The 126,240-nt window shown below is 38.6% G+C and overlaps 1 protein-coding gene and 1 long non-coding RNA gene across 5 annotated transcripts; one reads left to right on the plus strand and one right to left on the minus strand.

Annotated features, from left to right (window-relative positions):
- Positions 1-17,863: 17,863 nt before the first annotated feature.
- FLRT2 (fibronectin leucine rich transmembrane protein 2) lies at positions 17,864-85,437 on the minus strand. 4 transcript variants are annotated; one of them, XM_030035612.2, is made up of 2 exons: positions 84,879-85,437; positions 17,864-28,803 (listed from the first exon to the last, which is right to left on the minus strand). In XM_030035612.2, the coding sequence occupies exon 2, from the start codon at positions 28,367-28,369 to the stop codon at positions 26,381-26,383; it is 1,989 nt and encodes a 662-aa protein (XP_029891472.1). In that variant the 5' UTR covers positions 28,370-28,803; positions 84,879-85,437; the 3' UTR covers positions 17,864-26,380. The 4 variants fall into 4 exon arrangements, with proteins under 4 accessions (XP_029891472.1, XP_029891463.1, XP_029891487.1 ...); XM_030035603.2 differs by lacking the exon at positions 84,879-85,437 and adding an exon at positions 81,718-82,569; XM_030035627.2 differs by lacking the exon at positions 84,879-85,437 and adding an exon at positions 81,080-81,189.
- On the plus strand, positions 83,250-101,912 carry LOC115350235. The gene is made up of 3 exons (XR_003926358.1): positions 83,250-83,444; positions 98,737-98,902; positions 101,045-101,912. It is a non-coding gene; the product is annotated as an uncharacterized LOC115350235 (long non-coding RNA).
- Positions 101,913-126,240: the final 24,328 nt, after the last annotated feature.

Consider the following 126,240-nt stretch of genomic DNA (forward strand, 5'->3'; position numbering starts at 1 on the left):
GACTTAACACAAAATTTCTTTGTATGAAATTCTTGTTGACTTCCAAGGGATGAGTATTTCACCCCAACTTTTTACAGTGTCAGATTTTGCCAGACAAACAAAATTTAGGTTATCTTCCTTTTTCTTCAGTGCAAAATAAGCCAACCACCTGCTTTCACACTTTCTATTTGGAACTGCTCCAGAAACTGAAGCCTGAATGCAGACTGTGATTTATAGTTCTTGCCACAGATAAGACAATACATCCCCAAAAACGTGGTATTTCCCCCTTCAGATCAGTAGAGCTTGAATAACAACCCCATCTAGAAAAATCAGAAAGGCCTTACCTCTTATATATAGAGGGTCTGTTTTGATACTTTGCCTAAGGGGCAGATTTTGCCCTTCTATTTTTAGGTACCAGGGGACTAAATGAAGTAAGAGCCAGACAGAGTTGGGTTCTGAAGGAGAAAAAATATTTACTCAGAATGTTGTAAATTTTCATTGATCCTACTTCCAGAAAGCAGTGACTGAACAAGAGAGTGTCATCTCACACGTCCATCCCTACTGATTGTTATGAAGAAGCCATGTACCAGTAACTCGTTAGAAGATTAAAAAAAGAGACAGTTGAAGGTGCACAGTGTGCCCACATCCCATCTGGTCTCTGCCTCCACAGACAACAGTGCCACTGTGGTATACATGTCCTGCGGGTAGCCCACATAAGAGGACAAGGAAGCTTTGCTAAAGGTGTAGTTGGCAATATTACCTGATTCTATGAGGTTCAAGTTCCCTCAGATGTTAAGAGGCAGTGTTCTGGTTGAGTTCTCAATATTCAGGCGAGACATAAACCTAAAGTTTGGGATACTTACAATCATTTAAAATGTCATGACACTCAGGTATCTGTGAAAGGACATTAATGTAGAAAAAATTAATGAAAATTCCTCTTGTTGTTAGATGTATGTTGTAGGAGCTGCAAATCTTATTAAACTGATTTGATTCTACACATCTTGAAAGTACAAAGTGGAAAAGGAGAATTTGAGGATAGCAGATCAGTTTAATTTCAATTAATTTGAATAGTGTCAGCAAACAAATCAGATTTGTAAGTACTTGGGGAAAACATGATGATGAATATTGGCCAACTTTGACCATCAAGCACAAACAGTAACAAGGTAATCTAATTTCGGTCTATGATGTTGTAACAGTCGATACAGATGGAGAAGCAGTAGAAGTCATACAGTTTGTTTTCTGTGAAGCTGGCATTTTCATTAACAAATTAGGGAAAAATAATAGAACCACTGTACGGGACATGCAAAACTGGTTCCACACTCAGAGTTACCAACAAGTCACAGAGCACAAAGAGGGGTGAAGTGGCAGAACGGGAATTTGCATGAATGTAGTGATGCTTCATATTCATACTCATGACACACAGACAAGAAGATAGTTTAGAAGGTTCAAAGCATGTGAGTTCAGAAACTTCTTACAAACCATAGAACTTTTTTGAACTGAGCATCAAATTGAGTTTTTAGAATAAACAGATAAAATGAATATTAATAAGTAGCGAACCCACGCAATATTAACTTTTGTGCTCTACAGGGACTCGGAAATGAAATTTCTGAAATGTAGTAAGAAATCTAATAATTTTAAAAGGTGCTTTACAGAAATTAACACAAATAGTTTAAAAAGGTGCTACTAGGGACTGACACAGCTAAGGACTGCCATGTATGACTTTCATACCAGAAGACAAAGTATAAAAATAAATAGAACTAATAGTGAATATAATACGCATGTGAAGGTCAGTATAATTTCTGAAAATGACATTTTGGGTCTCATGGAGCTACCAGAGTTCTTTCAAGGACCACTTAACACATGGACAAAGCATGAGGAGAGGATGTTATCACAAGCTGAACAGGAATCAACAGTGTGATGTGCTGTGAAAAGGAAAATGCCAAACTCAAGCACCAGCTGTAAGAGCAATATAATTCTGATTTCCTTGCCTCTGGCAGCATCTCAATATTATATGTAGCTTTGTTGTGATGCACTTAAAAAAACCAAGCAAACTGCTTGGAAAAATTAATCAGGAAAGAAAAAAAGAGAAAAGATCTTAGAAGCATGAACGACAAGAAACAACTGAAGGGCCTGACCTTGCTTAGTCAAGAAAGACATGGCAGAGGTTAGAAAAATCAAAAGGTCATGTAGAAACAAATAAATGTTACTTCATTCTCCATGTCCAGGGCTAGTAGGATAAGTAATAATGGATTTAAGTTTCAGCAGGGTTTAGACAAGGTGTTGGGAAACTTGAACTAAACCCCAGATGCAATTCCATGGGACATAGTATTTATCATTAAATATAAAGCATTGAATGTACATCTATCTGGAATGTCATGAGGTAGAAGAGAGGGAAAGATTATAGGGCTTAGAACATCCTTCCCAGACTAATTTTCCATGATTCAATAATTATACCCATATGTTTCAAGTTCTGTTTCAGGAATTTTAATCTAAGCACCTAGTCTCAGTAGTTGTACAATAGTTCAGTTATGACTTTAATTATAACATTTCCAATAAAGTATCTCTGTTTGCTTTCTCATGGAAGGCACCGATCCAATGCCTGTCAGGAATTGCTACAGTATTCCTCAAAGACTAGTTTGGGCAACATTTATCCCAGGCCATTATCATCCTAAAGTGCTGATTAATGTCATGCCTGGTCTCAGTTAAGAGCTGGTAATGAATGGCAGGCATTTTTTCCATCCATAACCTTGAATTAAGTATGTTTTTCAGTTTACAGTTTGGTATCAAATTTAAGGCTTTGTATGTGGAGACATTTTACATTGGAATGTACATATTCAGTAATCAAATGGGGAAGAGAGCACCTTAGTACTACTAAAAGGGTTCAAGAGTTGTTAATAGGCAATCCTAGAACAGGTGACTTTGCATTTCCAAAAAAAAACCCAGTCTATAATTTAATAGGAAGAATGTCAAAACTATCTCTAGATCATTACATGTGAACAAGCTTTGGGAAGAAAAAATTATTTGGAAAGGAAAGCCCTAGAGGATCCTGAGAAATGATAGGCTTGAAGAGTTCCTAGGAAAAGACTTACACTATCAAAGACTAACAAGAATTAACTAACAAAACAAAACAAACAAACAAAGCTTGGAAAGAATATTTGATTGTCCAGGAGGAAGCCCTCGGGAAATAGTTATGCAGTAAATGGAGACCCATCTTGAATGAGAGAGTCTCCAGCTGAATACTGGCAATAGACAGAAAAATCTGATGTTAGTATAATTCAATAAAGTAGTGTCCTTTTGTTGCCTGTCCTTTACAAATATCTATAATATTGTTGTATATTTAAAGGTTTAAATAATTTTTATTTGCATTTTACCATAATCTGGTTCAGATTGTTGTCATTAAAATATATATGGTTAACAGCAAGCTATTCTACATCAACAGACGTGGTGATCCTTAAAATTGGGTTCTTATCAAGTTCTCAGCTTCCCTAAATGTTGTTGCAAGAAATTCAAAAGGTAAAAAAATCTATTCTTCCATTTAAGCTGCATGGATAAGAGGTTGTCTCATGAGATTAGGAGACAAAGAAATATTTTCCAGTGGTAACTGTGGCACTGTAGTGAGCAGGACAGCTGAAGCCTGAAGGTCCCAAAGAGTGCTGTAGCAAAGGTAGTTTGTGTTCCTACTGCCCAGCCACTTGAATCTCAGTCTATTAAGCAAGCAAGAATAAGTGTTTTGAAGGTACTATCAAGGAGGGCGGCTCACTTCACTGAACAGGTAAGGGAAAAAGATTAAGGTTCAACCAGTACGTTTCTGCTGCAGATTAAAAGATAAGACAGCACAGGGAATTTGCAGAATAAAAAATCCTTTGCCTGACTAAGGGCTGCTTTACCCAAGAGAACGGTCATAGCGAGAGCTGTAACTGCACACAGAGAAAAAACTGGTTGCTTTTGACAGCAGGTAAACAAGCCATAATGTGTCTGTTGAAAACATAGATGGAGTGTAGAATATAGGACTGTGAGGGTGAGAAAAAAGCCAGGAGAGACAGAAGCTTTTATAGTCCTGGAATACATCATGAAGAATGGGGAGTGTTATTAAGACAGTACACTTGGAGGAATAGGCTGGGGAAGACCAGGAATTTATCCTTGAGTAGGAAGGTGTAGGAGGCCTCTCACTAGTGGAAGTTACTAATTACTTAAGGCACACTGCCTGAAATTATGACTCTTCTTCCATGATAAATGTAGAATGGCTAAAACCAGAGAAGTTGTGGATGACAGCACAGTTAGAGCTGCCACTGCCAGCAAGCCAGAGGTAGCTAAGGACTAGGATCCACTCACTGACACAAATACTGGGAAGTCAGAGGAGTTACAGAGTGAGGATCAGCTCTGCTGAATGAGACCACCAGCACCACAAGATTTTATGTGTCAGAAAAGAAACTCTTCCTATGTAAAAGACCTTGTCTTAATGTGCCGTTGCAGGCATAAAACAAAAAAGAAATGCCTCGTGGAAAATTGTGTCTATACAGAGAGGTACCTCAAAGATGAGGGGCCTTGTCAGAGATAGACCTGTAGACTGTTAGACACACAGTATACTTTTACAGCTAGCACATTACTGTTCCCATTTAAGATCAAGAATGTTCCTGAGGTGCTCAGGAAGTGATTCTTCTTCATCCTAGCAGGCAGGGTGAAGTAAGGACTGCTGCAGCTTCTGTGACCAGACCTCAAAAGTTGAGAAGAGTATTTGCTTCCAGGAAAGTCCCACTAAGTTCATCTCACAGATTGTCAAACAGCCATTTTTGGTCTTCATCGTCATTATGAGTGCACTGACAGATCAGGCTAGATGGAGAAAAATACTCTCCCACTAATCCTGGCAAGAAATTTTACTACGTAATATGCTGAGGCAAGTGCTTTGTCCTTTCAGATAGCAACTGAAAAGACAACTTTTATAATCTTTTAAAGAATTATAAAATGATGACATTTGTCTCCTATTATCCAGAAATAAATTGTTTAATAGACATTTTCATCAAAGTCCTTAAGGCTAAATTGAAAATATATGCAACCAAAAAGATTGCAATGGCAGCATAGTATTACCTCATTTATTCTCTGCCTACTACAAGGTACTTCAGGAATCTGTGTGGTTCATCAGTTTATACACCCATACAGAAAGAAAAAAACATAAATCTTCAGATCTCAATGGATATTTTTGTGAAGCAGCACTAGATTGAAGGAGGAACTTCATATATTCAGAGTGTTATGTGGTGATTTAAAATCCACATTACATTTGATGCAACAAAATATAATCAAAAGCCAAAGGACCTGGAAGAAGTGGTACACCCAGAATAGTTGCAAGAATACTTTTGAAGTGGAGGACTTGGTGCTACCCTTAATCCTTGAAAACTACTTTAAGATGCAGAATTCTTGGGAGGGAAGCCTTTAAGGAAATGAACAGGTTAATGAATCTACTTACAATGTCAGGAAATAACACAGTCAGGCTGTACCACAAACTGTACACAATAAGAGTTTGAAAACCTGTTACAGATGGAAAGAGATTATAAACATGGTTTGTAGGAAAGAGAAGGGGTCTCAAATCCCTCTTCTGTCAGATATACTCACCAACAATGAAAGGAAACTCATTCAAGAACGTAAGTCTGCTCTGGGAGCTAGCTCTTTCTACAAAGGCAGAAACACATTTTGCAAAATCAATAGAAAAAATTTTTTTATAAAATAGCAGGCTTTGATGAAGGTCCTATCAGACAAAGTTGCAGCCAGTAATGTGAGGTTAGGGAGGTTTGAGCATTGTATTTAAGGACTGAGGCAAAATTAAGTACCCCTTGAGACACGGTAAGAACATTTTGAAAATGTATTTTCCATATGACTTTACAAAGGCTGAGCACAATGACAGTATTTAATTTATTTCCTTTTTTCAGAGTAAATAATTTACTGGAAACTTTGAACTGATTCAGCCATCTCAACCAAACTTCCATTGGGATTGATCAGTTCATATTGTCAGATTCCGCTCAAACTGTTCAAATCTGCATTCACCGTAGACAATCTGGGACATCAAGATAGTGCCTCCTGGACTGTCCAGTGCAGAATTTACATTTCAGAAACCAAAGAAACAAGAGATGCCAGGACTCCATTATTTTGCCCACGATTATCTTGGTGCCAATCATTTACAGAAGCAGCTGCAAGGAATACACAGAACAGGTTGGAGTTGTCTTTGAAAAACTAGATCCTGGTTTTTAGAAGAACACCTGATGCATTCACAGTTAATCACTTAGGCCATCAGCTTGAGGACAGAATGTCTTCCTAGTCCCTAAGTGAAAGCCACAGTGGACTGGATAACTGAAACACAAAAATCAATGACTAAGAAAATTCTTTGCACTGTGGAATCATGGTGAGGAGTCTGAATCTTGGAGGCATGACATAGAAACCTATTCTTGTTACTCATTTTTAACAGGACTTTATTGCAAGAATATTTTTGGCAAAAGTAAATGTGGAATTCACCTTACATAACTGTAGGAATAAATGAAGCAGTCAAAGTAGAACACTATGAAGTAAGGTCAGAATCAAAATATGTTGTTGTGAGATTGATTTTTTTTTTTTGAGCTTTCTTAGATATTTCTGTGGATTGATGCAAATTATAAGTTTCAGCATCCTATCTTCATTTAAGATGCATCAAAGTACTGAAATTCATCTATGTATGTCCTTTGAGATCAGAATTTACTTTTTCTCCACATTTCTAGGCTTTCGTTCAGTGGAATGATTTCTGATTAACAAGGAAATCAGTATTGTAGCCTCTTCTGGAAATCATTTGTTTTTATAAGTCTTTTGATTTTATCACCAGTGGCATGGCTGACAATTTTCATATTTTGCCATATTTTTAAATTAGAATCAAGCAAAAGTATGTAGTTGACATATTTCTTTTTTTCTAAATTTAAAATTACCTGTGCAAAAAGGTTTGAAAATCTCTCTGATTACCAAATATTCCATAGCAAAAGAAAAACAAGGATCAGGCAAAATGTATATTTATAAAATTTTAATTGGTTTTATACTTAATTTGGATATTTGGTGACTTGATTCATAGCTTTTGTAATCCATAGACTTGGTAACATTCCATTGAATTATCTCATTCTATCCCAGATCAAGATGCTCCAAGCCTCCTGATGCAGTATGGCAGAAACGAACTGCAATTCTGTTCCTTAGAAGATATGTGAAATTTTAAGACTTTAACATAATGATTTGGTTTTGTTTCTCTAGAAGTGCTGTTATTAGTTTGAAGTTTAAATAAATTAAAAAACACAAATGTAGACATATTCTAAAGTACAGAAAATGGCCTTGCATTCAATGCTGTATTACACAATATAGTATAAAAGAGAAGCTTTCAGCAAAGCCTCAAATCAAACCTTCTGTTGAGAGGCCTCTCAAAGCATGGGTTGATTAAAACCTACATTTAAATCTTACCATTTGGGGCACATCTGTTTTGCTTAACTTGTGTCAAAGTATAGGCTATAATGTTTCTTTTCAAAGACATCTTTTTAAATGCAAAGAGGCTTTCATAAATACTGTCCATCTCTTAATGATTTATCAGGAGAACAAGGTGATGGACTGGGTGAATTGCATCCTCTAATACTATTTCCTCGGTTTATTCTTCTTATCCTTTCTGGTTTTAAAAATTTCAGACTTCATCCCTAAGCGAGGCTTATGCAATCACCTGTTTTTTCTAATACGTGGTACTGCTGTTAACACAACTCTAAATGCAACTTGTTTGATTTTCTTGCTCTTTTATCATAGCAATACCCTGTTGTTCTCTATTCAGCTGGTTTAGTATAATTCCTTAGATGATTTTCTTGCAGCATCACTTCACCTTTTTTGGATTGCTTTACTTAGAAAACAAGCATTGTGTGTCCTGCGTCTGCCTGTCAGATTGTCAGTCACACCTGTTTGCGTTGGTTTTTTGTTTTGGTTTGGTTTTTTGTTTTAATTTTTTGGTTGTTTTTAAGCAAGCAGGTGAATAAAAGGTCTCAGAGGCAGCCAGATGCTCAAACATTTGTGAAAATTGGTGACTGGGTAGATTGCAAACACACTGTAAGTGCCCGTTCTCAGGGAAAGCTAGCTAAAGCTCAACCAGCTGGCTTGTCACTACATCACTGCATCACTACTGTCACTCAGTCACTTACAGCATCTTTTCCCTATTACCCAGCTAGTTCCATATTTAAATAGTGGTAGGTAATACGGAAAGAGCTGAAAGTGCTGTGCATGCACAACAGAGATACTGCACTGGAGGTGGGCGCTGAACCAAAAGAAGGGACACAGTGGAAATGGACGTGAAAAAGGCGGGAAGAGAAGAATGGAGAAGGATATGGGACATATGAAATAAATTCATAGCAGGTCAATTTCATTATTTGCTCATGCAACAATTTTATTGTGGAGGGACAATCCTGGCTGGGAACTTGTACTTTTCAGCAGCGTGCAGTACATTTTGGGGAACAGTTCTGCGATATGTTCACTTAAAGATTCTACAGAATTAGAATTAATTAAAAGAAGCAACAAAGAACAAGGAGGAAGAGGAAAGAAAAGAAGTATGAAGAGAAACAAATACAGACTTGTAGTAGTTCTCTATACTTGGAATACCACATCTTCCACATATAAACTGTGTGAACACTAAGCAGAAGGGAAGTTACAGAAGTATCGAAAAGAAAAGGTTGCTAATAAACAGACTTTGAGAAAAACAAAACAGTTAAAATAGCTAACTTTTAGATGCAGTAACATGGCTGAGAAATATTTAAGACTAAGCAAAGCTTTAGAAAATAAACTGTACAAGATCCTTGCCAGATAAATTGACGAAATGATCTAATATTGTTTATATTAATATTTTGATGGATGGGAAGGGCACAGAGGTGTGACTAGAATACATTCTTCCACTAGTTAAAACCAGAATTCTCCCAGCTTAAAAAACTTATTTTTGTATCATATCTGGGCTGGAAAAACAAGTCACATTCAAGAATAAAAGAGAAAAGGCATATGGAGGACATCCAGCTGAGCAATGATCAGAGGCAAAGCAGCATATTCAGGAGTTTGTTTTTGCTCTATTAAAAGTCTGTTTCGAAAACAACTTCAAATTGTTTCATTTGATCATTCAAGGAATGAAAACAACACTGGTAAGCTTTTCTATCACATTATATTGGCATTTTTTTTCTTTAACTTTTTTTAAAAAATTCAACATATGGAATTTTAGATCTGAAGTACAAATATGCCTTCAGTTATGTTAGCTGTCTGAAAATTCAACAGAAAATAGTTATTATGAAGGTTTATTCATTTCAGCACTATCTATTCAGTGATGTTTTATTTAACAGCAAAAGTCTGTGAATAAGTAGCAATAATGAAATAATAATATATAAAATGCTTTCTTTTGAGACTATGGGTTTTCCTCCTTTAAGAAAGGAAGTTTTTTTCATTGTTGTAAAGGATAGTTGCTTTTAACCACCTGACAAACCCTAATTAGATTAAAACAAAACCTATTATCCCACTATAAATTTACAAATACATCAAGTAGGCACGCTTGATTCTGTAAGAGAGACAAGATATAATTAGATGTCCACCAAACAAGAAAGATATGAGGGAAAGATTGCCTTTCAAAAAAGAAGAGAAGAAATCTTGTCATTGAGGATGTCCTTGATTTAAGTAATGGGAACCAGGCTGTATCATTTTAGGAAACCTACTAAGGATTCTATTTAAGTAATGAAAATATGGAAGGTGCTCTATACAACAGAGATGCACTAAAGCATCCCATTTAAATATGACATAACTTCCTTTAATATCTGTTTAGTATTGCATTTGACTTTCAGCTGGATTTCAGATCCTTGTGCCTTTACATGAGTGAGGAATTGACATATAAAATACAACCACATGAAACTATGCTTCTTAGAGAAATATTGAGTGATCTGGAATACCTACCCTCTTAAGAATAAGCAATGATTCACTAAATTTTTTACTTAGAGGGCAATATCTCAATACAAGACTTAATTAATCAATTCTTTTAAACGTTGGTGAAGTTTAAGATTCAGAATCTGTTCAGAAAAAAAATAAGCCAAAGCATAAGAATAAGACTTTAGGAAAGTCTTATGAGAAATGTAATCTCATTAGAGAAGCCAACCATCACACCTAGAAGGATAGTGTCTTCTAAAGTGGAATTGACAGCTTGTAAAGATTTCTCAGAAACAGATTTTCCCTATCTAAGTTAAGGTTGCTGAATCACTGCAGAAACTATTACCTACTTTGGCATGGGTTTCCACAGCACATTCTCTTTCAGAAAGCTTTATTTAGACTAAATCATAAACCTTAAATTGTAGAAAGGTAGTAGTAGAAAACTAAAACCCCAATTTTTTTAAACCACATTTTTAATTATCTCTTTACACACTTTAGGCCACTTTATAAGTATTCCTAGAACTAAGATAATGCTTTTTATTCTTAAATAGATTCTTTCCTATAATAGTCCAGATACTAGTCTCTAAACTAGGTTAGAAAGGATGTACAGGGACTCTATTACAGCCTTTTTAACACATGTACTATCTCTCCCAGCCTGTAGCTCAGTAATACAGTATTTCCATTGCCAGCAATAGACCACAGGATTTGTACTGAGTTTATGAGGCCTCAGGACTATGGCTTTTCAAGTTTGCTTTGTCTGACCTTGTCATGATCCGCCTGGAACTTTGCTTTGACCTGGTTCAGCTGCAACAGTATTTTTCTCTCATAACCAGATGACCATGATTAATTGGTTTTAATATGGCTTGTCTTCTTATGGTATAACCATATTTTTATATATAGTTCTAATAAGTACTTGTTCTGTATAGAATGAGATATTTGTGACTCTAATGTAAGGTAGAGAATTACAGGCCCAGTATGTTAGCAGAGGCCTTGAGAAGAGGAGGCACAGGATACAGTAAAGAGGAATACAGGCATGGGCTAAGAGGTGTGTCACAGGCTGGCACTGGAAAGCCCATGGCTATGAACAGCTCATCAACAGTCAGTTCAAGAAATGCAGACCTGGACAAAACTGGTTTTAGGGGTACCACAAATGCACCATATGTAGTAAATTTGGATGTAATGTGGACTTGCAGGCCAACGAAGAAAAAGCAAGGTATAAAAGACCATTAGCAAACAAATAAAAATGACCCCAGAAGATCCTAAAGTGAAGAAGAAACCAACCATAGCCTTCCCAGTGAAGGACTTGGGGTGCTAGCGAGTCACCATATGCTACCCTAACAGATTGCAGGATCCTGAGGGGCAGTAGAAGGGTAAGAACAACACCAGAAAAAGGCTTGGCAGCTAGGAAATGTGTGATACAACTCAAATTGTATTATTATTGAGGTTTGGTTTTGGGTTTTTTTTGGTTTGGTTTTTTTGGTATGGTGGTATCCTTTTCTTTATGTTCTTTATTTTCTTCTTTTTCTGTTATAGTTAGCTCTTGGCTAACTCTTTAATCAGACTGTTAAGATTTCAGTTATACTAATAATGAACTCCTAGCTTTACATATAATCATTGTTTCCTTTTTACCCATAATGTTTTTAAGCAGAAGTGTGGATATTGTGAAGATATAATTCCATTGTAGTTTGTATATCTTTATTGAAATCCTGTGGAGTCCATATATTAGCTTAAAGAAAACTCTTTGTTAAAATGGTAAACCAGATGCTTATGTCCTACTACGATGCCTATAGGTGAATCTACTGTTTTTCAGCAGAGCTCATATAGCTGCATATGGTGAAATAATAAAGATGCCTAGCTTTTACATTGTGCTTATCCCAAGTAGGTCAGTAAAAGACATATCATTTGTCCTGTTATAAGCAAGAATCAGCAGGCATGCAGACTGAGGATCATCAGCATTTTGGTGTCAGAATTTCTATTTTCTATGCACTAGATGACTGTGAGGGTTAGAAATTTTTATGTGGATCTACAGAAGAAACCATAACTGACCTAGGTGGCCTTCCACATAAATTATTCTAATCTGACAGTGGATTTAGCATGGTTTTGGCTAAAGATATGTTTCAGGATTCAGGATTCAGTCCAGAACTTGTTGAAGCTGTTAGAATAATTCCCTGTGAAGAAGTCTGTAATGGGATCCACAGACCATTCCAGCCCTTTTACACTCCCAGACAATACATATTTTGCTAATATCTTTTTAATAAGGAAATGCATTCAAGTACTCTTAAAGGATGTGGACCTCCTATTAAAAATATGAATAAAAATTATTATATAATATGTAAAAGCTGGAGCCTTTAGCATTAACTCTGAATTCACCATAAGTTCCAAAAGCTTTGGCTTTTGTCAGTTTAATTATGGTCCTAACATTTTTTCAAGAATGTAGTGCATGTAGTTAGTGAATAGAAACTGGAGAATATGTAGCTAAACTCACAAACCAGGTTTAAGTCCCCTCTGTGCCATTCATGTTGCCCATAGGGCTCATAGACACACTACAGGTCATTCAGCAGGGATCCATTTGCTAATATACGTGTGTTAGATTGAATGTTGGAGACATTCATTGGACACACAGGTAGTGTGACACCGAGGAGAGGTGACAGACATGGTGATGGTCCATCACGCTGCTGTAATCCTCCCCCTTCCCAGCACCTGCAGAGGGCTCTGCCTTAGCTGGACAGGTGGAGCTGCCGGGCAAACTCCTCTTGAGTCACCATCAGGGGACTGAAAAGATCTGTCCTGTTTTGCCTCTTCCCTCTTGCCTGGCTGTCCTGAGAAAAACCTGCTCACAGAAAAATATGGCATATACTCCACATGATCTGCTCCAGCCAGGGTAGTCAAGCAGGAGAAACAAAAGGAAAAAACCTGCAAGCAAATCCAAGAGAGCATTACCAAAGACCTGTCTGGGCTGGAAGGAGTTAATACACCAGGGAACTGGTATTTAGCATGGCTAAAAGACCTTTCTGAAGTGGATGGTTTCTGAAACACAAATTTTAAATAATTATGAGAAATATCCTGTGAATAAAATTTTGAAGCCTGTAATGTTCATTAGAAAATACAACTGTATTTTACAGCAAGCAGTAAATTCTAACATGAGGAAATTCATGTTTTTTCAGGCATACAATACTCTGTACTCAACAGAGTAATGCTGTTAGTGTTTTACTCATAACTTTTCTATTTGCTATGGTTATTTCACCTTCATTCTTCATCAGCTGTCAAAAGCTAAATCCAAATGAGTACATGTCACCTTTTAGAATCAATGCAGAGAAGGTGTTCATCTGACAGTGCATTTCTCTACAATTTCAAATTAAGATCAGCCTTTGAAGCACAGATAAATCTTGTCTCTTGATCAAACTCTGCTGGATTATTTGGGCTTGCAGAAATTTACCTCTAAACAATTCATCTTCTATAACAAGGTAAAGCAATGTTTGCTGTGAAATTTTTTGTTGTTTTCTTTTGTTTAACTGAGAAGCATGCAGCTTTCCAAATTCACTGCAACTTAGCAGACACTAGTATCTTTGGGGAAAAAAATATAAAAAGAAATTGGAGTTATTCAAATTTAAAAAAATAAATAGTTAGTAAATGTATGTAACAAATATTTTTTCTCAACCTAGGGAAAAAATTATCAATAGTCTATTAATTCAGGCACTTAAAATAAGCAGCAGCCCTAAATAAATCCCACAGATAGAGAACATTGCTCAGATAAGGAACTTTTGTATCTTTATGTTTACCACAATTGTATCTATATACCCCAGATCTGAACAGAATTTTTATGTTTTGGCCCATATTTATTTAAAATACATTTTCTATTGGCACAATTTCTGTCTTTCAAATCCCCATTTCTTTCTCTGCCCCTGCCCCAAATATTACATTGGCTTTGAAGTTCAGAGTAGTCTCTTACAGAAACTTCAGAAACTGGAAGAAACTTCATTACTTATATCATTTAATTTACTATCAGGGATGATCTCTAGCTGGAAAGCAATGAAGTTTACTAACAAATTCTAGGATAATATGCACTCCTTATGCTTTTTTATTTCTGAATATGAAAGATATATTCAGCAATATGTATGTAGTATTACTGGTTAAAAAAAAATCCTGAAAACCCATAGTAAAATATCTTTTAAATTGCAAAGACAGATATTTAAAAGAGGGGAATATCAGGTTCACAACTCTGCATTAAATACCCTGCCCTGCTTTGTTTCCTTCTTGAGCAATGAGTAAGGCAGGAGTCCTATCAAAAACAGAGTATGTAAACTAACAACTAAAAACTACAGTAAAACATAGAGGTTCTGAATCTTCAGAACTACAGTATAAGCATGGACAGGAGCAATTTTAACTACAGAGGTAACGTATTTGGCAGAAGGAGAGTAGCTGGAGGGTACTACAAGGCACGGAGCCTGGTTAGCACAAGGAAACAGCATATACTCAGTGAGGGAGCCCCTTCTTAAATCATTCCACAGATGACTTGCTCTTTTTTGGAGACATGGGTGGAGACATGTGTCTCATCCTTTCCTCCTCGCTTTGGGAGAAATAATACTTTTGTTACAATTTATGACCTCAGGAAGGCATGGATAGGTTTGTAGACCTAAAAGGAAATAATCTTTTTACACCAGAGTTGTCTCAGAAAGGGGCAGCAGAGGTGATTGGAGCCATGTATGGAGCACAGAGGACTTGGCTTGTAGGTGACCACATGTCCCGGCACACCATCATGGTCCCAAGCCCTGCAGCTCCTGCTCCTAGTCCTTGAATTTGACATGTGATTGTTCCTGTCTTTTAATTATGGAGTCAGGATACCTAAGCTTTGTATGAATAACAGAAGCAAACTGTGGGCTTTTCGTATTTCAAGCCAGCAGCCAGATGCGAGTGGAATGGCAGGGAACAAAGGAGAAGGTGCTGCTGCAGCACTGTTGGTGCAGCAGAGAATGTTGTTGCTGCATGCAAATTTCTTTGCAAGTTTGCTGCAAATAGAGAACCTCTAAAATGAAACACTGGAAGACTATTTCGTAGCAAATTTCTAAGTCTTCCTGTAATAGCACCCTAGCTGTGTGGCTCATGTCACCAAGATCTTTTTGGAGCAGTTAGATGAATAAATTGAGGAGGATGGGTGGCAATGAACACTGCCTGTTTGCGCTGCTACATGCAAATGCTTCCCCTCATGTATGAAAGAGGCACCCATTAGGGGCATCCCACAAAAATCCCATATAACAAAGGGCTCTTCATGAAGCAGAAGGTGAAAAGTGAGTTAAAAGACAGTTCACATGAGAAGGAAAACCTGTTAAATGCAGGGAAAGAAAAATAGGCCACAGAGAACAAAATTACATAGAAAAAGTCAACTGTAATGCTAGTGATGTAGAAACATCAGAATTTTTCCCTTCTTGTTCATACTGTGTTTTAGTTACATACTATCTTTTCCTACATTCTCTTCTGTCTACAGTTTATTTCACAACCACACAGAACAGTCCTGCTATAAACTGACTCCTCAGATGTGCTTTGTGCTTTGGAAAGTATATTTCCAAAAAGAAAATATTCCAAAGAAGGTGCATAGTATCCACTTCCAGGAGCTATGTTAATCTTCTCTGTATTATTTAAGTTTTAGTGCACAGGCTGCCAAAGCACATATATTATTGAAAAGATGCTCTCACCAATACAGTTCTTTCTTTAAAAAATTTCATGCTATTCTACATGTTTGCTCTCTTTCACAAGCTTAAGTAGAACTGAAATGATGCATAAATCCAGAGCAAAAGATCAGTATGGGAATCAGCCTAGACCAATCCATATTGGTACATACTGATATACATAGCCTATGTCTATATATATGCTTACATGTGGGTATCTAAATATATATACACATAATATAAATAAATACAGTGTGCTTGTGCATATGTTCATGTGTGTGTGTAAAAATGGCGAGAAACAAATAGTGCAGTAGACAGATACAGAGCAAATTACTACTACAGCAGCCCCAAAATGCAGGCAATCAGAAAACAGCTTTGTTTTTCTTGTTTTAATCTTAAATGTAAACACTTATAAATGACATTATCATGTGAGGCAACAAGCAGCAATCTGTCCTCTAAGCCAATCATGCTAGAGAAGGTTGATGTGGCGTAGAAGAAATTATGCAAATACAAAGGAAATTGTGAGATTGGTGTCTCTGGATTTTTCATAGTCTGGGTATAAACTGAATTGATATCGCCGTAGAAGATCATTACTTCATGACAAATGGTTCACTGTACTGCCAGCATTTCTGTAGCTTAGTTTTGCTGGGTAATCTTCACCACAGTTTGCAGGTATTATGGTTTTGTAGAAACTTTTTCCTTGTATTGTAACAAATAAGCAATAGTACTAACTGTTTAGTTTCAAATGTTAAGAAAACAATTAATTGGAAAGGAATAATGGAGAAAAGTAACAGACATCTAAACTGAAAGTAGGACTGTCAGATCTGACCACTAACACAATGATTACACCTGCTGTGGTTTGGAATTTCATCTGCAAGCACCTTACTAATATTTGCATTGATAAAAGGAGGGTCATAAAAAACGTGACCTTCCAAACTTGCCTTGTTACACACTCCTTCTTGAACATAGTGGTGTACCTGGAAGTCCAGAACTTAAGGAAATGGTAATTAAAGGCCCATGAAACAAAATACAACTCAGATCCTTCCCCGCTTTTATAGGCATGGGTTGTGCCTCCATGTTACAGACCTCCAAGAGGATACACCTCAGTGAAGGTACCTTTAGTAGGGTCCTGTACAAACCGAAGTTCCTATATAATGCTGCAGAGCACCTGTAATTTGCTGTATCCCTCATAAAATGATCCAGCTCTGCATCTGCCAACTTCTGTATTCAGCAAAGAGAAATGCCATGACTTCAGTTATTTTCCCTGTGTTCTGGACACCTTGCTTTTTGAGGGAGATCTCTGTGAAGTAGCTGTCTTCCTGATCACCACAGAAGGGAATCTGATGTACCTGAGTGAGGAAGAAGAAACATTTGTCCCCTCCTCTTTGTGCAGCTACTAGTAATAATCTGTAAAACTGAACCTATAAACACAAAGTTCCTATAACCACAAAGCTGAGTTTATCCAGTCTTCCTAGCTCAACTTCCTAGCATGACTACTGTAACTAAAAGTTGAAAAATAATGAATTCAACTTAAAATTGATAGCAAAATTCTTTAAGATCATTTCTTTCCTAACTCAGCATTCTTAAATTTTCTTTTCTGCTAAAAGGAAGACACAGTCTTACCATTACTATAATTGTAGCAGAAAATAATTTAAATTCGCTCTACTTTAAATTTTCTCCATTTTCCACCTGTACATAATGTTAAATAATAAAAAGGAAAGCCAAAAACCAAAGCAAAAAGGTATAAATCAGTGCATGGACAGACTTCCAAATGAACATCATGACCGATTAGATCTGAGAATACCATGAACCTGATGCTACTCCCTGTAATAAGGCAAAAAAAAAGGAAATATTGATTTTAAAACTATCCTACAATGCAAATGTAAGTGAAAAGCTGCCTAAACTCATTTCTTGTGAATGGAAAATAGAATATATGCTTGCTGGGGACCTTTAATATGAAAACCTTCAAAAATTTTATGAGATATTTTTAATTGCTTAAAGTACTCAACTGTATATTATTAGAATAACTATAATAATTTGGAATGTCTTCCCTTTCTCAGATTTCCATTTGTTTATTTTTCTAAGTCATATATGCTTGATAAGTCATACGTGCTTTTTGTCAGATAGGAGTAGTGTCTTGAACTGGTGAGAAAGGTTTTCTTGAAAATGACATAGAGTTAATGTGCATGCCTTGTTTCTGCAGTCCTCACTTACAAAGACATGCTAATGCCCTGCTTGAATAAATGAAATTGTTCACATTAACATATACTGCAGTAACTGACTTCACACCAACTCTTAAATTTTCTTAACATGTTTCTTTAATGGGGAAAAATCCTTAACGTTTGCATTGTAAGTCAGAGAGCAATGAATTACGTATTGGTTCCTGAACCGTGAATGCACAAACCAGTTTGTGAAGGTATATGAGGTCATGCTTACAACACTGTGACTTAAATCATTTGACTTTCAAGTCAAACCAAAGCTTGGCATTCAAGTGAGTGTGTTACAAATTTGGAAGGACTTATCTAAATAAAAATACAAAGCTATTCTAGTTTAACAGTCCTCGTCTTTTCTTTTTCTTTCTTTCTTTCTTTCTTTCTTTCTCTTTCTTTCTACCACAGCTAAAGCTTGGAGAAAGTACTATGCACTTTCTGTATATACTCATTTTATTACATTTTCTTGTTTCTATTAATTGAAAGGGATTGCAGTCATTTCTGAGAATTTAAATGCTTTGGAATATTGTACATGTGTTAGAAGTGCATCTCATCTGAAGAGTCTGAAAATTGTCAAGGATATTTAAAATTATGTCACAACTGTATAAGTATAAAGCATATGTGTGTCCTTTTTAATGTCCATAAAATGCCAGTAAAGAGTATCTCTATATTCTGTCCATCATTATTACTATATTTCATCTTCACAGAACAAAATCTGCCTTTTTTCATCACAAACAGGCAGTTCAAAGTATGAAAATTACAGCATTCCATCTTTAGACACATTGTTCCAATCCCCGTCACAAAGAATTTAATTTATCTGTGTGATCACCTGCTCAAAGTCTATAGGAGTGGAAATATTGATTTCACTCAAGAAATACACCATTTTAACAGAATCTTTTTGGCAATTGTTCTTTTCAAGAATGGTTGTGTTCAGCTTAGCACTCTGACTAGTATTTGTCACAGAGACTTCTCGCTTTTGCACAGAGCATGTTAAAGTTGTAAACACACGTGAATTTAAGTTGGATTTTCCATAATAGTTTATACACTGTCTTCATTCTTCAAGGCATTCTACACTTAGAAAAACAGGATAGTGTAATCAGCATGACTTTTGTTACTTCCTTCTGTATATGAATCCTTTCTACACAGAGGAAGGCAAATAGTAGACCCAGTGCAGAGAGTTAAGATTCTTCTTATTTCGTATGAGATGTCCTCACCAAAGTGTAACTATGCTATAAACTCTTAATGTTCATACATGCATTTTTGTAGTCACATATGTTAGTCAGGATACGGAGTTGTAAGCAGAAAATGTGTGTGTTTATGTGTAAAAGAACGTTCTTGCTATGCTCAGTGGCCTGTTTGTGGCTTTAAATGTCCATATCTTGTGCGGCTTTACATTAGACAATGTTTCTCAGTACATATTTCTCTCTCCCCTCATTTTCTGGAAAGTCTATTTCACTGCTCTTCTAGCTTTTCAAAAGAGATACGTAGGCCTATTGCCTTACTCATTGATGTGTTTCATTTGGGGGTACATAGTGTGACTTATTATACCTTGTGTCATACTGGATGTTTTTAATAATTCTTCCGACATATATATTATTCCTGTAAATATTCTGATTTATAGTTGAAATCAGTGGGGTCAGGATTTTACCATAAGAATGTACTAATTTGTTTTAGGAATGTAAATTATTGTTAAAAATTCACCAAATCCCTACCTGTGTAATAGAAGTGTTTTAGTGATTTTTAGTTTGAGCCTTCACTGACAGTGGCACTTGAAGTAGAGTGAAAACATTTGTTTCATACTTTAATGAAACATAGTTTCTCCATGTGGCACCATAACACTTCTCAGACAGAAGAACTCTTTTTAAAGTGAAATATTGAAAAATGTTGACTGGACAATAATGAAAAAGACTCCTCCATGTGCTTGCTTTGGGAGTTCCTTGTAGCTAAACCCTCTATACACAACACCAAGAATTTATACACACATGCACTTGTGTGTGAACAGCTCCAGATAACTGAGCTTAGAACTGTAAAAAGTAAATATAAAGACTGATCTCTAGTAAGATAAATAATTTTGGGTTATTAAAAGATTATCTGATAAAGTAGTCAGTGTTTGACAACTTTTTTTTTGAGAGAAAACAAAATTATCGATTGAAAATGATGATGCCATTATTTTTGCCAGAAATACATAAATGATTGCAAGCGTTTATCATTTACTTTACCTCTGTTGTCCACCTTCCTATGGTAAGGCAAGAAGGTTTCGTTACCAGAACCTAATCTGGTCTAATCTGGCTCAGAAGAAATGTCAAGTTCAGGAAAGCATATTAAGAGGGGGGCCTAGATGTGGATGTATTGCACAAGCAGCTCTCAGCAGCTTTACTTGATAAACAGGGTTAAGACAGAGAATAAGGTAATTTATAGAAGAATTGTGACACTTAGCAATATTACATTTCTAAGCTTTGAAGTGACAGAGCTTGTAACATTCAATATTTCAGGTTCTGACAAAGCCAAAAATTAGTTCTTGTATATGTAACTAGAAGTGTCCTGGTTTCGGCTAGGATAGTGTTAATTTTCCTTCTAGTAGCTGGTATAGTGTTGTGGTTTGGATTCTGTATGAGAAGAATGTGGATAACAGACTGATGTTTTCAGTTGTTGCTAAGTAGTGTTTAGACTAAGTCAAGGATTTTTCAGCTTCTCATGCCCAGCCAGCAAGAAGGCTGGAGGGGCACAAGAAGTTGGGAGGGGACACAGCCAGGGCAGCTGACCCAAACTGGCCAAAGGGGTGTTCCATACCATGTGACATCATGCCCAGTATATAAACTGGGGGGAGTTGGCTGGGGGGGTGCAGGTCGCTGCTCAGGAATTAACTGGGCATCGGCCAGTGAGTGGTGAGCAATTGCATTGTACATCACTTGTTTTGTATATTCCAATTCTTTAATTACTATTATTGTCATTATTATTGTTGTTATTATTATTATTTTCTTCTTTTCTGTCCTATTAAACTGTCTTTATCTCAACGCACTAGTTTTACTTTTTTTTCCTGATTCTCTCCCCCATGCCACTGGGTGGGGGGAAGTGAGCAAGTGGCTGTGTGGTGCTTAATTGCTGGCTGGGGTTAAACTGCAACAAAGGGTAATTTTCATTTCTAAGTAGCTAAAGCATGTCTTTATATATAATGTATATATTACCATGTATGTTAGGTATAAGATATACAAAAATTTATTAAGGCCTATGTCTGAATGTTGTGCATTCTGAAAATTCAAGAACAATTTTGAAGAAAGAATTTGAAAAAAACCCCCACATTTCATTGCAAGGAAACAGATTAAATAATAGATAATAATAGGTAAAAGGCAGGTTTAAGATTGTCAAGGATGAATGTTAAATGCATTTATCATATGACTATGCATATAATGGGTCACAGCTTCTACATACATATATATGTTATAGACATGTGTAGCTGCTTGAGTGTACCTATTAATTGCAAACGCTGGAATACAACCGATTCTTGTTTTACAGTGCTTTCCTATATGCATATCAGAATGAGATAATCTTATAAAGGTAAGACTAAATCTGAGAAATTGAAGTAACAGTAAAATATTTCTCTTTTAGAATCTGAAGAGAAGGTGGACATACAATAGAACATTTGAAAATATTTCCAGGAATGAAAGTACAAAAGACTGATATTTTTGTTTTTCTGTTTTTCCTTTCAGATATTCACATCCTTATTTTAATTAACTTGCTCATATAAATACAGCAGGATTGTTGTATTTTTTTAAATAACTCTTTACTGAATATGTCAACAAGATAATATATAGTGTATAGTGAGGTTTTGAAGTTAACAATGCGTGCAACATGGCAGATTGCAGAAAACAGATAATGCAGACTTCAAACCATCTATTTTTCCATGTTAAAGATAGAAAGTATACCAAACACAGAACAGAATCAAGTGTGCATGTCTCAGTTAAAATCAATTTTATGAAAGATCATCTTCAGATATTTAGGATCAAGAGAGAACAATTTGTTTAGTAGCTTATCTGTTTCTGAGAAGATCAGAATTCAGCTCTCATGAGGCACATTTCCGCAGAGCCCCAGCATAACAAAAGCTTGCCAAATCTCTTTTGTACTAGTTTTCCAGATGGACTACTAGCCAGCGTCCTTTTAAAGAGCAAGACATTCTCTGCTGTACAAAAGTTTAATGCCAAATGCTTCAATATTGCCTGTAGTATCATCTGGGATACAAAGTGCCCTGTTCACTAGAGTTCAGGGAAGGAGTGATCATCAGCTTCCTAGGATTATCTCTGTGTTTAGAAGACAGCATCAGGCAGGATCTGATGAGGCTCAGAGCCAGGAACTTTTGGTTTTGGCACTCATTTCTGTTTTGTTTTTCCACTGAGCTGGAAAGATAAGTCATGAGTAAAACCATTATTCACATGTTCTAAAGAAAAAACTTTAATATCTTCATGTTAAATTTAAGGTGAAGAAGTACTATAAATGGAGAATTCAATGGGAATTAACCACTTCACTGTCAAAAGCTGAGACTGAACTTTCACTTCAATGTCATTAATAAAGTGCCTTATGTAGACCTTAAAACCATAACAACAATACGATATGCATAAATTTCTTTTGCTTGCAAAATTAAAATCAATACATTTCTCAGAGGGAGAAATTTTCTCTCATGAAAAGAGAAAATAATTGAGAGAAAAATATAGTTGAACTACTCTAGTAACAAATAGCATATGCTACTTAATTTTTCTGTTTTACATGACATTCATGGTAGTCCTTTATTGGCTTACCGGGAAAACTGCTAATATCTTTCAGTCCAAAGTAACCCAATCCCTAAATATTCATATGAATAAATTCAATAATAATGTCTCCAATAAGAACCTGTTAACACAAAGTCCATGCATTCATCGGGTGTTTGTTTCTGCTGGCAAGCTACATGCAAGGAACACTTGTTATAGTGACAGAATCTGTGAAAACGAGGACCGGTTTGTAAATAAGTCTTCAGAAGGAACCCAAGCACTGGTCACAGCAGTGTTGTGATACTGCTTTAACATAATTTCGCTTAAAGACTTATTTTATTCCACTCATTAATCTTTTCTGTAAATTTATGTCAGCTATTAGCAGTATACAATCGAAGATGGGTGAGATTTTGTCTGTCAACAAGTCATTTGCCCCCAGGTCCGATGAAGGTGTTCAAATCAGGACCTGGAAGTGAACTTTTTGTATGAGTTGTATATGCACACATTTAGGATGTCTGCTCTATAGCCTTTAGTTAGTATCTGTGGTTTAATATTTGCACTAAGTGAAGATGACCCCATTTTTACAAAGCCCAGCGAAAAAGCTACTAATCTTAAACTTTACATCATCAAAAGACCATTGTCCATTTTACCTCCTGACTTTTTCCAAATACTTTACCTAGTGAAAATTGCCCGTTATGTACTTATCTAGATGTGACTTGAAATGAAGTCTCAGCTGTTTGTGTGACTGGCACTTTGAAAAGTCCCAAACTCTGTTGTAGGTTGAAATACATTAACTCTTTTGCAGCTGAACAGCAAATAGAATTAGGAGAAACTTTCTTCAAATGAAACATATGACCTTTCAGTTGACTACAACTGTGAATTTTTTTAGATAATACTCCCAGCTTTATCCACACATTTTGGTGTAACTGGCTTGCTACTTTTTTTCAGAAGAGTATTTATAGAAAAGAAACTTTGTCAGTATCCCATACCAATATATATATTCTTCTTCATATTGAAAAGAAGCATAAACTATGCTATCTTTAATATAATTTTGATTTTTGATCTAGGTGAGTGATAGTTCACAGATAGATATATATACATTTCATCATCCGAGATCAAAACAAACAGTTTGTGAATGCCTTGTGTTTTCACCCTATTAGGACAGTAACCACATCTGTTGTCATCAGTTTGGGCTTGTGGATCATTCACCTGCAGTACGGCTGAACTCCCTGAATAAGTCATTTGCTACAAATAAGGCGCCTAGCTCCTCTTGAAACTATGGTATCCTGAGGCCTAGAACAGAAGATGTTCATCAAGGAGGACAAAGATACCTCCAGCATCAGTCATTAAAGTATGAAATTCTAGTAAGTGCGTACTTTCAAAGGATGCCTTTTGAAATCAAACGTACAGCTAGTTATTTCAGTGAAATTAAATACTACATTGACACCCAATGGGAATCTCTGGCTCTACTTAATTTCAAACAAACTCCAGCATGCAATGGAAGCGTGCAGAAGCACAACTATTTGCTGCTTGTCTTGTGGGCTTTGGCACCTAAAACATATTAAACAAACAGAACAAAAGTATCAACCTTCTCATCATAATCTTCAGTAAATAGATCACAGAAAAAAACACTTTGCATAGACGTTTCTACCTAGTATTACACCATTTGAAATCATACGGCAGCCTTTTATTCAGCAAAATTTCAGTGACTTTACTATTACAGTAGCCACACAGGTTGCCTAAAATACCTGTTATAGCTGGAGAAAATAGCAAATATACAGAATATAGGGTGGAATTTCAAAATGTGATTATAAAAGATGTTGGGGGGAGGATGCAGTTCCTTATACAATGATTGTACTTTGCCATCAATCATAACCGGATTGATTTTGCCATTGCAGAAAATGAGTGTTATCACGTGATTTGAACTTCAGAAACTGCACAATCATAGACTGCTGGGTTTCAAGAATTACTTGAGTGAAATAAGCAAAGGAAAGGATTAAAACCCTCTCTCCCAACATAAGCAGCCTCAGAAAGTGAAAAGTCTAAGCATTCCACAGTGAAAGTGCTTCAGCCTTTACTTCCAATCCACTTCTAACAACTTCTCCTTGTCCCTAGTGGGTCACTGTAAAAAGTTTTCTCTTTGGTTCCCTACTCCCTCAGGAAAGTTTTGTCTCTCTCTTTTTTTTCTCTTTGTTGTGAACTTTTGCTTGTCCTCAAGCTCAGGAGAAAGTGAGCCACATTAAAAAACAAACAAATGGAAAGAAAGGAACAATTAGATTCCAACACTGAACTGGCAAGAAATCCAGAGCTCTTGGCAGTCACAGAGTCAATGGAGTGGCTGGAACATTGTATAATTTTGAGACCAGCATCATGGTTTTAATACAACCATGATGTTTCGCATAGTGCCTGTAAAGCTCAAGGACTCAGAAGGTATTCCAGCTAAAGAATTTGAGGGAATAAAAAAGCAAATTCTAAGCCCACCTACTGCTTATAAAGCACAGATCATTGTGGAAAACTTCCAAAAGCTTAAGATAAAAGAAGAGTAATTCAGAGGGACAGTGTGTACTTGTGTTCTCAAAATTCCTCAGTTAATCAAACGCTTAGTTAATGTCTGTCTCTGTATACTTGAATGGGGGGGGGGGGGGGGGGGGGGGGGGGGGGGAACCTACCAGGATTAATACATGATTTTCCCTGCTGAACATATTTCAGTTCATAATAGGCCTGAAGGCCTTTCCAATAATAAATAAATTTTTAAAAGATCTTTCTTATTTGTTTTCTCCGTTTGTCTTTTTTTTCCTACTTCTCCATACTGAACATAACTCAGACCCCTAAATCAAATAGGGCTTGAACCATAGAAGTCAATAGCAATCTTTCCATTGGCATCATATTTTGCATCATGTTTTCAGCAATTTACACTTTTAGATTCCAAATTCTACATGAATACTGCAGAGCTGGGAGCACTCAGAATTTCCCTCATTCAGGCTTTACCTGAACATGCTGTGTCAACAAATGCTGCTCTATTAAAGAGAGGTGCAACTTAATGACAGATATCTGTTACATACTGATAACCTTCATCACCCACTGAGCAGGGTCAGAGAATGCCTAAAGCTTCTTAATCATAATGAAAAGCAGGAACAGTTTCTATCATAAAAGTATACAGTATTGGGGGACATTTTCAGAGTAGCTTTTGCAAATAGGAATCAAGGTCACTTTGAGTTTGACACTGAGCTCTGTCTACCTTTCCTATTCCAAGTATATTGGGAGAAAACTAATCAAACAAGAAAGTAGCCTTTTTGGTAGCACTCAGAACTCCAGCTTTCGGTTGGAGGTAGGAAATGCAGAACTGACAAAGGGGAATGGAAGTATTTCCAATTGTTTGAAGCTCAACAACTGCTGCCGGGTTCAAGTCAGAAGGGTTGTACCCATTTTATCTGAATTGCTTTTGTCCATTCCTAAGTGACCCTGTTTTAATATGCACTTATTTTCCGGTACTACAGGACACCTAGAAACTTAACATCCCTCAGACAGCTTCGACAGCAAAGTGGTTAATGTTTGAAGAATGAGTTATTCTTTCCTTTGCCATGACATTGGGTTCTTATTGTACAACCCTGTACAGTACTTAGCAATATTTTTTAAAGATTTAAAAAGCAAAGAGTTACAAAACCATTTGCAATTAACTTGAAATAGAAAAGATAGCACTTTTTTTAAATCCCATTATATAGTACACCGTATAAATTACAGAGTATTCAAATGCATAAATGCATCTGTGTAACATTTATCAAATGTAATTTTTTCATTGTTGTTGGGGGGGGGTATTTTTTCCAGAGTTTTTTCTCTTTGTCTTAGACGCCCCCATCTCCCCTCACTATCACGTATGACAGTGCTCCAGGTCTGAGACATTGCTGTTGCAGTATCGCATGTTGTTGGGGATGTGGCAGTCTGTGTAGTTAATGCCCCCGTTTGGGGTATAAATGGGCTGCAGTCTGAAATCTCCTTTAAGGAGCTGATCATTATTTAAGGAGACAATCTGGAAGCTGGTTTCCGTCATCTCCAGGATGGAGTTGTCCTTCTTGGTCCCTGCCTCGCAGTAGTCATCTTTCCGACGGCCCCGGTTATATTTCCACTTCTGGGAGGTGTAACGCCCTTTTTTGTGCATGTGCCAGCAAAAAATGCTGAGCAGGACCACAAGGACAAATATCACTGCACCTCCAATCAACCCTGCCAACAGAAATGGGGAGCCCAGGTTCTGAGAAGTCGTCTGCTCATGGCTGGAGGGGATGTTGCTGCCATTGCTCAAAAAGGAAGCCTTGGTTGTGGCTTCTGAACAGACAGTGTCTTCTCCAGTTCGGTAATTGTTGTAAGTATCCAGTGGAACCAAACAAATCCGATAGGTGGATTTGGGCTCCAGATTTACCAAGCTTAAGTGTTGCTTCTCACCACTAACTATTCGTTCCTGAACAATTCCTCCTACCAGACTATGGCCCATTTTAACCCACGTGAGTTTATATGCCATCACGGTAAAAAGAGACATCCAGTTAACTTGGATGCATGTGTCATTCACAAAATGGATGGAGAGTTGAATCCGTTCGGTTATAGGAGGTGTCACCCTTTCTCTGTCCTCCCTGTCAGGCACAGTGGGGAGTGTGGCTATGGTGGGAGTGAGAGGATTATATTTGCTACTTGGGGGAGGAACTGATGAGGTGGGAACTAATGTAGTTGGCATGGCTGTAGCTGGGACTGGGGTGATGATAAGTGGCAGACCAGGGGTGGTGGTGGGGCATGACAACATATTCATATTGAGCTCCCTGACTGCCATACCTCGGACCTGCTCTGGTCCCTGGCACATAAAACCCCGTACATTGATGGAAGCGGGAATAAATTTGAGCCATTCAGTGACCCACTTAATACTGCAGTCACACAACCAGGGATTATTCCTTACAGTGAGTTGCCTCAGGTTGTGGAGATTATCAAATACCCCCTTTACCAACATCCGAAGCTGATTGTTGGAAATATCAAGACGCTCCAGCTTGTGGAGGTTTGAAAAGGCTGTAAGTGGTATATGGGTTATCTGGTTGTCCTGCAAGTAGAGCCTTAGCAGATGTGTACCTGGAAGATCAGGAGGAGGGTAGGTCAGTGAATTCCGAACTATTGAGAATTCCTTGAGCTTGGAGAGGTGGCTGAAGGTGCCTTCAGCTATGCCTTTATTAGTAAGGAGATTGCCATCCACAATCAGACGCTCCAGACTTGTAAGATTCTGGAAGGCCAGGTCTGAAATGACAGCAATTCGGTTTTCGTCTACTCGAAGTTCTTGTAAGTCCACTGGAAGGCCTACTGGTACGCTGCTTAAGTGATTCTTGGACAAGAACAGAAGCTTGAGGCTGATGGCTTCCCGGAACGCCCCATCCTCAACACCAACAGTGGAGATGGAGTTGTCATCCAGGTGCAGCTCTTCCAGCTTCAAAAGCTGAGCAAGGGCAGCCCGAGAAATGGTTTGAATGTTATTTTCCTGCAGGTGGAGAACCCTGACATTCTTGGGCAGGTTCATGGGGAATTCATCCAATTGGTTACCATACAGGTAGACTGTGTGCACAGACTGGACATTGTGCAACTCTGCAGGAAATCCAGCATTGTTAATTTGGTTATTATGGAGGTAGAGGACGGTTACACCCTCTGGTATCCCAAGAGGCACTGAGGTCAAGCTTCGCTCATTACAGTAGACAAAGTTTCGGTCACAGCGGCACACTTTTGGGCAGGCCAAAGTTTTGGAGACCTGCATGTAGAGCCCCAGGGAGAAGATAAGCCATGATTTCATGAGAACAGCCCAATCTGTGGGCCACATTCTAGTCCACGAACCCATTTCTAATTTAAAGAAATAAAGTACCAAAGTGTTAAAGAACTGATAACAATAATAAAGCACAGGTAGCAAAATCTCAGGTCATTAAAATTGGCTTCTATTTATGTCCAGTGTTCAGGCCAGAGTTAAAGTCCTGGAGGCTAAGTATAAAATAATCCTCTTGTAATTGGCCTACCTCCTACTTTTGATGAGAAAGCCACAGTCTTATTAGCCAGGGTTACAAAGTTTGTTGCCTTCCTCCATGTGTGCTGAAAGAAACAATAGCTGTGTCTTTGCAGGTGAGCAACAGGTTAATTTAAAGCTACCAAAAGTCGTCTGTGTATGAGTTTCTTGGAGGGATAATATTTCCTTTCACTGAAGTCTGTTGGTGTTTGTTACACTCAGCTTTCTGAAGTCAGCAAAGTCCTCATATCAGCTATCTGCCAGATCTGGCCTGCCTGTAAAAGAAAAGAGAAAAGAAAAAGCTGAATAGCATGAAATGTTGAATAGGGAAGATCAAGCCCATTGGAAGACTATTCTAAGGCTGTGCTCTTTATGGCTTTCTGGAAAAAAAGGCATTAATATTAAACATTAGCTTAATATTACTGTTAAATAGTCTTGAAACAGATGTGATGCAAAGTCATTGCAGTGATTGAAGGACTTTCAGTGACTTCAGTGAAAGCTAGATCTGTCACTCGTTTTTGCATATTATACCTCCAGTCTTTGTCCTCTCACAGTCTGTTTCAAATCCTAAAACTAAAACATTTTAGAAACCTAAAACTAAACCATTTAACTGGAAATTTTTGCTCAGGTATTTTTTTTTTCGTTTGCAGAACCACTGACTTCAATAAATGCTATTCACTGATGCCTGACAGAGTAGACTCTGGGCCGTATTATTTAATCACACTCTATGTTTTTTTTCATTTCCTACCAGACTCTGGAATGTTCTGCTACTATTTCTGTAATGCCATTATGTATATTCTCCAACTTAATGCACACTGCCAGATTAGTGCACCTCACTACAGTGAATTAATTAGCTACTTACGAGAAGAGTCTTTTAAATAAGTATGGTAATCCACAAATACAAGATACCCTGCTGTAAGGCATGCATTTGCTAAAACTATCATCTTGATATTGTTTCTGATGTGAACTGTGCTGTCAACAGACTTCAGAAATAGCTTTCCACTAAATGAAACAGGCTCACATCTGCTAAGTTATTGTTTTAGGATATCAGCTCAAACTACAGCAGTTTTGCAGGAAAGCACTTTCTTTGAAACCATAAAGGTTGGATACTTCTTTTAATTCTGCTACACAGTTGTCTGTGAATGGCTACATAAACAAATTTGTTAGCTTTAGTATAGATGAGTTCTTTAATGTATATTTTGAGATTTTAAGTGTACTTTTAAACTTTTACATTCCCAGCTACTATTTATTATTCAGATCTATAGCTAAACAATTCAACTCCCTAAAGCATGCAAAAAAAGATACTGTACTGTATGAAGTTGTCTTGTCTTGTTATGTGTTGTTTCCAATGACTGAAAAAAAATTCTGCATTTTACATACTTGAACATAATGAAGGATATAAACCTTGGCAAGTACCAAGCATGTGTAGATCTCAGGGTCTTGAATTGCAGTTACATAAGCATAGTATTTTTCCAGATTTTGTTTACCCAGATCAAAACTCATTGGCTGGTATTTCAGGAAAATAGAATTTCAGTGAACAGAAATCATGTTTAAAAATCTTTTTTCCTTTATTTAAGCAGTTTAAACACCATCCAGGTAATTCAGAAGCACGTGAAAGCTTGATCTTCTGCTACAGCTGTGCAGTTTATAACATGTCCCAAATGCTGCTTTTGGGAACTCCATAGACTGACAGTGTAGAAAGTCTCTTTAGGAGTCAAACTGTTATAACCCTGCAACTTTGCACTTGTAGATTACTATATTCATTTGTAGCATCATCAGGTAACAGCCTCAAGGCTAGAACAGTTGCAGATAAAAAGTGAGACCCTGAAGAGTCCTGTAGCTTATCATTATGAATTCAAATGGTAAATGTACATGTAATGCAGCCTACACTGTGTGTTGTCCTTTTCTAGAAACAGTAAGATTAGCTATCCCACTGTTCAAGGTTTTCTGTCTCACAGGCATATTTCAGTTGAGTGGTTTCTTTTCAATTATGTAAGATGACGTGATACTGTAGAGAAACCCTAACAGGATTACATTCTAACATGAGCCTAAGTGTGACAGTTTTTCTGCCTCTAATATGGTCTGGCTCCCATCTAGATCATACTGCTCTGATCCATCATGACACTGTCTTTTTAAAATAAGAAAGGACATGCAGAGCCTCCTCTGGGATGCTTGGGACCACACAGAGTAATAATAGTGGTTCTCACTCCCCTTCCATCATGAGAGAGAGACAGTCTGTACCTCCTAACAGGGCCAATACCCTGCACTGAGCTCTCTTTCAATAGTAAGTCCGATTGCTGATTAGGTTTTATTTGACTCCCGGGTGTGATAGAAAGCCCAGCTGAGGAGATGCAGCCACAGGCAGCTGCAGCTCCTGGTTTGCTGGGAATCTCCTAAGGAGGGAATGTCATATTAAAACTGATTTATGCATTCACCTCATTCTAGGACTCTGCCCAGAGTATCTCTCGCCTAGGTAAATGTGGCGCCTGAATAAAAGATTTCAGTAATGATTCTAGCAAATTGGGTCAAACACACAGCACTTCTCATTAGATATTACACGTAAAAGAGCTTTGACTGGACAGTCACTTAAGCATATCAGCAGGTAGGAAGCTGGCACTCTAGAGTTTATCTCCTTTTTATTGTTACATGAATTTTGCCCTTAGAAATCTGTTAAAACTTTCCTTCAGTTTTCTCCCCTTATGATGGTGAGAAAGGGACTCCTTTTATTAAAGCCAGTATCCTAATCTCTAGCTATAAGTCCTTAATAAACTGATAGTATAAAACTCAGTACAGAAAATATGCATTGGTAACTACTGTTGATTGTATTAAGCTAGAGCACAAGGATATATCTAATTAGATATTTATGACTTCAGGGTTGACTGTGGTGTGACAGAGGGAAGGACTGAGGAAGCAAGGATGCAACTGAATGTGCTTAAATAATTTTTGGGGGAAAAGCTTTACCTCAGTAGTCTTTTACAACTGTTTCATAACAACTCATGGTAGTGGTCAGAGTTGCAGTATTTTTCAGCAAATCTCAGGGATCCTAATGCAAAAGTCAGTTGTGTCCCTGTGTTAGAAATCTCTACCCAAAAAGACATTAAAAAGATTGAAGAGTTGAACAACCTGCTTGATTTAAAAAAGAAATTCTGAGAAGGAAAAGCATCTTCTGCAAATTCCAGAAGGCTGGAAAAGCTGAAACAGTTTGTTCTTTAGCAAATTGCCAAAACTGAAGGCAGATAGAGTAATTGAGATTTCTCCCCACCCCTGCCATGTTGGCTTCCTAAAGCAAGATCTCTGTTTTCAATATTCGTACAAGAACTGAACTGAGTCTCTCTGCGAATGAACTGATCATTTGCAGAAGTAGAATTTTGGAAGTGGGGGAATTAAGGGCACTCCTTAGCTTTCATGATTGTAAAACTTGGGAATTGACTCATAAACTATAGATAGCAGTGACTTTGCCTATTGTGAAGCTGGAAAGTTCTAAGAACCAGTCTAGGAAGAGAGGATGAGGGTAAGGGAATCTGTTGCAATTAACTTAAAATTAAAAAAATCAACAAGCAAATGCCTCAATAATAACACATCTGCCCATCACCACCTTGCCCTGTACACTTGATTTCTATTATTTCTCACTAAATCCTCCTTGGAGCACAAGCCACGTCTTCCAAGTGTCTAGGACATTTCCTGTCTTACTGCAGCCAGGATATTAAATCCCATTAGGATTTAAGGAATGGTATAATAAAGTTGAGAAAAGCATATTGAAATACATGAGAACATATGCACATATTTTAGGTGGCCATGTCCAAAAATTTGGCTTAGTGGCCTGAGTTCCTGACATCAATGGAAATGTTCCCTTTCATATCTAAAGAGGAGGTTTTGATCAACATTTTTATCTCACTGTCTTTTTTCAAACCTGCCTTATTTAAATTCCTTTTTGGCATGACTAATGCTAGCTGGAGAAGAACAATTCTGGCTTTGTGTGCTGGATAAAAATTTCAAATTTGCTTTTGTTCAACATTGGAACTGAACAGCTCCTTTAAAATATTTTGAGGGTATTTAAAGGCTGAAACATCTGCCTGTAAGTTGGGAAGCTGAAGTTCTTATTAGTCTCCCCTTCAGTGGACAGAATCATGCACACAGCTTAAAGCTTTAGTCACCCTGCTGTCCATAGCCATGAAATAATTCAGCTTCAGTAAACAAATATGTTTCAATAATTAATATATTACTGAAAATGCTACTCAATCATAAATTTGTGGTATCTAGGGAAAAAAACAACTAACACCACACTAGCAGCTTGCTTATAGAACTCTTTCCTACCTCACTGACCAGTATTGCCTCAGTGTCTGTGTCTATGGTGTCTGAAGAAGCTCCAAAGCTGCCCTCAGAGCCATCCTCCCCACCTTTCATGCTGCAGTCTTCCAAACATGCAGTCCCAGGTGTAGCAGTCAAGGTCCCTGTGGCTGCCTGAGAACTTATTAATGCTCAGGGGAGATAACAGAGAATGAAGGGAGGAGATGACAGCATATGGAGCACAGCCCGCATATGAACACTTGCAGCATGTTATAAGCACAGGAGTTTTGTTGTGCTCCTGAAGCCAGGTTGTCTGTCTTCATTAGTCTTCCCATGTTTTATATAAAGGCTATTAATTTTTTAAAGGGAATAAAATTAACAACACTTGGCTATTCTTTCCTTCAAGTAATCCTGAAAATAATCAAAAATAGGTCCTAGGAATTCAAGTTTTTTTCTGATATTCTAACCACTCAGCACCACTTTTCCTAGCAGTTCATCCATTTATTTGAACCTGAGTGCCATGCAACATAAACTGAAAGGCAGGCAAAACCAAAACCAAATGGTCATATCTACTCTTTCCACTACTACCAGTCAGTGACTCTCATTTAGCACAAAACCACTTGGCATAAATTTTCTTGGCTTTACTGCAGACCAAGGTCATAATCAAGTCATAATCTTACTCTACATGATTATAATATAGAATAAGTACAAGGCTATTATATCTGGAATTGAATGACAACCAGAAAACAAATCTAATTCCATCCCTCTGAAACCTAGTACAGAGTTCCTAGTGCTTGAGAAAAATGCCCCTCTATTTCTATCATCTAGTAACAAAAATAATTATGGAATAATACCTGACAAATCCATTTTTTTCCATATAAGTAGAGTTCACATCTACACATGAATTATCATCCTGCTTTTAACAGATTAGGAGCCTTAGGTGATGGTTTACTGTATATGTTTCTCTATGAGTTACTTGGGTTTGAACTTTGTGTTCAAAATTTAATATGAGGGTATAATTTCTGCATCAAAGACACAGAGAAAATGACCCAAAGGAACCAAAATGCTTTTACAGGAAGCCTTTTGTGTGCTTGCTGCGGTGGCTGCTTCATAGTTATGGGCGTGTATTATGTAAGAAGAAGAGGTAAGGGGGCAGAAAAAGAGGTGAAGAGGAAGAGAAGAAACCATCCTTGGTGCCCTCTTCTAAAGTGAATATTGATGTCAGGATAATGATCAGTAATTAATACTGGAAGGAAACCTTAAAGTGTCTCTGTGCACTGTTACAGACACTCTGAAGGCTATGTGGACAGATTTTGGCAGAGAAAGACATTATTGCCTTTGCAATACTTTTAGCAAAATGATTCAGCAAATGTACACAAATGAGCTCTTCCCTCTTGTTCTTTTCTGCTCTGATCAGGATGTTTCTGGTTTTGCCTCTCAATTTGCACTTATAATTATTCTCAAAAGCTCAGATCAGGCAGCCTGCTGGAGGCAAGTGAAATGGATTTGGATCTGCCTTGGTGGAGGCAGGAGAAAGTTTAGAGAGTGGTATATCTTGCAACAATGGGCGTAAAGACGTCGTTTGCCATGCTTCTCCCCCTTGCTCTTCTCTAACCTTCCGCTCCTCCAAGCCTTTTATCTCTTTCCAGCTACATTCCTGCAAATTATCAAGCAGACACATTTCCCAGAAGGATGCAGGCTTCAGGAAATCCCTTTTTAAAAGGCATGATATTATAATCAACAAAAGCTTTGTCTTTGGAAATTTGGGTTGTGTACAGGTTCTTGTCAGTCAACAGGAACCTGACAGAGCCCAATTCCTCCAGAAGGGGGAGCTAAGACAGCAGGAAACTTTCCCCTGAATAAACAAATAAATGAATAAATGTGGGACTTGTTTTCTTCCCACTTTGTCCATCCCCACCCACATGCACACACTTCTTCCTCACAGATGTCTGGGATTGCCAGTGATTGCTGGCTGGTTTGACAGCGTCTCTCTTACATGCCTGACAAACTGAGCAGTACAGCACTTTGTTTCTGGGAAAATTAATATTTCTATATTCTAATAATCAGCATTATTCCCAACTTGAATTTTATGTGCTTCATGGTTCAAGACTGTTTTTTACTTGTGGGTTACTACAGACTGCATTATTGCATAGGTATGAGGAGGCATGCGGGGGTGGGGCGGGGGGTGGAAGAGTTAGCATGGAAAAAAAGAAAGAGAGGTTTGTGAGGGATACAGTGCAGGTACAGCAGATTTTTCTCCTTTTACATATTAGTAGGAACCAGTGACAGGTGAAAAGAGAGAAAAAAAACTACAAGACATAATCACTAGAGTGACCACTGTACTCCAGGAAGCAGGGCTGAAATAGCTACAAGAACAATGGTATTAATGCCTCAGGTGGAGCCATGAATTCCAGGCTGCCATTTATGCCACCAGGCACTGTGCTGTGCCACACATCCCACTCAGCTTCTCAGACTTGCCCGTAAGTGGGTGTTGAAGTGCCAAAGTTCATATGTGGAGAATACAGCCTACCTAGACTAACATATCTTCACTCCTGTGTTTACTTTAACATTTATTTATGACAGAAGGAAGTTATTCTCCGAACTTGATGCTGCATAACTTTATCAAGACCATATCACCTGTGATAATTAATAAAACTCTGACACGAGAAACATCTGTGTCTCCAGTCTGTGACAAAAAAATTCATCCCTGCTCCTGCACACAGGTGCCCTATAGGTCAATGCAATTTTTGTCGTAGTCAGTGTATGTCAGGGAATATGACTATTTTTAGTAACAAAAAACAGAAATGAAAGACTATAGAACATCTAATGGAAAACATCAAAGAAATAGCACATAGCTTACTGCAGGCTACATTATTGGACACTGTTGTGCTTTCCATCCAAATTTATCTTTTGGTTTGTCATACCACCCAGTCCAATCTGAACGCCTGTCTGCACAAATTAATCTTGCATAGACCTTTGCTATTGATCATTTCAGCTTCTGGCAGAACCAGGAGAGCCGGAAATGGAAAAGTGCCACTACAAACTTCTTGCCTGTGGAATCATGAATTCTAACATAGGAATCATCAAAAACTACTATTTCAGCTAATTGTAGCTGCCAGAGTAAAAGGTGATGAGGACACACATGGCAAATTAAAAAGCAAAATCTTTAATTGCCTCTGCACAAGCAGGTAGAACTCCCTCATAGAACACAAGGGAGAAGGCAACGTGCAGAACTCCAGGTTTTTAACTAATGTGAGCTTCTGAGTTGTGTAGGACTTCAAGGCAGCCCAAAGTCATGGATAGCCCAAGCATTTATTTATAAGGAAATATCCCTGCTTTCATTATAAAATTGCTGAAAATTTACTCCAGATGGTGACCATCATGATATTTTCACTCCAGTGGGAAAAGAGGAACAGATGATCACCTCCAGGACTCACATTAAATGGAGTATTGCACCTACTAGCAAAGGGCTATTGGTGTCTTTATTAACCTTCCCCCAAGGCCTAGTCTAATTTTTCACCAGTCCAATGTTGCACTCTTTAAAACTTAACAAATTTGTCAAAAAGTAAGAACGATCTATTTAGTGTGGTAGTGAATTAATTCCCTAGTCTTTCATTCACAAAGAACTGATCTCATGTCTTAGGTGAAATAGTTTTGATCAATCTCATCTAGCACTCCATAAACTCAGCAATGTACTATGTGATGAAGTAAAACTGGATTGAGAAAGTTGGCAATGGCAGATGAAAAGAATCTTACATGAGGAGCTATCTGGAGCATTTCAACAGAATGTATTTTAATTAAAATATATTATTTCACTGAAGCCAAAACCTTTCATGGAAATTTGTCAGTTTTGATTATGTTTTCAATAGGAAATGTGCCTGAGGTCCAATGCTTTCTGATCATTTATGACCAGCAGCAGAGAGACAAAAAAGGCATAAAAGAAGAGTAAAAAATTTACCTTTTTGCCCAAAAAGGTAAGTTTTGACACAATTCATTTCATGAAAGCATTCATAAAATAGTGTTTGCATTCTACATTTTAAAACCATGGAAGTTGTTGTGGAATTATCTGCCTTTAGACAGCTGCACTTAACACAGTAAAAGGAAAAGAAAGATATTCTTTGTTTGCTTTCTTGACCCTTTTCCAGAGGGCTTACAGCTTTCTGTGACAAAAACTGGACACGTCTGTCTGAGAAAAACTAATAATACTAAACTAATTTAAAATAATTCCCCTTTTGGAACACAAATGTTCTGTACTGTTTAGCATAATGCATTTTGTACTAAGAAAAAATGAAGGCAACCTGCTGCTTCTTTGCAAGCAAATTGGTCCCTACCTATAAATTATTCTACACTGTGAAGCAAACAGTTTGCTTTTATCTAGAGATATGTGGGCTGCCTGGCAAAACGTCTGTGGATAATTTGAAAAAGCTGCTTTTAGTGACCTAAGTGACTAAACATTGCTTCTGTGGAGACAACATCTTGACACATTTTAAATGTGTTGCATGATGCTACATCATTGATGAGATTCTGCATGGTGTCACATTACTTTGTGGGATATCATTCATTTAGGGTCTTAGGCAAATGAGTGTGGGCTGCCATGTTCTTATCTTCCCTATTTGTAGCATATGGCCCAGGGAGAAAATATGGCACTAGCTGACCCTCAACCTCTTAGGCACCTTGATATAAAAAAGCTGAAAGTGTCATCATACGTTCGTCTTTCCAACAAAGCCAGATGGAGATCTCTCCTTCCCCTTTTCAATATTACTTAGCATGCTGCTCCTTCACAGTACTAAGAACTACTCCATAAACACTGTTAAGGAGCTATCAAGAGAGATTAATAAAGTTGTTTACACCCTAACTGCTTCAGAGAACTTGTCATGTATGGTGTAGTCACTTATGGGACCACTGAACAAAAGATGTTCCCCAGCTAGAGAACAAATCTTGCTTATATGACACAGCCTCTGTAAAAGGCAAACAGAAAGTTATCAAACAAAATTTTTAAATCATTGACATCAGATAGCCAGTTAACAGAAAAGGGGAAAGATATTAAAATGATGGATGAAGAATGTACAGCTAAGCCTCTGAAATCCCTATTCAGCTAAATAGCTGAATTATTTATCAACCATACAATATCTCAGCATCAATAGTGCCTCACAAGGGTCTGGGGATCTGGATTTGTTATCTTTTTCCAGTGATCCAATTACACTTTTCTGTATGCACATGTTGAGAAAGTGCAATAGTCTCACTACTCCAGGAATGACACTAGAGCACTTTATACAGGAAACACCTTGTGCTCCCACATATCATCAGAATCAAAAATTTTATTTTACAGCAATATAAAACATTTAAGATGTAGCAGTAAGTATTTTATAGCAGTACAAAAACATCCAGCATATGGTGGCATTCTTTCAAAATCCACTGTTTACCTGGACACCAGTAAAACCAGTGATTGCCCTTAGAGTACAGAGAGGAAAGAAACACCAGAGGCACTGGGGAGAACAGTTTACCAAAGGTATGGGCCATTTACGGATTATTTTTTTTTTTTTTTCAGTTACTTTAGTTTGGTTTTGCCATTTATTTTTTGCTCATTTTCATTCAGGATTCCAGTAACTCTGTATGATAATAACTATTTTCAGTGAGAGGTTCCTGTTGTCCCTTTTCAGTATTGATGGCCAAGCACATGTCCTAAGAATGAACACATCTGAGGAATAAAAGGATTGAGGAAAATATGGTAGGTGGTGGGATTAAATGATTTGTTTGGTGCAATGGGGAATTGAATCCCCAAGTCTTGATTCTGACAGAGAGCAAACTTTTTTGGCACTTTGCTCTGGTTTGGTTCTCCTTTGGTAAAAGGGTACAATACTACCTTTCCCCAGCAGTCATTCAGATTTCCCATTTAATTTCAAAGTTCTTTGAGAAACGGAAGCTGCATGGGACTGCACATAACTTAACACAGGGCAGCTTCAGTTTTAGACAAGTAGAAATAAGAACAACCTAGAAATAGTAAATAGGCATTTCTAACCCAACCATTCTCAGCTGTGGAATTAAAACCACAAGAAGATCATGAGAGGTCTTAAGGTATCACAAAGTAATAAATGATGGCAGTGTCAGCCAGCAAGAGCACTGTTTCTGCAGGATGAAGGAGTACAGATTACATGTCTGAACACTGGCTGCAACAGTTTACATCAACCAAGGAACTACTAGCTGCCTTTAATTTCTGGCAGCAGCTCAGTTCCCTGGGGAAGAAAAGACAGAGCAGAAGAAGAAATGGTATTTACGTCGGCAGCTATGATTAAAGTCACTGCTCAGTCCTTCCCGCTCTACTCTTTCCTTGAAGGAGCAGAGATGCTACCAACACAGGGGGTGCACAAAGACAAAGCAGAGCCAAATGGACATCGTATTTCCAGAAGCTGGAATTTTTCTTCTGCCCCATGCTGATGGCTTCAGGATAGAATATTCTGTGTGAATAGTTTCACATGCTATACAGCATCGCAACTCTTCTGACCATGAACAGGGGAAAGACGATACAGTAATGGCAGTAAGACTGATTTTCTGCACAATGTACAGAGTGACAGGAAAGAGCCTGCCATCTATGTGTGTTTATGAAGAAGCAGCTCACAGCAGAATAAACCCCCAGTATTCTGTTCTAAAATTTCTGTCATACTGTCTCAATAACTGCTCTAAAACTTCCTTTAAAGAGCTCTTCTAAGCTTATTTCACTTAGGAAGTTCAAAGCCTTCATGATGACTGAATCCTGACAAAGATAGAAGAGAGCACAGAAAGCAATTCAGCTTTATTTTTCCACTTTTCCTCTTTGCCTTTGAGGTCTGTGTGTGGTTGCATCAGTGAGATCAAAATTGCCAGCAGGCCCACGAATGACACCTACCAGCAGCAGAGCAAAAAACATAGTCCTCTGCTATTAATGCTTCACAGTGGGTGATCTTCAGCCCTGTGCAGACAGCCAACAAGAAACTCACGCACCACTTAAACTCTCCTAATAGCTTTTAAGTGGGTCCTAAGAGGTGCAGAAGCCTGGAGTTGGCCTTCAGCCCAAAAGCAAATTCCATCTGACATGTGCCAAAGCATTTCAGGCAACAGACTCCTTATCAATATGTGTTCTTGTGCTACTTTTCAGCACAGTCGTTATTGCAAGGAATCACAGCAGTATTCTTATCAGCATTTTGTGCTTATACAAAACTAGACATCTCAAATGAGTTCAGGAAGGCAGAGAGGCAGTGCACAATAAAACCTGAGAGAGGGCCAGAGGGAGAAATATATATAAAAAAAAAGTGAGATAGAGTTTTAAGCTATTCTACAGGCAGCAAAACATGCCTGCTCAAAAATGCAATTATTGTTTTCTTCTGTTTGCAGAGCACTCTATCTATTCAGGTCACTGCATGAATCAAATAAGAAGACACTCTTTTATGTTTTCTGTGTAGACCTCTGGGTACTTTAAATGGACCTCATATGAAGATCTGCTAAGGGATTTGGGGGTTTGCTGATGCGTATTTTGCTTGGACTAAAAACTGAGGTAGGTCCCTAATACAAGTATCTTTGTAAGTATAGGAAATCTTGGATCTTGACCTATGTCTACACCAAAATTTTAGATACTGGAGACATGGGTTCTTTATTTATACTTTTGCTAATAAGGCATATATTTGTTGTAATCCACTGATATAGGCTACAAAGACAGTGTTGACTTTACAACCAATCCACGGTATTTTCAGCAATTTTACTTCTGCTAATCTGTTCTGACCTCGATACAATCCTTTGTATAGGGGGCTATGAAATAAGGCAACTAAAAAGCAAATCAGCTTTGATGGCCAGGGAAATACTCCTATTGTATACATGCATAACAGCAGGCATAGGCTTGCACTTTCCTTTTTCATTTCATATTGGATACATACATGCAAATGTGGAAGGATACCTATGGAGAAGATGAGGAAAAAACTCAAAATCCTCTGTTTTATGGATAGATGAATGGCAGCAGAGCCTGTAAGCAGCCTGGAAAAAGGATTCTGAGAATTCGAGCTGCAGGTGTTGCTCTGATTACAGAAAGGAAATTTTCTTAAAGCGCAAAGCCCTCTTTACCTCTGTCTTTGGGCTACTGCATCTGTGCTGTGTTATTCAAGACATACAGCCTAGACAACAGAAGTGGCACTCAGGATTAGAATAAATATGAAGGGGGGAGGTCACCTGAGCTTTCACACACAGACACCCCCTCCCCCCCCTTCAGTTTGGATTTGGCAGGAATTTATGAGACATTTCACTCCAGATCTATCTAGACATCTCTGACCCATTATAGTAAATAGCTGACCTTAATTCAAAAAGTAGTGTGAAATAATAAAGGACAAAAAAATGAAACACTTGCAGTTACTCCAGAGGATAACAGACTTACTGACTCCTAAGAGCTTCAATGAGCTCAGCCCACAGCAGTGGAGTTATTTACTGTGTAATATTATTTTAGAAATCCTTTCCTTGCTAGTTCAATCAAAATGAACTGCATTTCCTAATACCATACATCCTGATATTGCCACATGCTCTATCCCAACACAGGCTTAAACTAACCCACTCTGGCAGCAATTATCTTCAAGGCTTTTGAGCCTCTTGGGAGATATTGCCCTCCTCTGTTCCAGTGAAGCAGAAAACCATCTTGTATTCAAGAGAAAAAAAAAAAAAAAAAATCTGTTTCCACATTCACTGCAAATATTTTAAGCATTAACCCTCCTCCCCCAACAAAATTTACTCAAATCTTCTGTGTAAGGCTTATATGAAGGAGGAAGGCTTGCCAAAGCAATAGTGTTCATTATTATTACTAATAACCAACCACTTTTGAAGCACAGATAAGGACTGACTAAGCACTGAATGTTTAAACACATTCACTGTGGCTGTTCTGGTGCCTTTCTGAGTTCAATTCCCACAAGTCATTGAGCTACACTATAACGAAAGAAAATTTAAAGTGATTTGCATAGGTACCTGTAGCAAATTAACTGTAAATTCATAGGCACCAGTCTTCACCAGGGAAGCTCCCGACTCCCACTGCCCAACAGCAAGCACTGAATTAGGAAAATTCCTGAATGAAAATCATATTTTTAATACCAAGTGCCACTGAGATTCATTAAAGTTAGTAAGATATGTGTTTAAAACAGATAATACAGAGTACTCCTTTACACAGCAGACACTGAAGTTAAATTTGCTGCCACAGGTGTCTGTGGAGCAGACAGTTTTAGCAGGTTCAAAAAAGGATTCCATGATTTCATGGTCTTTAAACAGGTTCCCTTAAAGAGAAGAGGAAGGGATGCACCCTCTAATAAGCCTAGTTCCACCGTTTCGGGCACTGCTGGGGGTGTGCAGGGGGAAAATGGATGGCAAAAAGCAACACCAACAATTTCTTGTCTTTGTTGGGGACAAAACACTGAGCAAGATGGACCGTTGGTCTGTCTCATTTGAGAATTTCTTATGTTTTAGTGAGTCCCATTTTACAGTCAGAACTAGGGACTGAGTACAAGAGCAGAAATATAGCATGCATGGACCTTTCCATTACATGTGCAGAGTATTTGAGTCAGAAATTAAATACAGTGCCATCCTGTAATGTATCTGATGATAGCTTAAAAGTCATTGACACAGCTCAAATCCTGCATTTTGAAACTCTAGTTTTTATTATTATCACCATCATCATTATTTTCTTCCTTTCTGTCCTATTATACTGTTCTTATCTCAACCCACGAGTTTTACCTTTTTTTCCGATTCTCTCCCCCATCCCACTGGGTGGGGGGGAAGTAAGCAAGTGGCTGCATGGTGCTTAGTTGCTGGCTGGGGTTAAACCACGACAAATGGTAAAATGATGATGCCAAAATGTGCTTCCAGGGCTACAGTAAGTTCTAGTTCCCTAAATAGCAATGTTCTGCTTCAGCTTTAGAGGACTGGAAACTTTATGGAGTGAAGTGGTGACCACAGAAGGAACTGAAACATATCATCATGTTTTGGACTCTTCTCTTCAGTGACCTCTGAACCTTTCCGGTAGAGAAAAACCCAAGCCACAATATCTCTATATAGAATCGCACTGCCTTGAAGCTCGGACTGTTTTCAATCTAGGGTTTCAGTTTGAACACATCTGTAATTTTTATTTCTCTAAGCTTTACAGAAACATCATTAAATTGTTTTTTTCAATTCCATATGTATTCTTGGTATGATATAGATGGGATCTCTTCTCAGTCTCCTGCCCAAACTTTGGTGGAAGAGGTCATTAGACCAGCATTATATATAGTCTATATAAAGTCTGTGAACTTGCTAGGTTATGTCTTTTCCTTTTTGACTGCTGGGAAGGCTGTCAAATGGAGTCCTTTGTAAGGAGGACTTGCTCACTAGCTCACCTCACCTCCTTTGAGATAAGATATTTTGAAAGAGCCTCATCTTCCACTAACTTACAGAATCCATAACTTTGGTTGTGCTTCAATGTAAAGAGAGTTTAGCAAAAGTGTTAGCTCTTTCTAAAATTGATACTTTTCACAAACAAAATTTCAGAATAAATATAGTGATAAGAAGAAACAAAAGCAGAGCATGCTCACCCCTTTGCTTCTTCTGATCCTGCACTCAATTTCATCTCATCACCACCAGTAATATCTCAGCACCCATGCTGATCAATCCCTCTCCCCTTTTGGTGGATGAACACTTCAAAATCTTCCACTTCTCTCTGCCATTGTTAACCTAAGTACTAACAATCATATTTTTTAAAGTCTATTTTTTAAGCAGTTGCTATTTTCCTTCTGTTTCAATGGGCTAAAGTAAGTAAAATAAAAACCAGAGACGGTCTCTTGACAGCTATGGTACTGGCAGTCTTGGTAACAGAAAACAAGGCTTGCTTATTTTCTCCTTCTCTAAAAAATGCAGTTACAAATTTGTGATCACAAATGAGAATTTCCTTTCCATGCTGTGTTTGCCGTCTCTCTCTGAGAGAGTCAGCTCAGCTTTTGCATCAGCTACTGCAGGACATAGTGAACATGATCTTACAGTGTTAACACAGCCATGAAGATTCAAACATTGCTTTATTGCTAAAGGATAATTATATCCCACGATCTGTTGGGCACAGTCATACTTGCCATTGTATACATCATTATTCACTTTCTGATTGTCCTTTCTAACCCAGACCAGGTCATTAGTGTCCAGCCATCAGTCATTAGAATTGTTGATGAGTATGGTGAAAAATGAGGTGGCAACTTAAGGCTATTCCTTAGGAGAAGTAGAGTCTGAAATGGTGTGAAGAGGGGGCAGCTGCATGTATGATAGTCATACTTCTCTTTCCTGACTCCAGTACCAAATCTGATTAATTACTGAGCCAAGAGCAGTCAGGCATGCCTCTAAAAGAGGTGCTTGGAGAGACTAGTGTCACTCCACTGACAGAAAAAGCTCTACTCTTCAGGCTCTCTGCTTTGTAGACACTGTTTTTTCTCTGACAAGTTCTTTGGGTGAAAACTACCTTACAGTCGGAACAGTAGATGAAGACAAGCTTGAAAATGAGACCATCCTCCTAATGTATGTCAAGTAGAATACCTCAGCACCCAGAAAAGCTCTAAATGGTGTTGTTTAACTGCTGAAATAAATTCTTTTTCTAAGAAATGCTGTGGTGGCCTGGACAGCCGTTAGCATTCACATTTGCAAGCACTATTTCTGTCCCTATAATCACAAAGTCTTGCATCTCAGGGAAGAAAAGCTCAAGTTCTTCCGGACCCACAGGCTCCAGGAGAAGGAGCCATAAAAGAAACGCCAAGTGTCTTTAAGATTCACAATAAAATCAGAACTGGTAAGGTTGCAAGTCAGAACCTATAATGAGGCATAAAAACAGTGGATGTGTTTCTTAAACTTAATGTGAGCATTAAGTAAATATGACTGATTAATCCAATTATCCCACCTGGCTTCCCACTTGAATATTTATGACAACTCTATCTCTCCTGAGCATAATAGAAGGTAAAATGAAGCCAAGCACCTAAAAACAGCAATCTCCATCAAGCTGTGTGGGTACGCTGTCCCAGATATCTCACTACAAAGGTGATGAAAATAAACAAGATAAAGTGTCCTCTGCTGGCTTGTGTTCAACTGGCAAGGAAACAGGGTTTGTAGCAGCACCACAGGCTTCACTGAGCCAGTGTCATGGTAGAAACAAAGGAAATTTTCCTTTTCTGATAGTTTTTTTTTTTTTAAACTTGTCAGGTTTTGGATTTCCATCCTCAAAATAAGGAGTCAAAAGGCCAGACCTCCTATGTTCATGCACTGGCTTTGTGAAGGTATTTTTTGGTAATACAAGATAGAGTTAATTATATTCGCCCCAGCACTCATTTACACATGTCAGTTTGGGGTTTGAGCGCTCTGCCCTGGAACGGCAACACTGGCCATGTTTCTGACCAGATGGCTGCCAGCAGGAGATGGGCTAATTCCCGGGTTTGTTGGTATGTTATGGGAACGCGGGCCTGCGACTGACCTCCTGGGTCATGGAGTCCAGACCCCTGCTATCGCAGGCAGCCCTGTCACTGAAAGGTGATATGTTAGCTAGGAGCTGATGTATGGTTTGCTCTTCCTGCTGTGACTGCTTTTGTGGCCCTTCCCGTTTTCTCCTGGGAGATAAGGCTTTGTGCTTCAGCTGCTTTTGCTCCCAGGGTTAGCTAACGATCCCTTACAAAATCACGTCATGGCAAGAATTATTAGCCTCCTCCTGGAATTCAAAAAGTATTTTTATTTCTCAGTTTATGTTCAGAAACTGAGGCACAGTGGCTGTGTAGTTTGGGTTCAGCTGTGGACTGCAATACACCATTGTGGAAGAATATAGGAACTACAGAAAACCTTTAGTCTCCTCAGAGGAAACTGCTCTGGCACAGCCAATATCAAAAGCAGCTCAGACTTTTCCAGGTTATTCCGAGCTTCCTTCAGGAGGCATTCCTGCACCCTTGGAGCAGCCCAGAATGAGGACAAGTCAAAGTGTGTCTTAAGTGTCCCTTGGCCTTTGGGATTGGTGTTGTGACTCTGAAAAAGGCAATGCTAGGTCTTCCTCAGAGTTAAATAAAGTTGCTTAAGGGTTGCAAAGTGAGACGGGAGCACAAGTAAAATTAAAAGTTACAAGTTCCTGTCTCCTAGTCTGCATTCAATCAATGAAACCACATGTTCTCCCTGCTTAGACATCCAGCTTTGAAGACGTGGCCCTTAATGGCCTGAGGTTTGACTGTTCCAGCTTTGTTATTTTGGTTTGGTTTTTTCCCTTCAGCCTTTACTACCAACCTCAGACACAGTCATTCAATGCAAGTATAGGGAAGAAGACTGGTGTCACAGTGGGGAACTTGATTTAATGAAAGCACTTGCAGAAATTCTTTTGTTTATTGAAAGCATGTAAATGGACAGTATGATTTACAAGGTTACAAGGAAACAAGTACACAGCTTCCCCTGATGCTGTGGTTAAGACAGCTTGGAAACTATTGTGCTGTGTGACAGAACAGCACAAACACACACTGCCGAAAGCCACAGCAACTATTCAAATCCATCTTTGTTTTAAGTACCAACTATTAAAGTGACCATGCTGGTTTTACCTTGTTCTCTCTGACAGTGGGTGACAAAAGTCCTTTTAAATGCTGAAAAGTTGCAAGTCTGCCTTTTCCGAACTGCAGAGGGAATTTGTCTTTGTGGTTTTTGAATGGCACTGTGGAGCCAAAGCCAAAAAGGATAGTCGCACATACTGTGTCAACTTTGCACAGTAAAAAGCAAATATAAACGTGGAATATGGAGACCCACATGAATTAAAGTGCCTAGATTTTATGGCATCCAGGTTTTAATGTAGCCTGAATGAGACATGGTAGAACTCATGGCAGTTATTTTACTTCGTGAGCAAAAAATATACCTCATGTTGGTAATGCCAGAATACTCCACATAGGCTGATTACCCCAATATCGATTCAACAATATCACGTAGACAACTTTGTGCCAAAATGAAATAATCTTCGTGGCTTTCACCACTTCTTGTACTTCTGTTGACATAGGACTGAACGAGCCATCTTAGTCTTCGAACTGAGACAAAAATATTGCAATAGCTAACTGAAAATATCACCTCTTATTCTGTTCCTGGAGTGCTCCTGATTCAAATGTTATGATTTTCTAAAATATATTAATTATTTGGAATTATACAATAAAATAGTCTGTGAATTACAGCAATGAGATGGCTTATTACTGAAAGTGTCCTTATTATTTCCAGTTGGTCACATTAGTCATGTGGAGAGCTTCTGGTTTCATGTTCAATGCTCATAATTCCTATGACTGATTTTCTGGTGGAAATGTTCATAGAAAGATATGCAAGACAAACTCAAGACAACAGCTTACAATTCACTTTTCAAAGCCCTCTCAAAACTCATGCAAATGTGCCCAAACACCAGGAAAAAAGGAATGCAAATACATCTCTCCAGTTTTCAGGAATTTCTGCTTCCAGGGCCAAATTCTCCATTGATGAAAACAAGCCATTTTATTGTGCTTGTCCAGCAGAGAACATACTGTACAATATTTTGAGATTTCAAACCGAAGTCTGACTAAGGGATTAGACAGGCATTTTAAGAAACGAGCAAAAAGGAGCTGTATAATTCTTAGCACCTTACAAAAGTTTTTTTTCAGGTTTGGTTCTAAACGTATCTAAGATTTGTAGAGAAATACTTATTTTTTAAAACTGATGCCACAATCTGGTATGAAATTTGAGAATGTAAACATTCTTCCTTTCTTAAAAAACAAACAAACAAACAAACAAAAATTCTGACCTTCTTTCCAATGTTGTATGTTAATATGTTAGAATAATATCTAGTCCTGTATGCTTCCTCAACAAAATTAGTATTGGTATTGTTAGTAGAGTATAAAACAGACTTTACTGTGAGTGATAGTTATTTTATTGCTTAATTTTAAATATTCAAGTTCTAGAATACTTCTCATATTTATTTCATATTTTTGAGGGGGAGATATGTTTATTTGCACTAGGCTGCAAGACTATGTGTTTTATTTCAAGAGAAGCCAGAAATGATTAAAATTGTTAAAAGAAGATGGTCTATAATAAAAGTACAATTTTGAAAAACTAGTACAAAATCATAGTCACGGATTCCTTTTCCATGTATGAAGCTTCATGGCTCTAATTCTATTCTACTGCCTTTGAAGTCAATGGAAAATTTCCCATTAGTTTCAGTTAGCCCTTTGTTTTATTTTCAGAAGTATTTTTTAAAGTTTCCCATTTCCAAGTTTCCATGATTTGATCTTGGGTGTGATCGTGAAAGAATTTTTATGCACATGAATAGACAGAGTTACTGAAGTCAATGAGCCTGGAGGGCTGGACCCAACATCACCGCTTACAGTGCTATATTCTGTTAACTGCCTGAAAAGCCAATCACATCACTTGATTTCTCCATCCCACTTTATAATTCAAGATACACAGCTCTGCAGCTTATGCAATAGTTCTATTGCTAACAATGGCAGCTCACTAGAAAAACACAGTTAATACTTTGTGGAATGACAAGGACATAAAACTGCAAGAGAGTACTTTCAGTACATTAGGAAAAAAAGCAGAAAGGCAATTTTCTCCAAGTTTCTTGGGACTGTTCTGAATGACATTACGTGTAATAGGCTTGAGAGCAATATTTTAAAGAAAGTATCTGAAACTTTGTTTTACATAAAGTCAGTTGATTCAGGCATGCAATTATTGCTGCATCAAGGGATTTTTTAAAGACCTGAATAACAAACAAGATAATGGGATCCATCAGTTTCATAGAATATTTAAGTGTCTAATTCACTTTTCAAAATTAAAATTTATCCCAAAGTTTCATCTGGTGATGCAATGCACCATCATGCACTGTGTAAAATCTAGCAGCTATGGTTTGATTTAATTTGAAGTAAAGATAAAAATACCACTGCATGTTACAGCAGCTTTGCTAATGATCATCAGCCAAAACTTTAACTTATTCCAGGCATCATTCTTTATTACTTTTATCCTCACAACTTTCTAGAAAACCAATGCTATTTTATTTGCTGTCAGTTACATTTCCTAAAGTCCTTTTTATTCTTCTTCTCCACCCCCTCCCCCCCATCTTAATGAAGATATCATTGGTAGCAGTAAAATGCCAAGGAAGAATCCAACCAGAACCATGTACAGGATATTCTTTCCTCTATTCTGTAAAAATAAACTAAGTTCACACACTCACACACTTGCTCACACACACACATCTGTACTTCCACCATTTCTTTCCCTTTCTCTCTTCTGGGCATTTTTTCTACACTCTTTCTTCCTCATTTCCCCACTCCCCAAGGTGAAGCACAATCCAATCCAGAAGGCTCCTGTGGATTTCAGCAAGGGTGGACTGGCTTCTGACTACTGTTCTCTCCCTCCCGTGACTTACATGAATTAAGTGGTATCTGGATTTTTGAAAGGACTGTATTTGGTTGGAAACTGAATACTTCTTTGATTCTTAGGTGCTCAAAACAGAATTTCTAAGCGGTTTTTTTTCTCCCCCTTAAATATCAAAGTAATTGAGTCTCCAGCACCTCCAATTAAGTTCCCCTTAGATTTGTGAACTGAACTTTTTGTTTCCTTTAGTGTGCTGATATTTTTCCAAAATGGCATCAATGAAAAGAGCATAGACAATAAATCATATTTTCTTGCAAGAAGTCTTCTGCGCTAAATAAATGGTTTTAAGGATGCCCATAGGAGATAATACAACATTTAACACTTACAGTAAATGTACTTTTGTGCTAAATGACTTTTCATCTCTCAAGTATAGTAGAAACGTTAAGTAATGAAGCTCCAGTCCAATAGAAATACAGCAAACGGATAATTGAGGAAACAATGAACACTAGAAAACCTATAAAAACCCAGACATGCAGCTAGGCCAGTTCATTAAGTTCAGTCTAACTTGATTTCAGCTGTAACTATAATAATATCCAGCAGACACCCCCCTGCTGAGAGCTGAATGTGCAAAGAATCTCTCAACCTTCTGATTTTAATAAAACACTTGTTTCAAATCCTTCTTTTTAATTAAATGTCTGGGTTTGGGGATGCTAGGTACCAGAGAAGGAGTACTAGATACCCAGGAAGTAGGCACTACATAACTGAATATATTTGTTTATAATAAGTTGAACAAATAAATTATTAAAATTACTATTAAACATTGGTAAGTGATATTTATTGGGAAAAGATTGCAGAAGGGGAGTTCAGGAATCAGGAATAAAAAAGTGGTCAAGGGCTCAAAAATTAAAGGAAGAGCACATCATGAAACATTTCCTATGGTTAAAAGTAAAATCTCTACAAGCAGACTTCCCCACACAACCATAACTGGGACCAATGCAAAATTATGTAAAACAGAGAAAATGAATTGTACATCAATAAGGCCTCTAACCAGAACAGACAAATTTTGGATATAAACAACATAAACTTGTGATAAGAGTCCTGGATTACCTAGTATGTTACTACCTCCAGGGGTTGAAAGAGATTAAATAAATTTCTTGATTGCACCATATTTGTTTCAGAGCTTCGATGGTCTCCTATGGGAGATATTTATCCACCCGCCTTGATGAATAATTTAGGGTTTGGGACACTTTCCTTTATTGGCTGCTGGACAACACTTGCAAAGAGGAGAGGGAGTGGATGCACCTTGCCCTCTTTTTCCTGGCACTGTTCTCCTGTGTTCCTAGCAGCAGCACAGTCTCTCAAGTGCACACTTGGTACGGCTTAAAAAACATGCTTTGAGTTAAATCGATTGTCAGGTTTGGGTTTAAAAGCAAATGTTTTCTCGCTCCCAATTGTTTCTGGAGAAAGGGCATTTTTTGTTTTCCTACCTAGTGTGGGTAGTGTTCCACTTCCTACACTTACATGAGGGCTCACATGGGGAGTTTCCTTTAATAAATTCACAAGTAAGAGCAAGCTTGTGAATCCTATGTTATTCCTACTGCCAGAATTGTTTTGACTTTTCATCTTAAACTGGGCTTTAAAATGTATTTTCTGACCTGTAGCATATGACAATAAACAAAGCAAATTATGTGAATGATTGCAAGGCTCCTTCCAGTATTTTTCTACCAGTACTAAGGATACTGGTGCAGAATCAGTATTCTCTTCACATCTCTACTGAACATACCAGGCATACAATGCTGCCACAAAGGGTTTGCAAATCCCAGGTTCTCAGATGATCTACACTCAGATGATCTCTGCTCTATGCTAATGCCTGCTCTGTTGCTTTAAGGTAGCTTTGGTACTTGCAAAATTTAGAGGCACTTCAGATTGCTCTAAACCCTTCTGGCTGGTAGCAGTCTCTGCACAGCCATTTGCCATCTGAGAGCAATTGTAAGCAGATGCCAAGCGGTTGCCTCTGGTAAACGGTTGGCTCTGGCCCATCTGACCCCCAGGGTAACCCATTTTTTGTGGCCAGCCTAGTGATGGAATTGTCAACTGGGAATAAGCAGTATTACTCATTCTTCTACTTTGTTCTGCCAGAGCAAAGCTGGATTGCAAGACAAGTTTTGAACATTTCTCTATAAGGTAAGCAATAAATGAATCAAAAATTATTGAAGTATTTAGTGGTTTGCATATGAAGAACTGCTCAAAGGATGCTACATAGTGTCTAGAAATTAATCTTGATGACCACACAGACTGTTTCCCCATGGACAATGAAGAAGGAGCTTTCTTTTTCCTCACTTTTTTTTTCCCATAAGAACAGTTGTTGGGACCAGCGATGAGAGTACCTGGGCTCTGGTTCATGTGCGTCCCCTAGGAGGGACGACTGCTGACATCTTCTTCTTAGCCCGTGAATCTTGCTAAGTGAGACTCACTCGCACCTCTTGGCTGCTGAGACACTTTAGCTGTTCCGCTGTTAGAGCTGTGCGGGAGCTCCTATCTCACTCGCTTCACTGACAGTGTCAGCAGAACAGGATGAGGCCATACGTCAGATGGGGGTGATATATGGCGAGAGCTCAAGTATGCCCCCAGTCTCAGTGATGGGGTGTTCAGCACACCTGCCTCCTCTTGGACTAATGGGGAGGAAAGGATGTGTATATGTGAAGACTCTGACCTTCATCCCCACCCCAACTATTTTGGCTACTGTCCAAAATGAAGGATGTCGTCAGAACATTACCAGCAGCTTCTGATAGACTGGAAAAGGTGTAGTCTGTACTTTGTCTGAGAATACAGATTATAGACTCACAAGCAAGAGAACAGAAATGACAATGTTTAATGCTTTGCATTACAAGCAAATCAGAAATTGAATTGTTTGGGACAAAGCCACGGGGCTATCTCTTGACTAATATCAGATGTCTGCTGTAAATAAGACAGATGTGAAAGTTTCTGAAAGAAGAGCTCACAGTAATCCTTTGTAAAGGAATTGCTAGCCAACTTAAATATAGAATTTGCAATCAGCTCCCACTATAATTATTGAGTCAAATCCCAGATGGGAATAATAGACATGAAAAATAAAAAAATTCTATTTAACAAAAAGTTAGAGGCAACTAATACAAGGACTACATTCCAAAAGCCACTGTTTAAAAATTTTAATAAAGTTCCCCATTTTCAATCATATAATCATAACAATGTTAACATCTGAGTGTTTTCTAAATGCCAAATTATTATTCCTACCATTTAGAGACCGTGATTATACAAAGAAAATAAGATTTTCATCTCAGGAAGGATGGCCAAAAATTAATGAAACTTAGGGGTATGGCAGTCAAGCTCAGAGTGAGATCAGGATGTTTTTCAGACTAAGCGCTGTTAACAGCACATGCATCACAGTGAGACTTGATTTACATGCCTTTTTACATTTAAAAGCATGTTGTAAACATGAACAAGTCACCAAGATTTTCTGTAAGGTAGATAAATACTGTAGACAAACTAGCTGAAGCAGAAAACTGAAGAACTGTATTTTGGAGATTCTGAGCAACCACAGGTAGCTTGATTAATAGGATTTTAGATGCTTAATACTAGACTGGTATTTATTTTTCAGCAGTGCATATTTTCTGGTGGAAAATCCTGAATCAATGACATTGAAAAGCTTTTTACTGTATTGCTATCATTAGATTTTTAATTGTAAATTGAATTTAAAAACTATTCTGATATTTTCATTGTTCATACAAACCAGCAACTTCCTACTGCTGACCTGGGACCAGATGACTCTGATGGTTGATCCCAACCAGTCTCACACTTTTTTGCACAGGGAACAGATAATCAGCTACTGCACCTCCTCTTGGCCACGTTCCCACAGCCCACCCTGGCTCTCTTGGGCCAGGAAGGGAGAAAAGGTGGATCTGGATGTAGGCAAATGTGGATTCAGTCTTCCTTCCAGGCATATATTCTAGCAACAGGGTGTCATGGCCATGTTCATATAGCCAAGTCCAGGTCTCACAGTTAGCAATGACAGACAAACTAGCTTTAACTAATAAGTCTGAAAAAAAAAAATTTATTAAGGCTGAAGTGAGATACCTTGGAAAATCTCAAGAGTTCTATTTGTCATTACTATTAAAGAAGAAAACATATTTTAAAACTATAAAATTCAACATAGTTCTTATTTTCACAGATTTTTAGGAGCGACAAATAGAAAATAATCAGGATTTAGAGCTAGGACAGTGCAGATTCGCCCCAAAGCAGTAGGGGTCAAATGCAATTAGCCCTAGCTTCCACATCAAAGTCAGGCAGATTTATAAGAGTTTCTGCATGACCTGCTCCCAGTTTCAGCCTATAAAAGTTTAGATTGGAAATACTGTCCTGAAAAGAACACAGCTGGTAGACATGGTATTAGATTAATATAATTATGAGGAATTATTTGGTTGAAAAAACTTGAAAATAGAATACAAGATCCCTCAAACTTTGGCATATTATTTCAAATCAATCTCATCTGGACCCAACAGCTGTTGTCAGCTGATGGCAGTTCTGTATGAAATAAGTAAGTAGATTCCAGCACAGTTATCACTGGGCAGGTGTGCACAGAAAAAATCACAGTTCCCATTTGCAATAACTGGCCCCTTGTGAGGCTAAAAAAGCAAATAAGCATAGAGATGAAATTATCCACTTATTCACTGAAACGTCCCTCTGGACTAAGTTGAGGGATAGAGTGAGACAATATGTATGTGTGAAAAGAGGATAAAAGCCTGGCTTGTGCTTCCATAGTGCTTGTGCTGTATTTCTTCTATAAATAATTAGAGACTTTCATTGTTCAAGGCCTTCAGTCTGATAAACCAGCACTACAATAATTAATCATTGAGAATGGTGAAAATAAATCTTTTCTAGTCACTAAAATTACAAGACGGGTAAATACAGAACAATGTATAGGCATCTTAGTATATTTTCTACTCTGTATTAAAATGAGAAGCCATTTAAATGTCTTTATTCTTACCCTTCTTAATACAGTATCAAAGAAAAATTAATCAAACTCATATCACCCTTCACCAAAAAAATGAAGGGAAAGATTTCTCTGTGCTGCACACAGATTTATGTACGATCTCCATTAACATTAATGGGAGCCTTTGGCTACTTCCCCAAGCCCTGCAGCAGACACCTATCCTTTATAATTTAGGGAAGAACTGAAAAGATGGTGGAGTAAAACCTAACAAACATGAAAAAAAAATCAGCATAAATCAAATAGTAACTGGAATTGCAATAAGGGATAGCAAAAACACTGCAGAAATTTGTATTTTGCAAAGGAATGGGCTTCTTGGATTCCAACAGGGTCCTGAAAAGGTAAAAATAGAGCTGGTGTGAAAAGGTGTGACAGAAGTCCAAGCAGCTTAAGAAGCTCGATAGCCTATCATCACCTCCAGAAATAGTGGCATATGCCTCCGTGATGGTGCAGAATGGAAGATATGGTATTATTTTCCAGGGATGAATCAAAGTGATACTTTCTGTCTGTTTACTGTGTTTTGTTAGTGAGTAACTGGCTTCTGGAAAAGAAATTTGTCTGTCCTTTTTTCAGCAAAGGCAACATGGAAGAAGATATATATGAACAACTCTGTGCTTTTCCAAGCAAACAAAAGTCAAAATAATATTTTAAACCAGATAAGCTCTTGTTATAACTAGCTGTATATGAAATACAATTTTGCAGCATAAAAGTTCGTTCTTTCAATTTTCCTCTGCCTCTTCACCCTGTATGTGCACTGAAAGAATATGAGACACATTCAGGGGTGAATATGTCAGCCTTGGCAATCTAAGCTAGTGTACATTATAGAAACTTCTGTTCTCTTATCCCATGTCTTGTAAGTTAAATCCCATACCAAATCAGACCCCCTACATGACAGTAGAATTTGATGTAAACAAAAAGCAAGATTTAATGGAATTATGCCAAGAATACTTTGGGGCCAAATTGTATATAACAGAATTTCTGCCAGTGAATTGGGTGACAGGAGCAGAAAATCTAATAAAATTTTTTACTATGTTATCACCTTTGAATTTAACTAGAGACAAACAAATGTCAGAATGTATCATTACCATGCTATGGGGGGACTGCAACAATATCGATTTTAAATGAAATAGCCATTTGAAAGGCAGAAAAAAAGGTGAATTTCAAGCAGTCTGACCCAGTGATGCTGGGGATCTCTAGTATATGGTGTAGGAAAGTACTTTTTACACCTTGGAAGAGCTGTGCTGCAGAGCAGGGTGCTTATGCAGAGCAAAGACAAAATGAATGAAAGTTTGTATTTACCATGTGCTCTAGAAAAATGCCAGCTCTTTAAGGAGTTGAACAGGAAGAATTAAATTCAAGTATTAATTTAACATGTAAGAGACTGTTCTCTGAGTTGTGATTAGCATTGTAATTCTAGGTTAAGAAACTCAGATTTGGTCAACATTTGTGTGATAGATTATCTGTGTTGCCTGTTTCCAACCAATGTGCAAGACCCTTCTATAGTCATTCAGGTCACTAACCACAGCTTGGTTTTGACCCCCTTTCAGCTGTAGTAAAGTTCAGAAATTTATCCATAACTTGTAAATTGACACTGAAAACAGTTTGGCCATCTTGCAGACCAAGAAGCCTTGGCTTACTCTGCATCCATTCCACTTGTCTTCTTACTTTGCATTCAGTCATATCTATACTTATATGTATTTCTTTATGAATCAAGAATCCGCAGAGTAAAATGGCTACCAAAAAATGACAAGTAACAGATGTAACCTAAAAGTTGCATAGAATTAAACAGAGAAGAAGTGTGATTTAGGATCAATATAGGGAAAGGAATTCCAGTCACCAAAATAAAACTCTACTGAACAGCTAAAGAGTGCTTCTCCCTCATCCCCATTAAGCTCTGCTATTATTGAAATTAATACATTGATGTAGATGGACTTTATCATGAAATTCTGAAGGATGACATTTTAAATATATGGGATCTAATTTTTCTTTCACTTATAAATGAAAAGTAAAGAACTATCATTAATGCCATCATTCTGAAAAACTGATGAGAGTTCTAAAGAAAATCTGAAGTCTGTGTTCTGAAATTTGTCTGCAAGAAATACAGTGTATGTGTGTATGTATGTATATGTGTATATTTTCCTGTGAAGTTTTTTCCCTTCCTTCTAAATCTGATACAGGTTTACCCAAAGAAACTGTATCAAAGGGGTTAAAGACATAATATTAATGCTGTACTACACTGATGTCAGCAATTTATGACAGGATGGTGGGTTCCAGGGCCAGAAGCTATAGCACAGGAGAGAATGTTATTTTAACAGCATGATTCTCTATGAAAGCCTGTCATCTTCTGTTCTTGAACCTTTGCTAATATACTAGGGCGACACTCCCAGATAGAAAAGGAATGTTTTTCAGCTGTTATGTGGTGGCTATTAATATAGTTACTGCTATACAATAAATACGCTGCTACTGCTTGCCATCATTTTAAATTGACAAAGACATAGGAATCTCTTGGGACGCCATTGTTTCTAAAGGGCCACAGCCTTCATTCCTTATTCAGATGAAACTCTTAATAACTTAGCTCAGGAGAAACTTTCCTTTTAAGAATTTTAAGCCCTTGAGACCATCCGGGTACAAATACCATGCTGTGTCAGGTCACATTCACTGTGACTGGCAGGGCATAATGCAACACACAAGTTTGAATTTTTCTGCATTGCTGCTCTCATACTCCTTTGATATTTTTCTAACATGCCTGACAATACCATAGTCAGATCCAGCACATGCTCAGCAGCAGGAAGACAGAGATGAAATTCTGAACATTATGACTGATTTACCATTTTGTCTGACTAACAGCCCTCACAACTCACAGCAAATGAATAAAAAGTTTAGCACTTGTTTAACTCTTCCCAGAATTGCCTTTCCTTCTGCTACCACTTTCCCAAATCACTCACTTGTATTCCAAAGACTTCCTTACTTCTTTTTCAAAACCAAATTAAAGGCAAAGAGAAACTTTCTGTCCAGTAAAGAGATTTTTTTATGTATGGCGTTTGACCAGTTGCACATAGTTTTCTTTTGGCCAAAGAGTTCTTCCAACATCATGACCAAGGACTATAGAGCTAATTCTTCAAGGCCCGATGGACACTTTTACATAGTCATTCATAGCTTGCACGTGTCCTTCTAGGCAAATTATCAACACTGCCCATTCTTGAAAAGATGATTCTGTCTACCCCATTCATCAAAAAAGAAATCTAAGTCACCAAGATGAGCAGATGCACCTTGATCATCCCAGTCACCTGAGCCAGTTAGGTCACCTGAGCCAACATGGCACTTCGAGGCATCAGGTCGCTCACAGAATCAGCTCAGTGATCTGGGAGAGCAAGAAAATTCTGTGGAATCAGCGGAACTTATACAAAAGACATCTACAGAGAAATATTTACATCTCTGTATTTGAATTTCCTATATGCCTGTAAAAATAAAATATTTCTTTAATGTTAAATCAAAGTAGCTGTTAATGCCTTTTATACCAAAATTAAAATGCAACATGCATGTATACATTACTGCTCATATTTGAAGTAGTACTACAGTAGCTGTAAAACTGGTTGTTGTTCATACCTACTCATACATAATTCCTGCTCAGAAAGTTTACCACCTACCTTTCATGTACTTTGTTGCCCTCACTCACCCTGATCTGTTTTTCTGCCAAAAATACATGAAGGAAAACTTGAAAATTCACTGTAGAAGTGTAGAATTATTTCCCTTATACACACAAGACAGAGAGAGAAGAGGGGAAAAAAGAGAAAAAGAAAAAAGAAACAAATCCAAAACTGTTTCCCTGACTGCATCACTGCTGGAAATGAAAATTGAAAAGACTTTTGAAAATGTTGAACAAGATCTCAGCAGAAGAAGCAACTAATCACAGAAATAGGTGATCTACTGGTCTGAGCACAGAACTGCAATTTGTATGAGCACATGCTGTAGAACTAGAGGAGGCATCCTGGGTCAGTGAATCCAATTCCCTGCTATCATAAGTAATCATGTCATATAATCCCATTCATCTCATTTGAGCTCCATCTTAAAACCCTTTTTATGAATTTGCAGAATAAATGCATTCATAGCTAGTTTATATTCATTTGTTCTTGTGTAACCTTGTCCTTTAGCAAAAATAGCTCATCCTCCTCCCGCCCCCCATTTATTTATAGAAAGCAATCATACTTTTTCTCAGCTATTATTTTGCTAGGCTAAGTCCAGCTCTTTCAGTCCCCTCATGCAAAATAGCTTCTTCATTCCTCTAATTATCAAAGCAGCTGGTCTGCGTACCTGCTCGAGTTCAAACATCTTTTTTTGAATACTCTCTACATTGTTCCAAGTAGTTTTAACCATTCCTACTATTAACCATCAAGTTTTCATTACCTACTGGCAATATTTTGCTTCATACATACTAAGATGTTTTCTTTCTCTCATTCTCTCTCCCCTTCTTTCTTTCCTTTCTGTCTCTCTGTCATGGCTAAGTCACACAAGTGTTTTGTGATTGACTCATACCTCCAACTATCCCTTCCCATCTGCTGTTTTTCTAGCCTGCAAGTTAAACTTTTTGTTAATTAACAATATAAATATATCAAAACCTAATATTTTTGTTTGTTTTGCTTAGCTGCATCATAAATCTGTTATTTCTGTGTCTTAGAACTGTCAAAGATTTTTCATATATTACTGCAGTACTCTAATGAGAATTTATCTCAAATTTGTGTCATTGGTTGATTTTATTCCTAATAAACTAAATTCCTAAATGAAAATGCTAATAGTTGTCAGCTCCAAAGATAATGCTAGAGGAATTCTAATAATAATATCTCTGGAGACAAATTACTCCTTTTTTTAGCTCTCTTCCCTTTAGTTGTTTTACACTTAGAAAACCAATTGTTTCTAAATCTCATAAGTCTCTAAGTCTCTTCCTCAGGCTAAATAATTTCACCATATCAGATATTCTCTTGAAGTCCAGATAGAAAAGGTGTCCTTGTTTCAGCTGGGATAGAGTTAATTGTCTTCCTAGTAGCTGGTACGGTGCTGTGTTTTGAGTTCAGTATGAGAAGAATGTTGATAACACACTGATGTTCTCAGTTGTTGCTAAGTAGTGTTTAGTCTAAAGTCAAGGATTTTTCAGCTTCTCATGCCCAGCCAGCGAGAAAGCCGGAGGGGCACAAGAAGTTGGCACAGGACACAGCCAGGGCACCTGACCCAAACTGGCCAACACGGTATTCCATATCATGTGACGTCACGTCTAGTATAGGAACTGGGAAGTGGGGGCGGGGAATCGCCGCTCAGGGACTAGCGGGGTGCCGGTCGGCAGGTGGTGAGCAATTGCACTGCGCATCATTTGTACATTCCAATCCTTTCGTTATTGCTGTTGTCATTTTATTAGTGTTATCATTATCATTATTAGTTTCTTCTTTTCTGTTCTATTAAACCATTCTTATCTCAACCCACGAGTTTTACTTCTTTTCCCGATTCTCTCCCCCATCCCACTGGCTGGGGGGGAGTGAGTGAGCGGCTGCGTGGTGCTTAGTTGCTGGCTGGGGTTAAACCACGACAAAAGGTGCACTATAATTTTCTTCTAGAAAACCAGTTATCTTGTTAAATACAGCTATCAGGCTAGTCTAGCATGACTCCTCCCTCTATTTTTGGCTAATGCAAATTGCATTCCATCCCATTTTTCACAGATATCTATGTTCTTAAATATTTGTCTCAAAATGTGTTTTAAATCCTTGATTACGACAAAGGCAAAGAACCATTAGCCACAATAACAAAGATGATCACTTCCTTCTTTTCTTCTTTCTTTTCATAGGTTCTCCAATTATGATGGATGCTTCGGGAGTGACTGTTTCAAATCTTCCAGATTTCCAGGGTGAAATTTACGTGTCCTTAACTCTTGCTGCATTCTCAGATGAAGGAACATCGGGTTTTAAATACATGTTTCTATTAGCCTGTCTGCCTTTGCATTTTTCAGTGTCATCTCCACTGAAAACTCAGTAACAGAGTTCTAACCTGGATACTAATTTAACTTACTTGGAAGGAGTCATAAAAACTTCTCTCTTCATCTGTTTCCCTGCAACAGGGATAGTGAAATATATGTCACTCAAAGCAGGGTTAGGAGGTTTGATTTGCTTGTATTTATGTGTTGCTTTAGAAATAAAAATCACTGTCTATGGCATCACTGTATCCCCAGTAAATGACGCTGTTATTTCATAACCTAAATGTCCTAAATGCTAACCTCTTGGGTCTCTCGCAAGTTCTATTGGATGAAGAACTCTCATATTACATATTTTCTAGGAGTGCATCTAGATTAAATCATTACAGTGTATCTTTTTGTTCTTGTGCTATGATAATAAGTTAGTATACTGTTATTCTTGTTACAGACTAATCCTACAGTGGCAAAAATTGCTACAGTTTTATTACAATAGCTTCATAATTCATGAAAGCAAATGAGAAACAGAAAATGGTATATAGGCTGAAAATTCTAATAAGAAATGTATGCAGCATAGATAAAATTTATGTGCAGGTGCATCTATATATGCATGAAAAATCTTTATAAAATATAGCTCAGTAATGTAGACTAGTAGTTTAGATAAATGCACTTTAATCGGTACTAAACCTGGTAAGTAGATGCTGAAAAGGCTACATGGTCTTAGACAAAATGAGAGGATTAGTGTTAAAAATATATGAAAAAGATAGTATAACTTTTAAACAATATGGTAAGTGGTAGGATCCTGACTAGAAAAAAAATTGTTTCATCCAGAAAATATGTTATACAACACAGAAAAAGAAGAAGGACAAGCCAGACCAGTCAAAAGCAGTGGCCATCACCAGACACTTCAGAAACTCCTAAAGACAAAAACACTAAAGAGATCCTAAATTCTAATTGTTCACGTACTTGTAAACAAGGCTCTAAGCTTCCACCTAGCTCCTGAATGTTTAACAGCTGTTTTATTCTCTCCCTTACAAGGGCACATATCCTCACATCCATAAAATATTTTTATTTTGTAACTAAGAATGTCCCATTATCCATATAAATAGCTGATACTTGTCCTGATAATAACTTTTTGATTTTATGGATAACCTGTGGCACTGAGTTCAGCAGGTAAGCTCCCAACTATAGAGTATATAATCACTTTAGTAAGTATTTGTCTATTTTTATAGTATTCCTTAAATAGACCCTTGATCTGATATAATGAAAAAGACACTTTGGAATATTCTATTTCTCTTTATCTACCTAATAGCTTTTGTATTACAATATCAGTTCCTTCTGGGCATCTGCCTTCTGAACTAAATATTTCTATTTTGTGTAGTGTCTCCTCAGAACATTAACAAATTTTGTTGTGAAAAATGCATGTTTCCTTTGGAAAAAAAAAAAAAGCAAGAAAACCAAACACAGGAAACATTCTTCTGCTGTTGACTTCAATTTTAAAGAAATTGAGATGTCTAGATCTTTATGGGACATTTCATACAAAGATCATCTTCCACTGCATCATCTTTAGTGTTTTACAGACAACAGATGATTCACCAACACATCTTTGAACAAACTTTCTGGGACAGGTCAGAATTTTTAACCAGATAGGAGCAAAAGTTAGATGACTCAACCAAGTAAGCTCAGTGAGTCAGCAGCAGAGTCAGAAGAAATAAGACTCAGGAGTGACATCTCATCTTTCTGAAGCCAGCATAAATTTCCCAACATTTTCTGCAGAGCCAGGATTTTGCTTCAGTTTCTGTAATATGCTTCTCCCTCCTCTAATCACTAAAGCAAAATTGTACTAAGTGGCTCTTCAGTTACTAAACTTTTAAAGGCCATTTGTTGGTGGTGCTGGTGACAGTTTTTGCCCACTCATGTACTTGATTTCACATGATTTCACAGAAGTGCTCATCATGCATTATTTCAGTAACATAAGCTAGGCAAGTAGCATGATTTAAAATTTACTGACACTGTAATCCCTTTAAATAGTTCCAGCATAGCATTAACTTATTATAGGGAATGAAAATGACAGTATAATACCAAAATTGAATTAAGTAAACTATAAATAGAATTTCTGTAGAAAGACAGATCTCATTTCAGGCTATTTGCACCAAAGAGCATGATGATAATGTAAAATATTTGTGTACTTGATCCAGAAACAATTTAACAACTTTTGTTTATTTGTATGGGACTCATACTAATAAACACTGATGACATCTTCTGTCCTAAGTCTTTGGAAACTGTGAAACAATGTAAATGAAATAAAACTATTGCATTTTTGATCAGTCTGGAGAAACTCAAATAGTCCAGCAGATTTAAATCTTCCTTCTTTTGATAGCAACAAAGCTCTTCAGGTATTTGCTTAAAATAACTATTTTTCATTCTTTCTTGTTTATTATTACTATACTTGATAGGCTTATCACAAAAATTTTCAACACCCAATTGCTTTTAATGTTTTTGCAGCAACACTAAAAAATTAGTGGAAGCTTAGCTCAGACATCGTCAATACTTTCTTGATAATCCTAATAATTTTCTGATGATAGCAACTCTCCAGAATTTTGCACAAAATGCTTGAGAAATATTTGAAATAGAAGTGATTCTTTGATTTAATACTTATATTTTTAACCAATACAGATGGGCATATTTTCCAATGCAGTTTTACCAGTGACAGTCAATCTGGACAGCTACAGTTCTCACATTACTGAGATAATGTTATTGCTATTAATAATCTCAAAGAACCTCTGAGTTTGAAGGCATTGCATAGAGCTGCAGATGGCTGCATAAAGGTCATTATTTTTATAGCTATAACATTAAAAATACTGGAAACTCCATACACATGGCTTTGTTCTGCTGTATGTTTACCTTCAAAAACCCAGAAATGAATGTGACAGGATGAATACTTGCAGGAAATATAACACTATGTAAACGACACTCTAGTGCAAGCTAAGCTTATGGCAATATAAATATTGATGTTATTAATGCCACCTAAATTATCCAAGTATAAAATATACCTCCCTATCTTGTGTGCAACATAGCAGTTTATGTCAGCAAGGCATTACTTCTGTTGCAATAAGTTTTATTTTAAAATGATTTATTGCACTGAAGTCCATCAGGAAGGAAAAGGAGCTTGAGGAGGTACACAATGGGAGTAAGAGAGAACCAGGAAAAGAAAGGAGAACCGGATGCATGCAGAGTTCAATAACATAAATGATCATAGTATCTTTCCAGAGGTTTCTGCAGTACACGATTTTAACTGTTGGCTGCAACATATGTGCTTCCCTTATGTGAATGTGGTTTCCTGAAGTGAATGGAAATTTAGACATTTGTAAGGGTTTAGCAAATTGGGCCTATGGATATAAGATCTGGAATATATACATAATAGATGTTACGAACAGGCACCCGGACAAAAACTCTGCCAGTGTTCAACAGACTCTTGCTGTTATTTCAGTGCCATGTGTTCCCATTATCTTCTTAATTACTCACCCACAGCTCCAATTGAAGACAATGATGTTGTAGTCAGCGCATTCTTTCAAAGGAGAAGACATGAATCCTATGGTAAGATTCAACCCCGGTCATTCCTTTCTGCTATTGCAAATGACCAAACTCAGTTAATTAATTTATCTTAAGTGACGAGAAAGTTTCCTTATGCTAGCTGTACCAGCCCTGTCACTGCAGGCACATTTTCAACACTAATACATCAGTGCTTTGTCAAAGCTAATTTTATTTGTGCCTTGAAATGAGGCTTCCATAATTTCTTCGAGACTGTATAATAATTTTTGCTGTTAGAAAAATGTCCTGATGTTCTGCTTATTTGCGACAAAGGCTAAAAGAGTAAAGATGGCATTCCAGCTAGTGAGACAAGTATCATGATTTTCAGTTTCTCAAAGAACACTTAGCATCTCCCACTAGTTTTTATCTGATTATCTGGAGACAAACACTTTTAAGAAAGGCAATTTATTAGGGTCTGTGAAGAATTCAAGCCTGAATGTTACAAGTCTATATGGCAAAATACACATAGAAGTGTTGGCACCTGGTTTTACAAACTTTCTTTAGATCATTTAAGTTCAAAGTTATTTTTACATGGTTTTGCTGAAAGATGCTACATGCAGTACTGAGTCTGAATTATACACATAACTTGTATGTATTAGCTTAGATTCCAGGTGTCTGCATAATATTTTTTTGTCTGGCTTTGGGGTGCATGCTTGTCTCAGTACCCATGTTGCATCAGTGCACTAAGCAGAAAGAAAAGCAATATATCCCTTTCGAGGTGGCTTGTAGGACTTTACAGTAGAGTTAAAACTAGCAATCAGATCACAAGTTAAGCATTTATATGTGGCCTTTTGTTGGATGGATGCTCCTTTGCATGAGAGAGGAATCATAAAGAGCTCACAGGTGTATTAAAAGTTTTAGCAACTACTCAATGATGTGCTTGAATGAAGTCCTAATTAGCCATAAGGGATATGGAAAGGGTAGTCAGAAGAAGTTACCCCACTCCTTTGATGTCAGTGGGAATTATTTCTATTGATTTTGCTGAAGGCCAAAACATCACCTAGGTCTTTGACTCCAGGAACTTTATTCACTTATATTAAACAGAGACTCTCAGCTATGTTGGTGCTATTAGCCACACAAGTACCTAAAAATGGACTATATCCAAATTAATCGATTACATATAACAATGGGCTGGTGTTAAATTTCAGGGGTTTATGCAGATTAAAATAGTATTTAGGACAGCAAATAAGTAATTCTGCATCACTTTAGGTACCCTGCTTCACCAAGCCAAAATCTTTTATTTGAAATTTATTCAAATAATTCTAAAATTTTCAGCCAATTCTGAGCATAATATCAAAGAGAAAATTCATCACCTTGTGTAAAATTTAAGAGGAATGGATTCGTCATTAATATCTGACATTCTCTTTAGTTTTTTGCTACTCTGGAAAGCTAATCTAGAGATCAGATCATCTAGTTGACCATTCATTCCTTGGTTCAAATCCTAAACTAGCATAACTCATCTAATGATGAAATAATTGAAGCCAAGAAAATTATGTCAGTACAGACCAACTGAGGAGCAGACCTGCATGTTCAAATTACAGAGGATATATTCTAGCATCATCAGATAAGCTAAATATCAAATCGGTAACTAGATGCCATACTTTCAGCCCACTGGAATCACACCCACTACAATATGACAATATTTTCTTTCCAGGAAACACTTGAGAAGGAAAATTTCAGGTATGTATGAGAAATTGCTAGGATAAGCCTCATATTGTGAAAATTATTCCAATAAACATTCTTTATTTGGGAAATAAGTTTGGGAAGTTTTAGTACAGAGACAAGTTCTGCAATTCAAGCAAACCAAGATGTTGGAGACATGCATAAAAGCTTTCCTTTTAAATAAATTTTAATTCCTCCCATGTCTCTAGAAGGAAACTGCTTTTGACAGACTATATTTTGCCACTGTTTCATTTAATAATTTATATCAACATTTACCAAGGGAGATTGGTCTTTGCTTTAATTCTCATTGTATGCCAGCCAACCTGCTACCTATTCTTATGGCTTTTATTACTTATTGCTGTTGTTTTGTGGACTTTGCAAGCAATACTACTACAATTAAACAAAAAAACTTCAGCATGAGAACATTTGATCTTCAGGAAGGGCTTTTATTTCAAACTGTCTCAGATTTATATTTTAGGTCATACTATATTTTGAAATTAAATCTTTCTCACTCAAAAACCTAACAATATAATGGTAGATGCTTCTTGATCCTTCAAATGGAGATAGCCGCAAGCCATTTCTGTGTGTTTAAATATATATGGAGACCCTGCGAAATGGTTATCATGTTCAAAACCTACTGACTTTCACTGGAATCAAAAGTATGCAGAATTTTGCAGAACGTAGCCTCAGCTGTGGAAAGGGAACTGCTTCCCAATTTACTTTTGATCAAGCTGGAAACAGAAGGAGCCAATGTCATACATAGCATAAAATGAAGGCCTGCATTTCGCCGGAATAATACCTTAGTCACTTCTGGGTGAGGGGGTAAAGGTAGGGGGGGAATCGAAGAAACTTCTATTGTTTTGGTATGGACTGACTGCAAAACAGGTACAGCTACATCATTCTTAAGCTTTGGGGAAAAAAAAAACAGTCTTAGATATTGTTAAATTCAAGTAACGTGGAGTCAGTTCTCCTCAGGAGCAATACTCTATATGCACTGCAACACTCATGAGAAAATATTCCTGACTTACTTACATTGCTACAATGGAGAGCAAAACCCTTAGAAATCAACCATAGCTGCTTATAGCTCTCTGTAAAAAGTGATATATACATAAGTTGTAACAGTAAAAGTCACTTTGTTACAGTATTCTTCAGAGTTTTGCTGTACTTTCTGGACAGCCTTACAATGTCCTTCCCCTATTTACTCCAAATTCAGTTTGTATATGGAGAAATCAGATATTGTGAAGCTGCAGCTTCATTGGGAATTATCTGACTATAATAACAAGTTTAATGCTTGCACTTGGGCTGGAAGTGGACAATTGTTTTTCTGGATTTATTTTTATTATTCTCCCGGGCCCCACAGACTCAAGTGGCAAAATGGCCACATACTAAGCACATGTATGAGTTTCTCTACAGGATAGCATGCTAATCATCAAAATAAATCAAGAAACTTGGCTCAAACAATGTGCTAATTTTACTGTTTATGGAATGCCAATTCTTTTCACAGTTTATATTAAAAAGTAGAGGATTCTTTTTCATTTCCCTATTATTTAGTATTTTTAATGGAAATCTAGCACACTAAAAAAATGAAATTTTGGACATTCCCTTTGGACTAAATGTTCTACTTTTGATTCTGTTTTCAAAAATGTTATGGATTTTTGCACTTGCTTTTTAAAATCTACTATGGATATGGGTGGTGTGTACAAATAGGCAGTTCTTTGTAGTTACCCATTTGATTTGTCAGTGCACTGATAGCTATGCATTGATTCATAAACCATCAGCACCCTCTACTTTACTTCAGGCATTTCACACAGTTCTGCACATGCACTGCGCATTTCTGATTATTTACAGCCCTAAATATGTTTTGCAGTGAGACTGTCAATTGGTCTGATGTAAGGATGCTCATCTTCTTTCTCCTTTACCCTATGGATGAAGATTTGAAACAAGGAGTAAGCCTCTTCATTTCAAGTTATGTAGATGAAAAATAATTCCAGATTTCAGAACAATAAACCTGGATTTATGCTGGAGAAAATCTGTGGTGAAAGTGTGACCAGTCACACACTAGTTCTTGCTATTTCAGGTCTTAAAATTCCTTTTCCCTTATTGGTAGTGGTGTATCATGAGAAGATTTAAATAGTGAAAAATTGTCAGAAAGATCCTCCTCTGTTGCAGGCCAGTAATATGACATATGGAGATATTTAGTTCACATGATTTTATTTGCAGCATTGCAATGCATATAAGGGATAGAAATAAGGATCCCCGTGTGATTGTCAGCAATTATAGAGCACACGTACTTATTTATAATGAGAATATTCCTACTGGAAATTGCCTGAAAAGCAAGCAATACACTCAGTTGGTGAATTCAACTTGTATAATTACCTGGGAGAAAGGAACTAGAGTGAAGGAAGGGGAGATTTGCTTCTTGTCAGAGTGGCTCTAATCTCATTTCCACACAGCCTAAAAAGACAGGTTTGTACCTATATCTATTAGTGAACCTGTAGACTCTTTCCTAAAGGAGCTCTCTCAGATAAGAGATGTTAAAACAGATAGAATCATAGGATGCTGAAAGTACAACTCTTTCATCTTGGTGGGAAGACCTAGGTTTCAATATATCTAGGATTTTAAGCACTGGAGGTTAAGATAGTAGTTAGAGAGCAAGCAAGGGTGAGAGATGCTGTATATTACATTTCTAAAAGAATGATCTATTGGGAGTCACTTTTGCAACACTGTTATTTGCAGCTGGAATATGCAGCACAATTGATGTCATTTTGCTAATTACTTATCTAGAGTGTTCATATGTATAAAGTCAGTGGAGTTATAAATATGATCCATGCACTCATAAATAATCATGGGTACAAACCACTGCCCTGAATTTCATGTTCAGAAGGGAATTTAAAGCTTTGCAATTCTGACTGACCAGGTCTCATGTTGCATATTAATAATTCTCCGCATGAAATAAAGTCATTTGATATTATCAAACACTGCAGAATTCTTTTGAAATGACACTTTTCACTAAAGTTTTACAGATTGGCGTTAGGCTACTACAGCAATGAGCAGACTATAAGATCAAATAGAACAGAACAGAATGTGGCTCATTATTATTCAGATTTTTTTTATATCTAGTTGCAAAACACTATACTAGTTTCTATAAAGGAAACAATGACTAACAGAAGAATACATTTGTTCTTAGACATTGACTGCCTCTGGTACTACTGAAATTTGTGCTAGAAAAAGGCTGCTAAATCTTGTAGTAAAAGACATCACTGGTTACCAGCTAGAAAAGCTCCACACACTTTGCTGTCTGTTTCTGTTTGGAGACAACAGTGTAAAATCTCACTGTAGATTCTGGAGGTAAATATTCACCCACAAAGCAGCAGTACTTGATTATCTCCAGTAACATTAAAGTAATTTCGTCATACTCTTCTTACCTTTCTTAGAGAACACCACCATCAGAATATGCACAACTATAGGCTTAATTTAAATTAAAAAATGGCAAATTGATAGAGGACCTCTGTCATTATTCTCCCCACTCCTGCAGTAAAGAGTTCCAGTAGCAAAAGAAATTATTTAATTCACTAAAGCTGATCAATTTGAAATTTAATGCAAGTGCCAAAAGTCTACAGTTGCATTGATAAAACCACTGTGTCCATAGTCCTCTGGCAAAAGCAGATGAAGGTTAGGCTGATAAATTTTTTAGAGTCATACTACATGCCCACGATGGTCATATGCATGTGAAAATCAAGCTTCATTAGATATAGCAATGGTGGAATGCATGAAAAATGTCATGGAAAATATGTCAGTCACAACAGGTACAGCAATTCATATGAGATGGATATAAGATACATAACTGAAGTATAAATAGATGCCTCAATAAATTACATAACCATGTCCACATATGAATCTGAAACTCCAAACTGCGCAGCAAGTCACTAGAGCAATGCTGGAAACCTGACCTTAGACAATTGTATGCCCAAGCATTTCCTTAAATCACCAGTTAAGTCAAGAAAAAAAAATATTTACTTTGTGTGAGAGATTTGAAGAGCAGGGTCCTCTATTGATTCAGAGGCAGCTAGGGCACAAACAGCAGAGTGTCAGCTCCCAGACTGCCATCCTTTCCCCTTATTGCTAAAGAAGGAAGGCTGGACTACAGTCAGGGCTCTAACAAGGAACTCAGTAGAGAAGTTTTCTGTTTTATGTTGTGGATATTCAGCTGCTGTAAACTGGTCCAGTCCTGATTTACGCGAGCGCTACACATCTAATATCAGGCAGCTTTCTGAACCTGCTTGTGCGTCAGCGCTCCTTTGATCAAATGCTGTTATTAACTCTTCCTTCTATCTTTCATTTGCGTTGCCTCTTTTTATGTCAGGAAAAATAGTGCAGAGTTTGTTTCTGATAACGTGCTTTTTGCAAGGACTTGAACAGTGTGACTTAGGCTCGGTTCTACTTTGTAAGAACAGAGGAAGAAGAGGATGTGGAGGTGAAAGAGCAGTTCATCCTCCTTACCTAATAAATCTTTTCACTTCTGACAGGGACTGGAAAAATGAGGCTCTGTTAATAGTGGTGGGTTTACCTGAGTCCACCTTTCATTTCATATAGATCACTGTAGACTATGGGTGGATTTCAAATAGAAACAGAAAGATTTTGTATTCATCAGGAGAAACCCTGTGTCATTCTGTCCCCTCTTAAGCTTTAAAAATTATGTATTTTTTTGTTATTTGTCTTAGACTGTTAGGAAAGATAGGTCAGAAGCTGTAACATTGTTCCTGTTCTCAGGGAGGAAACATTGGCTAGTAAGAAGTAATGCAGGGTATTTTAATTTTCACTTGTACTTCATTTCTTTGAACTGTCTAATAAAAGACTTGCAAATCTGACAAAATATGAGTTTTCCCCAACTCCCTAAAAACAATTACTTAAAAAACATGTTTGGCTGAATTTTAGTGCTCATGAAAAGGGAAGACAGATACTACTGAGTGAAGCATCGCACACAAGTTCCCCGGAGCAGTTCTGCCAAAGCAGTTCAGTCCCACACCTGTCCTGGAACTATTCACAGAGCTAATCTATGCAGTAGTTATTCCCGTGTGGGCAACTATCCATGAGAGGCTTGACTGAGACCAGCCAAATTGATCTGACTTGTGTTTTATTACTTGCAGGAAGCTTGATCTGAAAGAATGAAGGGCTAACATGTTAACTCATACAGTGCCATCTTTCCACTGAGTTTTTTCTTCTCTTTTACAGTTATGGTAACTGAATTCTAATCAGATTCTTTACTAAACTTTCTGCAAGATTACAAGTAAGCAAACAAGTAGAGTTACATATTGTCCCAAATATTATTACTACCGCAACACTTGTGGAGAATGCTGAAATCATTAAAAAAATTGCACACCCTCTCTAACAAAGCAAGGGCATATATCTTTAGTATAACCTTCCCCATAAATTATCTCCTTCCTTCCTATTAAGTGCCCGGACTTGGTGCTGCTGCTGATTGATCGTGGGCATTTGGTGCACTTGGGGAATAGAAATGCCAGCCCTCCCATACGTACACACATGCAGGGAGTTTCTGCAACCGCTGCTGGTTCAGTCCTCAGGGTGTACCGCTCCTTGTCCCCTCGCTGTTTTTATCTAGTGTTAAATCTAGTGTTGAATTCTGCCTTGCCTTCAGCTGCAAGGAGAAAGCATACTGCAAGCCCAGACCATAACGTAGGGTTTGATCAATGTTTGACCTAGCCAGTGATTTAATCAACAGGACAGCATGAATGCGCTGATGACGCAGAAGCAACATCACAATTCCGTATGTTGCAGTGCATGATGATCATTTCTTTCAGCATGTTTCTTATAAGCAAGAATAATAAATACCCACTTCAGTGCCATTTTCCCCCACTGTATTGTCCCCAGTGTTCCCTTAATTCAGTCTTTTTTTGTTAAATAATGGATCTCTAATCTCTTTCATATGAGAAGTGTAAAGGCAAGAGAAAACTAAATGTCATAAAAGCTGCCATATTCTATATTATCTATTTTAAATAACAAATAATATTCATTATTCCCCTTTGATTTATCTATGTAAAGCAGACTTTCTTTATTTATACCCAGGCCTGAGAGGAAAATTTGAGACTAGTTACTCACTAATTGCTTTATCCATCCCATCTTTACTCTGTATCCGTTTTTTCTTATGGTTAACATGCACAGTTTCTAAGGTCACAAAAATGAGGACATGGAATAATATTAAGAGGGAATACACCAAAGCTCACCAAACCAGACTCGCCAAACCCATAAGGGTTCTGTTCTAGAGCTAACACACTCTGAGATAGCATTAACTCTGTCTGATGATTCCCATGTGCTATGCCCACCACAGAAAAAACTGGAGGAACTTCACAGATCATTTTCTCGCCTCCTAGCTCCTTCTAGATTGTGCATTGCCCTATCTCTCCCTCTCATGGGAGTCAACAGTCCTCCTCTCAGATGAATCACAGCATAGGTGGTTAAAACCGTGATCATTAGGAAACTCCAGTTTCCTGTTGCACAAAAAGGTGATTGTTTATCTCTGCACTTCATTCAGTCTGGACAATTTTGATTACTCGCTCTCATCCTGTTTTTTCCCCCAGTTATTTTCTAGTCACTTTCCCTTTCCTGCTTTTATCTTCCCTCTGCACAATACTGCAATATTTGACCTGTGAAAATAATATGGGAAATATTTAAATGAAAATAAAAGCTTCCATCACCATTATTGCTTATTTTAGTTTTGATAGTATCTTTAGGATACTTTGTGTCCTCAGTGCACCTGACATGACAGACATAACAGAATGAACTCCAGCTTAAAAGACAGATCCTTCTCAGCTGAAGAGCTAAATAAAAATTCTGATTCAGCCAGTGCTACCGCATGTATTTAAAAAACAGAGTGAGAGAGAGAAACAGGAGAGAAGTATGCTGCTACCAGAATATAAATACATGTCACTAAAAGTACCCCAGATGGTGGAAGGGAGTGTAAATTTCATGGCAAGGCTACAGGTCTTTGCATTAGTTCTGCTTCTAGTAAGCAGGAGATACTCTTTTAGCATAGCTTTGAAGGAGTTAAAAAGAATGCCTTTCTGTCAAACATGGTTATCATTCAACACAAGACAATATAGCGGCTATACTTAAACACCCCTTCCCAAGATCACCAAATATTTCTTCACAAGACCTAAGTAGCTTGTGAACTGATACTGATGTTATCTGAAATTTAAAGGTGTTTATTCTCCTAGTGCTTACAGAGGATCATCTTTCTGCAGCTGGTTGGCTAGACTGTAGGATGTCTTCTCTCAGTCAGCACATGCATAACCAGACAATCATTCGGCAGCTTGTAAAACATGATTCATATGAGATATTGATGGTCTAAGGGAAGTTCTGAATATCAGAGGTTCATAATTAGAATACCTATGCATTTGATCCAATAGAGTTTCCATCAAAGTCACAGAGATGAGTGGTTATGAATTTCAGAGTCATCTCTGCTCGTACAGACTGATTTATGCACTTTCAACTTTGGACAAATGAAGGGCAAAGAATTAAAGCCAAACCCTTCTACCTAGAGAGCTCCTTATCCTTAGAGGGGTTCTGAAATTTATAATCGCCTCTCCTGGTGCTCAGGATCAAGCTCCACAGCTGGTAACTCATGACCTATTTATGCTCATGCCATCCATCTGCTTTCAGTCATTCTGTCCTCTTATCTGTAAATCCACAGTCACACTATGTAGGATGTGTGGATCTGCTGATAAGAAATTTTTGCAGGAAAGAAAATCTGGGCAGATCAACAGTTCTGTTGGCAGAGCTGCTGGCAGCAACTCTAACATCTCATTTATTCCAGATTTATAAAGATCCATTGTGCTGATCTGAGGATAGAGATGAGTGTTTGACTTCTGTGATAATAGACTATCTAGTCGAAACCTGTATTTGGTACTAAATATTAAGTTAAATAGAGACTGATAAGATTATCCAGTGTGGGACAGAAAACAGCCATCTTGTTAGGATTAGGATTTCCATAGTTCCTGGCCTGTGTGTTTGGGTTTCCTTTGGTTTTGCATTTGGGTTTGTTTTGGTTTGACTGCATTTTACTGGAAATATACATAGCTAAAAACTAAGGCTCTAGTGTGAAGACAGGGACTCAGCACCCTCTAGCCAGCACTCAAAAAAGAAAAAAAAATCCAGTAGAATCATTCTTTTTAAAACTGTATTAAACAGAGTACTACTTGTGAAAACAGTTCTCTATTAACTATAGGGGGAAAGCAAACAAACTAGAAAAACTCATATACAGTTTCCTTGTCAAAGTTCTATGGTATCACTGATTGCCCTGCTACCTAGTTAAATAATAAAAAAGGAAGATGGTAACTAAGCATCAGAAGGAAATAGATTTTGCTAAATGATCTTTTGCCATTCTAATTCTCTTATAAATCTCTTTTTTTTTTTTTACATTTTGTCTGTGTGTGTCCCCCTGCATGCATGTACGTGCATGTTTATGATTATGAATACACAATACCACATGAATAAAAAAGAGATTTTGATAGGACACAACATGGATAAAGCAATTAGAGTAACCTTACTGTCAGATGCTCTGCCACAGAGGCTTAGGCATCTCTGGGCAATTATAAGGGACTTGGCTCTGTCTGTGGCATTCAAAGTGCACATTTTAAAAAAAAGAGAGGTGTCCATTATGCTTCTTTCTTGCCTAAGTATTTTCAAAGCTATTATGGTAGACATTTTTCTCTCTGAGTAAAGACTGTTATTCTGTTGCACAACTGCTAAAGAATAAGGCTCTGAAATTAATTTTGTCAAACAGCGAAAGTAATTTTTCAAATAAAAAAAAAAAAGACTTCCACTGGCAAAATGCATTTTACAATTTACTGTTGAACTGCTGCAAGAAGAAGCTCTTCACTGAGCAGCATGGCACAGGGCCAGAACGAGCTATTTCAAAAATCACTGTTGGGCATATACCAATTTGATACACAGGATTTAGCAATACAGTTGGGAATGACTCCATGTGTCTGTGTGTATGTGTTCAGGTTCTGTTAAATTTTAGCAGTCTCTAACTGTATACTCATCTTCAGTATGAGGAAATTTGTTGTTAGCCTGCTAAATTTGTTTTAAAGAAGGAGAAATTTATCAGGCTGGATAATGGCACTTTTTGCTTGTTTAATTTACTTATTTTGTGTTGGAAATTAATTTTCTATGGGCAGTTCAAAGGATAAAATATCAGATAAAATCTTTGGAAACACTTAAATCAAGAATGAAGATTTTATGAGTATACTAGAGAGATGACTGTGAGCTGTTGGTTAGCCTTATATGTCCTTTCCACCTCCAGATTCTCTTGTTCAATGAATAATGTGGGGGGTTACAGTAATGAATCAGGACAACATGATGCAATAGAGCATTAACTTTTTAAATTGGAGTCCTCCAACCACCCAATCCAGCTTCATACCAATTCAGGTATCAAAGTGATTTATTTTTTTTATCATAATTATAACAAATGATGAAATAGACAGCAAGTTTTCAACTGATATGGCTCAAGAAATAATGTTTAGTCTAGGAGCATTTGTGACTAACTCCAAAGCTAAGTGGTTAAAGATAAGAATAAGGTTAAACCTAGATCAGTCAGTGAAGTGGCCCGTGAAACCAGATGAACAAGATTACTAAATGGGGTACATTTAGTTGGATGCAAATCTCTCAATGACACAAGAAGCACCACCTAGGAAAAACTTCCTAGATCACAAATGAAATTATAAGGTACTACTAACAAATATTCCTTCATTTAGAGACACCTCACATGGTTTCAGGTAGCATTTCAGTCATGCAAGAGGCTCACTAAAATCACCTCACTTACCAAAATCATAATTCATTAAATGATATGCACACCCGATGCCTAGTCTACAGATAGTTTTTATAGAAGTGTACCTATGTAGGCTGTGTCTGTGACAAACACATATACTGCTACAATCCTAATACGGATGCAATTCTAGTCATGTAAATGACTTGTACATACATAGCTTGTTTTTCCATACACACATGAAGAAACTGCTAATGAAAGCATATATACATTAGTATAACCAAAGACACACTGTTGGGGTTGTATGATCTTCAATTATAGCTAAATGACATCACTTTGGGGTATTCAAATTATTACTCACATGAGTAATCTCTAATCATGAGAAGAGTGTCTGTGAAATTAACTTGCCAGTGAAAGAGAGAAGGATTGAGTCTGGAATCAAATACATTAATTTAAAAAGCAGTTTTTCAGCTGTGAAGTTATATTTCATAAGCACAGATAAGTTTGCTACAGACTCTTTCCATCGACCTTAGGAGCAATACCTCTTGGGAGCACTACCTCTTGGGAGCACCTCGGGTTTTTTTACCCAGTATAGAAACTTCCAACACAATGGAGGAAAAATATAAGGTTTTCTTCTTATTTAATTTGATTTGCAGTTCACCAACAACATTAATTTTGAATGAAAATTCATTATATATGCTTTGAAGGGTCTGAGGGAGACCTCTGTGATTATAGACAATGTCACAGTCACCTATTTATGTAACACATACACAAATTATGTATATGTGTATATATATATATAAAACCTGCATTCTTCTTCAGAACTGTATATTAAATTTCTTTTTCTGTCAGTAAGATGCTGATATAAAATAATATTTATTTTTTGTTGCATTCATTTCCAATGACATTGTGAATGTCATACCCATTTTAAAACAGTTCTAATATTGTATTTCTTCTTCTCTGTAGGAAAAGCACACAGGAAATCTCAAGAGAAAGAAATATTTGTAACTCTGAACCTACAAGCCTGTGGTTGATGATCCTGTGACTGCAGTTTGACCATGGTTTGGTCCTCTGCAACCTGTGTGAAGATTAAGGACTGGGTACGAGCATCACTGAAGGCTCCCGGCAGTGCTAGGACACGCTGCGGGAGCGCTCTGTCCTTTCGCCACACAGGAGGCCTTTTCCACACGATGCCTCTTGGCTAACTCTTAAGGAACAGCTCAGCAAGGCATGAGCTACTCATGCGCCTACGTGGTGCAGGACCGGAAGTACTGTCGAGAAAAGCTCTTCTCTTTAATTTTTCCTGTTGGTTCTAATGAAGGAATGATAAAAGCTGCCAGCAGGAACCGGGAGTGACACTGCTGCACACCGATTTCAGTTCTCAGAAGGTGCTGATGAAGCTTTTCATTCAGAGCTCTGACCTTTCCTGCTCTTAATGGGTCATGCAGTACTACCATACAGTTTACAGTATTTGCTACGAGAGAAGTGCCTACCATCAGCCTGCCCAGACCTTGCTGAACACAGAAGTGCATGACAGTGAATGGCTAATGCACCAGAGAGATGGAATTCCAAAATCTTTTGCCTGCAATTCTCCCTCAAGATCCCTCACATTAAGCAAATTTTATCAATTTTTGTCTGAATAAAGTTTGTGGAATAGTTTTGGATTAATTCAATCGTGTTCAGGAAGGAACTGATTTGACATCTATAATATAGGCATCTATAATATATATAAGATAATTAGATTACCCATGACAACCTGGCCACAGTAAAGAACTTTGACCAAAGAGCAGAACTTCTCCCCCTTCATCCAAACATTTTCACTGTGATATATTCACAAATAAATTATGATAAAAGGAACTAAATGCCCTCTTCTGTATTCTGTAGCTCAAGGTATGTCCCTACCTGGGCTGGGGTTTGTAAAACCAGACTGCAGACCATTACAGTAATCTACAGATTATTGTCCGAACTACCTTTGAAAATTATTCTTTTTCTTCAGTCTTTAATCCATAACTGTCACAGAAAATTACAATGATAATTCACCTTGTGAATAGGTAGCTGGTGTTTAAGTGTTATGAAAGTGGCCTATTGACTTGAAGGCCAAGCCAGAATATTGTCTGTGACCTTTAATATTCTGCTTTGTAAGGGACAGATCCTACAAAATACTGATCAGGGGCTGTTGGAAGCAAGCCACCTCTCACCTGGGGCCAAAGTAAAATCATCACTTTGCAGGACCAAGTCTAGCAATGATCTGATCCTGTACATCGAAAGCCTATTGAGTTTTGCTTGCAAGGACTCAAGGATCAGTCTCAATGACAGTGTACCTTTGAATGATCAACCATTCTCCGTGCTGTATGCCTTTATAAATACATCCTCACATTAAACTAGGCTAGAAAAGGTTTCCTCTACAACAAATTAATAAATAAAGCAGTTATAGCTTGAACTAAAATATACAGCAGATTGTTTCTAGGTAGAGCTGATAGATAGCACAAGGTTTCTTTTTAGAAGGGATATTTTACGGACCTCTTTATGCATCACTAAGTTTTCAGGAATGCTGAATAGAGCATGATGGATTTGGTTTAAGTTGTTGCTAGTATTTAATTTTGATTTAGTTCAAAGGGCCATGTCAGAAGAAGGAATCGAAAAGGGGAAAAAAAAAACCTGCTAGCTGGGTAAATGATCAATAAAAAAAAAGGAAGGTATAAGAACGTCCCAACACCTTTCACCAGTGGCTGAAAATACCGGATTAAATTGCACTATGCCTGGGACATATTGTTTGATGTGACTAGAACATAATTTGTTAAACAGAGAATAGTTTTTATTTCAAACGCTTCTTTCCTGAGTATTATTTATGGATTAAGGTTTGGGTTTGTTTTAAATAAATGAATAAAACATGCCTGCCAAGAAACAAATTTTAATGGTGATTTTTTGTGGTTGTTTTTCTTTAAAAGTCAATTACTTGAAAGGTGTAGGTTACACACAGCTGTAGGGGACCTAAAACTCCTGTATTCAGTGTATGTTAAATTAGCCTTCTTTACAATAATAACTATATATTATTCTTTTCCATCGTTTTTTATAAAAGACAAAAAAAAAAAATTTGTTTTACCAAAAGAAAATAAAAAACAATTTTTATACCTCTGGGGCAAGTTCCAAGTCTTTTGCTTTCTTGAGGAAATAAATAAAAAGCGTTGGCAGAAAGACTCCTAAAAAGACTGCCCAAGGGGGAGGGAAGGAAACACCTAAAAACATCATATTACCAAGCACTGAAGTAATCAACTACAATCTGGGAAATGTCAAACAGTGGTATTCACCTACCCAAAGATATTGCTGATCAAGTCCTCAACTGCCATTTACAATCACTAACTAAAACATGGAATATAGCTCTGGATATAAACAAGAGACAAATTAGTACTGGGAAGCTGGGTTTAATAATCCCCTAAAAGAGACCATCTGTTTATAAAGACCCCCTTTTCCTTGATCTCTGACATGTATTCCTAATATAGACACAGCTGGAATTTTTTTTTACATTTTTTAAACACCCTGCTACTATAAAGTCTACTTATAGTATATCTGGTCTGAGTGTTTGTCTCAAGTTTCAGTTATTATGTAAGCACTCAGGGGCAATAAAATTTCACATAGAGTCAGCCTGTTTTAGAGTAAGTATTAAACCATCAGATGAACATAAATGCAATTCCTTTATTACTGATGTTCAATACCACTGGATACTTTTTATTTTTCTGATTTTTGCAAATGTTCATCATATTATCACTGGAATAGCTGGAATAGATTTAGAGTTCTTTTCAAGTTCTGGATTCATGTTTGGAACTGGAGTTTGGTTTTCTTGTTTTCCTGTTTAAAACACCAGGAAACTGCATTGTCTGTAATAGGTATGACATTGATAACCTGACAAGCTAGGTGATTTGCAGGTATAAAAGACCAAAACAATTTATAGCCTATGTTTCCAATCCACTATGGTGAAGAAAAAGGGAAAAAATCACCATTGACTATACATTTCTCGCAGATAGAGGTCACTAATGGACTGGATTTGAATCTGTCTGGTAAAAGCCTGAAAGTTACACGAAAGTAATCTAGTGAAAAATGAACTCATTTTTAGATTAAAGAGGTAGCAGAAATGATTAAGAAATAAAGCTCTCACCTTCCTAGAAACAATATTATCTTAAGTGTGCCTTCTTTCTAGTTCTTTAAATAGAAAGTGCAGTACAGGAAAACCCTGATAGTGATGCTTGTTTGAACTCCTTTTTGTATTCTTGACTTGGTAAAACTTTGTCTCTCCTTCTTTTCTGCGGCAAGCGTAGGGAAGTCAGCCCTAATAACATCCTACATTTTAGATACTGCTATTTTTAGCAGTTAAAGGCAAGCACATTCTTGATTCTCGAAGGAAACCATAGCCTATGTAATGCAGATTCCAACTGGGAGGGTGTAGGGTTGCGCAAAGAAGATATGTCTACATTCTAAATCAAACTATCCAGCAGGCCAGGATATAAATGTGACTTGTAACAGTGGCTCAAATTAGATCCAGACTCTCAGAGCCAAACACAGATAACATCACCTTATACAAAATATAGGGTGTATGTGTATGTGAGGAGCGACTCTTTCAAGAACGCTGGGTGCATTCCAGCACCACTTCTTTTTGCTACAGCCTTGGACTTTGGAAAACACTGTCAACTGTTCTAGTCACGGGTAGTTTTACAGACACTGTATTTACACAGTGCTCTGACTTACTTCACCTACAGTACTTCAGGCCTGCACTCTCTTACTTTTAACTGCCTACCTACCATATCAGGATAGAGAACAACCGTTTAAATAGCAAACCTCCTACAAACATTAATGATGTTTGAAATCTCTTCTCTCACATAATTTTCAGGAACAAGATCAACGCTAACATTTTAACATCACTTTTGTCACTTAGAATTGTGACTTTTAAATAACATCTGTTGTGTCTTTCTCATTATGCAAAGATTATATCTCAGTGATAACATACATTGACTCTTTAAAGGAAGAAAGGAGAGAAAGGTGGATAGAGGTATAGGTACAATACCTTTTAAGTGTTTTGAAAAAATACCAGGATGGATTTTTCTCCTTCCAAAAATACATATATCTGAAATCAATTCATTAATTTACTCTTAAACTACAAATATATAAAGGTGCTCTTGGAGAAAGACTGAAGCAAGGAATTAAGTCCACGGAAGTTTGGGGGAGCTTTTTGTCTGGTTGGTTGGGTTTTTTAAACCCAAGTAGTGATGAGTCTCAACCTCTAGCCTGTTTAATTTCCCTGCAAGCACTGTAAAGTTAGATGCAGTAAATAAACCTCTCTTTAACACACACCCTGTCTTTGTGCGCGCGTGTGTGTGTGTGCGTGTACGTACGTCTGTGTGTGTGAGAGAGGTCTGACTTGCTTTAGTATCTTTTCCTGCTCCTCATACAAGGAACCTCTCCCTTTCTATTTAGCCGAGCTCTGCATTGCAAAAAGCAGCATCTGAAGAAATCTAATCAGTACCTTCCACACACGGTACAGGAATTTACACGGATTTGTGCCCTGGATTTATTAGCTTATTGTAAGCCTTAAAAGAGATTTCCTCCATTAAAATTAATTAAAAGCTCCTGTTGACGGATTCCCATTCCAAAAAGAAGGTGGAGAGTCCCACTCTCTTACTTTGCTGCTGATTTCTTTATCTTTTATGGGGTTTTAGCTCATGCTCTAGAGAGGTCTTTTCAGCTGTTTGATTTCTTTTTGCGATCTGGTATTCTTTTGCTCACCACCCCCAGCCCCCCGCAGTACTTGTTATTATTTTGCCAGAGATCACCACCTAACTCATCAGGTCCACGAGGGGCTCCTTTGCATTCCGAAGTCCTGAGCCAATTCTCTCAGCCTCGCCCCCACCCACTCACCCCCAGCCCCGCTCCGGAGGCTGCTGATGGGGATCTGACGGATCCTCCTGCCGGGCGCAGCTCCCTGCTCTCCCCGTAGATCTCTTAACACTTGCCAGCGCCGAGCTAAGCCGACTGCCTCTTCCGAGTAAGGCTCACCTTTAAAGATCCCGTTGCCCAAACCCGCCTCCCGAATACGACTAATGGCGGGGCTAACACAGGCGCTCTGCCGGTTCCCCCGCACCAGGGGCAGTTCTCGGCTCTCCCTTCCCCGCCCGGCGCCGTGCGGGGGCCGCGGCGTGGGGGCCCGGCTCGGCACCCGCCCGCTCGGCACTGAAATGCGACCGGGGATCCGGGACCCCGCTGCAGCTGCGAGCTCCGAGTCCCACTCGGAACCCAGACGCCGGCGTAAAATAACCCGGGGACCCTCCTAACGCTTGCCGCCGGCCATTCATAAATTCGGGCGTGTGCGTGCCCGGCGCCGCACGCTCGCAGACATGGGGCTGTAATGAGGCGGAGGCGATATTCCCGACGCGCGGCCTGATCCCGGCTCCTCAACTTTGCCTTCTCGGAGGAGGCAAAGGGCACCGCGGCTCTAAATCGCCCGGGGCTAGAATTACCAGGAAGGAAAAGAGAGAGAAATGAAATCCCAACTGTACCTGGCGGCGTCTGGGAATCCCTCGCCGGCACCGATCGTAATCCCCCTCCGCGCCTCTGGCCCCCCACACCAAAACTTTTCCGCCGCCGCCGCTCCTCGGTGGTGGCCGCCGCCCTCCGCGCCGCGCAGCGCGGCCGCCCAGCGCCGCTCCCGGCCGGCCCCGCGGGCCCGCTCCCCGCCGGCCGCAGCCGCTCCGGAGCGACCCCCGCGCCTCCCGCGCCTTCCTCCGCCCTTAGGAGGCAGCGGCATCGTCCTCCCCCCTTCTCCGCCACCTCCTCCTCCGGCGCGCAGCCCGCGGCTCTGGCATCCCCAACGCACTTTCTCTCCTCGGGTCGCTCGCTCTTCCCCCCGCCGTTCCTCCGCCTCCGGTAAAAAATAAAGGAGAAGGGGCCGCGGGTACGCCTGGTCCTGGGGCTTCTCTCTTTCCTTTTTCTCTGTTTCTGTCCTCTGCAAATGATGAGAGGATCACATGAGGAGCAGGCACGGAGACCTAGGACCCTTGGAAGTCGGAGAAGGCATCGGACACATGTGTAGATGGGAGTATATGTGTGAGTGTGCGTGTCTGGCTCTCTCCGAGTCCTGCGCCTGCCTTCAGCCGGGATTGCAGGCTGATCTTAGCAGTAATGATGCCTCAGATCTGACTATTCCCTGCTAATGTAAGTCGTGCCTTTTTTTCCTCCCTGCCTGACACCCCAGGGAGATGTTTACAGTAATGAATTCAGTTGATAGCCATCTCTCTCTCTCTCTCCTGGAGTCCCTCCCACATTTCTAGTTTAAAGAATGCTTGGAAGGCAGGGCTGCAACCTAAAGCTTTCCAAGAGGCAAAGTCAAGCTAGGTTTTCTCTTTTTCTTTCTTTCCGTCTTCCCCCCCCCCCCCCCCCCCCGCGCTCGCTTTTAACCCATTGCTTGCTGAGGGCAGTTTAGCGAGCTCCGTCCCTTTGGACTCGCCCTCTCCCACTACTCTCAGCGAGGGGACCCAAGCGGGCGGCGCTGCCCGGGGGGGGTGGGGGTGGGGGCTGCGCAGCCCCCGGACCCCCGCCCCGCCTCGCCGCGGAGCGCTGCGGGCCGGGGTTGCGGGGAAGGAAGGTGCGGGTATCGCCGCCCTTCGCGGCGGGGCTGCCTCGGCCCCGCTGCTCTGGGGGCTCTCGGGGTGTATCGGAAGGGAGGCCGGGGAGTGAGCTGAAAAACTCCCCGAGCTGCGCTCCTAACTGGGAGATGCCCTCGCGAGCAATAATTACAGCCGCGCTGCTCTCCACCAACATGGCGATATTTCATGAGCAGCCGCCGCCAAGCGCGCCTCCCCCACCCCCTTCTTTCCCTTTCCTTCCCCCCCTGCGAAGTTTTAGGTAGGCAATAGCAGTACGCAATAAATATAACACAGAATAAAAGAAAGTCCAACCCTCAGGGAAGAGACGGACCTCCTTTAGTATTCCGTCTAATTTCCATCATCAGTCAGAAAGACTTTAAAACCGCTGGAGAAACCGCCTTTTGCCCTAAAGCGCTAACAACACCCTCCCCCCACCCCATGTCTCCTGTGCGCATTCAGCGCGTGTGCGTTTGAGTGTCCGTGTATATGCACACCGGGCTGTCTGCGCTTGTTTCGGGGTAACCCTTCCCCCGCCGCCCAGTTCCCTACTAAGCTACTACAGCCGTGCCCTGACAAGTCCGCTTAAAGGCAACACTGCTTAATACGGAGAAGCACTTGAGCGGTAGGATACAGCCGTCAAGGTAGGACGTGGGGTGTGCGAAGAGAATTTGCCTCAAACTCCTCCATTGGTAATGAAAATGCACAATACGGCTTTTGCTGCGAGTTACTTTAAGAGAGGGGCTGGGAGGGATGGGGGAGAGGAGAGCTGATCAATGCCATGTGTCGAGGAAACAGAAAAGGCAAGTGAAATGCCTCGGGGTTTGCTTCCCCCTCACCCCTGGCTGCTCACTAGCTTGCAGTTTCTGCTCAGCCGTACCTCAAAAGCTGAATCACTCGCCATTGTCTCCGCACCTCCTTCGCCCTTCCCTTGGAGGGGCCTCAATTATTCACGACTTCAAAGGCTTAATAAGCCGTACGAGGAGCCCGTCGCGGAGCCCCGGCGAGGGTCAGCCCGGCCGCGGTGTACTCGGCGCGGCTCCTGCCCCCACGCACCCGCCCTGCCCTGCGCCCGGTGCCCTCCAGGGGGGCTTAGGAGACCCCCCGCATATGGATAGCCCCGAGCCGAGCCGAGCCGAGCCGGGCTGCCTGCCCGCTCCGAGAAGAGGTTGTGCCCTCACCTACGCAGATGCGCGGAGTGATGGGGGGGTGGGGGCGGAAGGGAGAGCGCAGGTAGCCCGGCATTTCTCAGGGGACTCGGCGCGGGGAAAGGAGTTGAGGAGGAGACCCCGCTCCCCTCCCGGCACCGCTGCCTCGGGGGCCGGGATCTGCTCTAGGCCCCCGGGACGGAGCGGAGGGAGCCCGGGGCCCTCCGCGGGGCTCAGCCGGCCGGGAAGGAGCGGGTCTGGCACCGGGCAGACCCGCGGGGAGAGCCTGTACCCCCGGCTCGGAGACGGGGTGCTCTGAACTCCAGTCTCTGCCTGCAGCCCCCAGCTGGTCCGAAGGGATGAAAGGATCAGGAGCCCCGCAGGGTCCAAAGGCGAGTGAACAACCTTTTTCAAAGGCTGTTTTGGGTCCTTGACTTTTTGAGACCTGACTTTCTTTCTTCTTTTTTTTTTTTTTTTTAAGGCTCTGCATACTTTTCAGAGCACTTTTTTGCGCATGATTTATCTCTCTTTCCCGAAGATGATGGACGAACGGTGCATTTCTCGTGAAAAAAATCCCCCTTGTAAGACTTTCCCATCCTCTATCCACCCGTCCCTTCTTTCTCCAAGTCCCCGATATTAGCAACCTGTCGACAACACATAAGGCAAAGCAGACCTTTGTCGCTTCCAGGCATTTCTGCCCCCTGTGCCCCCAATCACGGAGGAAAGTGGGAATGCTAAAAACTTCTGCAAGGCTGCAGGCTGCTGCCCTGCCCCGCAGGCTCGGAGAGGTTAGGCAGAATTGTGCCTGTCCCCCTCTCTGCCCCTGGCCCCTCAACCAGCCCACACTTCAAATCAGAGAAAGGTGCTCAGGACACACTTTGGTCAAATCTAGATCGTGTCAGTCCCGAAAGCGACTTAACTAGCCGTTACCTGCTCCTGCGGAGGTGGGTCCTCCTCGGTAGGTCACCCAAAGCCCACCGGGTCCGGCAGGTTGAAAGGGGAGAAAGTGGCAGAACAGCTGGGCTCCGGCATGGTATTATTTTAAGGATCACCACCAAGGTCTCTGTTTTCCATAGCTGCCAATGGTCACCATCACCCAAGGTTTCTCTCGAGGAAAGGAGGAAGGAAATTTTCTTGCCAAGCTGCTGTCCAGCCGGTCATTTGACCCTGACACCCACCGATGACACTGAAGAACACCCTGCTAAAGCGGTTAAACGCCTGGTAATTTCCTTTCTTCTCTTTCCCCCGGCGGCTCCGGCGCAACGCCACGGAGCGATCTTATCGCCGTGTGATCATTATTCACCGGTGACAACCAGAGATGCAGAGCTCCTAAGTGAGGGTGACAGATTTCAAACGCGGGGCTGCAGCGTACTCAGCCTCAGACATACTCTTCCTCAAACTTTGCCTAGCAAGCAAGTCAGCGGCTTAACCCTTTGCAGACCTTTCTCTCGCCCGGCCACCGAGACCTCAGCCCACGGGGGAGCGCTTATTTGAGAGGAACCGCAGCGCACACGGCTGCTTGGCTGGGGACTTTTTATTACGTGTCATTTTCTATTCTTGGTTATTTTCAGTTGAAACACATCAGAACCGCCAACTCTGGGGAGCAGTTGGAGAGCTGAGCACTTCTCCTCTGTGGTTAGGGGCTGGAGAAATCCTCTCGGCGCAGCAGATCTCTTGGGGACTCACCTGTGGTCCCTACTCTGTCGCCGAGTCTGGTATGCAAACTGTCATACGCATCGCATGAATCTCTCTTGCACACGCGTGTACAGAGCTTCTGCACTTTCCTCAGCGTGGTGTGGCGGAAAGTACAGATCCGAAAGTGCTATTTCACTCAGACCTCTGGATTCAGCTCGTTTACAGGTTATTAATAACAGCAGAGAAAGGAGCAAGCGAGAAAGAAACATATTTCCATGAAAAAAAAAAGCAAGCTTTTTTCACACATGCACTTTGTAGTCAAAGGAAATATTTACCACCAGCAAACTCCAGCATGTCAGAACATGTTTCCTCCGAAGCAGAAGAGAGCCTTAAAAATGAGAGAAAAAGCATGTGCAATTCAAAGATGAAATGAAGTGCATGAAAGCTTTCCAAACTCAGTACCACCAGCCCGGAGCCTGATGTCAGGACAATGCTGTAGCACTGTAACACAAAGATGCAGAGAGGGAAACAAGGAAAGTAGCAAATGCCATTGGTTTTCTAATATTAATTTATATATATTTTCAGTAAATTATGATGTTTCTGTCATCCCTCTCTGCCCCCCCCCCAAAAAAAACCCACCAAAAAAAGAGGGGGGGGCCTCTAACTGCAGCTGAACGACACTGAGAGCCTGGATGTGGGATGGACTGCCGGGAGCTCCTTCCAGAGCCCCGGTGGTCACGCAGTAGGAAGGACACGCAGGCAGGTCGGTGCGTGTGAAGGAGAATCTGAGTGCTCTCTTCATTAAATGTGTAAGATAAGGCCAGATGAGGAAGGAGAAGAATCCTACAGTAAGCAAAGGGGCAGAAAAAAAAATAAAAAAGATTCTCCTGCCACCCACATTTCTAAGTTTCGAATTTAAGCACAAGAGGCAAATAAACCCCCTCTGAAGAAGACCCCCCAGCCCCTCTCCCAGAAAAAGCAGACCCTGTAGACTTTGCATATATCCTTGTCCTATTTACAACAGCGGGTGACATAAGTGGGGAGCGTGACGACACCTGGCCGGCTGAGGTTTCCCAGGCGGGAGGACAGCTGCCGCAGGTGCGCGGCGGGAGCTCCGCGGGCGCGGAGCGGGGCCGGCGGCGGCGCCGCCTGCACGTCCCGCGGCGCGGCCAAGGTGGCAGCAGAGCACAGCGCTCGGCGGGCGGCGCCGGAGCCGCGGGGGGAGACCTCCCCCGCCTGCTCCCCCCGACTCACTCTGCTTAAACCGGTGCATCCCGCCCCACCCCCCCCCCGCGCCTTTTTAATCCCGGTTATAGTCTGATTACTTGGACTTTAAACAATTCCACACCCCCCGCCCCCCAATCACTGTGTGAAGCATGTAGTTATTTATTAGCGCGCTGTTTTGCACGGTTGAAAGGCAGCAAACTGAAAGGAGAATATAGAAATGTATTCTCTTTAAATTATCTGTGATCATACGAGATGGCTAGCCTGGAGTGATGGTCCACTGATCCGTAATACAACCTCACTTATTTTAAAGAGAATGTGAAATGGGCTAACATTAAGAAATATTATAAAAATGAAAGTGTCTTTTTCATAAATGTCTTTTTTTTTTTCGCTATATTGTTACAATGACTTCTGCAGCTTGCAAGAAAGAGGGTAAAAGGAGCTGGGAGTAGTTCTGTAACTGGGAGGCAGGTCTAACATACTGAATAATCTAAATTTTTGTCAATAACATCAAATTTTGGTTCAGGCCTCAAATTCATGATGCTGACAGAAGGAAAGAAAATCACAAAGTGAATTCCTCATCAAATCTGGGAAAATCAGCTTATTTAAAAAAAAATGGGGGGGGAAGGGAAGGGAAGGAGACATTTAGAATAGCAGACCAATGAGTTATTAAGATATTGTTATATTGTATTGAATTCTATATTATAACAATTAAGATATTGTTATATTATATTCTAGACAAGGTGAAGGTATGAATGTGTTCCTTTCCACTTTAATGAAACAAATGAAGCACTTTTAACTAGAACTACATTAGATTGGAAAACACCCACACCTAACGAGTATTTTCTCTGAGCTCTGACTTCTATGCTGAGCTTAAAATGAAAATACCTACTGGTTCTGAAACAGTCTTCGGCAGAGTTTGTGATATGACTCAACTGGTAAATTTCTACCATTTTGGAGTGTAGGGATTGAATTTTATTTCCAAATAAGATTAGTAATAAAAATTAAGTATGCCATCAGACTGTCCTTGTTTATTGTGTTTCTCACCAGCTCTTTCTTCCCTCCCCCTTTCCCTTCAGCCCACTGTTACCTTCTTTTCTTGACTTGTATATGTTGTTAGGTATCACCTTGTAGTAGTACGCATAATGCCTTGGGTTGCTGCACTTCATAGCCTTGACCTAGTAGAGGTTCTCCCTTCTTTACTCCAAGGGATTTCTGCATTTAGCTTTTGACAGTATCGTGATAAACTCTTTCTATAGATTGCCTTTGGCCATCCTTCACTGCCTTGTCCCAGGACACACAGGAATCCGGGAGCCTTATAGATCTTTTTTTGTGTGTTTAAGACCAAGGAGGATTTTCCAAGGTTTTCTGTTTGCAGCCTTTTTGTCAAGTTGATTTCCAATAAAAACAGGAAATAAGCTGGTCAAAATCTGTTGAAAATCTTTTTTTTTGTCCCCTTCCCTTGTGAATACCTTAGAGACTCATGTCAAATTTTGTTCAAATCAAAATAGATCTACTGAGATGCCATCCGATAGACATGTTGGAAATAGATACGTAAATAGGTAAGACAGGAAGACTGGACTGTAACATTTTATTATATCTGAAACAATAAAAAGTATATTTTTCTGCCCACATTTTGTGACCAAAGTAAACTATGACAAATTGCATCACATATCATGCCATCTCATTTTAAGCAAAAAGTCTATAGGGAAGACAAATTTCTATGTATAAATTGCTGGTTGCTCACTTTAATTTTCATGCTGAAGACAGTTGCACAAATATAGATTAATCCAGCCAGCAATTAATTGCATCTGATGAAATTTAGGTAATTTAAATGGCTAAATCATGATAGACATAAGAATCCAGCAGTCATTAAGCATTGTTATGCATCAGTTCTTCGTTTTTTTTCTTGTATGCAAAATGCAAGAGAAAAATAGAATAATGAGAAAAACAACTGGCTGAAAGCAACACACGTATGAAAAAAAAAAAAAAGTTCATTTATGATTGACCTAACTACTTACCACGGTGGGAGTGGAAGGCATAAGTAAAACCTGGAGAATATCTTACAAATGGCCCACATAAGTTGTTTCTTTAACATTTTCTAAGCAAAATCATTAAGGTCCTTTTCATTGTCATAGCCAGCTTTTAAAATAAAGGAAATTTTTCCATCTCTGGTTTTGTCACTGAACCTTTATGTTTCTGGAAAAAAATCCACACACTTCTATCAGACGTACTGTAGCTGCACTATATAGAATGGAAACACCACCACAGTGAAAGTCACAGAGCATTCATTAACTTGCCCCTTATACATTCATCGTTCTTCTTTTATTCTAAGTGGAGAAGGCTAGAAGGCAGACTATCAATCTACTCTAGAAAAAGCATCACTTTCTGATCGCAAGGCCATCTGCATTATCTCCCAAGGGACCTCAAGAGCTCACTCATTCTAATTTTCTACTGATTAAAAAAACAGATTCATTTGTACTTTCTTATCCACAGGTTCAGCAAGCTAAAGCCATTCTTTCACTTTTGTGTCTGTGGAGTCCATTTCTGTAACTTTTTGTATTTTCAAAGGGATGGTTACAATTATGGAAGAGTGCCTTTATCTAAGAGGAGCCAGTTTTCTTTCAGCTCAGTAAATATGAATGGACAGATTTTAGAATTATGAAGATTTATAAAAGTTGGACAAGAGAAAATTATTTTAAAACAATTAGCCTGGTTGAAGTCGCTCAATATTATTTAAAGATATAACATGAAAAAATTGCTACAATTTGTAATATAGACCCAGGGCTCATATCATAGCTCTTATAGCTTTATAGCTGCTTGATTTCCATGCAGCACTTTATGCAAGACTAGTAAACTTTGTTCTACAACGTTTTAAAAAACCTTGAGCTCTATCTGACAACTGTTGTTAACTCCCTTTCAATTCCAGTATAAGCTAATTATATGTAACAGGATACAAAGTTTCTATTGAAATTTATTGATTTTTGCTTTTTCTAGATTAATCCCTTGATTATGATAAAGAGGTAATGCCATTTTGTAAAGCCTTTTCTAATCCTTCCTGTTTATTTATTTTAGAAGATACTGTTCTAAAAGGGATAGGTGAAAGGGAAAATTGGTTTCAATTACCTAAAGAAGAAGGTATAAAACCATTACCCTGACCATCAAGGTCAAGAATCAGAGGGTCATGATTACACCTCTAAACTCAGAAATAAATGAGCAATAATCTTTGCATGCTGCTGTACCAGAAGGTCCCCTTTCCAGGGGCTATTACTAGAGGGCACAAAAGCATGTCACCATGGTACAGACTGATCACCTGAAAGGAAAGCAAAAAAACCCCACAACCCAGGCAGAATGACTAGGCAGATGGTATCTGTTTTGAATCCTGATAAATTGGCAGTAAGCTCTCAGGTCTTTGAGAGGATTTTGAGGCAGTGAAAATATCTTGTGAAACCATTTGTCTTGCTCTTCAGCAGTGCAAAGCACCCACATAGCAGATTTGTGGACTGAGGGGGATAGGAAGGTTGTCACAGCAGTCAACAAGTCTTCACCAGTTTTGAAACACAGGGCACCAGCTTAATTTTGTTCAGTCCTAAACTTTTTCTTAAGATCTGGTAAAAGAGAGCTTATGCCACTTCAATAATCTATTTATGAACAGGAAGGCATTGCCTTTTATACTTGGAAATGTTGTTAGAAGGAACAAGGATCTCTGATGAGATACACTGAACCAGTGAAAGGTTCAGCACCCATCCAGGTAACCATGGCCTGCTGGCAGAAAAACAGAAAAAATGTGCTTTAATGAGGGATGTGTGCTCTGTGGAAGCAGAAATGCACTGCTGAAAGGTATGAGGCTACTTACTACATTGATGCTATGAAGAATATTTAGTCACTAGTACCAGTAGATTTTTTCTTAATTTCATTCCCATACTATAGCAGAACTGGGAAAGATTCTAAATTTATTTCCCCAACGGGATACTGAAGGAACCTTCTGGTGCGAAAACCAATCTGCAGAATTGCACCAGGATTGCAAATATAGGGTGAGTTTAATTCAGCTAGGGGTTGTTGTTAGGAAATTCCACTCCTCTTGGTTTTCCATTTTGCAGTCTTTGCAGTTCTCAAGACCTTGAACAGTCCCTGGGGAATGACCTATATCAGCTTTGTGTGTACTATATTCATTCAGCCTGTGAGAAAGTGCTGAGCATTTTGTATAAAGAAAACAGCTGTATGCAAAGGTAACAGCACATGGGAAGGTTTTTCTGGAGATATATATATATATATTTAATTGTGTTGCAGAATGAATAATTAAGTGCTTGCGGTCTGTTGCTCCTTTGCTTTTGCCTCAGACAGACCCTTCCTCAATTCACAATGAGTTTCCCTTCAGTTAATTCAGCTTACTTGTTGGTGATAAATTTCACTTGAAATCAACCATGGGCTTATTTAGTTAAACACACCACACATACAATGTCCTAGGCAGAGTAGTTACGAAGAAGAGTCAGAAATATACCCCCAGGATAAATTGAACTTTTTACTCGCATCATAAAATGATCTTCCTTTCTGTGCCTTAGGCAAAAAGAATGCTAAGAAGTTAAGCTATTCTTTTGGTAGGGTTAGAGAAGGCAGTGAAATCCTCCCTGAAGAGAATGAAGCAGCTTGACTGTGTAATAGTTTATTGGTGACTTTTAGTCAGTCCAAAAAAAAAAAAAAAAAGAGTTAGGGAGAGGAGAGTTTTCATTCATTTTATTTCTGAAGCACATGCAGGGTTGTCAGCATTCGTTCAGCAGAGGGACAGATTTCTGCAAGCTCAGAGACAAGCTGGGTTTTCACTATAGGAAGGAACATCTTTGGAGTTTGTTTTGTTCATTTGCTCAACACAATTTGCCTCAACCTCTATTGAACAAAATAGGCTAACTATATACTTCCATTGTCACTGTTCTTGGATTTCTCTGCTCTCTGACTCGTTGTTGGCTATTGAACATTGTTATGGCCAGTCTTGGCATTCTCATGGTTACTGGCTTATTGCTGGACTTACTGTCAGGGAGCAGTGAGAGCAAGGCTGCTCCACAAGGGAGGACGAGCTGGAAGCTAAGGGTGACGCCAGGCAGAGGCAGTGCCCTCAGCCAGTCCTGCAGCAGGGAGGTAGGGTGGGCAGAGCAGGATCCTGGGCACAGGGTCTGTTAACAGTTCCAGACACAGCAGGGTGGAGAGTCAGGCTCAGGATCCACCCAGGACTGGAGACAGGACTGGAAAGAAAGCTATCCCATTATGTCCAAGGTTCATCCAGAAAATAAGACTGGAGACCTCCAGCAGTGGTCAGTCCAGGTCTGGGTGCCAGCCCCAAGCTGACACGGAGCCCCTGCACCAGAGCAGAGGGTGTGCGGGGGCTCCCAGGGGAGGATGGACCATAGTCAGGGCCTATGGGTGCCCCCAGGACTCTGACATTTATGATATTAACCACCAGCAACTGCATACTTGACTTACTAAAACCATGTAATACTTCATTAATACATAACATCAGCTCTCTGAAAGGCCATTTCATAAGTTCACAAGCAAGCTCCAGCTCTTGACCCAGATTTTTATGATTTTACTAATCCATACTGGATATTCTTTTACATTAAATATTTGAAAGATATGATATTTCATCTACATGTGAGAAAGCTTTTAAGCTCATTGAAGATAGTATCAGTGCTTCACTTTTTTTAGTCTTTCTCATTGCTGTACAGATTGAACAGTCTCACGGAGGAGATGCACTATTACCATTTTGAACAATTGTATTATGATTTTCCTTATAATTGATAATTTGACAGAGGTAACTTCTAGAGTAAGGCGATTACTTGAGACACTCAGACTTTTGCAGTCACCTAAACTAAGGTGGTTTAAGAAATTATTGCTCTTTGCTGTGCTACTGCAGGTACTTTTTGTGCAGCAGTTATTACTGAGATGTATTCTTGAACCTCTGCAGTTGACAGCAAAAGATGTACTAGCACTGACCAGGGTCAATTTTCAGCTTCCTTTTTTATGGTAGGCTGTAAACTGGTAACTATCAGGAGTTGCTGCCCATCTGAAAAAGCTCCTCCTGTTGAGGGAAAATGAGGAAAGAGATGGGCGGGCAACTGGGGGAGGTAACAACTTTAACCAGCCCTGCTTGATCCCCCACTGCAAATGAGTCAATAGTCACAGCCCTAATTTAAAGGGAAAAAAAAAAAAAAAATCTCTAACTTTCAAGAACACAAATCCTCAAACTGGAAAAAAACCATAAAACCAACAAGTCCATCAACCAACTAATACAAAGTAAGGGAATAAGATAATTACTGGAAAAAAGAAATTCCTAATCAATATTGGGTTAGATTTCCACATCATGTTGTAGATTGCCATCATGATTTCCACTAGAAAGGCAGGGTTTGAATCTCATTATTTTCAATTTTGTGACTGAGAAAGGATTGGAGTTAGCAGTTCTGGTTTTATCTCACTTCTTGTTACTGCTAAGGCTGCATTTACCTGTGTTGGGTTGTTTGTTTTTCCTTTTTTATTTTCCCTTCTTTTTTTTTTCTTTCCGTATTCCAAACTGGCCAGAAATGCTGAATCATGTTTGTGCCATGTGGTATCTAAGCTAAGGAGCACATTGCAGTACCTGTGCACTCTTCATTGCCCATACCCATGCCCATACCAGGGCCTGCTCTACTGTCACTTACTTTATGCTCTTATAGAATTGATTTGATTTCACTAGGCTTATTCTAGATTGGCAGGGGATAATATTGAGAAATTTATCATCTCTTAGGAAATGTGTCCCTGGAGACGTAAGAGTAGATCCTTTGGGCATATCTCTTCTGTAGCTGTACTAAAAGAGAGGGCATGAAATTGCTTCCTATGGATTTGGTTACTATTACAAATCTGGTGTTCTATACTTCTGAGAGAGAAATGGAGAAAAAATGTCTCCTGCTTTTGCAGGGCAAACTCTATTGGGTCAGCTGAGTCAGATCACACTGACTGCACAGCTTTTGATGCCATGAATCAAAGAATTGGTATAGCTATGCCAACACCCTGCTACTTCTGGCTGTGCCATTGTTTGACACTTTAGAGAAATGTGCAAAAAATCCATAAAATGTGCAAAAAATCCACCTGGCCAATTGTTCAAGTTGCATATCTTGATTAAAAAAGTTATGGATGAAGAAACAGAAGTCAGGGAAACTGATGATCTTTTTCTAGCTGAGTGCTCAGATAGACACCTTGCATTTAACAGTACGTGAAGAAGCTCCCTTTTGTTTCTCGCTATTTTTCTAAATGCTCATATTTTATGAAGCATGCGCATACTAATTCACAGACATACACGATTGGACTATTAAGACTCATTAAATGCATTGATTTGTCTTTCTTCTTTCTGTTTCTTATCAGTCATTAATGATGCACAATGACTTGTCTGCTGATTTTTTTATCTGTTTTCATCTATATTCCTCATATTTTATCTCGAACAAAGAGTAGTCTTGTGCCATGAAGGCTCATCAAAGTCATAATTACATTTCATTCATCTGCATTGAACTGTCTGTCATCTGTTAGCATTTTGAATGCTCTATATGTCTTTCTGCACTTGTCTGCATTCTTCCTCATTATTTACTCCTCCTCGACCATCCATTACTGATTGCTAACTGCTTTCTGCTTTCTGTTTTTAATTTTTTTAATTACCAGCTGTGTTTGTAACCTTCTAGCAGTTTCAAATCAGAAATACTGGTAATGCTTTTTTTCCACATTTAGCAAGTGTTTATACTTTTAACACTAATGTTTATCTACAAGACCAATGTGCCAAAGCAAGGCAGGATAAATCTCAGGATTTGGGATCTGTTATATCCCACAGCTGTTTACACACTTCCCAGTCTATCTTTTATGCTCTGGACACTGTCCTTGACATAGCCTAAAACTCAAAAGCACTCCAAATTCCTTGTTGTAAGTAATTTTTTTTGTGATGTAAAATTGTCAGCTGATAATTACTAGGGGGTAAGGACTGTTACTGATGTTTTTCATTCCTTCTTGGTTTTATTATGCATCATGTTTTATTTTTATGTTATTAAAATATTTCCTTAGTTTTTTCTTCTCATGTAACTGCTTATGCTTGTCTTTGAGATCTTTTTCCTCCTAAGTACCTGTTTCATCATTTATTACATCTTATTTTAAAAGAGTATGTGTTATCAGCAACGCTGTCTTTTCACATACATGCAATACCTGGCGAAGTTGGGTCCCAAAAAGTGATTTGCAACTTAGATGAAGAACCCAAATTTCAAAGGCCTGCTTTGAAAGAAATAAATGTCAAAAACATTAATTATGGGCTGTACAGATACTGTATTCCTTATCTGTAAAATGGGACAAATGAGCATCATTTCCTTCACAAGGAAATCCTTCTCATGGGTAGAGGAAGGTTATCAGACAGAAGGTTCCTGTAGAAGGATAAAATAGTATATACTTTATGGTTCTGATTCTTAACTGACGTGCATTGGTATAACTTAAATGGAGTCAATGAAACTCTGGTGGTTTATATAAAAGGAAAACATGAATGTGCATGGGTTTGTTTGTTTGTTTTTGCTTTTAACAGAGATTCAGGCAGTTCTAACTGTGGTATCATTACATCATGCAGGCCGGTTTCAGAGGCCTAGGAGCTTTATTTACTTGAGTTCAGGTGAACAAAGCACTATTTAGTGCTTAGTAATTCTTTAGACTAGAAATAGTAACAGGCCACAAGAAATCTGGTGAGGCTCGGTTACTTTCATGTCTCTCTGTAATTCATTTTTCTACTTTCACTAAAACAGAAATTTCTGATAGTGTGTGCAAACTGTTAAATAGCATTAAGAAGAGCAGAAGGCATCACAAAAGTGAACAATACTTCACCAGCCTTCTTAATTTTCATATACTGGTTTAATTTAAATTAATTTTGTAAATACCAGAAATACTTTATATACTCTGTACCACAAAATTAAGCAAAACAATCTTTAACAGGTGTTATATTTTTAAAGTAGCAGTGTAATCATCTAAGGAGTCTATGAATCATTGCTAGAGTATGCCTAATTTGATTTAAAAATGTTTGTATTAAGCTAGTAAGTTTTAACTGAGAAAGATAACCAAACTCTTGATAATCCATCATGATAGTTAATTGTCTTCAATGATAATTATACATTTGAGTTGGTCTGTCTTGAATTTTCAGCCATTGGTCCCTACTACAGATTATACATAATTTTATTCATGCAACTACTTATAAATGAAGATCAAATGACATATGAACCTTCTCTTCACAAGCAAAATGGATTCAGCTCCTTAACTCTCTTAAATAATGAAATTTTTTTTTCCTCTTTTCCATTCTTTTGTTGGTTACCAGTTCCTTGTCAACTACAGCATCACCCATCCACACATCCCAGCTGCCAAAACAGCAGAATGTATCACCTGTTATCAATACTGCCATTCATTCTCAAGAGACAATCAAGAAATAGGTACTTATCCAAGACTTCTGGCAGCTATCCATGTTTGAAAGATTGAGGAATTCTATTTCTAGTCTATTTCCTGATCTTTATCAGCATAGAGCATAACATGACTCTGGAGAACTTCTGAACTTCTACTAGAAACAGCTAGTCACACAATGGGAATGGAACAAGTTTGTGGTATCGCCTAGGCAGCCGGTGAAAACGTCATTTCCAACTGCAGAAGCCAGAAGGATCTCCATTCTCCTGACCCTCAGGGCTACAGACAGGACTTTACCTCTTTCTTCCCATGTCCTCTGCTTCTCTGCTGCTCTGTCGGAAATGCCGTCAGTTTTTTGTCCAGCCATTTCACAGCTTGCTTGTTCCTGCCATTTAATTTGCCTTGCTAAATGCTATAGCACATTCAAGCCTTTTGACTGACTCTTCTTTGCTGCCATTTAATCACCTTTGCTAGCTTTCACCTCCTTTCTGCCAATGGATTGGCTGTTACACCGCTGCCACTTGTGTAATTAAGGTTGTTATTTTATTCATTTTTGCTGAGGTATGCTGTGGATTAACTATTTCTTACTATTAGTTCTTAACTTTGACTTATTTATTGCTTCAAAGGACATAACTCTTCATGCTGCCTGTTTTTCTCTTGTACTCCTTTTCCCTCGTACTCCTTTCCCCTCCTTCTTTCCCCTACCCTTTCATTTCTTATCTTCCCCTTATCTTACCCCAGAATCTCAAGCCCTAAATCACAAAGTGCAATGTAATAAGCACGAGTGACTGTGCTCTTATAACTTACAAAAGAAAATGAAAAAGGGTCAGGGAAAATGCCCCACTTAATCTCTGCTCCTGTATTTTATACAGCCATTTTCACTCCTGCAGGACAGATAGCAAATGCCAGCAACTTTCAACTTTGCCCCAACTTGCCCACAGGCAAAGACAATGCGAAGTGGAAGATGAAGTGGCCGTGCCCCATGGACATGCACATCTTCTAAAATGACATATTCTTGCTTTTTTTTTCTTTTTCCTCCCCACAAACAATATCTTCCCTTAAAATTTTCTCCTTCTGTGTTACCACCAGTGTTTTGTGGTATCTAAACACAGCACATGATATACCAGGGACCACCGCAGTCTTCATTCTCAGTTCTGCTTAGCAATGGCAGGTGAAAGCGAAAACTCCATTCCAGCTTATATAGCTGACAGCATCATTTAGAGCTACTGTCCGCTTGACTGGTTATTGCTACAGCCTCTCCACCTAACAGTAACTGCTCAAATTCAGTGTTTTCTGGCTCTCCTTCTCCTGTCACACCACTTCCAAGGAAGTTTATGAGAGGAACCAGCCTGAGACAGCTGTAAGCTAAAGAGATATTGAGCCAGAGGCAGAATCTAACTGTGTTCAGGACCTTGTGGCACAATTCCTGATCAAGAAGAGGGTCTCCCACTCTGTGGGGTTGCCACTGAGAGTCTTCTTCATTAACCAAACTGGGGGGAAAGAACTTTTGACTGGAATGGGTGCAGCAGTGTTTTAGGCCACATATCCTAAGTCCTTGCCCCTCTTCTGATAACAATAAGACTATGCTGTGACTGAAGCTTAATAGATACCTTCTGGTCATCCACCAGAGCACAAAAGCATTTTTGAAAAAAGAAGGATGTGACCTGTTTTACATTTTGGGAATACAGTGGCCATATTTAGGTCATGTGTTGAGGGAGGATTATGAGGGCCTTCTAAAATGAGGCAACCCTCGCCGTCTTCATCCAAATAATTCGTCTGGCTTATATTGTATTTTCTGCATGTCTGTGACCTCTCTCTCCTCATCAGCTCCTCCCTCCAGAGTGAAAGGGTGACAAGATTGCAGGTGGCACCACAGTTGATTTGAAAGCTATTAACAAAGTGAATCCCCTAAAGAAACAGATGCAGGGAACAGTCTATAATTTACACTATGTGCAGCCTTTAATGGAAGTGTGAGAGGAAGGCTGAAAGGAAAATCAAAGATATGAAAACTAAAAAGCTTGAGGTAGGCATGGAGGAAAGTTTGGGAGCAGTGGATATTTGAAAGCTGTTTCATATTCATTCATTTAGATTCAGTGTATTGTTAATCAGCAGCCTGCCATTTTTAATTTTTTTTTCTTTTGGATGTACTTCTCAAACCATGAAACAACAGGACAAACCAATTACTTTTCAGTGTTAAATGCAAATTAAGGTTGTTTGCCTTATTACCTTTTGCAACACAATATTTTGTGAAAATAATTTTTGATTAGTTCTTTCTAGCATAGGCAGGGATCTTCATCCATACATATGTACAGTGTACAAATGTATATATACACAAATAAATATATTTGTGTAGCCAGGGATGGGCCTATACTGGAACAATCTTTAAGCCAAATTCAACATTTATACAACTTGTCTCTCTGTATTATCTTAGTGTGTTTGGATTAAGCAGGTCTGCAGCTAATAAAAGACCAGACACTCTCCCTTCTGCCCTGTACAGCCTGTACATCTAGGAGATGATTTTGGAAGTGCTAAGAAGAGGAAAAATCACTTCCTGGCATGTGTCCTACTTCGGCTAAACATGGCAGCAGGCTCTTTTCCATTGCTTACCTGGTGGTAGCGCTCTGCGAAGGGATCCCCTCACCACAGGACTGTCTCCTGCTCAGGTTAGTGGATATTGTCGAATTATGTCAGCCCTCTACCAATCCCAAATCCAGCTGGACAGTGGTGAAAGAGCAATGCCCTTTTGGAGCCAGTGTGAATCACAGAGCATCTAGTCTGGATGTCTTGCTCAGTGGCAAATCACTGAATGCTGGGTGGGGAAGGAGTCTCTTGGTATTGTCAGAATGGAAAAACCCCTTCTCCTATCTTCTCAGAAGACAATGATTAGCTGAAGGTAAATCCTTGCGGACTCCAGTCTTTCAAAAGATCCCATAAAACTCACAAGTCATCATGGCTAGCAATAAATGCCTTGCTGTGTTGAAACATCAAAAACTTCAAGTTTTCTTGCAGGCTCTGAACTCTTGAGTCATAAAAATGACATCAGTCTCATTGCCTGCTTGCTTTTCCCCTGTGTTTTGTTTCTAACTTAAGAGAAGTAGTTATTTTCATAGCAATATCATCTCTTAAAACTGGAAAAGCCTTACAAATGATGTTGCAAAGGTTTGATATTTTCTCAGGGATGGCAAACCTGTGCTATTTCCTTCACCCTGCCATTCTGGATTTCTGTAAAGTAGGCAGGAGTTGTTCTCACTGATTTATTCCTCAGTTTCAGTCATACCTGTTACAAAGTAGGTGGCAGATGTTCTGCATCCTCCGCATCTCAGAAAAAGGTTTACATTGATAGCAACTGTATTAGTCTTAGATGTCATAAAAACATGCAGATGAGTGCAGCATGCCAATATTTTTGGCACTGGTAAGCAAAAAGTTGAATTATGAACAAGTTGCTGCTGTAATCTCAGCTGATCCAGTGATTAATTTTGTACCTACTGGAACTTTGTGCGCATTTCTGGTGGTTTGTAGCAATATTCAGGTTTAGCATTGTTTTTCATAGGTATGCTTGACTCGCAGCTGAAGAGTAAAGAGAATTTTTAAAAGCTGTAAAATATATCATACGGGCAAATAGAAGAATATGGGAGAAATGTGCTAATTACTACTAAGGATGTTTAAATGAATTTCCTGTGTATATTTACCTGGGAGACTCACGCTGCTTGATAGGAATTTTCAGTGATTATTGTCTATCCTCCTAAATAATGTCCTCTTTAATTCTAATGGAAAAGAAATAGGCTGGAAAGTCATAAGCAAGGCTTTAATTTAATTTGCTTGCTTAACTAAAGATAAACAAAATTTTAAGACAGCTTACACTTAAATAACCAAAATGCAACAAACCCAGAGAGAAATAGATGCTTAATGGAAATTCAGTAAGCCAGAGATCTGAGACCAGAGGTCACAAAAATTTGTGAAATATGTTTCTGATGGACAGAGATATTAAGAAGTGCATGACCAATATATACATCTTGACTGGCACAAATGCCTTCGACATAGTCATTCCAAAATGTGCTGTGACTTGAATAGCTTATTTTCCTTGGTGGGAAATTAGCATGAACCAGAAGAGGAAAAGTAGAGTTTATTCAGAATGATGTGTAATATCTCCAGTAGTGCCTTGCACAAGTGCTAGAGAGGTATATGGGCATTCAGGACAAAATCCTTAATGAGACAACTTGACACCCAGGACATCTCTTCTCTTCCAGGGGCTTCCTTTCCACTGTTAGCACAGTACGGGTTTACTCTAGTTCAACATATTGCTCAAAGCAGGGTCAACTCACTGTCGCATGAAGTTGCTCAGGGCTTTACCCTATCAGACCTTTAAAATGTCCAAGGATGGGGACTGTACAACCTCTCTGGGCAACCTATCTCATCTTGACTCTCTTGTGGGGAGAAAGTTTTTCCATATATCATGTGAACTGCTTTGTTTATGCTCCTTGTCTCTCATCCTCCCACCACACATCACCAGGAAGAGGCTGGTGCTGTCTTCTCAACACCCTCCATGTAGGTGTTAGGTCACCCCGAGGCCATTTTCTTCTCCAGGCTGAACAAGCCCTGGTCCCTCAACCTCTCTTCACAGGGCAAGTGATCCAGCCGTGTTGGTGCCCCCTGCAGAACTCACTCCTCTTTATCAATGTCTTTACTGTATGGAGTGGGCCAAAACTGGACAAAGTAGTCCTGTAGTGGTCTAGAGAGTGGCGTGTAAATGGGAATAAGCACTTCTCTCTTAATTTCCTGAATGTGCTCTCCTCCTGATCCTACAGCTCAGGATGCAGCTGGCCCTTGCTGTTGCAGGTGCACACTGCTGGCTACTGCTCAGCTTGCTGCCCACTATGACCCCCAGGACCTTTTCAGCTGAACTGCCGGCAGCTGGTCCATTCTCAGCCTGTAACACTGCAAGAGGGTCTGCTTCCCATGTGCAGGACTTTACATTTGTCTTTGCTGAATTCGATAAGGCTCCTGTTGTTCCCATTCCTTCAGCGGGTCTGGATCCCTCCACCCTCAACTGTATCGACTGTTCCCCCCCTTCTTGGTGTCACCTGCAAACTTGAAGAAAGAGCACTTCATCACCTCCTTCAGGTTATTGTTAGAGGTGCTAAACAGGACAGATATGTATGCAACATTTGTGTTTCAAGAATTCAAGTAGTTTGTTGGGTCTTTCTGGTTCTAAGACTCACAAAGTCTCTCTCCTAGCTGTTCTTAACTCTGACCAGCTGAAGTGATTTGAACTAAGGTTAAATTGATGGGCTGTATTATAACACCAGAAAGTGTTTTTATTTCACTGAAAATGTTGTCTGAATGAAGATTGAAAGATTGTGTGGTTCATAATATTAGGCAGGCTTTCAACAAAGGAATTTCAAGAAAATCTCTGGTTCAGCAAATGCATAAAAGCAAGTCTTTTGATTTACATAGCTGTACAGTGTGGTGCTGGCAGGGTGAGCTCGGTGTATAATTATCATTTCTAAGAATGAACTCTATTAAAATTGAAATAAAAGATCTTTGTGAGGAAATATGAGCTCTAAAATGTGAGTGCTACATTCTATGGATTGTCATTATTTTGAAGCCTTAAAATAAATAAATGTTTCCAGAAGCAGACACAGGCTATTCAGATGCTAAATTCTTTTGTTTTCGTAAGTGTCCCTTTGAATGCATTGAATCCACCATTTAGCACTTTGCATCTAATTAATTTGTTATCAGGGAGGAAGTCACAGAGTGATGCAATTCCCCATTCTCATAAGTACCAGAATCTGTTTTTAAAACTGCAGAGGTAGAGCACTAATAATAACAGGTTTCTCAGCTTAAATACTATTTCCCTTCCAGCTCCACATCATACCTTAAAGAAACCCTCCCCCAACCTCAGAGGAAAAAAACCCAGATCCCCAAAAAACCCTCCTTAGCAAAATATAACCCTCAGGATTTTTTTCCATTTGTAAAGTAAATCACATCGTTCTTTTATTCTGCTTTGAGAAACCTCTTTCTCAGTACCTCTTTAAGTTAATGGAGATAATATTCAGGGAAGATGAACCAAGGAGTTTGCATATTTTCTATAACTAAACTTCCAAGAGACCAATTAATTTTAACTGGAATGATGGAGGGACAGTTCTGTTATTCACCTTTTCAAAGTGCAGAACAGGCCTTGCTTTTACTGAGTAGGCTCATCAAATTTACATCACCATTTAATTAAATGTTTGTAGAAATAATTGACCTCAGGAGTAAGTCATCTGGTAATAAATAGATTCCACTGTTTCTAAATAGTATTTTACTGACTCTGAGATACTATTCATAGCCTGGTAGCTTTGCCACAAACCTCATCAGTAATTTGTTTAAATGCATATCCCATTGTAAAATTGACTGTGAATCAGAATGAAGTTTAACAACAGAGATTTCAGAGCATGGTCCAAACCAGAAAATAACATACATTTCTCTGAAGCTTTTCTTTTCAGGGACAGATTAAAACCGAGATGAAAAAAAACCAGACAAACAACTCAAACCCTGATTTATTTAGTGTCTTTATGTTTTTCTATTTTTTTGACCTGCTTAAGTAATTGCTTAAAGAATTTTGTGCATATCTCAATTTGAGTTCAATAATGTTTCAAGCAAAAAGGCAGGAGCTTTTTATTAGTTTTGATGAAATACAGTGATAACCTCAAGAAACCAAAATGCACATACATTTAATGTCCTCCCTCCTCCAAACTATCGATTTATTACTCTGCTTTTGTTTAAAACCTATGAGCTAAGTTCAGAGGTGATGCGTAAAGTGTGTAATTTAGAGTCCTTTATGCTCAGTTAGACACCTTAAGACCTACTTACACTCACTTACTAGAGTATAAGTCAGTGAAATGGAGTGTAAATTGATGTGATTTACATGTGGAGGAGCTGGAAGAGTGAGAAGGTATTACCTATAGGAGGGAATAGACTTTTTATGGGCACTTTCTAATATTCGGCTGGTTTTCTTGCTACACCTCTGTACCCTGAGTAAACACATTTGCATTTGCCTGCTGAGCTGCTGTGCATTCAGTGAGACTTTCTGGGCCAAAGTTGCTGATGATATGTAAGAAGGGTGATAGAAGTTGTGTGCTGAGGAGTGAGTATAAGGTTTATAAATAAGTAAGTAAAGGCTCTGGTTCACATTCCTCTTTGTAGTTAGCTGCAAATCCAGCAGTTTTGTAGTTACTTGTCATGACTGAAGATTTTCTCATCTAAGGTGCTCGCTCTGCCTTCTCTCGGGAAGAATTTTACATCCAGTGCACGCTGCATGTTGTGCCCTGGTGCCTTGTTTGACAAGCTGGCAGGTAAGAGGTAAGCTCTGTCATGTTTTCTGTGGGATAAGAACATGCACCTGGCAGCTACCACATTGCTGTAATTTCACACTCTTACCTTGTGGTAAGTTGCTCTTTTGCCAAGTGAGCTATGTAAAGCCTTGTCAGCTCCCAGAACTGTGCCATTTGAAACATGTTTGTTGAAGCCCTACCAGTACAGAGGCAATTCCTGCAGGATAAAGAAGCATGAGTCTGTTAATCTCAATTTCTACTGCCTTAAAAAACTCTGCTGATAATACACCAATTTAATAATTTAAAAAAAAACCCTGACCAAAATGCTTACTCTAAGATCATGGTTATACATAAGCAAGACTCAAGTTTAAAATGAACCTGAAGCATAATGAACATATGTGGGGAGAAAAGAGAAGGAGGAGGAGGAGTAAAGGAGATATAAACTATCCTAGTTAAGACTCTGGGAAGACTTTGGCCTGGACTCTTCTGGTAAGTTTTGCAGCATATGTCAGATAAAGTGTGAAAAACAAAACAGAAAAATCTATCCAGCTTTTGCAATGCTGGCAAAACCAGACACATTTGTTCTGGCCAAAAAATGTTTCAGCAAGTGTAGTTCATTTTGCTCAAAGAACTAACATGGGCTTTTTTTTTTTTTTTTTAATGATACATTTTTATAGAAAACCTTTACTAACTCATTTTAGTGATGTAGTTATCTATTTTAGTATACAAGATGATAAAGGCATTCATATAGGTATGGTCTATATGTAAATTTTTTGCTAAGTATGTTATTATGGTATACAGGTGCAGTTAAACTTTATATACGGGAAGAGTTAAGCCTTCATATTTTCCTGTGCAATATTTTTTTTTTTTTTTAATTTTCTTCACAGCTAAACTGTAAACAGGTAGCTAAACCACAATAAGAAAACCTACTCTGGGATTAAACTGGTATTTCAGTTGGCATTCAAATCTTGATTTATTCTAAGAAGATTTTCCAGTTCAGCCAAAAGCTTTTTCTGTGTAGGACTGAATCCAACTAATGCTTTCTGAAACTGTAGTCAAGACAAGGAAAGTCGCTTTTTGTTACATATTAGAATGATCCTATGTCCCAATATTAACTCAACCCACTTTCTATACATCTAGCTTTGTCTTAATTAGAGTTTTTGAAGGTGCTAATTAGTTCCCGATAGCAAATAAAATAAAATTTTTCATCCTTTTCTTTTTTTTTCATTCTTTTTTGAATGAAATCTTAGAATCGCCCTTGAATTTAGGCATACGCTTTTTTCCCAGACAGTAATTTTGGTTCTAAAATTATGTACTTTAGTGTCACCCACCTCATCTATTAAGTCCTTCTTTCAATAACAAAGACATGAAGCTATCAGAGAATTTTGCCTAATTGGTGGTCACAGTTACAGCCCATTTTCAGCTCAGTGTTAAACTGTACCTCACAAATAAACAAATATTTCATCCTACCTGTTTCTATTTCAAAATAGTAAATATTATATTTTAAAACAATTGTTCTAGAAGAAAAAATAAAATCCAGACAAAATAGAGCATTAATTCTGAGATGAGAAATAAAAAGGAGAGTTTGCGACATATTGTAACTTAACTGAAAATAGGGATTTATTGTGTTGCTCTTTGTTAAAAAAAGAAAGGTGAAAGCACAAGGAACTAAGAAAGAGGAAATATGCCTGCTGGCTTACATAGAATATCCCCAAAGAGGATAACAAATATGAGGTCACTTGGAGAAACTGCTGATGTTCAAGTAATCAAATCTTTATTTTAAGGGAAACTGACTCAGCAAAACAAAAAGTTACAGCAAATGTCAGTGAAACAATTTTCTATGAACCAGCAAGGCATTAGAAAGAGTTTGCATGTGTAAATGCAGCTGAGGAACCAGCACACTGTCCCCACAGGAGCTCTTTCACTGGCTGTGATCAGCAGGACACCTTGAACAGGGTGAGACCAGGGCCACTCGCAGGGTAACCCTGGCTGACATGGGAGCTTGTGGTAGCATAGTCACATGCGTGGAAGTGTTGATTTGCCAGCACCTTTCTGACATTTGGAAAGTCAGACTATGGCTGTGGTGTCATGCACAGATGTTTTGGAATTAACTAAAGGGAATATAATTATCTATGATATTTATGTGTCTCCAGTTACTGTACTATTTTGGTGTCAGCTGTAAAGCTAGGATAATGGCACTGGCCCAATGAGATGCTTCTCTTGCCATGGTTCTGCAGAGTGTACAAGGAGAAGCTTTTATATTCCCTTGTCTTTCTGCATGTTTGCTTTTTATAAGATACTTGCGGACACCTCATTGTGCCCCTAAGATTCAAAATTAACACAGTACAAGACAGAAAATAAGTCAGGATGGTGGATTTTTTGAATACAGTCACTGGAGATGTAAATCCACCTTGGCACAGACTAAGACAGCAGTTGAGGAAGTGGATTCAAACTGTGAACTCTTGTAAGACAAAGCCCAAAAAATACTTCATAAAGAATTTATTACCTAGATTCAATCATTCTTCTTTTTCTTTCTCCTGTTTAATTTGATCAATTTTCTTGGGGAATTTTGAGCTGAAATTATATCTAAATTGTAGGGTTGGGGGTTTGGTGGGTTTTTTTGTTGTTTTGGTTTGGGTTTTTTTCATTTCTGTTTGGCAGACTTTGGACAGTTCAATTTGAGGATACCAGAATTCATCAAACAAAATTAAAAGCTATTTGCCAGCACCTTCATCTCCCCACACTTTTAGTAAACATCTTCAACATTTTTTTCACCAAATTCATCACTGTTGGTATCAGGCAAGGGAAGAAATATAAACCTGTGTAACTGCCTTTAAGCAGTTACCAATGCTATGTAATTTAAAGACAACAAGGTTTTGAGTGTATTAATTCATTTTCTGCTTTGTAGAAGCCTTAATAGCCTTTGCATGAGTAAATGAGGCATTTTCTTCAAACATTACCCTTACATCTAAGCAGTTCCTATAGATGTGTAAAATGTACAACATTAGCCAAATTCATCTGCTTGTTCAAGCCAAGATTCTTTTTTATAAAGGGAATGCATAGCTATTTGTAGCTGTTTATTCTATAGATGCTTATTGACTATGATCCTGACTTACTTGGGAACAGTGTTTAAAAGCTATATTGTAGTCTTAAAGAGCAGATAGGTTGCTAGAGGGATTTTCAAAGGTACCTCACCTTCTTCACATTTAGGAGTTGAAATATTTTATAAAATCTGATCCCTGAGGTTTATACATTGACATAATCCCAACCCTTTATCTGTGCTCTTCTGTTTTGAAGGGCAGACTGGCGTGCAAAGTTTTTGTTCCTGGGTTGCATATTTTTAGGGTGAAGAAAAATACACCTTCAATAGTTCACAAAGGCACACTAAAGTCAAGGACCCACATTGTGCTATGATTGAATGATTGTATCTTCACTGAAGTAGAAAGAGGTGCTCCAGATTGTCAGAAGTGTGAAATGAGAACAGGATCTTTCCCTAACATGCATCACTGTGAATTTTAACACCATACATATGTCTAGAATCCAAAGAAATTCATATCTATATTTGGCTTTGGAAGCATATGACATTTGAGTGAGCAGTTTTCTCAACCAAGAAGAATTAAAAATAGCAGATAAAGGTATCTAATGCAGAGCAAAATCAGATACAAATGGCATATGAATCAGTGAACAACTGAGGTTATGACCTCTTTCATTGATTCATGAATAGTTTGTGTCCTCTTGATCTTTATATTAAGCACAGATATTCCTGATTTTATGATTCTGCCTGCATTGAAAACAGCACATTCCCTGATCACAGACAAGTCTCTGTTGGGTCAGGTTTTTGCTACTGTGTTCATCAAACAAATTCGTATTTGATATTATAGAATGAGAAAAAGCAATCCAGTGCAGTAGTGTTAATGTTATACCTCACCACCTGTATTTCAGCTTCAGCTGTAAAGGTAGCTATTGGTATTATTAAAAGAGAATTTTATTGAAGTAATAATTTATGAAATGCCTAGACCAGAGTCACAGCAATCCAGGAAGAGAAGTCTCTCTAAGTTCTGGTCTAATCAGTTGGGAGTGATCAGCTGTCCCACACAGAGGGAGACCTCGTGAACGTTTCTTGGCGTAGAAATACTCATTGAGAACTTTAATGGAAAGCAGGAAGAGTCTGTGTTTCAAAGTAAGTGAAATATTCAATAGGTCTGTCATATCCCGAGTTTCCTCCTCTCCATCTTTTTCCCTTTGTAAGATTTTGATGGTGATATTTTGGGCTTAGGCCCATGCCACTTATGATCTTGCTGAAACTTCCTTTTTGTATCTGATATCTCAAGCAACAAAGGAAGAGCACAGTTCCTAGACAGAGTCCCAGAGTGCTCTCCGGCTCCTTTTTCCTTTTGCCTGTAATATCTGCTTGAAAGGTGCAACATGGTTCTCAGGAAAGATGCAGTTCAGAGTTTGGCTTGACTTGGATTTGAACTCTGATTATCGCCTCTTGCTATGTTATGAGCTGCCTCAAAAAAATGACAGGATAAGCGTAAAACTCTCCTACCAAGGACAGAAGAAGATAGCTAACACAAGGCATATGCTGTGGCAGGAACAGCTGCACTAAAAGCTGTCTCTGTTTGGGATGGAGCTAATGAGAAGTAACTCAGAGAGAGAAGGAAGAAAAACTAAAGAGATACTATACTGTTGCAGCGATAATTTTTCCAGTTATGTTTTAAAGACCAAACTGCATTAGTCATTTCACCAGTGTTTGCATCTGGGAAAAACAGAGAAATAATACATGAGTTCCAGGAAGAAGTTAGAAATACATTTATAAATGTATTCACTAGAATTATTCTACAAAGAACTAGTAAGCAAATGTTGAAGACTTGACACATTCATAAAACTCCTGAAAGGTTCGTCTCTGTGACCAGTGTATTTCAGATGTTATTTCTGCCTTCTGAGTACATTATCTTTATAATCTGGTTAAATAAACTGTGGCTATGAATCCAAGTTTTTATTTTGCTGGTGAGTCTTTGAGCAATACTTAGCATCACTACATGTGGTAATTACGAGCAGAGCAACATCAGTTTCTGCATTTAGGGACAGTTAAAAAGGGGATCAGTTGTAGCATACATAAACTACAGATAGATGGAAATAGTGATTCTAGTCACTGCTCCCTTCATAGATAATGGCTCTGCTCTCAAGTCAAGTTCTTGTGACGGTGTGTAAGTACTGAAAGAATGAAATCAGCTCAAAATTTCAGTGTAGCAAAAGCCGTATCTTGAACTTTGCTCTGAACTTCTGATCCCATAGAGATAATGCTCTTCTTAGTGCTGCTGAACTCCTAAACTATACATAATATCCAGAGAGTCATCTCTGCACTGTCGTCTTCTTAAGAGAAAACTTTCTATTATGTGCCCATGAGTAAACAGATAGGATCTGAAGATTACTTTTAAACAAAGCTTAGGAATCAGTCACTCTGCTTATTTACATTTCTCTGGCTATATCCTGAAGGGCAGAAGAGAAGAAAAATGCTTAAGTACCTTTGAGGATATTGCTATTAGACACTAATGTTGCTCCTTTTGGCACAATGACATAGATAAAGAGAGATAGACAGCAAATATCAACTTATCAGGGACCTCAGCAGAGAGACATACTTATATACAACACATTTACATAAATCATTTTGCCTCCTTACTTTGGTTTCCCCGTCTATTAAATAGCTCTGGTTACTCTTATCTATCAGAAAGGGTCTTCTAGGGATAACCCTCATGAACTGCGCTACCATGCATTCAACATTAGCTCACCTACTTAGTAACAAATAACACTGTAATTTCATAATTGTGATTGCAAAAATGTGGTGAATTGACTCAAAAAATACAGTAGAGAGAGTTTTTACAGTTATTTAAAAGTATAACTTCTGAAAGTTATCTGCTTTTTCACTGCTGTTCATTCTCTACAGGGACATGGATTTCCTAGGAAAATCCCTGTTGCTCAGACAGAGGATCATGTGATCTCATGCTGTAAATATCCTCTCTCCTCTAAGCCAAGCAATTTTGACCCACTTACAATTCAGACCAGTTTATATTCAGGACAGTTGCTTCAGTGAACAGCTGGTTGTGTGCAGTTGTCTCAAGTCAGTTTTCTCTTTAATTTGCCTTAAAGTTCTCTCCCTTGAGATAACTTATTAATGGACTAGTGGACAAAACCCATCAGGTTCCACCACCAGTAGCCATAATTCTTAACTAAATGTAGTCAGAAATAAGGATTCACTTGCCTGAAATAAAGTGTAGCACAAAACTGGTGGGACAGCAGGATAAGGTTCCAGGGACTTTACAGGATAATTCTGTTCTAGTGGATTGTTGACTTTGATGACAGCAAGGACAAGATCAGAGCTTTCATATCTTCCGAAGGGAAATTATCTTAGTCAATACAATCTTAACACAACTTTTAGGAAATGTATGTTCACTCATCTCACTCATTTTAATTTTGCTCTTTTTTGCCTGAATTTTGTTGCAAGCCTTGAAAAAAATATGTATCAGGACCTTTTAAACCAAGACTGGGGGAACAGAACTCTTGCAAAGTGTTAAATAGGTGTGCCACTGGCAGAGGAGGTCTAACGGTTTGGTGCACTGGGCCCATGAAACAGAAACAAGAAGTTCCATTGGCAATTAATGAGAATTCATGACTGATTTTTAGCCTGAATATCAAGGCCATAATTACAGTCTTAGGACCTTAGTGACTCAGTAAATTAAGGCACCTCAGCTCCCTCTCTATAGATTTTTTTTGCATAGCCTTTCTAGCAATTTTGGGGCATGTAATCTTCTGGGTGCTGCATATCATTGTGTCAGCAATGTAAAATAAGTTCAGTTAAACAGAAAGCATGAACGACTGCACCGTGGTCATGGTTTCAGTCACCCTTGTTTTCTATTTCTAACATCCAGATTTACAGTCTTTCTTGACAGACTTATCAAGGTTCTTTTCTCCCAGGAAAATGTAATTATACATATCAGATTTCCATTCAGGATGTGGTTTCTAAATAGCATCACCTTGCTTTTTACATAACTAGGACTCTGGGAGTGTCTTTCTTCTGTGCTCTTTGATATTGGTGTACTGGCTTCACTGGACTACCTTCTAATTTGTAGCAATTTTGGCGAGAAGAGATTCAGGTCTGTCATGACGGAGATTTGCATGAGCAACTCTTCATTCCACAGGCAACACTGTCATTTAACTTTTGATGGGAAAGTAGAACTCAGAGTGTCTGACCTATTTATCACTTTTTTGTTCAGTTTTTTGAGATAAAAGTGTCATATAGATGAATCGCAGACAGCAGAGTATGTGTGTTTAGTTACTGTGTCACTTTTGGTAAATCAAATAGAAAAATCTTTTGTAATCAGCTAGCCTTTAGCTTAATAACACTTTTGATAAATTGCATGTATACAGTAGGTTATCAAACCCAAACATTAAAGACTTCAGTTTGACACTGCAGGAATGAATCATATGGACACAAAAGGCCAAATTTACAATTCTTTATCTGGAGTAAAGAAAAAAAAAATCATATCAGTTTCAAGACCTGCACTAATGACTGAATAAAGAATTTTAGATCTGGCCTAAGGAAGTTAAAGATATGCTTGAAGCATAACTGCTCATTACAACAGCATTTCCAATTCCTTTACCAGTGAGTTTTAGCACTCTGTGGATCATTGTTCTGTAGTTTATTGTATGGTACCGTGAAGAAAGTCCTCCTTATATTCTTTTTTTTCCCCTTCTTTTCCTAATTTATTTGCATTTGTTGTACCTTTTCAGCTTCCCCCACCCCCACCCCATGCTCGAGCTGCCACACTCCAAAATAGGTGAGTGACAACAGGTTTGACAGCCTTTGGGGTGGTGAAGGATCTGGCAGGAGCAAGCCTCCCCAGCATGCTCATCAGGTTAGTAGGGATAGTGTCATGGATGGCAGTGCCATATACTCTTGTCAGCCAAAAGTGTAAAGTGATTGCAGCCAAACCTTTCCTCACAACAAAAGGAGGAAAGACTAAAGAAACCTTCACAAGATAGCGAGTTGAAAGATTATAATGCTTTCCAATTTATAAACCAAGGCTCCCTTCAAAGCACTTTGCAAACGCGCCTGCTTCTCATTTCTGTCACTTTCACGTTGTAAAGAGGCCTTACAGTGGCTGTAAATATAATTTATTTGAATTTTATAGTCTTTTATGTTGCTGGAACAGTGTGCCGAGGCTTCAGCGTAAATACAAATTAAAAGCCAGTTTGTGTCATTAAGGCCTTCATTGGCCTAATTTAGAAATTCCCCTCTCGAAAGGGAGATCACGGAGGCAAAACAACTTTACAGGGTAACCCTGACTGCGCAAGGGAAACATTTACTTCAGTTTCCCCAGGACTCAAGCACGTCCTCTCTTCAGCGTATGTGTGTGGTGTGCGCGCGCGTGTGCACGTGTGTGTGGGCACGTGTGTGTACACCTACCTCCTTCCTCCACCTTTAGGTGGCCAGCAACTACAGAGACCCTCTCCAAGGAGATGACAGTAAAGCAGGTATGTCTGGCCCATTCGCTGGAAAAAGGTGGGTGGATGCTGGCCGTAATGTGGTGGCAGGCCCGGGGAAGCAGCTGTCCTTCTCAAGGTCAGCACCTCAGCAGCAGGAATCTACCAGCAATTTCAGTTTATGCTAACATGTTAAAACAAAAATACAATCTGTCCCATTTCAGTTTGCATTGAAACGTGCTCTGTTTTCCTTGCTGCAAAGGCAATAATCCTAACAACCACTGGCAGATGAGCAGGACAGAGTGAATAGTGAGCATTTACCATGTTTGTCATCCCTATTATAACACACCACCAAACACACAACTAAACATCCCATCGCACACCCTCATAATAGCCAGGTAAAACATGATTTTCACAAGCTCCTTTTGACACAGGTAAAAATAATTGTAGCCTATTTAAATCTGGTAGGTGAAAGACTCAAAGCTAAGTGACATTTTCTAGGTCAGAAAGAGAATCAGCATCTGTATTTGCAATGGAGTGCCAGAGCCCTGACTTTTGTCTTGTGCTTCCACTGCTAAATTGTATCTCATAGAGCTGAACAGTGGTGATGCATGTGCTGTGGAATTTGCTTTGCAAAACAAATATTTAACTTTCTACAGATCATTGAAGACCTGATAAAACTCTTAAGTGTCACCTAGCTGATTTCCTTTTCTTTTTAATCGAAAAATCTCTTTATTCTTTTCATCTAAATGTAAGGTTCAAATAAAATTGGACAGGTCATTTACAGTTATTTTCAAATCTCATTCATGCAAATAAGGCTTCACAAAGTCAGACTGTTCTGAATGAGACTTTGAAGGAAAAATTCCCATTAAAAGCATCAGTTATTTAAAAAATAGGAATCACATTTATGATTTTTCAAGAGGGCCACTGCTTCCTTCTCGCTTTCAGGTGTGGAGAGGCAAATGGCCAGGAACGGGGTGGGGGGTGATGTGCACAGCTTCGGCAGCCTGGGCGATGCTCCCCTGCAGACAGGCTTGTGGTGCAAATTCCATGGTGGGGAAGGGCAGACCAGAAACCAAGCAAGCACTCCAGAGAGCAAGATAGCGAGATAGATAATTTGTTCCCAGCAAAGGCAGGGGAATGCCGAATGCTGGCACGAGCTAATAATTCATCCACCTCCAACCTCCAAAATGGGAGATTGAAGAGCACAAAAGGCATTCAGCATGTGACAGGAGAGGGTTGGGATTTTTTTATTGTTTATTGTTTACAGTACCTTCTTCTGAGAATTGAAGGCTTTATGTTTGGACAGATAAGCAAGGACAGCACAGATGCTGAAAAATATATCCAAATAAAATGTTGGTAGGAAAAGCCAGTCTGAAAATGCCAGTGTGATGGAGGGATTCTGCGCATTTTACACAGTTGTTTTTCAGCTGTTTTCAATAAATTAACTAAATACTTTACCTACATAATTTGTTATTCATATTCATTTAGATAACTCTGTCTATAGCAAGATTACAATCTAACAAAATTATTTTTTTTGTAGTTTAAGATCTAATAGATTTAAATTTGAAGTATTTCATGTCAAACTTTATTCCTCCTTCACTCCTCCCTAGAAAGCAAAGGAGGCCTTTTGACAAGTGTTGACAAATTTAAACTCGTCAAGTTCTGATATATAAAAAAAAAAAATGCTTAAAAAAAAAAAGCAATCAAGGCTTAGGAAGTATTAGGAAAGGGACTGAGTATGAAATGGAAAACATCATTGTGTTACCATATATGTTGGTGGACTGCCCATAGATTCAACATTGAATTAATTTCTGATCTTCTCATCCTAAAATAGGATACAGTAAAACAAAACAAGTTGCATCAAAAGGAGAGAAGGCTGATTAAAGAAACAAATGGCTTCTATATTAAGGACATACAAATAGGTTAGGATTATACAAGACAGAAAAGACACAAATAATGGGGAAATTACAGAGATCTAAAGCAGCGTTATTTGCCTTTAATTTGCCAGCATTATTGGCACGTTTATATGCAATGACTCTTCGCTGCTTCTCTGAATACAGGAAGCAATGGAAATCAAGTTAAGTTTTCATATAGTAGGTTCAAACCAAACAAAATGTTATGGGATTTTTTTCTACACAAAAAAGTATTAGTCTTTGCAACTTGTTGCTACAGTATGTTGCCGATGCCAAAAATTTACATAAATGTAAAAAATTATTAAGCAGGCCCAGAGAGGAATAATCTAGCAAAGGCTGATAAACATAAGGTACAAACTGCTACTTAGGAAGACCTTGAACTTCAGATCAGAGGAAGCTATTAGATTATACTAAGAAAGCACCTCTTCAATAAAATTTGCTGTGTTTCTATACTGTTCTACAGATGATAACTACTGGTTTTGCATCTTCCCTGGTCAGCACTGAAGACAAGAAACAGGACTACATGTATCTATCTTTTGTTCTACCAAGCTAAGTTACTCTTTTTCTGGAGAACAATAAGTCTGAACAAACATCCAAAATTTAGCAAAACTAAATATTTTGATTGTCAGAAAAACGTTTGCCAGGTTGCCATGACTTAAGGTAAAAGAGAAATAGTAAAAAGGCAAACTATCTATTTACAAGACAGAAAAATTTATTTTCCTCCCACACCTATTCATATCTACTTGCAGTCTTTACAGGTAAGAACATACTGCTGGTAAGGATACTTAAACATATAATTACATTAAAGATATAGCTAGTAAAGTAGTAAAACAGGTAGCACCAGATAATACAAGAGTAAGGCTTATTTTATATTGGACTGTGTTTAAAATGAAATTTTATTATTATTTTTGGACCAGCTCCATTGAAAAGATTAAAGAATCCCTTCTTATTGTTTTTGTGATGTTTTACCTTGGAATTATTTTGTTATCCTGCTTACCTCAGTTGGTTTGCCCAATTTTCACCATCTAGTCATCTAAAAGAGCAATTTAGAAGATGTATATTTTAGCAAAACAAAGTGAATTTTTATTATGCTCTGCTCTGCAATGAAATGATCTCTTCTGCTCTTTCTTTGCAGCTAATTATACAATCTCCTTCAAATTCTTAGTAAGCATAAATCTGCCTTTTATGGTGATTGATACCAAACTACCCTGATTTATAGAAATGGGACACACCTAATCCTAATAGCACAAACCAAAAGGAATTGAATAAGAAAACAAAATTAAAAAAACAAATCTTCAAAATGTGAGGAACAAAACTGACTTTATTGCCCCTAACTATGGTGTTCTAAGTGTGCAAATTGGGTTTCACATCATTACATCTAGAAAGTCTTAGCTACTACTTATCAGATTTATACTACTATTACCACTTTTAAGTCAAGGCATCCTGATGTTGCATAGGAATAATTTTTGTTAAACCAACTGAAGCTAAACTAACTGTAGCTGGAAAAAGCAGATAAGCTTTTACACAGAAACTGTTCTTTTTTCCTTAAAAAGAATACATTTTCTTTTCTGTCTCAGAAAGCTAGACTATTTTTTTCAGTTATCACTCATTTCAATGACAAATATTTCCTCTTCCTACAAAATCTGAATTTCTCCTAGCCTTAAGCAATCATGTCTCTGACAGCGCTACTGAAATAAAGAGATCCTGAAGGACCAGCAGACTGAAAGGTGACTAAGAAGAGGTTGGAGCCATGACTATTTGTTTAGGAATAGATATCCTTCTATTACTGGTTACTGGTATAAAGGGGCGGTGATGATCTAGCACAGTCAGAACTGAATCTGCTTGCTCTGAACAGCTGGGAGAGCAAAGGTGAAGCATGTGCTATTTAGTGTAATTCCTTGTGTCAGAAAAATCCTGAGTGTCATGGGAGTGATGCATTGCCTTGGTTTGTCAGACTGGTCCTCCTGTGGTACAGATTATGTCTGAGTTTGAGTTTGCTCAGTGTTTGAGATAAGGAAAGACTTGGAATCTTTCTAAAATCCCTTAAGAAACCAGACACCTGAACTGCAAACAGATGACATAAGCAGCAGTGGTCAATAATTTAGAAGTTTATCTCTCCTTTGTACAATTCAGTCAGTGTTTAAACATTGATTTTCTTGAAATCAGGATCAGGCTCCTGGGTTCTAAATTAATTTTTAACTAACGTACAGAAAGGAATGCTTCATTAAATTGCTGCTACTGTATTATTTGTGACAACCCCAACACCACTTTTTGCTGTTGCAGAGGCCTCAGTTCAGCAGCTCCTCATCCTCCAAACTCCTTGAAATCAATAGCACTATCTTCAGTCCCCCATCAAAGAACAAAAAGACTGTCAGCCTAAACCCCTCATAGGACTGAAGATATGGAAGCTCATGTAATCATTATTTGCATTTAAGAACAAAATAAGGGTTGAGAAACACTCTTTTAAAGCTGAAGTGTTATAGTTTGTTGTTTACCTAGGGCTTTGGGTAAGAAAGTTCCTTTGCTTCATGGGCTCTCTGTGGACTCCCAGGTGTGTAAGAAATCCTGACCTGCAGCCTGAGGTCAAAGTCTGAATGTCTTTTTCCTGAAGCTTTCAATTTTGCATAGAGCTGCTGGACTAGAGTGTATTAATGTGATACTCAGTTTACCCCCATTTTCCTTCCATTAAGCAAAACGTGGACATTCAGTAAATTTGCCAATCTGTTATGCTTGGCGTTACTGGACTAGGTCAGGCAGTCTGAAGTTTTGAGAAGTGCCTTCCTTGCAGGAGCAATTAGAACCTGACAATTTTTTTTTTTTTGTCACTTGCAGGCTTGTTTTAAATATCATACAACAACAACAAATACAATGGGATGATTTTTACTACACCAAGCTCATTTAACATTGTTATGTCAGGTTAAATTATATTTTTAAGAGGAAACCACCAAATTTCCCATTTATGGTTCCAGTATGGTAAATTACAACACCATTATTAAGATAGAGAACTCTACAAAAATAATACTATCCTCGCTAGTTTTTCAATTAATTCTACAACGCCTCTGCTATATAGGAATGTACAGAGAAATAATAGCCAATATATGTCCATATAGATGAGTTTGTATGTAGCTGCTACACATTTCACTTAAAAATAAAGCTGCTTATGTACATTCTGTTGCATGTTCTTACAGCTGTAAATGGACAGAGCGTACTTTGCCTGTGAAAGCAAACACAATTCCACATCAACAGGTAGGTCATAGGGCTACATTGACCCTTTGCGGTCAATGAAAATAATGTTAGTGATTTCAGTGGGCTTTTCAGTTAGATTCTGGGTATATGTACCTATGTCATCGGAGATGTACATTTCAACTGCAATAGCAGACAAAAGTATTTACAGCAAAATGAATCATCCTTAAGGCATGACTATTTTGCTTTCTTTTACTAACCATAACTTGCTTGGTTTTGTTCAGGAGGCTTTTACACAGCTTCACACTCATTGCAGTAAAATAAAAATAAAAATTATTTAAACCTTTTTTTTGCCTCCTTACATAATTTTACAAAAGAATTTGGTGGTTCATGAATGGTTTCAATTAAGTAAAAATATGTTTAATTTGTATAAATCAATAATTTGAGATAATCATGTTTAGAAGTTTAAATGAACAGAATGAACAGAGGAAAATGCCTCTTCTAATCTTGATATTGTTTTAGGCTGAACACATTTCATTGCTGACATTTGATTTTGTTACTGGTTGAAGTTCAAATTACAGCCGTGGAGGCATATTTGTTTCAGGTTTAAATTTCTTTTTGTTTTAATGTAGCTGCCAAGTCATGAAAAAAAGTCAGGTCATACAAATGACAGTTTTAAATAGAAAAATATTTTATAAGGCAGTTAAATTTCATGTCTTAGCTTCAAATTTGCAGAGTTGCTAGCAAGCAATTTTGTATCTGATTTGCTTCATTTGTAAAGGCAAGCTGAAGCAAGCAATTTCCTGCTGATGTTCACAGTAAACATATCCCAACATTTCACAAACCATCAGAGATATTAGGTTCTAAAAGCTAATTTGGAATACCTGATGAAGAAAGAGCTTTTCTTCTAGTTGTCTGTTTCATCTGATAACCTTTCTAATGCTCTGACAACAAGCAAGCTTAAATGTAAATTTTGTGTCTATTCAGAATGAATCTCTTACAAAAGTTAAGAAATAGTCCAGGACAGAGAAATCTTGAGGGAATCATATTCTGTTGAAATGTATGATTCTGTCAAAACTGTATTTCTTATATTGGGTACAGTTTGCAAAGTTTCTTTTTGTGGGGGAAAAAAAAAGAACAGTCACCACAGTGTTAAAAAAACTCATTTTACCATTTTCATAACAATGAAGTTTTACTTTTGATTTTACCACTTGCATTTTACTTTCTATTTCTGTTGTGTTTCCCTCCCTTGTATCACCCCTGCTAAAACTTACCTTCCTGGACGGTCTGGAGTCATGGTGGTTTGTTATACGTTGGAAATTCTTCACAAAACAGAACTTAGAGCTCCTGCACAGATTTAAGAGCTGCCTCTAGTGTAAACAAATTTCCCAAAAGCTCTTTACTGTCCTATGCAGATTTTATGTAAAAGGGCAATAATTCTGCAAGAGCACACTTGCAAAGTGTCCAGTGCTTGGTACACCTGAAGTAGAGGTGACTAACTGAGGAGGTCATAGACACACATCGCAGGCAATTCAGGACAGACTTGGCTGTCCAAATTGAAAAGGGTACACTCCCACAGTGACGGCCTGGGCCTGTGGGTTATTTTTAAAGTAAAACATGAAGTCTGCCCACTTCAGTGTAGGGAAAGGAACAAACAGGGGTTCTTGCTCCAGGATGATGCTCAGGGCTGGAGATGAGGAATGGCAACTGCTCATGTGCCACTGGGACCCACACCGGAGGAGGGGTGGGTGACATTTCTGATGTGCTCCTGACCACCGAGTGTCCCTGTTGGCTAATTCTCATCTAGTGATTGCTGAGCTGGGGGACGCTGAGTGGCTCCAGCCCTCCCAGCTGCCTTTTGGCGTGCTGCTGTGAGGGGTCTGGCTCGCTGAATGCACTCTGCAGGGAGCCGGTGCACTCAGCACAGAGGTTTCTGTGCCCAATTTTTTTTAGTCACCTAAGTCCTTTGTAGGCTCTGGCCTTTTGTAAAAATAAAGCTGCAGCTGAATCTGAGGATATTTAGGGTAGGGCTATCAAAACCGAAGGTGTTTAAAAAGATCATCTCTTGTTCAGATATCAGAGTGCACTATTTTGCAGCGAAACTATTTGCTGAATTTTAATTACTTGACAAATCTGAAGAAGAAAATTTTTGTGGCTTGATTTTAAAAGTTGTGTGTATTTGTAGTTTCAGTTAGGTTCAGTGCTTATATACTGTTGTTTATGTTAAGTATTCTTCATTGTTATTACATTTATATTGTTCACATAGTCACTTTGGTTTTTTGTTTTGTTTTGTTTTCTGTGGGGGTACATACTTTCTTCCTTCAAGGAAAGAATATATTTTTCATGGATGTACACAGCTTACTGTTTTGACTGTTGCTGTGTATTTCTGACAACATATTCAGGCTTTTTTGAAAGTTTTGATGTAACTGGCTGCCAGCATCAGAAAGAGTATTTCAGGACTGGTGCTTGAAATGTATTTACTTTTTCCAGGCCCATTGAATAATGAAAACATGTTTAATTATTTCCAGCCTTTGGAATGGTGTACAGTGTAATTAACTATGATGTGTATTTCCTGGCTAATTAGAGGAAACTGTAGCACCAAGCTAATTGGACACAATAGTACTTCTGAAGAGCAATAAAACAACTTTATCACTTCCTGCGATTGTCATAAAAGTAGTATGGATACAGTATGTAAAACAAAATTAGGAAAGCTGTGAAGATGATCTTCACAGCAAGATGAATTCCTAACTGTCAGTTCATTTCAGAATCAAGTGTGTCTTTGCTTTATTTCATTCAAGCCTCCTTCCTTTTAAGTGTAGCTGCCCGCCAGCATCCCAGACTTCACCTCTCACAACTCCTCACACTGCCTTCTGCTCAGGCAGCAAAATCTTCCCCTATACCTACTTGGATTCTCACTAATCCACTGTCGCAAACTCTGAAGATTTTATGACACAGCTCACTGATATTTGCTATTTGTCCTAAAACCTTAGCTTCTGGAGTCATACTAATTTTTATGAATTTCAGCTTTCTTGGGAGGGGAAAAGCATCTATAGAATAAGTCTGAGAATGGATTCTGTCATGTGCTAAAAGGTAAAACAGAAACTAGGCAAAAAAATACAAAGTACATCAATGATATGATAGAGATCATCAGAAGGATTTAAAGCTAGTTTCATCATATTGGTGCAGTCAGCCTCCAGCTGCTGAGTTTTGACTGTCCGAGATTGAAAAAACTATTATCCTAAGTCCCATTGTATCAGTGTCTGAGAAAGTCTGGCTATCCTTCCTTGGATTCTTTCAATACTTTAGTAATCTCATCTGAAAAAAAAAAGAAAGAAAAAGAAAGAAAGGAAGAAAGAAAAGAAAAGAAGGAAGGAAGAAAGAAAGAAAAAAAAAAAGAAGAAAGAAAGAAAGAAAACTCTCCCTACCAAACACAAGTATTTCTATCTTGTTACTTTTTCTTTTTTGCTTTTTCCCCATTTTTGTTATTTCAGGTTTTAAATGATCATGGTCCTCATTTTAAACAGAAAGGTAGTTTTGCCTGAATCCACCTAATGAAGCATTATATTTACATTTCTTTCAAAGTACAGCCTAAATCTTTCTCTCTGGTTCTGTGAAGTATTTCAGGGGTTGACTTCTGAGACACAGTACGTAGCGGAGTCAGGAAAAACTCATCTAGGTTTAATGCCAGAGCAAAGTTGTTTTTAACTGTGGAAGTAAGAAAGTGGCAGAAATTTTCTTGTTATTCACAGAATGACTACAGGAAAGGCAAGTGAGTTGCTTCTTTGCGTATGTCAAAATCCTCAAAGTAGTTAAAGATGGAAAATTTAATTTTGCCTTTTTCTATTTCGGTACCAACCAAGAGACTAGTTCTGACCTCGTGGGAGGTGGCAGGTGCCTCTGCCACCACTCCTCACACCAGCCCAGGAGGCTCCAGACAGCGGCATCTCTCTTACAGCTCCGTGACCAGGGATTTGGTGTCATGTAGTTGTCTTTCATGAAGAGGAGAATATGACAGTACATTAAGATCCCTCTTTTAAAAGGCATAATCATCGTATTTCTTTCTTTGATTATAAACATGGATTATGGTCAGTACTTTCTCATCTGATCTGGGATATAAATGGAGAGTTAGGAGTGGGAAGCACATCAAAACCAAAACACAGCTGAAAAGTTCTTTTAAATCTTAACACCTATGATAATATTAGTGATCTTTACAGTACAATCATGGGGAAGTGTCTCCATGTTCTATGCTTTCTTCTAGGCAGTCCCATGCAGTCACACCTGTGACAATGATGGTGCTGGTAAAAATTAGCAGTGGCCTGATCTGTGGTGGGATCTGTTTATGTCTAAAAAAGTACAGGTCTACAGGCCATAACTACAGTTAAACTGTAACCTGAGACTGCTCATATGCACTCAGACATGAAATGAGACTGTAAGCTCCTGAACCCTCGGCAACAATACCATTCCCATTGATGTTATCACCAGTTAAACTGTACCCACTGGGAATTAATTGTCCAAAAAATCCAAGCATAGAAAAAGCCACTGTGAGTGTAATTATTCACTGTAAAGGGAGAGAGATTAAAAGCATTACAAAAAAGATATTTTCCCCACACATCCCATTGAATATGCACTTGTATAGATTAAATACAAAATGTTATGACATTTTCAGACTTTTACTTAAAATGGCTCACAGCTAACAAAAGGAGACACTTAATTCTGCTAGCTTTGATACACAGCTGTTCAAATAAATTAGGCATTAGGGAGATAACCTGCAGAACTATTTGCACTTGAGCTTTTCTTAAAGGACTAAGTCTGTGTTTTCCTTTTAATTTCTCTAAGAAGAGCGGTAGACAGTAGACAGCACAAAAAACTTAAGAGAAAACAGACACAGAACTGAGTTTTTGGGGATTTGTTTGTATTTTGGTTTTTTTTCCCCCAAAATCCTTCTCTGCCTACTGCAGTAAGAGGCAGCAACAATATCTTATAGTGACAAGGCCTTGAGGGTACTAATAGGCTTTAATGGTCCTGATCTGCCACACCCGGGGCATCCACCCTGCAATGGTCCCAGAAGCCTCATTTAAGGTCAGATTTGGGAGTTTAGTTTTTTTCTGAGGTGATCTGTCTCTAGCTGTCAGTCCTGCATGGACCACTTGTATGGGTATGTTGTGTTGTCTCCAGCCCTCTCTCTCTGTCCACGGGGGTTTTTGTCACTGACTGGGCTCTCTGCTTGCCATGCTGGTGGCTCTGTTGGACCCTGTTGCCAGCATTGGGTCTGCCTGCTGTGTTCGGCTCCTGTCCCCCTCAGCTCCCTGCTGCCGAGGGATACAGCTGGCCCTTGCTGTTCCCTGATGTGCAGTACATGTATGCTGTTTGATCCCCATGTGGAGCTCTGGAAGATAGTGACCATCTTGATGCCTTTCCTGCTACATTCTGGGAGAAATTTCCCTTCAGACCATTGTTTAGTGCATCACTTTTGTCTCGAGCATGAAAGGAAGAATGGTTTTTCTTAAGTAGTCAAGGATTACATGATAACTTAAAATGCAGTCGACTAATTTTCAAAAACAGTGAGCAAGAGCTGTTTCTACTGGTGTCAGAGGCAGATACGGTGTTTGGTACTTCTGCAGCTCAACCCCCTATATGTTAAGGTCCTGGCCCATGCCTTGGATAAGTTTTAATAACTCCAGTTTTTCTGATTGCTCTGCAGACTGATTTGTGCCTTTTAGAGGTAACTAAAGCACAGAGTAATTGAGCTGTGCTCTTAACCTGTTCCTATAATGGGGGCAAGAAACAGATGATTAAGAGGTATGCATACTGGATATATGCTAGCCAGGGGAGGAACATTTCTGCTGGAGATACAGGATGGACTGTCTTTGATTCTGTTTGTTCCTTCACAGCAGTGAAAAGGGGGCAGAGTGAGTATGTATGTCTCAGAACAGGCTAACCTTGCCTGTGTAAGTTCTGTTGTGTCTGAATCTCCACTAATATTAAAAGAGAATTTGAAGCAGTCACGGGTATATTGCATCCTAACACACATAGAGCTAGGGGATGGATTTAAGTCCTTTGCATTTTTCTGTGATAACATGGAAAGGAGATTAATTTATCCACTTGATGCACTTGGTTGCAGTGAAATATGTTACAGTCTTCCAACAAAGCTGAGGCAAACATCTAAGGTTTACTTATTAGCCCAGATTTAAAAACACTAATACATACTAGTTTTCATTTTGCAAAACCTATTGTGCATGTGGAAGAAGGAATAGCTCCGGTTTTGGTAGTTCACAGTGAAGTATTTGTTCAGACTGGAACTGGACCTGAGGAAATGGTCTTTTTCTCTGGGTTGCCAGCTGATACTCAATCCCTCCTAACAACGCTTACAAGGAACCGTCTTTTGTGCATTGTCCTCATCCTCATTCCAGGTTTTGACTAGGACTGTGAAACAAATAAAGGTGGGGGGGAACAATTTAGAACAGAATTACTCTCTGTACAAAGCCTCAGTTACATTTCCTTTCTTAAGCACGGTAAGAGATTAATGAGTGAAGGACCCTTAGGATGAACACATACATGTGACATATGCAATACTTTGCAGTGAAGGATAAACAAATGCAAAGTACTCTTATGGCTTACTTTTTTGTTGTAAAATATACTTGTATACTATGTTGGGAAGGGTTCCAGTGACTCTGCAAGCACACTGGGCCACAGAGGGGTACCAGTACATAAAACACTTACTAAAAAAGAATAGCTTATACCACCACCTCCCTGGCTAAGTTTAGATACCTTTTTTGCCTGTTGGTTATGGGTAAAGAAAAGACGACTTTGAGCTAACTCGTTGACAGCCTCTTTTGTGTCTCCATTAGGTTTTATGGACATATAACAAACAGGGGCAGTTCACAGCTCCTTGATTTTTAGCAAGTTATGGTTGGTGCACACACAAGGCTGAAGACAAGACTAGCTAGTGTCAACTTTAATTCTTATTCACTCTTCCCTTCTCCACTTACGTTGTGTACCACTGTCTCCTTTACTTCTCTGTGCTTAGTTCTTATTCTTCCCTCTTTTTAATTTTTTTGTTTTGTTTCAGAAACAAAGACTACTTAAACTGATATTAACACTTATAATGCAATGGTATTGTGCAAAGTAGGATAAATTTCTAATAAAACCTGTTGGGTAAATACATAACCAGAAGAAAAAGATGTGTAAAGAGGGCATGAAAGAGTTGAGCAGTTTCCAGAAAATGTACACTTCTGGTATGTTTTTGTCTGAGTTTCAGGAAGTATTTAGGAGAACAAAGACTTGATTTGATAAGTTAAAAATGTGCATATAATGGAATTGTCTGGAGATATGTCACATACTGTTGTAACTGAAGTCATGTTCATTAACAGAGGCTTTTCAAGTGTTAGTATATATTGATTAATGACAGGATTAGAAGGATCACCAGCCACTGTGACATGCATGCTGACAGACACTACTCTGCCATCTGCAAAAGGTACAAATTAAACTAAAATGCTGAAAGTGAAGACTCTTTAAGAGTGGTGAAAGTAATTGTTTCTGTGCCTCCTGTTTGCTTGGCAATTGCCTTGAGTTTTAAAACCTTGGACATGTAGATTTCTTGTGCAATGTGCTGGGGAGGTACCAGCACAGATACCAGGACCCAGCTTCTCAACAGCCAAGACTCTAACCTGGGGAGGGGACATGGCAGAAGAAGATAGATTAGGCACCTTAGATAGTCAATAAGAAAAACAGAAAGAAGACGCTTGTTTGATTCTGCCCATTCCCTTTCTCTACTTGTAGGCTGAAGTCTCAGACTTTTCCATGTTTATTCAATCTTTTCCTTTAAAATGGTGCTAGGGGTGTGGGACAGTGACAACCTTCCTTATATTTATTGATGATTATGGTGAGCTAGTCTGGCTGAAACTCTGAAACGGTAGACTCAAATTCAAGTTCTTGCCAGTCTACAGACATTCAGATCAGCAGTGTCCAACCTCCTAAGAGAACAAACTGTTCAGGAGAATGGTAGATTGTCTCTTTCTTGCTGCTTTCAAATCAAGTGGGTGTTTTTCTGAAATCATATTTCAGTTGACATAGAGCATTTGGCTCTGCATCAATGATAGCTAACTAAAATTCCTTAGATTATAGCATGCAGACAATCTAATACTCACCTCTGGCTTTAAAATCTGTTGTCAACAGCCTGCGACTTGTAGGTCAACTGCTAATCCCTACTAGACTGTTCAATAGACTATGATTTCACCTTCATTGTTTTTTCTCTCACTGTGTGCATTGTATTGCTACATGCTTTAAATTGTTTTCTTAGTTGTGGAATTTATCATTTCAAAGAACTGATAGAACTGTTCTTGAGATTTACTATTGGGCTTGGAGTCCTTTTCACATATTGATAACTTGTCTGGCATAACTGTGATGGAAGAAGACTGGGTTTTTGACCTTTTCTTTCTTCTCAGTCTTCTTTATGGATCAGATTTTTTTCTTGCCTTAGACTAATATCTACAAGCTAGTAAATAGCAAGCATACTTCCTTGAGCTTATTGGCTGCTAATTATTGCCCTACCAGACAACTTATTGTTTTTGTATTTATATATTATTAGCATGCTTCCCCCCCCCCCCCCCCCTTCATTACAGACTACTTTTATACAAATGCTGGATGGCTACCTAGTTTTGTTTTTCTGTATATACAGAAATAACAGAAAGATGTGTGTAGAGCTTTAGAGTTGGCAATGGTCAGATCATGTGAAATCAGTTGTGAGGACAGTATTAGAAAGTTAAGTGATATGCTTTTTCTAGCAATGGTATTAGTACACTGAGTAGAAATGAGCTTCAGCTTCACTGGTAGTAAAGATTATTTGACTGTTCTTGGGAAGGACTGCAAGAACTGTAGAGACATCCATAACTATCAGCAGTATATCAGGTGCAGACTTGAGGTCAGGTGATAGGCTGGAGAGAAGGCTGCAGCAGGCAGTACACTGGAAATTCTGGAAATGTTATGTACTGCAGGACACCTCACATATTGTTTGTTCAGACTTCCAGTTTTCTACTAAGTACAGTTATGAAGACCCCAGACAAAAAAGCAGGCTAGAAGAAGGTGACACTTAAAGCCTCTGTGGCT

Source organism: Aquila chrysaetos, chromosome 2 (assembly GCF_900496995.4).
Source record: "Aquila chrysaetos chrysaetos chromosome 2, bAquChr1.4, whole genome shotgun sequence".
Classification (NCBI taxonomy): domain Eukaryota; kingdom Metazoa; phylum Chordata; class Aves; order Accipitriformes; family Accipitridae; genus Aquila; species Aquila chrysaetos.

Bases quoted from the DNA above. Each gene is read 5' to 3' on its own strand.
- FLRT2 (XM_030035612.2), bottom strand. From the start codon at position 28,369: ATGGGTTCGTGGACTAGAATGTGGCCCACAGATTGGGCTGTTCTCATG.